This window comes from Seriola dumerili, unplaced genomic scaffold (genome assembly GCF_002260705.1).
Source record: "Seriola dumerili isolate Sdu_G_001 unplaced genomic scaffold, Sdu_1.0 BDQW01000291.1, whole genome shotgun sequence".
In the NCBI taxonomy this organism is placed as follows: Eukaryota; Metazoa; Chordata; class Actinopteri; order Carangiformes; family Carangidae; genus Seriola; species Seriola dumerili.
The window spans coordinates 3,667,235-3,811,413 of record NW_019174546.1 but is presented as its reverse complement, the minus strand read 5'-3'; the positions used below and the strand labels follow the sequence as shown (position 1 = coordinate 3,811,413).

The following is a 144,179-nucleotide window of genomic DNA, read 5'->3' as shown; positions in this document are numbered from 1 at the left end:
GTTACCCTGGCCATTAGAGGGCAGTGTCACATGAACACGTCAGTTTGGCACTTACTAAAACAACGGATGCTGTTTTTGGCAGGATGATCTCCATTTGAGTGATGGACAGAAAGAAGTATTTGGATATGAGGAACTTTCTTATTGAACTTCAACTACCGGTTTCATATTTTAAGTGAAAAAGAGACTGAGACTATATTGCACTACCAATGGGGAGACACCTGACCCGGAACTATAAATCAATTCCTATGCTGGAGGCATCTACGCCGGGACCTTGATACACACTGACACACAAGAACAGATCGGGCTTAAGTCTGGCTTATCGTAGCTTCCTTTCATGAATATAACTTAGGCGTATATTTTCATTCATAAACAATTATAAACAATAATAAACTTTTTTGTATGTAAGTTTAAAGGCTTCAAGTACATATGAATACAATTGAAATGCATGAGAAAAAGATTAGGTTCAATCCTCAGTGGCTTTTTATTCATCTACCTGTGTAAACTGTTTAATTAACTTAAATTTGTGGTGGTGGTGTGTGCTGGGGGGGGGTGCTTGCTTCTCATCATTCATGCCTACAACATGATTTGTGCTCATTTGACATTAAAAAAAATAAAAAATCAAGCAGCTGTTGGCAGCGTTGTAGTATTGAACTTCGTTCCTGCCAGCTGGAGCAGCCAGCGTGCAAAGTTGCTCAGAGCAGCTCTCATTTGTTTCTTTTATGTTCTTCCGAGACAGTTTATGTGTCTTTAATTATGGCTTGTGTTGTGAGTTTTTACAGGAATCATGAAAATAGCTTTGTCCAACTGAGAGTTTGTAGCAGTCGATTTCACAGTGGGACATGTAAGCTGTTTAAAAGCTCTCCCTCTGTGTCTCTACCTCTCTGTCTTCCCCTCCTTCTCTTTCCCTGCCTCACAGACAAAGTGACTTGACTCCAGGCTGTGTTTGCTACACACTGCAGCATCACTGAGACATTCAATAATGTTTTTCTATAATTAGAAGCTGTAGTAGCGCACTCATTTCCCCTATTTATTCCTTTCTGGCAGTTGGCTGTGTCTCTGTTTGATGATATGAGCTATATTTTCCCACCATATGGCAACCTGACAAATACGTAAACTCTTTAATATCCTTTGTTTTATTACAGCAAATTAATTTCCCTCCTGATTCTGTGAGGGCTGTGTTTCTGCAATAAAACCTGGAGTTGAATAGTAACTCCTGTCCACAACTTTTTTACAGGCTTTATCTCATGAAATCTGTCCATGTTTTGGTGATTTCCACAGTGAACATAGAAGCACTTCATCAATTCAAAAGAAAGCACTTAGGCATCCACACAGAAAATCTTTGTTTGCATTAGCTGTTGTTGGTTTAGTCGTAGGACCCTCCCTTTTCCCTCCCTCGGCCACCACTTGCATCATTACACCATTCTGCAATGGTGCTGGTGTTAAGGGAGTAAACCAGCCCCTTTGGAATCCTTCAATGGCCATTATTAGTATTCTGTGGGGAAATAAAGGACCCATCTGTGGAGGTGGTGATGAGGGGGTGACAGGAGGACAGGGGGGAGTAGGAGGGGAGGAGAGGCGGGCATCCCCTGAGAGACTGAGGGATTAACCACTGACACATGAAGCTTGCTAATAAGGCGGTTTGGAGACCCTCATCTATAGGATCAGTACATGCACTTGTAACACACACCAGGCACACACACTTGCACAGACACTCATATAGTTTTATATATGCATACTACATTAGCAGTGTTTCTCACACACTACAGCACAGTCTCAAAGTCTATCACACACACACACACACACACACACACAGTTGCACTCCCGCATCTTTATTAAATTTGTAGTAGGGCCACATCTGGTCACATACACCCAGAGAACAAAAGGGAGAGACGGAGAGGGGGGAAGAAAAGCCCGGTGTCAGATATGGTGATTTCATTCCGTGCCGCAGAGTATTAATGTGCGTGTGCACGCGCCAAGCATCTGTTACATATAATTGGAGGGTGTCAGGTGCGGACACGGGGCCAGATTCAGTCCACCCACAACATGAATTGTCTGCTCCTGTGGCTGGTAGAATCTGTGTGTCAACATCTATATTTATTACGGGGCTGACCCGGAGGTTTGGGAACGATGACTGCCTGATGGGGGATGAATGACTCTCAAGATTGTCATGAATCTCGCCGCATCACCCCGTAGACCAGGCGCATCTCATTTGCAGCGGCCTCCGCGTTGCTGTTGTCAATTTAATCAGAATGCATTGATTGTTCAAAGCTTTTCTCCAAAGACGACTTTTTGTTGGCTGAGTGAACCCCCCTCCCACCACCACCCTCACCTCACTGCCGTAGCTAGATATGTTTACACTTGAGTTAATGGAGCATCTTTGTTAAAGCAGTAAACCAGGACGTGTTTGTTGTCCAAATGATCTCGTCACCAAGTGCAACAGTCACACACACACACACACACACACACACACACACACACACACACACACACACACACACACACACACACGGGATCCAAGTGCATGAACATGAGACCCTTCCTCTCATGAGACTTACCTGTCACTGCCACTGCTCACAAACCCCTCAAGAGCCTCTGAGGCTGGCTGATAGGAGAAACCACTGCACCACCAGCTCTGGGAGGGAGGCTTTTCTGACGCGTTCTCGCAGTAGTTCTGTTTGTGGAAGCGAGTCCAAATCGTCGCGGTGAGCAGTCCCCGTTTCCGCTTTATCAGACTGCTCGTGAATGTCTGCTGACATGAGGAAAGGTATTGCTCATTACCTTCAGGTTTCATTCACGCTAGGTAGGTAATGTGTCACACGGGTTGATGAGAATGATTGGAGTAGGATTTTACCCAAGGGGCGAGGCAATTAACTGGCATGCAGAGCAGCCACCACAACAACATGACAGTGGTAGTGGTAGTAGTGGTAGTGGGGATGGGGGGTGGGGGGGTGTCGCCATCAGTCTCTCCATCTAACCTAAATTTAACTTAAATGACAATATGGTTTGGAGTGCTTGGATAGAAATAGATCACTGGGACTGGAGGAGAGACAAGGTAATGTAATGTCATTCACCACAAATCAGGTCTCGTTGACTTCCTGAGATACGGTGTATCCAGAAATAGAAATTTGCTGACAGAGGAAGTTGTTGCCGCCAAAGATCGATACGCTCTCACTCGCCCCCCTGCTTTGAACCTAAGACATTTTTTCTCTGAGCGCTGCATTTTGTTTTCCGTGTTCCTGTCTGGCCGTGCTCTGACTTAAGAGCCGGTGGTTTTTGATTCCAACAAAGTTTAATCCTGAAAGACTGGAGTGGACGCAGAGTCAGCTCACTTTACCAATATGCAGACCTGTAGTCACTCAGGAAGCGTTTATTTTCAAACCTTAAGTATTAGGACTGAGAGTAATGATTATTTTCTGTTTCTAATTTATAGATTAGTCTGCCAGTTAATTGTTTAATCTATGAAAAATCAAACAATAGTGAAAACATGCTTGTCACAGTGACCTCTTCAAATTGTTTGTTTTGTCCAACCAACAGTCCAAAATCCAAATATATTCAATTTACCACTATAAGTGAGTAAGAAAAGCTGCAATGCTTCTCAAATTTGAGAGGCTGGAACCAGCAAAAGTTTGGCATTTTTGCTTGAAAAATTAATTAATAATTAATGAATCGTCAGTATAGTTGCAGTTTGTTTGAGCAATTAATTGTTGCTGTTGACAACTCGGCACAGTATCGCTAAGAAACCATCCATACTGGACGATTCTACACTTCACGTTGCTGGGCTGAAAATAAGGATGTGATGGTGGCATATGACTTTCATGCATTAGACTGAAGTGTGTGTTCCATCACAGACCTGCAATTATCCTTCTTCTGTTTTTATGAACCAACATAAACACAATCTTTCCCCAACCTTAACCAAACGTTAACTTACTAACTTTAGCCACTAGTTATTCACCATAACCATGATTTTCCTAGCCTTAATCATACCACAGTGGCCACATGCAGACATTATAGAAAGCAAGAATTTCAAAAACACTGCTTTTGGACCATGAAGGTATTGATATAGTCTGATACGGAAGTGCCACTTAGCCTTGCTTCCTATTGGTCACAGTGTCTAACCATGGTACTGCATAGAAAAAAGTTCCCTGTAGCCCAAAAAACATTTACTTAATAGACCACCATTATAATAGTACTTATGAATTAAAAAAAAAAAAAAAAGTTTTGTTTTCAAAACATTCCCAGAGCCTAAAAATATACCATCCCAATATCAAGCATGTGCACCGAATTTGCAGAGTTTTCCAATCTTGATGTTCTTGTCTGGTTGGGTTACGCCGACTATAAGTTAATGTGGCAGTGAGCCAGTCCGTGCTCATAGGCTACGTACCCAAAGGTGATTTGCCTCTGCAGTAGCTGTATGTAAAACTATACATTAAGGTCTTAAATGAACAGATAGATGACATCTGTCTGGCAGAGTGCTGAGTTTTACACTCTCAGAGTTAAACACTGATGTTTTTGCCTCGCGCCAATATGTGGCAGTCAATCTTTCCCCATATGGCTCTGAACATGCTCACAAGCTGCTGTCAGTGAGTGACTAGATACCTCCCACACCAAACATTGGAAGTGATATGGGCCTACGCTACACGTCCAGCAAAACAGCAGCAGATGGTGAATATTCTGGATCCACGCGCCATTGTGATGGACACCTCTGAGAGTCGACTGAGTGACAGCTGTTTCTCAGCAAGTGTCCAGTTACTGTGCAATCAGGCGCGGAGCAGGGAAATGACCTGGAGGCTGGATTGGAGGGAGTTCTGGCAAGAAAAGCTTAATCACAGATGTGATGTCATCAACATGCAGCTTTAGGTGTGCTTTAGAGGAATATGTCATTCATTAAAAAAAACATTAACTGCTATGAGCATTAAAGACAGATTATTTAAAAAAAAAAAAAAAAAAAAAAAAAGAAACAAGACCAATTACTATTCAAAGTACAGTCATCAAAAATAAACTCATTAAGTTCTGCCTCTTTTTTGTAGCTGACATTTATAATTTGTTCCTCAAAGTAGATACAGTATATATATATATATATATATATATATATAGTGTACAAGGCATTTCAAGGAAACACAATTTGTAATCATAGCTACAAAAGCAAAGCACGTGATTTGATTTCCTGTTACAGCTACAGTGATGGGACTTTGATTGCTCAGTGATGATTTCACAAATTTACATTAGCAATTATTTACTTTTTAACCGTGGTTCCTGTTTGTTTTCCTGCCACAGAGGCTCTCTGTCGAGATATTTCATTAGATTGTGTTGTGCACATACTTAGCTGTCAAACTATAAAAGTAAGACGTATTCATAATGAAAGATGGCTGCATGCATATCACCTGCATGAATTACAGTCAACTTAACATCTGAACCATTTCAGCAGCTCATCTGTAAAGCAACGTGGTTTTCACTCACAGCTACCCTCAGTGGAAAACCTTAAACCTAGTGAGCTGAATTAGATCATTAGGAGACTTATAACAGCTGTCGTGGCACATTTGCGTTATCGCTCTATTTCCCACAGTTGTTTTCTCTTCTCAGTAGGCAACGGTGCAAAACTTTATTCAAAATATTAACTAGTGTTTCAGCTTTTTTCAACTCAACAACAAGACTTGTTTTATTGTGGATGAAAGTATCATTTGAAGTTAACAGTTTTGTTTAAATCAGGTCTTCTCTAAATGCCCTTCCTTTCTTCTTGTTTTTATAGATTTCTATCCACTTCTGAAATGCTGTAGTGAATTGAACCATTAACTTGACAGGGGATCTCAAAGGTGACCAGGAAGCTTCTGTAATTGCTTCACTAAGCACAAGATTAATACTGATTCTCATCACTTCAGCTGCACGTAACTTTTACATCAAATAAACACTTTTATGAAATAATATTTTGTCAGTTACATATCCATTTATGACATCTATGGAAGAACTGGGACATCTCTTAAACCCCTGTGTGATTATTGCTTGAATGCACTAAATGTACTAAAGTGGTGTTTAGGTAATTCATCTTCATTATTTGTGTTTTCACTGAGCTTAACATAAGTTAATGAAATTAGATGAAATTAGTGATTATCTGCAGTGTTTGTTTTTATTTGCAGACATCATCGGTGCTTAGCATGTTGTTTTCACTGCATTTCTCAGTAATCGCTGTGGCAGCGCGGTGATGTCACCGGACTGACAGCAGCTGCCAAACCCCAAACCAAACAGGCATGAGCTGTTCCACTGAGACTACAAATATCAGAGTGGCAGAAATGAACACAGTGCCTCAGTGGCCGTGTCTGAAGAAACGAGAAAATCTGCAGCATTTTCAAGAACGTTTTATAACATGATGTGAGACAGATGTAAGTACATTACTTTCACTCATCTATTAGAGTCCATATCAGGCAAATACGCCAGCTGGTGAACTGCTTATAATATCTTTAGAACTACAAAACTATGCTTATGTGTATTTTGAAATAGATCTAACAAAATGTAAAACGTAGTTGATGATCCAACACAATATATATATACTCAGTCTAGACCAGTGGTAGGCAAGCAGTGCTCCATGGGCCTGATTCAGCCCTCCACCAAAAAACATTCGGATCCCTGATGAAAGCTGAAATTTTCACATTTATAGTTCACATTTACACTTTTATTTGATTCTTCATAGATTTACTGCAGATAACGATATAAACAATAACGATATAAATAGACAGTAAAATCATGTAAATCCCAATAAATATGACCTCCTTAGGTAACCATGAATTAAGAAGGCCAATGTTTATTGTGTGTGGATAATCTATCATTAGCATCTTCAGCCTTGTAGTGTCACACAGAACATACAATCACACATATGAGTAGTTGTTTATTTGGTATTATTATAAGCTACTTACAGTTAATATTACATCGGCCCCCAGATACAGTCCTATAACAAACTCTTTTATTAATCATTTTTAAATGAAGTGAAAAGCCACTCTGCGTTTACTATTGTAACCGTGATGAATGAAGTCTGGGAGAGGTTTCTATGGGTCATATCAGAGGGTAGGGGCAGGGCATGGTTGTCCAAAGTGGAATCATTAAGATTATTCTTTCAAAGCCATATGTCATAACCAATTTCAGACTGGTATTTTAAGACTAAAAAACATCTACATAAACTACCTTCATCCATCAGAGGGGGGGGTCTCCATCCATCCATCCATCCATCCATCCATCCTTTCACTGTCAGAGCAGTTAGAAAATTTATTTTCCACACAACAGCAGGAAAAATCTAATTTTACATACTGACCATGCTGGGTTTGGTTCAGCAAAGGTCAGAGAGTAAAGGTTAGATCTCCATAGTGTTAGAGTTAGGGGTCAGTTACAGAGAGTAGCAAAACATAAAATTTAGATGTCATGGATTACTGCTTCAGGAGTAGTTGTTTCGTTGTTTCAGCAATGTGTCAGTCAGTGTAACAAAGGATCCCTGATGGGAAGAGCCATGTAGGAGGGGAGCCCTCCAACAGAAGGGGAGAGGGAAAAAAGGGAAATTGCGGGGAGATACAGACAGAGGCTGTTTCTCTACTCTGCAATCCGGATGCTGAGCCCCAGGGAGCTCAGGATATCGCTCACAGGTGTGAATGAAGAGCCTGGTTGGTTGCCTCGTCTCCCTATGTTTCCCACTCACACCTCTCCTTATCACACGGCTTTTTATAGAGTTGCCACAGATAATTCCAGAAGAGCTACGTGTTGCGCGGTGACAGACGGTACCTTTTTTGTTTTGAATATGTATAAAAAGACAGGGAAAGCTTGTGCCTGCTTTGTGCCGCCGCCTCTCAAAGCGAACGCTTACCCTTTTGGCGTGCATGTGAGGTTCGGGATGAAGCGATCTCTAGGATCTCTGTACGTGAAAGCTTGAAAGTGTGAGAAGTTTATAAGAAGGTAGAAGATGCTTCTACAAAGGTGATACAAGGATGTTAAAACAAGAAACTGTTCCCATTATGAACAAAAGATGTTGAAATAACATCACTGTACTGATGTGCTTTCTTTTAAAAGCTGTAAAAAGCTGTTTCTCTATTCTCCAGCAACTTTTCCTTCAGTCACTTGTTGTGTTTCATTGTTCATAGAAGTTATGTGTTGTGCCCTTAGAAGCAGAACTAGTACATCTCCATGTATTATACAGTCTTTGCCAATATTTTGACATATTAAGGCACTCCTCACCACAATACACACACACACACACACTTATAATGCGTTCATTAAAAGCAAAGAAGCACGATAACATAACCACAAGCTGTGTGTCAGTGTATAAATTTGACTCTCATGAGCATATAACCCATGAAGCCTGAACCTGACAAGCGTCTCCCTCTACTCTCGACTGTTCTCCATTCATTAACACTCATCTCATTCAGGAAAGATGTCACAACTTTAGAGAAGTGCGAGGGTGAATGATGTGGAAAGAGATGCAACAGTGGATATCTGCAGGGGGAAGGAGTAATAGGCTGTCTCTCCTCTTCATTTGGAGGCAGGTGAGAGAGACGGAGAGGAGAATAAAAAGAGCACGAGCATGTTTCTTCTCACTAATCTCAGTGAGTTTTCACACCTAACTGCTCCGGCAGTGATACATTATTCAGTGTTTGCACAGCCTCACCCAATCCAGAATGAGCTCTATGAGTGTTTGAGCTACAGGCAAAATAAAAGACTCAGTAAAGCTGCAAGGTGTTCGTTTGTTCACCTCACACTGAACTCTGAAGGTCAGCATGTGTGAAGTGTGGCTGCTGTAGTCCGTGACAGGCTTTCCAAAAAAAAAAAAAAATGTCTTCAACTGCTGACTTTTGAGATTCATACAACAACTTCCTTGTGAAGTCAAGTCACCCACACTCCAGGAAGTTCAAAAGCCAGCAAGCCCACCTGCTGGTGCACCCCCCCCCCACTGCCGTTGTTATCGACAGAAATTTTGAGAAGCACGTGGGACACAGCAGCTCTCTGTTCATGTCTTTTGGAGAACCACATTGGGAGAAGGCAGCTTTAAAGAAATGTGTTTGATGTTAAACAGCACAGAGCCACAAGCTCCGTTTTTTCCAGTCAAGTACCACTGACTAGAGGGAATGGGAGTTCTGAGGATAAGCTTGTTAAAAATGTGTGCTAACAAATTAGGGTTCAGGATCTTCGGCCATAATGGAATTAGATGTGAGGGAAATAGTGCACATAGTATTTAAATGGAGGCTGTATTTGCAAACTATTCTTAATGCTCATGTTTGATTTAGCACTTAGATTGGATTTACCACCACAGGGCAAATCAGATGGCGTCAGAGCTGTTAGTAATGTGGTCATCACATTTCTGTGGGCATCCTTTCTTCATCCTTTACAAGTGCTATCAGGCAAACCTGCACCCATGTGTATTAAACCCAAGTTTAAAAAAAAAAAAAATGTAATTGCATGATAGTTGAAGCATCTAAGGGAAGACTTCAACTGATGCTATTTTAATTTTCTTGTACAAATTCATTAAAGCTGCTCTAATCATTATGTTTTATATTAAACTAGATCAAATGATTACATGTAATGTGAAAGGGGTTGTTTGCACTGACAAACCCATAGAAAATCTATCCGCCCATTGTTTTGGTTGTACAGCCCACAACATTAATATATTGTTTTCAGGCTTGTGAGCATTGTTTCCCGCTGCAGCAAGCTGCTTTTTTTCAGCAAAAAAATGATAATACTGTACACTACCTACTCAGTTCCAAACATCAGACAAAGTTTGGGACTAGCTGGTGAACATGATGGAGCATTGAACAACTAAGGAGCCAGATATTTCCCACAGGAGTTGGTAGAGAACAAAACGGAGCTCAAAGGAGAGTGAATATGGGATTTACATTCATCAGGTGGATAGAAACTCCAAATGAAAGCTAATGTTGCTTTGTTTCTTCTGGAAATATAAATAGGCAACTGTTTGCTAAAACATGTAGGCTATGTTGTGTTGTCCTAAAAATAATGACACTTAAATGTCACTTAATGACACTTTTACTTTAATGATCATTTATTTGAATAATTATATTCTCTGTTCTCTAAGTGACAAAAAGTGTGTTACATTATATTTTTCCACAAAATCATGATTCTGGTGCATGATGCTATTCATCCTTAATTCTTTGCTTGTAGTTTGTACAGTTAATTAATTATTTATAATTTGTCATCAACACTCCATATGTTCATTCATACATTGTATGAATGAACATTTGTATTTAGTTTTTTTTATATTGTTACAGTTAATCTTTTATTTTATATAGTTTTTATTTTTGCCACATATTTGTTTTGCTACCTGTACATGTAAACATTCTGGCACAAAAATTCCCTTCAGGATGAACAAAGAATTATCTTGTTTTTTTTTTTTTTTAGGTTACATGGAGACACACATACAGAAGCTGAGAAAATGACATTTGAGATGGTCATTTTCCTTCCTTGCCATATAACCTCATAATAAATGATGGATAGTTCTGGTTACCCATGATTACTCAAGCAGCTCAGGCAAAGTGTTTCCCTCTAAGCCAGAAGCAACTCTTGATCAGTGGTCCATGTCTGCAAACCCTTGCCCACATCTCGTATTTTCTTCCTCCTCTGTCTCTCTCCCCCTCTCGCTGCTCCCACAGGGGATGCTGTTCACCAGAGAGTGCCTCCTGCTTAATGGTAGATGTGACCGAGCCCACCACAAGATGGAATTTAAGGGAGAGGGGAGTGGGGGACTTCAGGGCTGCCACAGTCAAGGGTTTCATTGCTTGGCATGACCACACTGCCCCCCCCCCCAAACTTGACGACTGAATGATTCATGAGGTGAAATGCAAAGAGGTATGTGTGATTGCATCATTGCTGTGTCTAGGCCTCTCTTGTGAATGCTGTATTCTTAACCCTGACACGCAAGAGAGACGGCGGGGGAGAAAGAGGGGGCAGTGTTTGTGTTGTAGGTAAATAGATGAATGCACGCACACAATTGAGGGAAAGGCAGAAATGTTAATCATACAGGCAATAAATCTGTATTATACATGCATACACACTTCTGGCTTCACACGCTCATCAGATCCATGGTGACAAAGAAAACTGGGTGTGGCTGTGGTGCTGGGGGAGGAAGTATGGGTATCCCCACAGGAAAAGACCTGAACACAACCTCCCCTTCCCCCCTCTAACACGATATACGTGATTAAGACGTGTCTAGAGGAATAGTAGGGCAGAGGGAATATGATCAAAAGCTGTGTATGACTCTTCTCTGTTTTCACAGCTCTAAATTTTGGACATCTTCCAATTTTCCCTCCAAGAAACTGCCAACAAAACAAGTCACACACTGTCTTGAAAAATTCAGAATCAATTGAAAAACAGCTCGAAGACACTAATGGGGAGATAAGAAGTGGAGTGATGTGTCCCACAGAGGAGCGATGATGTGGGGCTACGAGGAAGGAGGAGCGTTCTTTTATTGATTCAGGCATTAATGTACATTATATACAAGTTGGCTCTGGGTGGCCCCTCATGTATAGCCTAATGCTGCGCAAACAAATTGGAGCACTTGTCTCAATATCCCCTTGTGGGCGTATGAGGGTGTGAATATCAAATCAAATTTATTTCTGAATACATTTTTTTTTTCTTACATACAATACATTTCACTCGACTCGCTTGCTTCATGTCTTCATATCTTTTGTAAAAAACAGAAAATGTGAGAGAAGAAATTTAGGAATCTTTGCTTGTCAAGAGGACTAAGCCAGCTTTGTGTCTTGACAGCCGAAGAGAAGGAAAAGTGGGGGGAGGGAGGGAGGGATAAATAAAGAATGGGGACGTCCTATCTCTCACAGGTCGCTCAAACACTGACAACTGACAATCTGTCAGGCTTTTCATTGCAACAGGGCGACTCCCATGAATCACTTCCCTCAGGGAAGAAACAAAGGTGTGTGTGTGTCACAGAATGTGAGTGTGTGGCAGTTTCTTGTGGCTAATTCATTTTGTTGGATTTCATTAATCATATTTTCCACCAGTGCCAGTGACTGTTGGTGTTATTACAGTATCTGTGAGAGACTATCTGTACTTCTTCTATTCTACAGGGAGAGTGTGTGTACACAAATGTAAGATGTAATGTAGAACCCCATCCCAATGCAGAGCCCACTCAAGGTCTGCCTGCATAGAGCAAACAAATAGACACACACACACACACACAGTGACACACACAACCACACACACACAATCCCTCTATCTCACTCCCTTTCCACACATCCAAATACACTTGACACATACATATACATAACCGTGTCCCTTTGTGGACCGTTGCCATGCAACATTTCTCTGATTGGGTTAGTCGAGCTCTGGTGCATGTGCACTCACTCACACACACACACACTCCTGCTGGCTGATGAAGATCAGATCACACACACATACACCCACACACACACACACACACACTCCTTTGCCACACCCATCCTCCTCTCCCGTGGGACACAGCTGCACTTCCAAGGCCAAGGATGGAGTGAGGAGAAAGACAGAAAGGCGGTTCCAGGAGGAGGGAATATCTCTGAGCTCTGCTGCTCAGTCCAGGGTCGTAGCTTTTCTTGACGAGCTCCTTGGAGATGGTGGACGGTTCTTTGGTTTGAATTACAGGTGCATTTATTTAAGCGTATTTACCCCATTTTCATTTCATAAACTGTAGGTTGAAATTCTAAAACCACCTGGAAATGTCATTATGTGACAAGGACTGATCAATAAAAGACCACCAGATACACCTCGCTTTGCTTTTTGTTTATGATGCAATCAAAGTGCCGCTTGCTGACAGGTTAAACCAAATCTTCAAAGTGCCCAGTGCTGTGGGTTTCTCAGATTTGTTGTTTCGTGTCTGTTGATTTGGCTTTGGAAAGATAAATTTAACTTGATAGGACTTTAACCCAGTGGAGAAGAGCAGAGCTGCTGCTGAAGGATGTTTCACTTTCATTTCTGTAATATGACTTGAGGTTTGTATTTGTTTCGGGAGAACACCTCTGCTCAGACAAATATGTGGCCCTTGGTGATCATGTAAACTCAATTTATGACGGAAGATTTAAGCTCGATTCCGATGTAAGTTGCAAACAAAAGGTCTGTAGTCAGGATCTGTGTCATAGCTCTGCAGAGCATAGCATAGCTCTCTCTTTGGCTGCGCTGTCTTGGTTTTTAACAACATATGTGCGACCTTACAGATGATGTATTTCAAAGATTAGACATTGATTAGAAAATGTTGTTTACAAAAATTTATTCATACAAATCTTACAACACTTTCATAACATTGAGAAACGTAAAACCCCATATAAGGACTCCTGTGTGTATAACGATGTCACTTGTACTAATGTTCACCTTTAAAACACATTGTTTTCAGATAGATAAGAGATTAAACATTGAAGTAAGGCGTTTGGCGCTTTCAGAAATATCAACAACAGGCATTTTCTATGATCTGAACAAAATCTCTTTTACTTCTTCTGAACCCCTTTTATTCTAGATAGTGATGCACATAGTTGTAAATAATATGTTGGTGCTGTTTTCGGATTAATAAATTATGGACCAATATCAAAATAATCAACAACACCTCATAATCAACAATAACAAACACTGGTCATTGTTCACAACTCTCACAGACACTGAACACCCCAAACTCATGCACACACACACATACACACTGCCTGCTCCATCAACATATACATCCTATTCATTTTTTCTTTTTTTTTTACTCAATAACTCATTGGCCATGCTTTAAAAAGAAAGCCTAATTCTACTACTGTTGGGGCAGACTAAGCCGAGCAATTAAACAGAGTAAAAGGAAGTTTCAATGTAAGCTAATGGACTGCAGCATTGTAGGGCCACTAAAATTGCCATCTGTCACTTGTGGCGAATTTTTTTGTTTTGTTTTTTTTTTTGTTTTATTTTTTTCTCACATCGAAGCAAGGCACCAAAGCCAAAAGCCGTTTCCACCTCCACGTGCGCGTTCAGTCACTCATTCACACAAACGGATGTTAAATACAGTCACACATAAACACAAATGCGCACCAGTATGCCAACATCCACACACATGCGCGCACACACACACACACACACACTCACACATTCACACAAAGCCTGTAGGATAAAGCCAAATTGAAGGAAGAGTGTATTGATAGTTTCTATTGGGGGGGGGGGGGGGCACAGGCCACTGATTGGATTGCAGGGGTACATAAAGCTGCATTTGCATAATATTGAATAAATACATGAGATATCTCTCCAATAAAAGTCAGTGGGAAGATCCCTCTGCTCGGAGGGCTGAATTTTTCATTCACCTCTGTTCTAGTGCGAGAGGGAAACAATTGAGTGGCCTCATCCAGCTTCACTCGCATCTTGCTTCAGCTGAAACCAAAGTGAAGGGAATTCAACGTCCAATATTTTCCATCAGACTCATTGACCCTGATTTAACTTTGGCAGGTGAGGTGAGGCGGCAGTGGCGGAGCTCCCACCTCCTATTCGTTTCAGGTGTGACAACCTCTCTCTGGCTCATGGGTGCTGTAACCTGTCTCTAATGTAACAGCCTACTTTGCTTTCTCTTTGACACACACACACACAGTCTCTCTTTGCTTCCTGCTCTCTCTCTCTTCCTCTCCATGCATACCTCTCTCTCTCTCTCTCTCTCTCTCTCTCTCTCTCTCTCTCTCCCTCTCCTAACACTCTCCTCATCTCTTTGTCACATCCTCACTGCACAGTACCAACCAGTACATATCTAACACAGATCAGCTTCGTCTTAACAACTGAATCACAGCACTGTCATATCAACAATTTACCACGGCGATCTAGAAGCAAAAGAATCTTTTAAAAACTGCTACGAGGACAAAGGCAATCAGCAAAAAAAAGGGAGTCCAGTGTTTTGCCTTATGATATCCACAATGCGAGCAGCAGGGGAGGTAAAAAAATTCAACAAGTCAGTGCAGTACCAGTTTCCACCACATCTAGCCCTCCTTCTCCACATTTCCAACACGTCTGGAATAGGCTTAGCACAGCCCACCTCCCAAATAGCACAATCCAAAAAAAAAAAAAGCATGATGGCATGCAGTGCCTTAGCAAAAAATAAGCAAGGTGTCAGTTACCATGCACCAATAAATAAGAAATATGAATTAAACATCCCTAGCTGGAACTCAGATGCTACCTTTCCTCTCCACCTCTTTTCAAAAGAAAAAAGCCGAGTGCCGAGTGCTGCCCAAATACAATCAACAGTTGAAGCACATTCTTCCAAATAGTTCTGTTGACTGAACACAGACAACACTGAGATGAATATGTGCACTGTGTCGTTTCCGATACTGTACAAAACACACACATATGGAACATTCTTTAAACAGTCCTGTCGAGCACGATTGATCTCCTACAGTGGATGACTTTGAGGCAAGTGAGCAAGCAGTGTTTGCCGCATACTGTGAACAGCAACTTGAGTGCTTCCTTCATCTTTAGGAAAGGCAGTGATGCCCTTTCAAAAGCCTGCGATGAAATTTCTGTTTAAAAGAGGGGTTGGATTTTTTTTTTTTTCACCACCACCAGTTACACAAATGAGCGTGTAAGTCAATCAGTTAACCACCAAATGAGAGGCTGTACAACAAAAGCCATCTGAATTCCCCTGGAGGGGCAGCAAGCTATACAAACCCACAGAGCTCCCATTAAGGGAGCGTGGAGAAGGGTGGACAAGGGCAACATCTATCATTTAGGATAAGCCGGATATGCCTCACATAGCATGCTCACTGCTTCTTTGGGCCTGTTTGGAAAACAAACAACACTAAAAAAATAGAACGTTGGTTACAAAAATAAGTATAACATTCAATACTTTGATTGTCTTTTTAAAATCTATTTATTTTCTGCATATGTAGATGACCTTTAAAGATTTCAAGCGCATAACGTTGAAGGTGCACAATTATCTTCTTTTTTCTAATTCCTTTTTTTTTAGTCATTTTGTTTTGTTTTCAACATCTGAACATGAAAATAAAATATTGGTCCACAAAGTATAACTGTGCGGTATCAAGTGCTTTTGTACAAAAAGAAAAAAAACGATATTATTATTAAAATATTCATTTTAATGGCTTTACTTCATACATAAATACATGTTGAAAGAACACAGGCGCAATCCACTGGTTGGTCAGATATATCTGAATGACTTTGATTTAACGACTGGATGTATATACACAGGAGGGCAGTTTGGGCGCTTTAACAACGCTACAAATAGGCCAGTCGACGTCCTTTGTTCCTAACTCTCTGTCTGTACCTTCTTCCCAGAACCGCTGCCAGGTATTTCTGCACGGCCATCTGCTTTCTATAGCGGCTGTAGCTGTCGGTGAAGATCCCATCTGAATGTCTTTTGGATAAGGGCTCTGACTCGTCCTCCATGCTGTTGTCTTCACTGAAAAAAAACAACAAACAAAAGAACACATAAAAAATAAAACAGCATATTAGTTAAAGCTGCACACTTCCACTGCTCAACAGATTCCTGCTCTTTCTCATTTTACACCAGCTTTGATAATCTCTCCTTCTTGCCATGATTCAAAGTTGCCTACAGTCATTAATAATGCATTTATGGGCCTTTCATCCTGTTTTTCGTTTGAAATTAAGGCGGCAAGCAAGAACAGTGTAAAAGAAACAGTGATTTAAGCGTTTTAGAAAAGTTATTAATTATTCATTCAGAGCCCATTGCATAATGTGACGCAGGATTTTTCAACAGTGCTCGGGCAAACAAAAAAATCAATTTATAGATTAATCACATATAAATAAACCGCAGTGTATTTTAGTCTCAGGAAACTGACCCTCATTCGTTAATGATGAACGCAGTGCCACGCCACAACAAAGAAACACAAAACATAAAGGTGGAATGAAAATATCAAGACGATTTTTTGTTTTTGTTTTTTTTTAAATGGAGAGATAAAAAAAAAAAAACACGCACATAAAATGACAGACAGTGATTCAGCAGCCGGAACTTGTGCAGCTGAGGAACATTTAAAAAAAAAAAAAGAAAAAAAAGATGACTGCAGGTGAACGCTTATAAGAAATGCCCTTACCCTGCACGAATTGTCATCAGAGAATGCAGATAATGTCTCGCTGTTAACTGACCCAGGATCTCCCTCAAGGCTCTATCTAATTCTTCCTCAGCATGCCTTTCTGGTCTGAGATGATAAAACGCCAAAACACATAGATCATCAGTGACTAAAAAAAAAAGCGCAGACAAAATGATCAAAAGTAGCCTAAAATGTCCCCACCCACCCTCAGCTCCAATATCACATCAGGTGCATTAAATCGCAGCCTCAGAGCCGTTTTACACACAGGCTACATCCTTCCGTATGTGCCGACCTTTTTTTTTTCTCCTCAGTGTTAACAGTATTGGAAACAACATTTTAGGCTACTCCGTATGAAAATAACACTGAACAAATAACATGAGGAACTCTGGGAGAAAAAAAACAAAGCAAGCAAACATTATCGCAAACAGCAAAAAAGTCATCAGAATGGAATCCAGCTCTATAAAGGCTTTAAACTGTGATGTGGAAGCACATTTACCTTTTCTCTGCTGGGTAGTATAGGGTGTACGCGTCGTCGTTTAGGGATGGTGGGCTTCGTATAGCAATCTGATCGCTATCAAAACCCATGTCGGATAATGAATTCCCATCCTCATCGAAGGCGTCGTTTTCAAGTCTGCAGAAGAGGAAGGAGCATTCATCACAAATCTGATCTGTGCACAAGTGGGACGCAGGAGTGAAAGAATGCCAAAATGTCTGCATCTGCTAAAATCAGTGGGAGGTTAAAATGCATTAGAGACAGAGCAAAGTAAACGAAATACCAAGCAGAACGTGAGGGTGTTTTTAAATAAAACTAGAAAACGAATTATTTAAATTTGACCAATAATAATAATAATAATGATAATGTTTTAAAACGTGTTAAATGTGTACAGCTTTATTTTTCTAAGCTCTCTAAGATCTTTAAATTCATTATTTAATCTTTAAAATATGTTTTTAATTCCAACTTGGTGCTTCTGCTCTAAACAGAGGCTACAGACTCATTAATTATTTAAAGATCGGAACAATGGGTGTGAAAATGATCACGCTTAGTGTAGGCGTGGAGCCAACATTTTCATTAAAAGAGTGCTGCAATCAGCAGAGAAAAAAAATTAGAATCAATACGAAAGAACCACGCCCAAATTATGGATATGCTTTTCTCAGAAAAAGAAGAATAAATCTTAAACGCATGGAGCTCTCCTATTCGTTTTGCCTCGCCTCTCCTTGGTGACGCCAGTCCACCGTCATCCCCAGGGCTATCCATTGCATTGACTGCACTCTCATTTTTAATAAGGGGAGTTCTGTGAACCGTCCCACCGGACAGAGACTTCCATGCAATCTCCATAACCATTTTCCACACGAGATTTGCATTTTGTGTGTGTTGAAATATTTCCTTTTGTTATTCCTCTCAATTCTCAGTTTAAAAATTGCGCGCATGGTTTGTGCGCAAGTACGCACAGTTATTTGAAACAAAATGTACAAATCCAATCACTTCATAGTTAATCACAATGCAATGCCATCATTTAAGAAAATGGATTTCAGCTGCATTGAAAATGGATAAATGAATAAAGGCAAAAATGAGGTTATAAAGCTGCATGAAGCGCAAACACCTACCTAATCTTAGGGTAACTTAGTCCGATAGGTGTGCAGAAGACGCTGTAGTGCATTAAGATTCCGTAGATGAGCAAGATTAAAGTCGCTTTACTCGAACTGGCCATGCTGTTAGAATATGAAAAACAGTAACATTAAACAGGTTAGTCACTCCTACAGAAACAACATGCTCACTCTTTGTTCTATCAAATCCACATGCTGTGCTACTTCCCTAATTACAAACAACAACAACAAAAAGCTGGATCGAATATAAATTTCAATTAACTGGATAAACGCAGCGTCCGTTTGCTCAGAACAACAACAACAAAGAAAAAAGATTTCTCTGTTTTATTCCTCCCATTTCGTAAAAGTTTAACTGTGGTATTGACATCGAATCCTTTGCATGCAGAGCCAAAGTCATTAAAAAACACCAGATCTCCATGCAGGGGGGGAAAAAAAGAATTATTTCCATTACTTTATCTCGCTCCCCGTCAATCCGCAGAAAAAACACATACCTATAGCAGGAGAGCAGGGAGAGCGCTGTGCTGTAGGATGTGATCCGGGCGCGGCTGTGGTATAGTGTGTGTGTGTGTGTGAGAGAGAGAGAAAGAGAGAGACGGTATCTTTCTCACGGCACTTCTTTCCTGGCTGAAGCGCCTCCGTCGTCTCCTTATGTTCCCCTCAGTACAGTCTAGCTCACTTTTATGTACAATTCAAAGGACCCAACTAGTCGCGCAGGCAAACAAAAACTCGGTGGGAAGGTGCGCTGTATGTTCGTCTACATATCGTTGCTCTAAACTTTTGTCCTGTGCTGTGATTGCCTTGGATTTTTATCCATGTATCGTAAGCCATGCCCCCCCCCCTCCTCCTCCTCCCCCCTCCAATAAGTCACATTAAGGATGCTATAGACGTCATCAAGTCTTCCTCCCGGAATATAATAGTAGGCCTACAGTTCCTTCCTCATCGATGCATCTGTCAGACTCACCCCCACCTCCCTCCTAAGATTGAAGTTTACTTCCAAACTTTCTTCTTTAAAAAAGAAATGGTTGTGAATGCACACACATGAATTCTTGAACTTTGCACAGGACAAATACAAATCAATTCTTTTTCGTCACCGTGACCGCGACTGCCCAGCCCTCCCCCCTCACACATACACACACGCGCACACACACACACACACACACACACACACACGTCATCAATAAGTCCAATTAGGCTTTTATGATTATGACTAAACTGGGAAGTGATCGTCTTCGCTGGTGGTGGTGGTGGTTTCATGTGACTGGTTTTGATGGAAGGGGGAATCAGGCTTCCGCTGACCAAGTTCAAGGCCTCCGGGGAGTCAGGAGCTGTCCGGTGCTGAAATGAATCCTCTCGAATTGCGGCTTTGTGACTTTACAGTCACTTTTCCTAATCATTTCCAATAATTGCTCATTGGATATTATCGGGGGGGGGGGGGGGGGGGGGAAGGAGTGGTGGTGGCTTTAATGGCCAATGCAATGACAGCGCTAAGTCTCCGGCCTATCCGTTAGATTGTCGAAATAAACGAGGCACATAATCTGATTTGAACACAGGCTGGTGACGCAGGATGCCGGTTCAGAGAGCTATCGTCCTACGTGGCTTTAGGAACGATTCACCCATTTTCCCAACATTGTTCGGAAATTGTCTGGATCCCTATAATACGCTGATTGATACGTTAAAACGAAAAATTCCGAGAAAAGGCTTGTAGCTATACTGTGAGGTATGTGGCAAATAACCAAAGAAGAAGTTGGGCCTTATTCTTTCCACCTATACTACTTGGCTGATGATGCCTAATTTCTGGCACTTGAGTCGAACATCTTTATGGTTGCAACTTCTCTTTAATTTCCTATCTATTATTTGCTAATAATACAGTTAATTAAAATGTAAGTATACACTTGACATTAATATTCATAACATACTATAAAACTAATGGCTTACAACATAGTGTGTCGGATGCAAGTTATGAGACTTTTAATTTGGACGAGCCTGTGTGAGGCCTGATTGAGATCAGCAACTAGAGGTCAGCGCACCTTTTGATTTTGCACTGAATCACACCTATAACTCACCGACCAATTGAAGAGTTTGCCAAAGAGGAGAGACTCACGTCAGCGTTTTGTTTACTCTGACGCAGTATGACGAACAGAGCCAGTCGCTAGAGGGGGCCTATCCTCCACTTCTTCTTCGCGGGGCGTGATTCCTATGAAGAGCTCAACTTAAACCTCATATGTTTTAACTGGAGCAGACTACTAATATTAGGCCTGGTACAGCAGGTGTAGAGACGCAGCTCGGTAGTCTAAGCAAACGGCGCCATCGTGAGGAGAGCAGAAAAACATGCGAGCTCTCTGCTGAGGTTCATTCATCGTCACCAGTCCACATATCAGAGAAGAGGAAAAGATGAGTAAACCCTCTCACCTACATTTGGTCGTCACAATGTAAACAAGCACAACCTGAAACAGTTCTGTGAGCTTTCACAGCAGAACAACTGTATATGCTTTACCCTGTCAGCTGCACACGGAATTGTCTTTAGTAAAAGAATAAAAAAAATAAAATAAAAAAAGACTTAAAGCCAAAACTGCACAATGTATGTGGTTATTGTAGCTTTACAGTTATTCTAATGGTATACTTATTTTAAATTTTTTGTTTGTTAAAGGAAAAAAGAGGCAATCCTGGTGAAAATTTGGATGAAACTATTGGACTAAATTGGGTACATGTTACCCTATTGCATTGTGGGCTTGACATAGGTTCATAGAGGCCATTGGTTCCAACCAAGACTGTATATAAAAATTATGACCCATTGAAATGAAGATGTACATTGGCTATTTGTCACAGGTTGCATATATCTTAGCTGTGAGTTGTGAGCAGAAAAGACTGATTTCCCTCTCTAAACTGCTCATGAAGAGGTAAAAGATCAATATTTAACAAGATAAAAAGGCAAATATTAGAGAAATGTCCGACAAAATCAATATAAATGTGTGCAACATCTTGTATGGAAGATTGAAAATGCTTAAATGAAAACAAATCAAAGAAATTGAGTGAAGTACAATACACATTGTAACATTGTAATGGGTGTAAACCTCTTATCTCCATATTTCATCTTTTTTTATTTTCTTCACAAATCACTGCTATTAGTCACACTTTACAGCTGTGTCTAGATTTTACAAACATTTAACCAATGAAAAGTGTTAACAACAGCTTTTAACTAAGATATTGTGGTCCTTAATTATTTTTAAAAAATAGTAATGGTTTTGGGCATAAGAGGTCTCTGACCAACAGCGACGATATATATTTCTTTTTAAATGTATCCTTTATGTGTTTTTTAAATTATTATTATGGAGACCATCTTCCGAAGTAGAACAACAGTATCAGTCTTTAAGCAAGTGCCCAAAACAACTTATGCTTATATATGTTCTCAACTAAACATGAACCATATGGTGTTGTCACATTAAACAGATTTATTTTAACAGTGATTTTGAAAGGCACAGACAAATGATGTCATCTTGCTGACAGGGGCATCTGACTCGAAAACATTTTGAGAGGGTGTGGAAAAAACACATTCTGTCATTTAAATCACAACACAGTGAATCATAACATGAAAATATGAAACGTATAATGTGCATTGTATTTCACTTTATTTCTTTGTTTTCTTTGTTTTTATTTAAGCTTTTAAAATCTTCCATAATCTTGCATCACTCTCAGATTTATCTTGTGACCACCTGCGGAAGTCTCAACCCCCAGGTTGGGAGCCACTCATAAACACTACAACTCTTTTCGCTCACATCACACAAGTATACTTGCCATTAACCCTCAAAAGATCTTAATAATTACGATATTAAGTAATTATCCTACCAGAACTTTCAATCAGCCAGTTTGTATCTCTGTGTGGGTGGAGCAGCTTTTCAGGAGAAGTCCCCCAGGGGAAACTTGCAGTGCAGCAGTCAGTGTCAGTAGGGGTCAGCAAATCACTTCGGAAATCACTTAAGAAAATCAGGTCTCACGTATACACTGAACCTGCAGTGTTAAACCCGTTCAACCTGTCATTATTTTTGCTGATGCAAGGTGTTTGAGATGCACAACAGCCTCACCCCAGCCTTTTCTTGTCATTTAACTACCCATATCAATAATATAGGCCTAGGCTCAATTTAATTCCTTTCGGAAATGTTACAGGACTGAAGTCGTAGGAAGTTAAATATAGCCTGTCATACAACATGTGTTAACTGCAGACTGTTTTACAGTCTATGCTGCCGGCAGCCTTTATTTGAGCACTTGTACTTCAACTGCAGTCTAAGTAAATAGCCTACGTAAACCCATTCAACATCGTATAAAACCTAGAGGGCGCCAGATTCCTGCACATTGTGAATAAGGTTCTAAGACTAAACGGGTCAATACAGTGTTGCTATTTAGGTCTTAATTAAACAACTTAAGAATATATTTAAATGACTGTATTTAGTGGGAAAAAATAATACGACAGTTTTATGTTTGTGACGGAGCCAGGTGGTGGATTTCCTCCTCTATCAGAGACAGGGATGTCGGCCATATTGGGCACACGGGAAAACCTTTCAATAGGAGATGACGTGACGTTCAAGTGTTATCGGAAAAATATCACATGCCGGCATGAATGCTAAACACTGAATATTTCTAGCTTCTCACATGGTGTCAATTGTCTATTTTTCTCTGTTTTACACGACGGCAAGTTGAACATCTTTAGGGTTTTGACCATTGGTCAAATAAAACAAGCAATTCGATTACTTTAGTTTTGACTGCAAAACCGGCGTTTTCACAATTTTGTTTCCATTTTATAGTGAATCATTCAATATTAATCAGCAGATTAATTGATAATGAAAATAAAAGTTAGTTGCAGCCGTGCAAGACAGCAGCAAATAAGAAAGACATTATTGTGGAGATTGGCCAATGTGCTGTTAGTATTTCTCAAACTGGAGTTTTGGATCGCTACAGAGGTTTGGGAGTTAAGTCTGGAAGGTCGTTAATATTGTTAACAATTTAAGAAAACCCCCCAGGAAGCGGTATTTTCTACTACGCAGAAACATGTTAATCCTTTACGACTTTTCCAGCACTCACTATGAGTGTAAAACGTGCCACTAGTGACGACATTCACGAGGTGACATTAAGTGGTTTTAAGGGAGCCAAAATTATGTGTTAATTAGCGTATTGCGACTAATTGACGGTTGGATGCCGAAAGAACGAGTTTAATCTAAGTGCGTGAACGCATCATGATTCCTTCTTTGGCCTCGTCGGCTCCTCGGTCCTCGTCCGGCTATTGTTGTGTGTCTTTCAGGGCAACCCCAACCTATCAGCGAGCGGTGATTTCTGGATATTTTAACTGTTTTGCTTCGCTGTGTCCCCGCCATATTAAGCAGTCTTTGTCAGCTGGCGGCGTGTCCTCGTCCTCGTTTTAAAGAAACATTAAGGATCCCAGCGGAGGACTTTGGGCTGGTGAAGTAGTTAATCGGTATGGGACAGACGGAAGACTGAGATTCCACGTTAGAGAGACTGCTGGTGTCGGCTGTTTTCTTTTCCTCTCATTTGTATTTGCGACGTGAAATAAAAACGTGCGGAAAAAGATCACAGGACGCATGTAGCCGAAGTACAACACTGCTAAGGTCGCTTTCAAGGTAAGAAGTGCTCGCTAGAGGAAAAAAAAGTCACATTTTGTCTTGGAAGTGGAGGGAGCCGGGCCTTGTAGTTCTGTGACACTTGGAGAAAGTTGGGAAAAGGGTTCAGGAGAGTTTCCTCTGTGTGCTACATTGTAATAAAAGCCTGGGTCGTTGTTGACCCTGATCCAGGACCAGATCTATGTGGCTCTTTGCTTGTACAATCCGATGGGAGAAGACAACAATGAGGAAAGACTCCCAAACCGTCCTGGAGCAAGGACTGTGCTACATTCGCACATTTTTAGCCATGAAATAAACAGAATAACAATTCCTATCACTTTTTTGTAGCTTGCACAGCTTCATTTTAGATTTGTGTCTGATTTGCTTTCACATAACTAAGTTGAATCTCTGTCTGCCTCACCCAATCTCGTTCACACACACACACTCTCACACACACACACACACACACACACACAATCAGCTGCTGTAGGCCTCAGCTGTAATGGGCCTTTATTGCAAGACATATTGTATTACAACAGAGTTTCCAAAATGTCAGAACCCCTGGAATTTAAGCCTTTTCCAGCAGTTTCCAACTCTGTGCTCTCATGCCTTTATTGTGATGGTGCAACTCAAACTGCACTAATTTTGGTTTGTGTTTATTCAGTGGCTTAAAATATAGGAGTGCTGCTGTAATGTTGAGTTGCAGTGTGTATATGTTTATATATTCAGCTCCCTGACTGTGCATGTGTCTGTTGGTGTGCTTATATACTCCGGTGCCACAGTAATCCTCCTCCATGGTAATCCCTCTGTTAGAACAGCCCCAGTTGGCTGGACAGTCGTGTCTCCTTCACACAGACACAGACACACACAGCTGGAATGGAGAGGGCTGTTTGGCAGAGGAGTGAGGAGCACTAACAGGTGGTGTTGGCCGGGGTTCAGGGACTTCAGTTTAACTGGAGGCATGAAGGATCCTTGCATACTCGTCGAGTGTCCTCACGGCACGAATAAGACTCTACAGTATCATTACAGTTTGACTGATTAGAGGCTTCCAAGCTGTTGTACCGCAGTGGAAAGACCAAAGTCATAACGCGACACACTCACATGTTGGAAAACTGAACAAACATTTGTATTTGTGATTCTCAGATTTCAAATATCCACAGTCAGCGGTGTGGGCACAGAGAACAAGAAGAGCTCTTCTTTTTTTATAGCTCGAACGATGGCTCTTTCTCTATCCCAGCCTCCCTCTAGCCTTTGACAGGCACAGCAGGTGGCCTCAATGGCATGAATGGATGCGGAAGGAAGTTCCCCCTCCGCCGGCCCCCTCCACTCACTGTGATTGGCAGAGATGGCAGGCTGCCCTGAAGATAAGACCGAGCTGCGCCTCAGAGAGTGTGCCAGGGCAATTACTGAGTTACGCTTCAGTAATGGTTTGCAGCCCCTGGTACCTTCACATCTCTGCGATTGTGATTGTGGCCAGTGTTTACAGAGCAAGTCTGTCAACGTCCAGGATTATGTATCGGATTTATCTTTCACAGTATGAGCAGTTTGCTAGCAGACTTCTTGTGCTGAGGTTTGCCCAAGCAAACCTGTAAAAACCTCTTAAAACATTGTAATGCACACACTCAAGAGCAACCTGATTGTCTTTTTCAAAGTGTTGATGGTCAATTGAAAACAAATCAACAACATCGTAGTGTTTGATTTATTCGCTGGTCTCAGCTTCTCAAACGTGACACTGTGCAGCTTTTCTCTGGTTTATATCACTGGAAAATGACACATGGGTTTTAGACTTCATTAGAAGTTCTGAAGCCAGTCTAATAATCTGGCCTTCCCTACCAACTGGTCGTGGCAACATGCTTTTTCCTCACCCTGCGCAGGAGTGATGCAATGTGGCACTACCATGCTACATCACAGCTGGGCGTGGTCACAGTGCCACAGACCTGACCACACCTCACTGTGATGTTGAATATGGTCAGAGGTTCAAGAGACTCAGTGGGTGTTCGGACCTAAAATAGTCCTGCATTTAAAGAATATGAGGGGCTGTGTTGGTGGAGGCATGTTGTTTCAGCCATGAGAAAGACAATGAAATTAACAACTGCTGCAACTAACAACCATTTTCATTATTGATTGATTGCTAGTCTATTGTTTAAAATACCCATTGCAGCTTCTCAGAGACCAAGCTGACTTGTTTAAATGTCTTTGTTTTGTCAAACCAACTGTCCAAACCCAAAAGATATTCAGTTTGCAGTGAAATAAAACTGAGAAAACCAACAAATTGTCTCATTTCAAAGGCTGGAACTAGAGAATATTTGATATTATTATTGTTTTTTTTTTTTCTTTACTATTTCCTGTTTATTAATTGTCAAAATAGTTGCAGATTGTTCTTCTGTCCATTGCTAATCAGTCAGTCAACTAAAGCAGCCCTACAGCCCCTGAAATACAATCAAGGGAGATAAATGCGTCTGAAACAAAGGCACAGTGGTCTGTAGATACTAGGAAACGCAATTTTACAGCTCTTGAAGTTGCAACACACTCTACCAGGAGTGTGTAATGCCAAGTGCCTTGCTGGATGATGCCACACTGCTTCAGCAAAATGTGAGTTGCAGAATGATCCTGCAGTTTTTTTCTCTTTTTTTTATGCTGGGGTCCTTTGCATTGTCACCCTGCTGTGTTGACAGAGTGGTGCCATTAAAATGAATGAAGGCGCTGTTTTGTTGTCTGTGTGAACATGGCCTCACACATTTCAACGAAAAGAGGCCAGTGCAGATATGTTTTCTAGATCTAATCTAAAATCTAGACGGAAGTTACTCTCAAACAAAAGAAGCTGGACTTGTCAAAGGTTGAATGTCATCAAGCAGCCAATGAGCTTTGCTTAAACATAATTGGCAAAAATGGAACCATCTGATCAAAGAAGCTTTTGATACTCTATCCTACAGACATATTTTGGTCAGTACAGAAACAGCATTGATATTTGATATCCATCCATACTCACTGTTACTCAAAAATGAAGTCTTAGTGTGGAAGAAAAATTCTCCATTCATGTACTTTAGTTTCTGAATATACATCCTGTAAAGAGCACAGTTTGCGTCATAGTTTTGTCCCAAGTGACTGCAAAGGTTACACAAGGCAGAAGCTCAAAGGTCGAAGGGCCTCTCCCAGATCTCGCCACAGTTGCGTCTTATCTGATTAGTCAGAATGGCAACGAGCGCTAAGAGCAGCGTCATACTTTACGTGCCTGAATGCGTCACACAAACTCTGCAGCAGACATTTCTACTGTATCCTCTACTGTACCCTCCCTATCACAACTGCACTTAGGCAGTTCATGAGAGCAGAAGCTCTGGAATTTGCTTGATAAAAATAATCTCAAAAAATAACACAAAGCTTGGCCAACATCAAAGCTAAATATAGAAGGACTCTGATGGAGTGCAGGAAGATTGGCTCATCAGATACTGTATATACATTAGTTGTTCTACTACCACACTTTTCTAAGACAGGGTGTTGATTTGTCATGCCAGTTCTTGGTACAGCACGTGCCTGTACAGATCTTTGAGATGTAACTATAACTGTATAACTGGGTTATACACATAAATTTGACTCTAGTACAGTTATGAGTTAGCCTGTAAACTCTGCAAATAAAAAAGTGTAGCGCTGCTGGGCATGAGAACGTGTAGTGCTGGGATTGTTTTTCCTGAATGTTGCCTGCATGCTAGCTACAGCCAAGGCTTTCCTCTTGCCACTCTCCAGCATTGTTTGTATTCAGCCCTGTGGGAAGCAGCAGTCTGTGTCTCCTTAATCTGACACGGCATCACTGGCAGTCTGGCACATGGCCTCACATGTCACATGTCCTTGGATGGGGTCTGGATCCAGCATTTGTTTGCACACATACCACTGCCTTTTGTGTGCTCCTGTACAGCATGGCTGGGAGTAAAGAGTGTGTGGATGTACTTCCATTTCTATGCCAGATTGCCAAAATGGTTTAAATTTTCAGTCTTTTGTATGGTAATATACATTTTTACCTCTGATCCTAAAATGATTTAAGTTTTGGTTTTGTAGTTGAGTAAAGTATCTCAAGCTGTTTCACTAACTTCTGAGTGCTTAGTGTTACAGATAAAAACATGCTTAAAAAACAATTTACAGAAGTGTTGTTACGTCAGATCCATGACCCACATCTCTGCATTGGCTCCGGTTGGTATTTACTGTTTTCCTTTGGAGCCACCAAAAGAATGGCACATTTCTTCCAGCTAATCTCATTGTGGATGTAACAGCCTCATTTAGGAAACCATCCGAGAGAGGATACAATAATCTGCCTGTAATTTGATTTGCTGTGAAGTCGATTTGAGCTGTCATTAGTTTTGGTAAATTTGTCACACACTGGAGAAACAAACACTGGGGGGTAATCATTCTCTCAGCCACAAATATTCTCAGTTGAATGTATTTTATGGGAGATTTTTCTCAACATGTCATGTTAGGACATTTATAAATCTGAATGAAATACTCGATAGCTCCATTGATAAACTTGGACTGGGGTGGGGGTAACCCACCATGCTGCAAATGTGTGACACACAGTGAAGTATTTTGGATAGAATAGTCCATAAAATAGCATGCGTTGTGTACTACAATGATTTTATTTAGTTTGCTGCAGTGATAAAACTGTCCATTCATACCAGCTGCAGTTGTAAATCTGTCCCTGTGTGTAGAAGCATCTGGTGGTTTTGAATATTTAATTGGAGCACTTGGTTTGATTGATTGTTGGGGTTTTTGGCTCCACTGTAAGGATAGTGCGTCTGTGCCCTTATTAGCATTTGTGTTGCTTGGTGTTAGCATGTGTATGGGATTGTATAGTTGAGGGGATTGTGAGACTGTGGGGGGAGCATCACAAGATACTTTCTCTTTGTCCATAACAAAAGGTGGATGGGACTGAATAAAAAGGAAACCAAAGGCCTTTCTCTGTGGTACTAAATAGGGAGAGGTGAGGTTTTCTCCACGGGTGGTTCAAAAGATTGGTAGTGCATTTGTTATATAAATTGTAAACAATATATTGTTTAAATCCCTATTATTATTTTTTTCAAAGACTACTTTGAAAGAACTTAACTCAAATCAATCTAGGATTGATACATTTTAAAAAGATTAATAACTTGGTGAATTTAGGATCGGGTTTAGAACCGATTTTGGGATTGGCTATGGACAGCAGCATAATGTCAGCCCCAGCTCCTCAGCAATCCTCTCCTTTAAGGTCTCTGGTTGTCCTTAAATAATGAGCTGTTTGGTCTCTGTAGCAGCAAGAACAGTGAATCATATCATTAAAAACAAGACAGTCTTGGTCCTTGTTATTAATGTTGTCCTTTTTGAGCCAGTAATAAATCACATTTTAATATGATATCCCAAGATTAATTCCAGATTTCCTGTAGGCCACATTTTTTATTTTGTGCCAAAGAAGAAGGGATCCAAAGTGAAACTTGTGGGCACTGAATGAGTCTGACAAGCCAAATCATGTGCCAACCCTGTGGGCTCGCTGAGGCTTGTGATCTATTCATGGCCATTTTAGGAGCAAATCCTCTGGGTGCGTAATAGTGTAAATAGGAGAAGTTGCCAATTGTTGAGGAAAGCGGAGTTTAAAAATATATATATATTCTGCCTATAATTACATGACAGAAATTGGGAACTTTAATCAGTAGAGATGCTTAAACAGAAAGTGAAAGTGTTTTAATCAGCTGGTTAGTCATCATTTGCCATGCCTATCGTTGTTAATCATGATGGTTGGGTTTATCTTAAAGCAGCTACTCCTGCTACTACTAGTGTTGTGCTCACTTGGATCAGCAGCTGGTTGAAACAGAATCTGTGTTCTTACAGTCATCACAATCAACATTGGTCTGTTCTTTAGGATTAGCCCTAGTCAGGGGTATTTGCTTCCAGGACACAGCAGAGGATTTGAACCATTGATACCCTCTTTAAACTCCACTGACACTCTTTCACTATGTTTTCTTTCAGCTCAGCCGTTAGTTTGCTGTAGCATTAGCTTTAGGGTCAGGCACCAAGTGTTTTGGATATTTGGAAACACGCAGTGGTTGACGTGCGACAGGTTAAGGTCAAAGGTGATGTTCGTGTTTATGTTGGCTTCTCCTCTCATGTCTGGGGCTTCTACTAGGATGTTGTGAAAGGCTGTGGTTATTGAGATGTTTTTTTTTTTTTGGTTTAGTGTATAGAAACAGCATGAATGCAGTGAGCATCAGGAAGGTCAGATTACTTGGGTAGGCCTGCAATAAAACAGGTACTTTCAGCACTGATTGACCTAATGGTTATTTTCTTAATAAATTGTTGGGTCTGTAAAATGAAAAAAAAAAAAAATTCCCCCAAGCCAAAATATCGAGTTTACTATCACATAGGAGAAAGAAAAGCTGCTGCTGTTTAAAAAATGATTAATTCATTTTCAAAATAATAATTTTTAGCTTTACTGGAGAGAAAATATTAGAAACTGCTTTTTAAGAAGCTTTATCTTCACAACGGCCTGACAAAAACTGGCATGTTCAAATTTTTTTTTTGTACTGAGAATTTAAGGTATTGGTTTGATTGTATTTTCATTTGTTGTACATCTAATCTAATCTCCATCCACATCTAGTACATTTTGTATCTGGCATCTAGATACTGAAGAGTGCAGCAGGTTCTCTTACAAGATGCTGCTATCTGCCAATTACAGGGTTAAATTCAAAAATACTTGTGGTGATTGACTGTGAGAACAACTACACATGGAGAAACAACATATCAGATGATGTTCAGCATCAGTCTGGCTCTCACACTGTCCTTCCTGCTCTTTAGACTTGTCTGTTTTCTTCATAATAATTCATCTCCATTCATCCTGCTCCCACCATCATTCATCTTACTGTCAGTTTGTGCTGCTTCAGCTTTGGCTTTCGGTCGATCTTGTTTGTTCATGCGAGGAAGTCGATAGAAGTCTACTTGAAGTCAGTAGATCTATAGATTGATTGTTGATCCTCATTAGGTTTAGTTGTAGGGCTGCCCTTCACAAGCCAAGGCCATACTGTCAGTAGAGACTAATGAATTGTTTTTTTCACCAGGGGAGTTAGTTTTAGTTTCAGTTTGTAGAAGAAAGTCAAATCAATACAACCATTACAATTCTTAGAGCGAAGGAATGATCTGTATTTGGCATCTCACCTATTTGGATTATTATTCACTTATTTATATATATTTGGTTCTGCATAACCTTTTTTCAACTTGTGAAAGAGCCACAGATCAAATTTTCTGCTAAAATACGAAACTTGTCTTCACATCAAAATGACAGGATTGTCATAGAATAAAACAGCAGAAACTAGGGATTAAATGCAAACATTATGAGTAGAAATAGAAATTTAACAATGCCCAGCATTAACCAGACCCTCAGTGTGGACATAAAAATGAAGAAAGACACAAAGAGACGATGTAGTCTGCTGTTGGCGTTGTGCTTGGTGCTTGCATTGTTGGGAAAGAGACATACACAATGACACAATCATGTAGCTCTACGGCGGCTCTCTGGGTTGGTTCACGTTAGTGGAAAGGAGGTAAATTTCTACTTCACAGAATATTTGGACCTCAGTAAGGACACACTACTGCATTAGTAGATAGGTTAAAGCTATGGCTGGCCTGGTAAAGACAGGTATCCTTTTTATACATTTATCCGTACATACATACATATACATTTACTCATTCGACAGACGCTTTTATCCAAAGCAACTTACAAGTGAGGGACAGCACTAAAGCTTCAGTGCAGTGGTGGTATCCAGTTATTTACACTGTAAGCATAGCTGCTGTGAGAGCCACTGGAGCATAGACACTGTCCTCTCCTGTCTTGCTTTGTGTTTTTTTGTCTTGGCCTTGTTGGCCTTCCCTCTATGAATGACAGGAGCACACACCTCTGTTATTCTGTTGCAAGCCCCAGTGTGTAACCTGTCAGTGACAGACGTTTGAAACTGTGTTGTAACTTTGTTTTACACATGCCAGGATATGAGTCATTGATCAGCCTTGTAGTTGAGTGTTCATCTGTTTTGCAGTGGCAGCTTGTTTTATTGTGTACAGTCGGACAGACACACACTTGCACAGAAGGGCATGACACAAGAGGCCAGAGGTGACAGGAAAATGAGTAAATAGAGCAGCCTCTGTAGATGATGCTGTCGGCTCATGACAGCACACACACATACATAAACTTATACACTTATAAACCGACAAGTATTTGGCTATTACAGGATGTTCTTTTTGTAAGGACATCCCCAGTGACTCACTCTTCAAAACATTAAACATAAAAAAAACCTCAGCTGAGCAAAAAAAAAAAAATGAGTAGAATTTGTCTTATCTTTCTTTTTATGTGAAGTAATTTAGACACGCACACACACAGGGTTTTCATATTTCAGTCAGCTCATAAGGGAGAGCACCAACTCTTTACACCGAAGGGCTTTTTGTCTCTCTCAAAACTGTGTCAGTGATAGTGTGATCACAGGGGAGAGTTGAAATGGCCATAGGCTGCAATACGATCTAGTTTCTACTTCAGCTAGCTTGAGAAGCTTTTGTTGGAACTTGTGACTCATGTGAGGTCACATGAGGTCACATGAGGTCACTGGTTGGCTTTTGATCTTTGTTTGTCTGGATTGCAGTTATGCTAAGACCCTCCACAAAGCTTCAGGCTAGTATGAACAATATCATAATTATTTGTCTGTATTTGTGACACAATCTTAGCCTCGTGACAAAACATGAAATCACACATTGTTGTTGCTGTTGCTAATTTATGAACCAATAGGCTGTTTGTTAAGTTCCTAATATCTATCTTCAAATGGTGGAACTGATAACCTCACCACCGCAATGCAGTGAATGAATATATAATTCCTGCTTTTTGCCTTTTTTGGGGTATTTTTGCTTCTTCAGTTACACAGATATTGTGATGTATCGTAGATGATTATTTTGCAACTTATCGAGTATCATTGTATCGCGATACCATCATTATGGTTATGGTCATTATGATTCCCAAACCTTACATGCGCGCGCCACACACACACACACACACACACACACACAGATCGGATTTCATTTCAAGATAATTGAAATCAGTATATGTTGGTAGACATACTAATGTGTGGCATGTCTGGTCTTTGCAGGTTTCAGTAATCTCTGTTTCAAACTATATCTTGTACTAAAATCCATCCATTCTTCACACATGTCAGCTCTTTTCACAGTATTCACATTGAGCACCTCGTTTCTCATTGTCAAATACTTCTGGCAGATTTCAACTGTCTGATTTGTCGTCTTGTCTGATTTGGAAGCAGTTCCTTGTTTAACTGAAGAAAGTTTGTTTCCGTTGTATAAGTCATAGTGGAGCAAAACTACATTTACAGTTTGTATTTAACAACTTAAATGTGTATCTGATTTTTCCAGAGAATATTTGTTAACTGCATGTTAGGTTTCATTTACAGTTGGATGTAGTTCATTGACAGCACACGTCATGTGTGGCAGTAGACTTATGGCTTAATCTATACAAATGTAACAAAACAGTTAAATCAAATCCTCCTCTGTCCTGCAGGCTCGACGATGGGTTGTGTCAGGAGTAAAGAAGACAAGGGCCCGGCGCTGAAGTACCGACCCGACAACTCGAATGCCACGCCAGTTAACACCCACCTGGGCCACTACGGGCCCGACCCCACCCTGATGGGTCATTCACCAGCTATGAAGACACACAACAATAGCTACAACAGTCATGCCGCTGCCCTCACACCCTTTGGTGGAGCGTCTTCGGTCATGACGCCCTTCGGTGGCGCCTCCACCTCCTTCACCTCAGTGGCTGTGAGCAGTCCCTTCCCCAGTGTCATCACAGGTCAGTCTGATGAGAGGATTTAAGGTTTCAAAGGGGAAAACAGGGGAGCAGTGAAAAGGATTTGAAAGTTTCTCAACATGAATGAAGTGCCCTTTTTTTATTCGAATAAATTCATATAGGTTTGGGTCCCAAAGCCTCCGACAGCAGAAACACAAGGCAAAACATGAGCTGCTTCATAATGGAATCGAAAGTAAAGGATATACATTTATTCAACTAAATAGAACCTAATACGTCTGAAATTAGTTTCTGAAACAATTTTCCTCAACTTTTCAATCAAATCATTATGTGCAAATCAGTGTACAACTATAGAATAAACTCAGCTGAACATTTGTTATGCACAGGATGCTATGAGCAGCAGATGTTATGCAAATTAGACATTTGAAATGAGTCAGCCAAAACATCAAGGCCGAACAGAAACCCAAAATAGGTCTGTAATATAGGAAGCAATGCGGCAGGCATGGCGTCTCCTGAGCCACAGGAAACAATTACACACTGAATTCACTTATTCACCTTTCAAAGTTTTTATTTCCAACAAGAGTTTGACTTTTTATTTCCGGATTTGTTGCTGATGAAGATGACTTGTGGTGACAGGAAAAGTAATCTCATGCAATTGGTTAATACATCATTGATTGGATGGGTAAAGTATACATTAAAAGTACACAACACACAAGAGTGGTGTTTCCTCTTAAGGCACACACATGCATGCAAACACTTAGGCATACCTGTACACACATCCCTCAGTCCCTTTCTCGCTCCTTAAAGGAGGATAATCTGGCCTGAGGGGCTCCTGCAGATCTAATCCTGCCTGTTCAATTTCCTCCTCAAGATAAATGCATCCCAGTCCTTTTGTCCGTCTGTGCTCTGTCACTTAAGACCAGGGACAAATCTGCTCATTTCATGATATACAAAATGATATACATCAGTTTCATTCACTGACTTGACCACAGAGGTTGAGATTCATTGAAAAAATATATTGGTATCCACATTGGTTGAGCTGGTTGTATTTTTAGTCCGGGCTTTGAGGTGCAGGAAGTGAGACATTTCAAAAGAAACACAGTTGGTCCTCCCGTGATACAGTCTTGAATTATATTAGCATAATTGTTTATCTGTTTGATAATTATGTGTTAAGATAAGACTCAATGAGACCTTGAGTCAAGTGTAAAATATTATGAAAGTAACAAGAGAATCAAAACGAGGATGTTGTTGTCTGTGTTAGAGGTCCAAGGTGGTGGGTGTTGTTTTCATTTATTGTGTCGATTTTAAAGGAATCAGATACGCAGCTATTTGAGGCTCAGTGGGATGAACTAGCTGTGGTATGTGCACACCTCTAAGGCGCAGTTTCTCTGACTTTCAGGTGGCGTGACATTTTTCGTAGCGTTGTACGACTACGAAGCGAGGACGTCGGATGATCTGTCATTCAAAAAAGGGGATCGCTTCCAGATTATCAACAACACGTGAGTACATTTGCTTTTTACACTGACCAACTCCAGCTGCGTGGATGTGTGTGTATGTGGTTGTGTTTGTGCGGTGACCTTCCATTTGTGTGTGTGTGTGCGTGTGTGTGTGTTTAATCCCACATTGTATTCAGGTCTCATATTAAGGCTGAAATCTGTCTGGGTTAATGGGTTCCTCTAATGGGCCATCTGTTTAGCTCCATCGTTTTTCTCCCGCCACAGATCTGTCCTCCAGTTTAGTGAGTTATATTTTGGATACAGTGAAATGTACCACTTTTCCAGCATTTAGTGAAGGACTAAATAAATGTATGTGTTAACAATATTTACAGAGTCTATATTCAGAGACGGTGCACTGAAAATATGCCTGAAGGTCAGACTCATTAGAATATCATGGATTCAATTATCGTTTTCAACCATTGCTCATTTTCTTCACTTTCCCTCTTTATTAGGGGAATAATGAGAAGAACAATTCATTTTTTACTTCTTGTCTTTTTAACAATAAATTTCAATTGTTGCAGGAATCAAAGCCAAAACTGTGCTCTTGTTTGTCCTAGTGGCATCTGTGGTACTTATCATTATTTGTGATCATTTTCTCCACAGTATCTTCAGTGATGTTCTGTTGCTGTAGTATAAAAGGCAATAGCAGTAAATTATAATTACGTTTTTTCTACTCGTTCCTTACTGCCGACTGGCAGAGCATCATCTTTTTCCCCAGGTGTAAACAGGTGTGAAATTAGGCAGAGCTCCAAGTGCTCCACAAATTTTCTTGCCCTCATCCATCATGTACTGACTTCAACTACTGTCTGTGTTCACATTGCATTTTGTAGCAATGAAGCTACCATCTGCTTGCAGAGGAGAGGTGGGAGGAGGACAATTTTGCTCAGTTTTTCAAAAATGCCAGTAGACAGATTTTCCTTTTACTTCAGTTCCCCCTCCTTTGAGTTTAAAACCACATATCTGCTGTAAAACACACCAGGAACTGTGGAAATGGAGCACAAAACATTTTTGAGCATAGTTTAAAGTCAGTTTTAAGTGGTTTTACACTGTGCCTGCTATCCACAAGCATTTATCATCTTCTTTTCAATTACTTACAGTTACTTGACTTAAGTGATGGGAAGTAATTAAGTTCATTTACTCAAGGACTGCTTTAAGGTACTTTCACTTTACTTGAGTTTTTCCCTTTTCTGCTGCATCAGCTGCACTACATTTCAGAGGGAAATGTATTTCTCACTTTGCTACCTTTTTACCAGCTGTAGTTACTTTTCAGATTAAGATTTTACATACAAACACATAAGATAACCTCACAGAATTCATTGGTCACAATTTAAACAGAGTTTTCCTCAGCCTATCCGGCTTGTGATGCCTCACAAAAAAGCAATAAGGCCAGATGTTTGAGTTGTCAAGAGAAACCTAAAGAGGAGCCAATACAGGTTGACACTGGGTGAGAGGCAAGGTGCACCCTGGACAGGTCGTCACGTTATCACAGGGCTGACTAAAAAATAAAGATTAGAGATGCATTCATTCATCAGTATTAACGATGTTAATAATGCATCAGTCAAGGGTCTGCTACTTTTGATACATTTTGTGGACTGCTTGACATGGTTTATTAACAACGCCCCCAACATGATTAGTCAGACTCCTCACGTGGTTGAATGGCGCGTAAATTAAGCTTATTCCTTCTTTATCTTTGTTTACTTTTATACCATCAATCTTGTTTTCAGAGTAGGTATATTTTTCAGTCATGCATTTGCGTGCTTGTGATTTCTAATCGACTTCTCTCTTCAGGGAAGGCGACTGGTGGGAGGCTCGCTCCATCAACACCGGACAGAAAGGTTACATCCCCAGTAACTACGTGGCTCCCGCTGACTCCATACAGGCTGAAGAGTAAGAACTCATTGCCCTTTTCTAACAATATATCTGTTCCTGTCGCTGTCATTCTCTAACCTTTTTTAATTTCTTCCGCTTTTATTTTCTCCTTCTCATTCCTTTCCTGTTTCTCACCCTCCTCTGATTAAGACGACATGATGCGGCTGGGCGGTCACACACTGTGACTAACCCATCACACAGACATGGCAGAGAGTCTAAAAACAATGGAGTCCTGTATTGTCACTGCGAGCCACTGGTGTTCCCATTGCTGTTCAACCGGTGTGACAGAAATGTTAAGGGACTGTGCTGCTTTTAGACAGTTTTGACCTGGTTTCTGATTGGCTGATGGATATTTGACTAATACAAGCTACTCATCAAAAATAAAACACTGGGTAACCCCGCCAGTTAACTTTGCCTTTCGTCTAAAACAGCGAGTACCGGTTATTGACAGAGATAGGATTTCTGGGGCCTTCGCAAAATTCGTCTTGAAAACAGAATATGCCTGTGAGGTGAGACAGTTCAGCTCGTTTCGAACATGACGGGGCCTGTAGGGATTTCTGGAAATAGAAGGTGTTTCTTTTTAAAGAAGAAAAGCTAAATTCTAAGATTGTTTACAGCCATGAGCTAATGTTTTGCTTATTTATTCATCGCGATTGTGATGAACTTTTTTTATGGGTCTTTTATATGTAATGGAATAAGCTACCGCCTGGAGCAAAGTTAGCAGTAAGCTATAATGAGAATAGTATGGTTTGAATTAAAATTGGATTTATATTGAATGAGATTTTAAGCCATTTTGTTGCTTGAAGATAACCACATAAGAACCACATAAAAATTCCTGATGTTTAATGATCCGCTGACGAACATCCAACATATTTTATGTCTTCAATGTTTATTTTGGCAGTATCATGACGGCATTTACTAGTTTCATATGAAACCAGAGAATTTCCAAATCTCCAACATCTAAACAATCACATCACCAGTCATATTCTCACTGCATGAATAAGAAGATCTTGTTCTACTTGTTGTGCAGTGTATGACAGCGAGAGCTCCATCTGTGACTGACTGTGTGATTGTCTCTCTTTTGGCAGATGGTACTTTGGTAAAATGGGCCGCAAAGACGCTGAGCGTTTGTTGTTGCTTCCAGGGAACCAGCGGGGAACTTTCTTGGCACGAGAGAGTGAGACGACCAAAGGTGAGAGGGTTTATTCTTTGAGAGCAAGACATGATGGTAATAATGCTGTAGTTTTTAATATGAAACACAGAGGACAAGGTTTTTTTTTTTTTTTCTGGGCCAGGGACGAGGTTAATTTATGTTAGTCTTATGTGAATTTCCATGGCACAAAGTAAAATTTTTTCATGTATGTTAGACATCAAGAGTATTCTCTTATTTATTTGTTGTCGTTTTTGAGTTTCTTTTGGTTTATGTGTTGCGCAATCTGACATATTTCCTGTGTTGTTTTTTTAAAGGTGCTTACTCTCTTTCTATCCGGGACTGGGACGAGGTGAAGGGAGACAACGTCAAACACTATAAGATCCGAAAGCTGGACAACGGTGGTTATTACATCACCACTCGGGCCCAGTTTGAGACACTACAGAAGCTGGTGAAACACTACACAGGTATGCGGCCCGTCCACATCTACTGTAGGTAGCATTTAGACAAATTGATGTTTACAGCTGGACACATCCTCCAGCTCCAGGAGCAAGTTGGTTATTTTTCCGTTCAGACTCATGTGAACCTGTGGACTACGTGATTTGGGCAAACATGTTTAAAAAAGTCATTTGGGGTTTGTTGTCTTTTTGAAGGCTTTCTGCAGTACAAGCAGTTCCCTCCTCCCTGCTCTTATTTCTTTTGATATTCCAGCCGACGAGTGCAGCGCTGGCAGAGGGAAATGCATTATTCAGCTGCAGATCTGCTGCTGGGATATGTTATTGAATATGTTTAACAGAGGCTTTTTTCTCTTCTGTTGTAAGCGGTATCTTCACTGACACGGTCACAGCTCATGACAAAGTCCCCAAAAAAGCTAAACCATGTGAGACTTAAGCCAAAAGAAGCATGAATAAAAAAGAAATTTGATTTCAAAAAAAAAAAAAAGAAAGAAAGAAAAAGCAGCATTAAGCCTGCTGTAATCTGCATAATATTTATGCGCAGGCAGCTCTTCTTTAAAAATCCCCCTGTGGTGTGTCACAAGAAGGCGTCTGCATGATGTAAACACACGCAAGACAAACTGTTTATTGAAAACTTTGGAAGACTACAGCCCAATTCCTAGAAGCAGGATCAATAAACAAGAGGATGTTTGTTATGTGACACTTTAACATTTCATTTCTGGTCTTGTGTTGTTGACCCTGCCCTGCTCCCTTCCACATAATTCATGTAATTCACTCACTGCAGCGCTCATGCTACACTGAAAGCTCCACTCTCCTTCATATCCATCTTAAGTGTGGCCTTATGAAGTCCGGACACAAGTCGGGAATAATTGAGAAGTCGTGCAGAAACATGGGCCTCATATGCAGAATGTATATAACCTGTAAAGCGGTTGAGCATAACAGGCTGTTTTTTCTGTGTGCAGAAGTCAAATGACCTTTGACAAAGTTGTCAGCTATATGGCTGTGTCTGAAAAGGCTTGGATAACAAACACCCTGTTCCTCATGTTCTTTACTATAATTTAAATGAAATTCTTAAGTTCAACATGGTTCACGTCATTTAGGTGACATAACCAGAACACTGAAGCATATCTGGAGGAGAACGTAGAAAAAATAAATGCTTATTCTGTGAGGACTGACTTCACTGTGCTACAGCTGTCATGTAGCAGTGTAATATTTAATTCATCACTTCTGCAGTCCTCATACTATAGTGTGGCTCTGCTTCCTGTTAGGATTGTGTATGCACTTACCACGACTCAGTGGTTGCGTTTTTGTTGAACGGGCTGCTGGTGTGAATAAGCAGGCTGATCACTGACAAGCTCCAACTTAAAGCTCATTCCTCCTCTGTGTGTCTTTACGTGTCTTTTTCTGTCCAGAGCACGCGGACGGTCTGTGCTACAGGCTGACGACTGTGTGTCCCACGGTGAAGCCTCAGACTCAGGGACTAGCTAAGGATGCCTGGGAAATCCCACGAGAGTCCCTGCGACTGGAGGTCAAACTGGGCCAGGGCTGCTTCGGAGAAGTCTGGATGGGTGAGAGACAAATACTCTACTCCAGCACACAATATACAGTGTGTTTCAGATACACGTGCACACACACGTTTGCCGTGCATATGGTCTTGTAAGTTGGTCTTTGAATGAACATCTGGGCCACTCATCCCACCCACAAAAGCTTTTAGCATAAGTGTATCTGTTTTGGTGATACAGATATGAGCTGCGCTCTCACACACCAACTGGACAATTTTTCAATACAGTTAACTCTCAGTAAAAGCACAGTATATATGCAGTTCACTCCTGTCTAATGACTGGCTGCAAACCACCATCTTTTTTGTGGAGCCATTTATAATCCATTAGATGAAGGATAGATACAATTACACAGTAGAACACAGCTAATATCATATATCAGGATATTTTGGACTTTCTCCATTCCCTCAAAGATCAGCACCATCAAGACGTTTTGCATGTGGTCCCCATGACAACACTGTGTGATTTTCCTTGAGCTCTGCAAGTGATTCCACTTGGGGCTGAAGTCAATTATATTTTCATTAACAATAAATCAGATGAATATTTTTTTAGATTAATCACTGAAGTAGTTTCATCCATAAAATGTCAGAGAATAGAAAAATTAATAAAAGCCCAAGTTGATATATTAATATTGCTTTAAGCTGTTCAGTTTAAACATTATAGATGACTAAGAAAACCAGCAAATCGTCACGTTGAAGAGGAACCAGAGAAATCTGGACCTTCTAAAAAACATAAAAATTCATGGATAATCAAAATTCTTGCTGATTACTTTCGTGCTGGTCAACTAAATTAATGATTGACTAATAATTTCAGCTCCAGAATCCACTGATTGTGGCAATCCTATTGAAATGAACAGATTTCCTACAGGAACGTTTCTGATAAATGCCTATGTGACTGGGCCTAGAAAGGGGTCAGGGCTTCTGTGTGACTTCCTCTGTTCATTCCACACAAACTGAGAAGGAAAGAGAGTTGTTGCCATGAAAGTTGCCCTTGACAATGTGTAAAAGCCCCCATGACGAATCATATGTGTGAGAAATGTGTCGGCAGAGTGTAGTGTATGGAAGCCTGATGTTGCTGATGTAGATGGAAACTCGATGGCAGCTGTTGAGGGATGAATGGCCTCAGGATCTGTCCTCCAAAGATACACAGGGATTAGTCCATGGCCTCCGACATCCATTTTTCATACATGCAGTACATCCTATGGCAACAACACACATGCATATCTACACTCTGTAGTACGGGTGTTTGACACACTCATGAATAAGTAAACAGTAAAAACAAGTTTATGTTCGTAAGTATACATACATGGCCATTAGGGCTTACATACAGAAACAAAGTATCCGCTGTGCATTATTCATAAGTGCTGTAAATGTAATGTAAAACAATCCAGATGTATTAAACGCATGAGAGCCGGGTTAGTTTATGGAATGACTCATGTTAGGACAAAATGGAGTGCAAGTGACCTCAGTAAAGAGCTCGCTGTGCTGCCACACTGGCCCACATACTGATGTAAATGCTGATTACTGATTGATGTTGGTTTCACACACACACACACACACACACACACACACACACACACACACACACACACACACACAGACAGAGCTCAGTAATCACAGGTCACCTCCTACGCTTCAGTTCTCCAGCCTGGTTGCGAGGCGGGGGCCTTTTCAGCGAACACGACTCGTCTTTCATCACTCAGCCTTTCATTAAGCATGGCCTAGAGCGAGCCTCGACCTGCAAGCCTCCACTGTGCAATCCCAGGAATCCCTCTCTCTGTCTCTCCCTGCACTGTTTGTTCTTGATGGGTATTCTGCTCTCTGTACTGAAAATCCCCACTTCACTCACGTGTGTTTATTTTAAACAAATAATGTTTGCCTGTGGCATCAGCTTCCACTGCTCTCATATTATTATTAGATATTATCATTGCCCTACTTTGTCTCTCAGCTTGTGTGTGTGTGTGTGTGTGTGTGTGTGTGTGTGTGTGTGTGTGTGTGTCTGTGTCTGTGTGTGTGTGTCTGTGTGTGTGTGTCTGTCTGTGTGAGGGAGCAGTTTGTTCAGTATGATTCATTCATGAAGGTCAGCCTTGTGACGGAGGCAGTAGATCTCCTGCCTCAGCTCATTGTATGTAAGCAGGGCGTGAGTAAGTGGCTCTCAACCAGGAAGTGGCTGATTATTTAAGCTGTCATGTTCTCTCTCTCCCGAGCTGCTCTTTACACATGGGAGCACGGCCAGAGATCACTGGAGGTTGATTTTAGGTTGACATTTCAATCACTTGAAAGGAGAGAAAAAGTATTTTAATGCACCTGCAGTGTTTTAGTTCTGCAGTGTATGCCACTTAATAAACTGGAAGTGTCTTAGATGAACGATTTCCTCAATGACACCTTGGTTTATGGTGTATTTCAAACATGAGTGATTGTTTTGTTCAGGCACATGGAATGGCACTACCAAGGTGGCGATCAAGACCCTAAAGCCAGGCACCATGTCTCCAGAGGCCTTCCTGCAGGAGGCTCAGATCATGAAGAAGCTGCGACACGACAAACTGGTGCCTCTCTACGCTGTGGTGTCTGAGGAACCCATCTACATCGTGACCGAGTTCATGGGCAAAGGTGAGGACAGAGCTGCACGCAGACGTACACAAAGAGACAAACACTTGCCACATGATTGATTGACTGATAGCAATGAGAGAAAGTTGATTACACAAATCCCTACACAGTAGGGACTCTGTAGATTGCACTACTGATCTTTTTCAGGCGTGAATAAACCCACCAAAACCAGACTAGCTGTTGTTTACTCAGTTTTTATCATTACCTTAAAGCCCCCCTCCACTCAAATGTTTTTTTGTTTGTTTTTTTCGCTTCTTGTTCCTTCACTTTGTTGTTGGAGCTTCTCTGTGCAGAATGATGTACGTTCAGAGTTTGACACAAAAAGGCTGTTTTCACATTCATATGCTGAGGAAGGAAAGTTTCTCCGAGTCATTTCGTGACATCACAAGTTTGATGTGGTAACTTGAAACCTCCAGTTCACTTATACTGAGAAGCGACTTCTCAGTGAAGTAGGAAACATCTTGTTTCAAGCAGTTAAACTTTTGATAAGAAACATTATTTGCATTCTAGACATTTTGGACTTTTCAACAAGAAGAGAAAAGAAAAAAGGAGTAGTTGTGTAGGTGTTTTTATTATTATTTTATTTTATTTTTTTTATTTGAGGTTTCATGTGGAACAAACATATCAGACACAAATTATTATTCCACTAGAGTCTTTCAATAGGGGTTCAATGTAACAACAGAATACTAATGTAGATTTTCTCAGAGCTCTCAGAGTGTGAGTCCTTACCTCACAGCTTCTTTCCAAACTATCCGGGTGATGATGCTGCACCAAGAATGGCCTCTTTAATCTGACTTTAGCCGCTCCGGCCTTATACCTAATGCTGAATTCCAGTTATTGTTGCTTGCTTGTTGTTATTGTTAGCAGTACCAGTGGATAACAACACATTACGTGGTTTTAACACCGTAGCAACAGAGGTTGAACAGTAGTGTGTGTACAACTGATTTAATGAGACACAAGTAAGACAGAGGTGCCAACGAAAAGTGTGTTACTACAGCTTTCACTTCTGTTGATGTGTAGAGCAGCCATCTTGGATTTTGAAGTTGATGCTGGTGAGGTTTCAGTTGGTATTTTTCGACTAGGGAAGTCAGAAATTCCCACTTTGCAGTTCAAATGGAAAGCAGAATAAATCCTAATCTGTTTCAACGCCCATTTCAGTGCTTCTGTTAATTAGCCCACAGATTTCACATAGCACTGTGTCCTCGGCAAATTAACCAGGTTTAATTTTCAAGTTGTTATATGCAGTTGTTAAATTACAGTGAAATTTAAAAATGTATATGAGATAAAGTGACGGAGTTCCATGTAATAAATGCAAAACTTGGGATATGCCATAGCTTTAACTGTAACCACTCACCCATGATTAAATTTCATCAGTCATAATCATTTTTGGTAAAATATGAATCCTGAGAAGAAACCTGTTGATGTACTAATTGTAACCTCTAGTAATATAAATATAATAAACAGTTGAACTGTGTTGAAACTCCTATTTGAAGTAGAAGACAAAACAGCTGAGCTGAATGAAGAAAGCCTCTCATGGTCTATGCTAACAGTCATGTTGCCTCCAAGTGGATTTGTTGTTTTGTTTTTGTTTTTGTATTTGTGTTGCTGAACCGCTGTCTCAAGTGATGCTTCATTTACTTTTGATGTATTGATTCTGCTTGACAGTACTCTTCTTATCTCTTGACAGGTAGTTTACTGGACTTCCTGAAGGAGGGAGATGGCAAATATCTGAAGCTGCCGCAGCTGGTGGACATGGCCTCACAGGTAGGAACAAACCTCAGCATTTGAATATCAACACAGGCGCGGCAGCTGCCTGGGCCCCTTCACCTGCCCAGCTCCTGTTTTAACTCGGTCCGAGGGAAGGATTATCATGCATCAGCAGTAAAACGATGAGTTCCGTGTGGATAAGTGTGTGTAGTTGTGTTATGAGTCAAATACTCAGTATCTGTGAATAAGGGTTTCATTTTGTTCTCCATCTGGCTCTCATATTTATTTAATATCCAACCTGACATCTCTACCCTCCCCTCCCCTCCCGTCCCCCCCTTCACCGCTGTATGTGCTTCCCCTCGTTCTCCACCACTTAACTGCCTGTAGCACTTAAACACTCATCAGAGGCCACTTAAGCTCCCTGGTTCAGTCACCTACTGTGATCTGCTCTTAATTCACCTCTCCACACTCCCGGGCTCCCTCCGCTCCCCACTCAGCGGAGTGGAAAAGTGTTTGAGAATTAGACTGAGGCAGGCTGAAACCCTGAGACGCCTCTCAGGGAGTTGACAGCCAGTGTGAGGAGGCGCTGGATAGATGTGTTAAAGATTTATCCAGTTGTTCTTGTTGTCACAGTTGCTGATAATCTTTTTTTAGTGGCTTTGTGTATTTTCGTCTGCATTAAAATCAGGGTCAAATGTAACATGAATGAAGGACCAGTCTTGATCAGTGTTATTCAAAGCTAAAAATTGGCCTTCTGTGACAGTTTTAATTTGGTTGCATACTGACGCTATTCTGTGCCTGGTCTGTTCTGTCCAATCTGATCCCAGATCGCAGACGGCATGGCCTTCATCGAGAGGATGAACTACATCCACAGGGACCTGAGAGCTGCCAACATTCTGGTGGCCGATAACCTGGTGTGTAAGATCGCCGACTTTGGCCTGGCTCGGCTCATCGAGGACAACGAGTACACCGCCAGACAAGGTGTGTCTGTCTGTCTGTCTGTCTTTCTGTCTTTCTGTCTGTCTGTCTGTCTGTCTGTCTGTCTGTGTTCAGAACTGGACGTATTTGCTGAACTTGTTCGAAATAGACAACACAAGTTATTCTGATACTTAATGCCTGCACTGTACCTTCAGTTCAACTCCATACCACCATTACAGCCTAACACTTCTGGTTTTAGAGCTAAATCAAATAATTGATTGATTGATTGATTTATTGATTGATTGATTGATTGGTCTTTAATTTTCCAGGCACAAATGGCAAATTTCTCTTGTTATAGCTTCTCACTCGTGGGATGGTAGGATGGACTGGATGTCTTTGTGTTGTGGGCTTTTTCACTATTTACTGACATTTTGTAGATCAAACTGTTTATTGATTAAAAAACAACTCAACTGATTGATAATGTAAATAATTGTTACAGCCCTAACAACCCTACCGCCCTCACTTTTTAGGAACCGACATTTGATCCTTACTTGAACTGAAGCACATGCTGACACACATTTCTGTCGTCATATGTTCTGTCTAATTCGGCCACAATGTTTTACTCATTTAAAGCTGAAAAGATTAGTTGATTAATCAATAAGTCCATCAATGGAACATGAATCGCCAATTAATTTCTCTCTTTTTTTTCTTTTCTTTTTTTTTTTTTAAAGGAAAAACACTAAACATTCCCTGGATTCATAAATCAAAACTCAGAATTTGCTGCCTTTTCATTTTCTGCCTTTCATTAATCCATGAAGAAAATAAACATAAACATCAACACATTGATCACTTCGAAGCCTGTTCCTCCTGCTTGATTCTTCCCTTCTTCTTCACCAGGTGCTAAATTCCCCATCAAGTGGACAGCCCCTGAAGCTGCTCTTTACGGCCGCTTTACTATCAAATCAGACGTCTGGTCGTTTGGTATACTACTGACTGAGCTGGTGACTAAGGGCAGAGTACCATACCCAGGTGAGGATGAGAGCTGCACAGATAGGAGCTCAGCAGATATGTGTTTTTACTTTACATGGCAGGCATCCTTTTCCTTTTCCTTTTTTTTTTTGTTCTTTTAGTTCCCCACTGTCTAGAATACATTGGTCCCAAAGAACATGAATGGAGTGCTGTCAAATTTTCCTCACGGGAATAATTCATTCATCTTTGCTTCAGGATTATTCCGACATGCTGTTTCTAATTCAGAAGCTTTTAATAGCATTTTCTCACACAGGCAGATCAGAATAGTTCAGCATATAGATGATATGAGTCAACGCAGATGTCTAATGACTTAACAGTACATGGGAAAGTACCCCCTTACCCGCCCCATCATCTGCCTCCTCGCGTCTGCCCCCTGCTGTCTCTGAGCGGTACTGCAGCAGGACTGGTGTTGACAGGGTTTGACTGGCACTGATTACAGTGTGCGCCATATGGCAGACTTAACCACCATCTCTTGTAGAGGGCCATCTGGCTCCTATGGTTGTCTTGGTTTCAGTGCAAACCATTCAGTCTAATTAATTCACCGCAGAGACTGAACCCCCTCCTTCCCCTTCTCAAAACTGTTTTATGACTCACTGGACATTTGTGGCTCTTGTCCCGTGGTCTTTTTGAGGAGCTCTATTTCTATTCCCTGATAGCGTGGAAGCAGCAGTAGGAGGCAGGTATACCAAGCATCTGCATGGGAACGCATCATCTTATTCTATCCTAGTCTGTGTATATATAGATACCTACACACACTCACATATATGACAGGCATGTCATTAGAGCTGAGGATTTCAGACCCAAGACATAAATCACGCTAACACCTCGACATCTGCCATACCACCGCCACCGTATCACGGTCTCAGCAGTTGCTGCGGGCCTTTCCTCTCTCCGAGTGTGAGATAATCTGATCCCCACTCTCCCACAGAGAGATGGGGGGGGGGGGCTGAAGGAGCAGAGGAGGGGAGGATGCAGCTATGACCACGACCACTGACTCGGTGTCATAACCTCTTTTAGCTGCAGTTAAGCTCCCCATGGAGCTGTTTCTGCGCCGTGTCACAGGGTTCAGGATCCCTGTCTTCCTGTCTTGGGAAGGAATCCACAACTCTGGTGCTCCAGCGGGGCAGGAAGAGGCCAGAAGATGATGCAGTACTGTTTGGGTTTTGTTTGAAATTACTGCAGTTGATGAGTGAAGAGACTGGCAATCTTTAGATATAAACAGTCATCTCTGTCATTTACAAACACTTACCAAGTACACGGATGTTACCTATGGAAATTCGCTCTGCTAGAACACTGGGACATTTTACTTTCTGATCACATTTTATTTCTACAGAACACTAACAATGTTTTTGCCCTCTATATGTTTTAACCACATATTGTCAACAAGTCTTACAGGAAATAATGACCCAACTTTCACAAAGGATTTCTTTTTCTCCTTTGACGTGTTTGCGTGGGCATACTCTCCTTCTGTAAACTGCATGATGCAAACATTTTCTGCTGCCTCAGGCTGCACACTGGGTTGTTTCCTTAATTAAAACTTTTACCCTTTCCTTTTTCACCACAAAACTTTGGTAAAATCCAGAACAAATAAGTATGACGTCCGACAGAGTGACGTTGACATGATTATGTTAAATCAAAAGAAATTCATGGGTTGTTGGTCTTTTGTGAGATTAGCTTTTCATTTAAGTTGTATTTGTCAACTTCCAAAATTTCTGCAGTTCATTTACATCATATTTTGTGGTTTTTGTTTTTTGTTTTTTTTTTCTTTTTAGGTATGGTTAATCGAGAGGTACTTGAGCAGGTAGAAAGAGGGTACCGCATGCCGTGCCCCCAGGGCTGCCCCGAGTCTCTTCATGAGATGATGAGGCAGTGCTGGAAGAAGGAGCCGGATGAGAGACCCACATTCGAGTACATCCAGTCCTTTTTGGAAGACTACTTCACAGCCACAGAGCCACAGTACCAGCCAGGGGACAACCTCTAGTCTGGGGTATCTGGGGGGCGAACTCTGGCACTACAGAGAGGTACATCAGCTGAGATCAAAACTTGGGACGACAGAGAAGTTCAACGAGGCCGCGAAGGCCTTGCTGAAGCTGCAGAGAAAGAGGTTTTCCAAACTAGTCCACAACCACACTGGCATACTTGCACATGCAAGACAAAGTGTTTTCTGAAGTAGAGGTTTGTCCCTTGTATTTACCTGGGGACCAAATATTCGGGGAAGTGTCCAAGTATGCAGATTGATGCTGGTACGTTAAGCTCTGGGAACCCTGCTAATCAGAATAATCCATATGGACTGGCCACAACACTGTGATCAATAAGAGAGGGATTTCCTCCTAATTTCAAATCTACTTGCAGATGCACAGTTTTTTACTTTTTTAAATGATAAATTTCCCTTATCTGCTCCAATTCCCCCTTTTTATTTTATTTTATTTTATTTTACAAACACAATTCTTTGATATTGGAGTCAAGATCTTTTATATGTACATGAGTTTGGTTTGAATATGTAGGTTGATGAGTATGTTTTTTTTTTTTTTTTTAAGTGACCAACAACTGTGGTTGAATTGCGAGTATGTGCCGTGACTGTAAAGCTTTGATGGAGAAGGGCGAAGTGAAGTATATGAAAAAAGGTGAACTGTGTGGATGCAAGAATGTACTGAGAGATCGAACCAGATGTACATACAGTATGTGCAAAAAAAAAAGTATTTTTAGCAGGTGTGATCAGGTGGACGAATGAGAATATGAAAGTGATTTGCATGATTCTTTTTAACTCAGTCACTTGAATGGGAAATCACATCAGTTTATTACACTTGTATTTTTTTTTTTTTTTCATTTAAATTGGGGACTTGAAATCATAAAGAGGTATTTTGATATTTTACAGGTGTAAGACAGTTTAACATTTTATAAATGTTTTGAAATGGACACTTCAGCTGTGAAACTTAATCTGAAGTTAGCATCTTGTCTTTTCTTTGTTGCACAACTCTGCTGTAAATGGACTCTTAACATAGTTCTCTTTATATCGCACACATCCACACAGTCAAACGTCGCAGCAGATGAGTCATCCCATTTTTTTGATGGTACGGGGAACTGCTGGATCTACTCGGTTCACATCACCATGTAAATCATACATGCAGCTGTAGGATTTCTTCCTCTTCTTCTCAGTAAAATCCCACCAACCCATGACTAAACACCAGTGTCCTTAGTTCTGTGTCTGCTGGAGGGAAAGTTATATCCAAAGCCAACAACTACGCAAAACAAATCTCTTCATTTGTAAATGCGACTATGCAAAGCCATCCAGTGATGTTTACCGCAACGTCTTGAATGGTGTTTGCAGTGTGTGGAGCTTTCTCTATGGTTTTATAATTTCAATTCCCAGTGATGGAGAGGCGATTGGTGGATCACCTCTGGAACAAAGTAACTAGACGCAGACAAGGATAAACACCTTGCACACACTGTGGTCCAGACGGGGCTTGAGTGCTTTTTACAGAGATTGAGAATACAAAAGTCCCTTAACACGTTTTTAGAAGTTCTTCCACTGTGTGTGATGAGAGATTTGAGAAGATAGAATTCAGCAAGAAAGCTCAAGAATTGGACAAAGATGTGAACATTTTTTTTGTCTTTTCTTTCTGTGCGTCACTCACGAGAACCTAATATCTGATTGTTCCTAAAGACGGGGACTTGAACTAGCGGGGAGATAATAATGACATTACTGAGAATGGTAACTAATATGATTTTGTACAGAAAAAATAAAAGATTTACTCAAAGGTTTCCTTCAGCTGTTTTGTTTTCTTGGCAAGAGACGGTGATTTTGACATTTTTAATGGAGTCACGCTTTCTTTGGTTTGTATTGGTTTTTATTTACACCAATTGAGAACAGGTAAGAAGTACTTTGCCTTCTTTTTACATTCAATAAACAGTAGTAAATGGCAGCATTCAGTTGTAATGTATTTACATTTCAACAAGATTTTGCCTACTACACAGGAACACAATCTAGTTCTGTTCACAGAGAACGTGCTGGTAAAAGCTCACAACAGTAGTAGCACTGTACTTTTACTCATCCTCATACCTGAAAAGACAGAGAATGTATTTATGTCAGAAATTTCAAGCACACTTTTGCCTTAAGCTCAGTATGTAATGATAACATGCCTTTTTAAAAAAAAAAAAAAAAGAAAATCTGTAGAAGGACAAAAGTGACGGTGACACCTTTTCTTACTGACATTGAGTTCTTTGGAATCAGTGGATTAAATGTCTTACCTGATCATCTCCTTGTACTTGTCCAGAGCCTCCTGGGCCACATACTGGATAAAGGCAGGGTCCTGCAGGGCCAGCTCCCCGGGAACAGAGAGGGTGAGTGGGGGAGAGTTCAGGATGTTCACCTCCACCTTGGTGTCAGTGACGGACACGTTCTGTTCATCGTGGCTCTTTGGTGCCACCTGGAGAGCGGGGGAAGTATTGTCAGATTTTATCCAGCCCATCAGTATGACTGGCCTATTTTTGTGTATTTTTTAAGTATTTATATTAGTCATTAAAATGTACAGTATGCATTAAACCTAAGTTGTCAGCATGTTAATATGAGCCAAAGAAGGGAAGTTGATTTGATTGGTGTATTTGTGTTTTTGTCTTGAGCATTGCTCTTCAGTTTGAAGTAGGTATGCCTTAGTTAAATATAAGGTTAGCTAAGTGATGTCCAGTTTGTGAATGTACCATTTGATATTTAGGTCAATTGGAATCAGACTCTGAAGGCCGTCGCAGACGATACCAGGCCACTGTCAATCTAGTGTGATCACAGTTTTTCAGTGTTAAAACCTCAATAAAAAATCATTTAGATGTGTGTGTCTTCAAGAAAATAAGTATTCTGTTCATTCTGTACTTGTCATAACCACTGATACCGTGTCCTTTCGTTCCTCCTGCTCACCATGGTGACGCGGAAGATATTTTCAGGAGCGCTGCTGTTGCTCACAGCCTGAGCCACCCAGCTGAATTCAGCAGCCATGTTACTGAGCCAGCTCACTGTTTCATCAGTGTGCCGCTGGACAATGGACAGGATCTCGTCGTACTGCTCTTTGGACACGTCCATCAGCTGGGAGACCTCATCCAGCTCCACGTGCAGCTCACGAACACTGGGGCACTCTGGAAACAGTGGAGAAGATGGGTAAGGTGAGATGTGTGAAGGTATCAGCTGAAATGATCAGGAGTGTGAGGGTGGTGGTGGTGGTGCTTCACCTGTGAGCAGGGCTCCCTGGCAGACCTCACACTGGCTCTGCAGCTGCCAGCACTCTGAGGTCTGTTTGCGAAGGTCTCTGCACAACTTGCGGTTCTGCAGGAAACGGGGGAAACTTTCCCTCCCTACACCACAGAGAAAAAGTTTAGGTGCGATTTTAAGATTACAGATGTTCAAACCTGTGCCACTGACACTAAAGAATTTTCAGCTTTTTGCTCCATCCAATCATATCAACCACTGAAATTCGCACATATAGCAAAAGATAGCAGTCATTTTAGTATTTTTCTGACATATTTGTGCCCCTCTACCTCTCTTCTTCTCTTCCTCCACTGCCGCATGGAGGTCATCAAACACCTGGGTCACCACGGCTCCAAATTCCTCCACCACACTCTTGCCAAAGTCAAAGAAGGAGTCCAGCACATCCTCCAGGCCCACGCCCTGCAGGAAGCCAGAGTCCCGTCCTGGGTAGTAGGGATCAGAGGTGCTCTCCTCCATCATGACGTTGGTGTCGTTCAGGAAGGCTCTCTGGAGGACTTTGTCGAGCCTGCTGCTCATCCTGGACACCAGGGCGACGCTGCGGTTCACCACTGTGCCCACCTTGGTGATCAGGCGGTTGAAGGAGTCCTCGATGCCGACCACCTCTGTATCTGTGTTTTCGGGGGCCTGGTTCACCAGGATGTCCCCCGTGTCCATGCGAGGTTCACGGGGGCCAAAACGCCTGGACACTCGGCGGAAGAAATTCTCCACCTACAATATGAAAGTGAGTTTGTTTTACTGTTTTCCAAGAGTGTGGCTCCTAACCTGGGAGTTGCAAGATAATTACCGGGCGGTCACACTGTGGCACATCTGGTGGTTTTACATTTAGATAGGTGCTGTCATTAATTTTGCTCCTGTCACTTATTTCCAGATGTATTTTAGTCACTGACAGCTGTTCCTTTTTCTTTCTTTTCCTGTGTGTCAATGTCAAGTGTGACTGAAATAAACACCTCAGTCAACAGAGAGAGGGCAGCTCAGACTGAAGGGATTTGATTCCAAACAAGGTAAGTTTTCAACTCTTCAGTAACACTCTTATAGGAGGTTGGAGGTTGGAGGTCAGAGTAAGAATGGCTGAGGTTGCCGCTGCAGTTTTCATACCTTGGCATGGAAAGTTGCAAATCCCCTGCGGCAGGTGGAGGTGTAGAAAGTTTTACACGCATCCTCCAGGCAGGGTCTGCACGCCTCCCACTCAGACTGCAGGGAGTCTTTACACTGCTCCTCTGCCTCCTCCAGCTTCTCTGTCACCTCCTTAGCCAGCTGGGCTGCCCCCTGGTGGCAGAAGGAGGAACATGTCATGTATTTTCCACCTTGTTGTTTTTTTTTGTTTTCTTTTTTTAAATCTTTCTGTCTGTTTAAGGAAAGGTTAGTGCCACTCTTACCCTCTTCTTGTCACTGCTGTGTCTCAGAGACTTCATGAGGTGCTCGTGTTTCTGCTCGTTCCTCCACATCACCTCCCTCATCTCCTTCACCCCATACAGAGCTCTCCTCACCTCCTCATCCACGAGTTTCTCACCATCCACGGACAACCCTGGGAGAGAAACGGAGAGGACAACCAGGGTGAGATGTTTTCTTTATAAACTCTTACATAACCACAGTTTTCACAGGCAAAGGAAATGTAGCAAAAGTTGTAGACTCAACAACAAATTCGTAAATTATTTCAGTGTGATTTTATGGCACTGAACAAAATAAAGAAACATCTAAACCTAGTTCAATAACACAGCTTTTAAACAAACTATTATATGACACTGTGCTTACTGTAGTGTCTACTGCAGTGTCTACTGTTTGCTCTGTGTTGGTATTGATTGCAAGGGAACTAAGATCAAGACAAATTTGGATTCCTCTGTGCCAACTCACGTTCCAAGGTGTCCTCTGAGATGTCTTTGGGTTGGTCCTCAGGAGCAGAATTGAGGACGCCCAGTGTCACCACCAGAACCACCAAACTGAGCAGGAGCTTCATTGTTGAGCTCAGTCTCAGTGTTTGATGGGGGCAAAGAGAAATTTGGTCTGAAATGACACGACAAGCACAACAAAGGTCGTGTGTCTGCATACAGGCACATGTACACATACATGAACTCATGTTCGCATTAAGAAACTAAAACAACAGGTGCTGTCTAATCTGATCCAGAAAGATAATAGGATTTGAGCTTAAGGATGATTAAACATCAACAATACTGTACGTGGTCATAAGTAGGTCTGCCACTTGGTGGTGCTACACATCTGATCTGATGTCAGACATTCCTTGGACCGGGGACAGTTGATTTTTAGTTGGTTTGACAAAGATGTGTTCCAGCAAACCTTTAATAGTGCGTGCGGAGTAAACCCAGAGTGACAGAGAAACTATATGATCAGATTCTGATCTTTAAAACAGATTCCAGCATTTACCTACAGATTACTTTTACTCAATTTGTGACAAAGTTGTAGTCTTGAATGTTGTTGTTATGTTTTTGTTTTTAACACTTCAACTGTCCACACTGCATGATTTGAATTCCACAAATACTGTAAAAAAAACTTCTCACTTCCCTGCTTCTGTGTGCTCTTTTATTCACTATGTTTAATGAGGACAATTTTACCCTTGTTTTTTTTCTCTTTAAGTATCAATAGTTGAGCAGTAGGGTGTGAGGCATCTAATAAGATACATCACAGGCTCCACCTCAGCTTCAAAACTTGGCAAGCTGTGTTTATGTCTGGGCCCTCTGCTGTGTCGGGAGGTTTCTGCGCCATCAGCTCACTAAAACTCGCACACATAAAACCTTGAGAAGATCCTGAAATCAAGTTTATTTACTTTGCTATTTTGTTAACCAATTACCACCTGAGGCGCTGCCCCAGTTCAGCCACAGAGGGTTGCACAAGTTGGCATCCAGCAGGGATTTACAGTAAATGGGGATGTACTCATTTGACTTATTTTGTTATGGGTTTAAGTTGCTTAGACAATCAGCTCTATTATATCCCGCTCACAACACGTCTAGGCTGGGATTTATAACAGTGCTAAAATAATGAAGAAGCTGAATCTTATTGTCTTAATGTATATAACCTATACACGAATGCTTAATTATGAATTTGAGATAAGTTTAAGTACAAATTGAGAAACCAGTATCTTCTAATGGATGTTATTATAACACAAATCAAACTGATCATTACAAAGATGCAAGCAAACACAATGTGTGATTTATATGTTAAGAAATCATTTGCAACTTTAATTTATCTGTGTATTAAAAGTGCATCATCATGTAAGGAAATATTCAAATACACACATATGAAAAGCAAAGGTGTAACAGATATTTTAAAAACAATCTCTCAAAGTAACCATGACAACAAAGAAACTTACCAGCAGAGTGAAGCTGCGTCTCCACCGGCAGGAATAAACAAAGAGCTCTGTGTGGACAGTAGTCATGAAGTTATCTTGACCAGGTCTATTTGTGCTCTTTCCACACGAGCTTCATCCTATTACTGTCTTTACTTGATGTTGATGCCCCTTAATCCAGCATTTGACGCGCTGCCAGAGAGGTGTGCGTTTGCATAAGAGGTTGCTTAGTCATATAAGAAATACTCTTCACACCTCGGAAAAAAGGATTAATTTGACATGTGATGACATGTGGTGACAGGGGTGACGGCGTATGTCACTCAAGACTTGTCCAGAAGCCAAATATCGGTCTGTGCACAGTTGAGATCAGACACATAATCATTAGTTTGAGAAACAAAAAGGTTCAACTGTACACAAGAGGATTGATATGGCACCATCTTGACCTTCATATGAACTGCAGGAAGGGGTTTTCTTGTGGCAAAACAGTCACTATTTCTGCCAAAAAATGATTTTAAACACATACACATACGTTAAACATTAATTTAAAGACATAATTTATTTAAGAAAAAAATATTTAGTGCAAATATTGATTAATCCTGGTAAAACAGAAGTGTATGTGCAACATGCTTTGGAATTGTTTGTTATATAGCACCGTGTTAAATGAATGTGTCTATAAGCCATGGTGGGATGGGTGCTGAGTGCGCTGACATCACCACCCAAATTATCCCTCAGTGGGAAATCCTTAATGCAACACACCCACACAAGGCTAAACCCTTTCATGCACAGAAGCAGTGACATCACACTGAGCTCTACTTGAACTTAGCGTATCGTCTCTGGTATTTGATATGTCTGTGGATTTTGTCAGGATGTGGGATTATTACAATGTATTTTGCAGTAGCTCTCCTATAGGAGGAGATAAGAAGAGATCACATGATCAGAGAAGATTGTTTTTGCTGAACCTGAGCCATGTGCCGATCTCACAAGAGCCCTTACTGCTGCAGAGCGGCATCGTTTGAACACAAAGCTACAGCAAATATGCAACTGATTCATATTCATATGTGTAAAACCAAGTGATGGATAACTTCAGTAACTTCAGTCTGTCATATTTAGATTACCACCAGCTATTCTTAGATTCTATAAGCCAGATGTGAATCTAGATATTTTTAGTAAAGGGAAACATTCCTCTGAGCAGGAGGCTGTTTAGCGTCTCCAATACCTGATGGAATGTGAGGGACCCGGGGTGAAAGGGTACCTCTGTCCCCATCTCCTCACCGGTGCCCCATCTCCCTCAAAAATGTGCCCTCTTTGCATGCTGTGACCCAGAAAATAGGGTCCTCAGTGGATAATAATCAAAACCAGCCAGCGCTTCAGCCTGGTCTGCATCCTCGCTGACACCTTCAGCACCTGGTTCCTATAACACTGCAGGGAGAAACTTTCTCCCCGTGTTCTCCCATGGTTCCTAAACGTAAAACAGTTGACAATAAAAAGGTTTGAGGCTACAGTGCATGCAAGCACTCAAAATGTAAGTCGCAGAAATACTCTACACAGGCTGAAATGATGTCTTATTTTTTTCCACATTATCTGATGGTCAACCATCTCTCCATGTTGAGTTTTAAAGGGCTTTCTAAGGCAGTACCATGTAACCAGCTCATGATGTGGTCTTGTGTTAAGTTTTGTGGTGCTGATCAAAGAGTCCTGGACTGAAGAGATACACATTTGCAGGGGATAAACTGCTTCAGAGGAGTGAGATGTAATGGATGGCGCAGTTAAACGCTGCTCTGAGAGCTGTGTTGAGTTTTGTTTGAGGGATCAGGAGTGGTGTGTATGGAATCTGTAACACATATGGCCTCAGTCTAAAATACAATAATGAGCTTGCAACAACTGTGAGAAATTGAAGCACCAATTAAAATGAGTAAGGCTTATTAGAGAGACAAGTTGTGAATTGCATGATGGGTAGGTTGCTTCTCAGTGAACTCCCTGGGTCCCTTACAGCAGATGTTAAAAATAAATGAACTTGGGACTTTGTGTAAGTGTCTTCTGTGGGCACATCTATGATTTCCTCTTTCGTTAACCGACACTTTGTGATCACTGGAACATTTCAGTAGCCTGCACATTCATTTACACTTTCTCTGCAACCACACAGCTTTTCTAACCCACCCGACTCAACCAATGCTTTCAAAATAAAAATTAAATCTGCAAAGGAGGGAACAAAATTTAACTTTATAGGCACTACTGTTGACATTCAATCACAATTAATTCTGCATCAATGAAACGGTTTTGATTTTAGTGAAAGAAAATCTAATTGCAAAACACAACACATGACTGCTTTTATTTTGACATCCACAAAATCCCATGTTGTGCAAGTAGCTGGAACCTGTTGATAGAGAAGCCTCTGAACTGCTGGTTTGCTGTTCAGTGCCATACTAGACAAGTCTAAACAGTGTGATGCGACACAGCTGTTACTGGTGTTCATTCAGCGTTATTCTGTGCAATAATTACGCACACACACGCGCGCGCACACACACACACACACACTGAGAAAACCAGGGGTGCAGACGGTGCGCTCAGATGTGGAACACGTGGTTTCTCGGAGCAGCCCTACGGGTGCACCACTTCCTCTCACGTTAGGATTCCTTCACTTTTTTTTTTTTTTTTTTTTTTTGGTTTGAGTTTGTCCGGTCACTGCCGCGGGTCCCGTCACACTGCTGAGCTGGGCTAGGATACACTCTCACCTCAGCATCTCTCCAAACTGCCACATCAATAAGAAGAGCGCTTCTTTTCTCCTTGACTTTGTAACTCCTACTTGCATTCCCCGCTTTGAACAAAGTTCATTCCTCCCTCTGCTGCAGCATCTGAGACGCAGCATTGACGTTACCTGCGCTGAAGGAGGTCGTCTCCAGCCGTGAGAGCGGCGGATGGGGCTTTGAAACTTTTTTTTAATTATTATTATTACTCTACAACAGAGGATAGTGGGATACTCGCAGATCCAAGTTGCTGTGCTGCTGTGGCGCTCAACGGGAGATTTTGGGCAAATGCCATTGCGATGCTGTGGATGTGACTTCAAACAACAGTTTCACAACGGTAGAGTCTGGTAAACCACAATGAAAGGTAGGCTCATTTAGAGGCATCAAAAAGCAGAAAGTATGTGAAACGCGTTCGACAGTGTCACTGCATGGTGACAATTTGATCTATTTTCTGCTCGTACAACTTTTCCTCTCGCTCTTTCTTTGTCACCTTCCTGCGCTCTTTCTCTCTCTGGGACGTGAGGAATGCGTGGGCTACAACTCGCGTCTGACATCTGGTTTCAATTATGGGACTGTGTTTGGGATTGTTTTGCATCTGGCCGCTCCTGCACATCAAACACTAACCTACACTCAGAAGACTATTCTGAGCAGAGCCAAAACAGGAGGGCAACTCCACCAACTTAGTCTTAGTCACTTATATTGTATTAGGAATAGAATATGAAAGTATTCCTGTGTTGAAATTGATTTCTTCTTTATTTTGTGCTGTTAGACACATTTGTCTTGGCTTAAAGGAATCAAAAGTTCTGAAGGAAACAATGAGTCAGACTTTAATGCCGCTGCCTACATGAACAGCTTTATTGTGGTGTAACTCCGTGCGCACTCAGATGCACGCACGCGTCCCGGACCCCTAAATCCACTGACTTGCTGCTTTTCAGCCCGCTGTGATGAAACACAACAGAACAAAAAGTGCATGAGTAATGGTGGTCACGGCTCATGATTTAAAATAAAGGCTTTTATTGGGCTTGTGCAGTTGCCCAGATTTGATTCTCATGCGGTGACCCGATGTTTTGGACGTCGCTGGATTTACATTGTGCGTGTCTTTCTCACCCACAGTCAAAGCTCTCACTTGAAGGCTCAACAACACTCTGGTCCCTAGTTCCACAGAATAAACACTACATGACTTCTGCCACCTTGTGGTTCATCTTAGAACACTAATCTTCTGCTCTCACACTAAACTTGTGTTTTAGGTGGCATGGCCCACTTCCTGTTGCTACTGTAATTACAGTGAGAGGCAATGGGATGTTCTGGATTGACTTCATTGGAGCTGTGCAGAGAGTCTTGATGCAGGAGATGCTATTTATAGAGGACTGTAGGAGCTTGTTTGTTTTGATTTATGGAGTATCTGATTTATTTATTTGATTGATCTGCTTTATTTAGAAAGTGTTTTCCCTCTTCAATTCTTTGTTTTGGGTTTATAAGATTATGGCAGCACTTTAGACACTTTGGGTTTGTTTACCTGGTGGAAGGCAGGTAGGAGCAGTCTGCACCTGCGAGGGTCTATTGTGTTTTCTTTACAAGAGCAAGAGAGGCAGGCAATGAGGCAATGGTTTCTTTGTTATTTGTACAGATAAACCACATGTAAAAGCTGTTGAGCTTTAAGGTTCATTGTTGATCCTGGAAATAGTAGCTTGACAAAAATAAATCTCATCTCAAGGTCCACTTACTTCTATTTTCTGGAACTTTAAGCCTTTATCAGTGGATGGACTTTGCTCACCCACTAATGAAGCCCATGAGATTTGAAGCTCCCTCTCTATGGACAGCAGGTTTCTTTTGCCTATCATTCATGTGGTGCTTCAGTGGCTTTCTCATGTTGTTTGTTTGATTATGGACAAAGAGCCACAACAAGGACCAACACTAACATGTTACAGGATGCAGGAAAGCACAATAGTCTGTGGTGAATTTCATGAAGATACTGATGTATATTAGTAATCAGTCGATCACAGGGAGCAATTATTTGGTGATTTGCAGGCCAAAATATGGCTAGGCCAAAGCTGAGTTACATTTTTTTCAGAAAAGGAAAGCTTTTTGAAGGGGCTCAATGACTAGATATCAGTGTGACTTGAAGACTAACTGTATGTTGAAGTATAGTCCTTAATCAAGAAGTACGTGTAACCTAAATGTCTAAAAACAAACCCAGTTTTAACCAAGATGCTAAAATATCTTTTGACCTGAAAATCAGCGCTTCCTTGGATCTATTCCTGTGACATTTAGCAATCCCTCTTAAGTATCATGGCCCCAAACAGCAACGCTCATCCCAAAATCCAAATTACCCTGAGTTTGACTCACATATCTGTTTTCAGAGCCACTCAGTTTTCAGCCCTTTGGGTAAAATGTGATGAAGTCCATTTCCCTGAATGGCTCTTGAAAAGCCAAACATACTTACAGTAACATTACCATTGTAATGGATCACAATCATGTATCCTGGACGCACCAACAGGAAGCAGGGTATTGGGGGTATTGGGAAAGACGCATTCCTGAAGTCAAATGTGGCTTCAGTTTTTGTTTTTTTTTTGTTGTTGTTTTTTTAAGCTTGTTCTTGTCACCTCTTAACTCTAACTCATCTGCTGTCATGAGATGTCTGCTGATGTACTGTCTGCTGACTCGCTGATGTTTATTACAGTTTTAAGCTCCAGGAACAATATTTTCTGAAAGTTCCCAGACAGAGAAATAAGCAAAACACTGCTAAAAAGACAATACCCCAGCAGCCATCAACTGTCTGTAATACACTGTCTCAGCTAAAAGAACTTCTTGTGTACTTCTCTGATGGGCAGCCATTGCTGTCACACTGCCACACCTCACCGCTTTTTAGCATTATAGATAAAATGAGATTTTCTTGGAGATCTTTGGGACATGTAGCGTTTCTTTATTTGTACTGGCCGTGGATGATGATGCACAAAAAGGCTTTGAAGTTGGCAAAGTACTTTCCCACAGACATAAAGGCTGCTTGAAAGGAGACAAGACTCAGGGCCCGTCAGGCCATGGGAGATGGGACTAATCCCACAAAGTCAAAGAAAAAGAGCTGAGCTAAACTAAGTGAGACTGGGGGGGTTGCTTCTTTTGTTTGTTTAATATTAACCACTGCACAAAGAATAGCTTCAGTAACACAGGGATGAAACAAGTGTTGTTTTATTGTGACCATGTAAGAACAATTGATACTTCTGAAACCATACAACCTCAGGATAGAAGACCAGTAGGTTTGGGCTGGATTGTGAAAGTTCATTCTTGATCTTAGAAACAGACACAGCTTTTTACAGGAGCTTTCAACAGCATGCCACAGTCTTCATCATAGGATAAGATTTTCTGAATTTGCAGAAAACTGAGCAAACTATCTGCTGATGAGAGCTTTGGAAAAAAGCTTGTAAATGGACCTTGACTTCAGATTTCTTTTAGAAATTATTTAGATTATTTAGATGCTCAGATACTTATGTAATAATATGAGTCAATTCCCCAGTCTCTTTTTACTCTTTAACTTCATTTTGTAGTTGATTATATCTTTAATTCACAATTAATTCATTTATTTCCTTGTTTTCCCTCTAGACGACTTTGCTGATGAAGAGGAGGTGCAGTCCTTTGGTTATAAGAGGTTTGGTAAGTATTGAGGGACTTCTTGACTTCCAAGAACCTCACTGGTTCATATCCCTTGACACATCTATCCAAATTATTGTATAAAGAACATTTTCTTAAATACAGTATTTTCCTTGGCTGTAACCCAAATACAATAATCCCCAAGGTTAAGAGGAGGCCACACCTCATTTCCCAGAAACAAACTTAGTTTTGGCTGCTGCCTCCATTTTTATTTTTGTTATAACAGCGGTGGGGTACAGTGGAAAGAAAAAACCACAGCATCCTGGGTGTTCCTGACCAGTCGGCTAACTTTGCAACCTTATCAGCATCTCAGTGTACTTTTTTTTTCTCTTGGCACAAAACTACACAAGATAACTTGGTCTGAAACCAAAAAAAATTAGTCTCCAAATGGCTCTGCTCATTTCCTTTTCTTCTAATATCCTGAGTATATCAGGTTCCCAGAAATTGTAAGAACCACAGCAGCACAGACAGGTTCCAGACAGGTTCATAGTCTCACCCCTGCATCAGGCAATACCCATCAGGCCAGATGTTGGTAACTCCTCAGCTGAGTCAAGGAAATTCAGAACTGTTACATTAACACATTCCTTGAGTTTAAGCAGATCTCCTGGCTCAGACCACAGTCATTTCCACCAAGCAAAATAGCAAAATATGCAAAATCTACTTGCCTGAGTTGTATTTGGTCTCAAAGGTCTAGTGATTCAAACAAACTGTGACACTTTATCTTAACTTCTCAGGCTGTTGAATGGTCTCTGGTTTTCTTACTTTTTCTAGAGTCAAAATTAAAGCAAGTGTTAATCTAGTATTCAGTACCAACTTTTGATACTCGCCAAGTCTAGGCTTATTTTGCGTATTATAGCTCAATAACACTTAAATTTGACTCAGATCAGCTGATTGTGACTCAGTTGTGACTGAATCCGTTGTTACAGTTTCAGTTATTTTATCCTACCGGAGCTTTATGATATAAAAATGCTTCTAACTTCTAAATCATTTGATATTGTATTTGGTTCTTTGTCTTTGGAGGTTAGAACCTACAGTGTTAAGTCAGGGTGGTTGTTAAAAACACTGCAGCCATCAGTCAGTCATCAAATTTGATGCCCTGTATGGCTCTTGTGTGCACCCAGGTGACCTGGCACTTGGTCATTTCATAAGTGTTAATTATAAAACTATAGGCCTGCAGAGCTCACTGCAGCAGCATACTTTACATTAAAGCGGATTACACTTGATCTGCTGAAGGTTGAATAACAAGTTTTGTAACTTCTGAAAGGCCATGTTTTACCCTCTGTATCTGTCTCACTCACATGCAGCAACAAATGTCATTTATTTATACGAATACCTTGTCCCCTAGACTGCGTGGATACCATTAACTGCTGCTCACATTTCTCTCTTTGTGAGCATCGCTGTGAAGAACCATAACTTCACTGTGATGAATTAGTGTCTTCTGATAACTTTCTTCTGCTTCTGTCAAAGAAAAGAGATCAAGTTTCAACACTCTGGGTTGAAATGGTCACGGCGGTCCCTCTGGTTTAAGAGGTGTTTTAGAGTATGTGTGTCATCTTAGCACTCAGCGGCCATATGTCAGGAAGTGTGAGGGGTGCAGTGGGAGTCCACATTGTATGTCATCACGATCAGTTTACGCATGTGCACGTCTTACTGCCTAACACCTAAATGTATGCGTGTTGATTCATCATGCTTTGTAAAAGTTGAATCCAGAAAAAAACATATTGATTATATTAAAAAAAAACCCGGTCAACATCTGGCTACTAAGCAGCTGTACCAGAACAGAGAAGGTTTACATACACAATAGAGCACTGAAAATAAATTCTGTTAGTATCAAATACTCACAACCTGTGGGTTTGAAACATGTCAAAACATTTCAAAATGTGCACAGAAAGTTCTTTAACTTCCCCTGCAGCAAAAATCACTTCTCCACCACTGATGGTGAGCGTGCGGAATAACTGTGGAGAAGTGGTTTGTGCTGTGGGAGTGGTTGAAGACTTTTCTGTTCTCATTCTGCCAAGGATCTGGGTTGCCATTGGCACCAATTATATTTGCTGTCCTCCAACTGCAGGTGTGAAAAGAGAGTATTTGATACCGGAGTATTCCTTTATAATACTTGGATTTTCTGGTAATGGTCTTCATGAAGGGATGGGGTTACCTGCCTTGATTTTCCAAAGATTTTAACCAAAGTTCTTTCCAGCAGAACAACATCATGTAAAAGTAATGACAAGGGATTAGTGACAGGTTAAAAGGCTCCTTGTTATAGATTCTTTTGAAATGAACTGGAGGATTCTTGTTAATGAAAATTCCTCATTTGGTGTTTAGATGATGGTTGTGATGAGCACTGTCTTAACAGTCTTCCATAGGTGTTTAGTTGGGTTGAGATGAGGTGACTGTGTGCCATAATATATGTATCATATCACTGTCATACTCGTCAGTGGACACCCATCCAGATGTATGGAGGCATCTGCTTTTGTTGCTTCTCCACTCATTTATTCAGGTTTTTCCTTTAAAGAAATAGTTTGACGAACACAAATTCGCATAAAGACTGGAAGCAGAGATACTCAGGTATTGATTGTGATATTGATTCTGGTATTGATCTTTTCATCTCACTATTAGAAAAAAAGCGAGCATGCTTTACAAGATGTCAAACTGCTGATTTAGTTTCTCTGCGACACATACTTGTGTACTGCCTGAGAGGTATGTTGTCCTACTTCTCACATGTCTTTGTCTGTGGAGAGAAATTAGGTTCATGAGTCACTTTGACATCTGCTTTCCACAAGAGGTCTATTATCCCACTGAGAGTGGGTCCAAACCTGAGAAGTTGCTGAGCCGCTTCCTGTGTCCATACTGGAAGTTTATTCAGTGCAAGCCTATATACTCAGAGAGAGAGCGAGAGGTGGAGAGGGAGCAGGCATTGTAGGCCTTCAGGGTCCATGACTGGGCTGTGCTGTGTCAGCAATGTGCCAAGGAGAGAGAGGGAAGAGGGGGATGGAAAAAGAGAAAAGCCTCAAGTGGAGATGACTTTACAAACATTTCATTATTTATTTCTAGTTCACAACTGTTTTCTTTATCATAGTGTTCCTCAGTGCTCACTGTTTGTTTCTGCTTCTATTAATCTGATTTTATTTTTTGTCTGATTCCAGGGAGAAACATTTGTCAACAGTTTTATTTTCAGCTGAGGAGTCGCATTCCTTGCCCAACTTATTTTAGGAGCAAAACAGCAAGTGGTTTTAATTTACGGGGACTTTATTACCAGAAAAGAATGTTTTCAGAATGCCTGCCTCTTACTTACAACCCCCTCCAGGCTGTGCATGCATGCAGTGCGTGTTCTGTTGTCCTAATGAAAGATTACTCGCTCGTGTTTTCAATAAAGAGCGGAGTGAGTTGTAGGAGGAGAGAGGGAGAAAACTTTGAGGGATTACAAAGTTAACAGGGGCAACAAAAGGGGAGACAAAGACAGATAAAACAACACAGAACACCGCTGGGGTGACTGGTTGTTGATCTTATTCCAGACCTGCGAGGTTTAAAGGGGACGTCTGTGACTGGTCAGAGGGATGGTGGGTCAATCCTGGATTGACCAATGGACAGACAGGCGGGAATGCATCCCAGACGACGCACAAATCACTGTATCCCAGCAGGGGCCAGGAGGATTTCTGCTCAGAGCGTTAGTGGTGGGACAGACAGGCGTCCCTGCACTGAAGAGCAGTTTTTTGTCTAAGTTTTGACTTAATGCTGTTGATAATAACTCAAATCCAGACAGTGATAACAAAGGAAGTCTGGGGCAGCATCAGTGGTGGAATGTGTTCACATCAGCAGAACATGAGACTGATCATAAAATTAAAATAAAATACAATAATGACTGGGGAACAGTATTTCAGTTTTGTTTTTCAGTCTTTTATTAGATTCTTAGTTGTCAAAGAGCAGAACTGTTTTTTAGCCCAGTATCCCTACAGATTATACTCATACTGGACAATTTTCTGAGGCATAATTTATGTCTAACTTTGGGTACCAATACCTAAGGTGTGTTCCCTGTATGCACAAACATTATGTCAGAATATTTTCTCACATTGCCTCAATACTGGCACACAACAAAATGGTTCATCTCCAGAGTGATGCGTTTCCACAAGTCGCAGTATCTTATTAAAGTTCTATCATAGAGAGCTGGGACGTCATTGGCTTCTACAATCAGCTGTCCTCCATTTTGTTTAAAGTATTTTTATGTCGCTGAGAGAGAAAGTAAAGTAAAGTAAAGTAAAGTGCTTCAGTGTGAACAGCATTTACAGGTGTGATAATCAGGGTGGCGGATGGTTGTGTAGTGTATCTCAGTTTTATACAGGAGACAGAGCAGATGGGACGTTAGAAGGAGTTACGTGTGCTAGGAGCAGCATGGACGCACTGCATAGCATCTGTGTATGCAGATAGTGAGAGTGTATGTGGTTGTGTATGATTGGACGGCATATGGAACATGTGACTATAAAGAGACTTCTGAGCCTGCTTTAACTACTTCAAGGCTCCATTTGTTATCAAGTTTGAAGATCAAAATGTGCTCCAGCTGCCTTGACTTCCATCGTATCTGGCGAGCAGGGGAATATTAAACACACACAGTAAAGACATTGCACCACAGTTACTATAGATTTAGCTCCTATTAACTCAATATGTCAATGTAAACGGATTAGATATGAAGCGCGACGGCTTTAGAGTTGCAGAGGAGCTTCTGTCAGTAAGTGGTTTTTATATATAACCATCGATGTTTTGACCGAAATAGGCCTAACCACCTCATCAAACTCCTTCACGCCACTCCTCACTAAGTGTCCCAAGGGGATAGCATTGGGCAACGCTAACGACGCGGCTGCAACCAACTGTCATCTGATAGGCCGTCTTCTCTCACATAATGAATGTTTGTTGAGCCCTCTGTTCGCAGCAGGTTTTGGCTCAGTCACAAAAAGAACACACACAGTATTGGATGTGTCTGATTCCATTTTCTGTCAGCGGCCTCCGACAGGCTGCGTGAAGAAGTTCTGCATATGGCTCTGCTGCATCAGTGTTACATATAATGGATGACTTTTGGCTCCAGAGACGGCCAACATCAACCTCGCTGCTTCCTTTCTTTGAAAAACAGCAGAAAACTAGAATGAAAAATGTGTATTTTTCTTTGTTCTGCTGTGAGTCACAGTGCTTCTCTTCGATCAAACCTTCAGACCTGGCTGTTGAGCGTCAGCCGCTCTGGCTCTGATTACGTTGGCTCCAAAAAGTGTTTTTCTTGTTTATGCTTTAGTACTTTATCATTATTAGTAGTATTTTTGGAGGTATTGAAAAATGTCTGCATGTTGTGCAAAGAAGACAGCCGTGTAGTGTTTTTCCATTCACTCAGCTCTCAAGTGTTTCAGTGACCGTTTCAAGTCAGACATGTGTTTGTGTATTCACATCTGTACATCTGCTGCAAAAGAAACACTCGGTCTGTGTGAACATACTTTATGTTTGCAGGATTAACTGCACAGTGTTCAGTAGTTTGGTGCAGCAGGTCAGTGTCGGTTCACCCACTTTGCACAAAAAAGACTTTGTCTCTTACCTCTTTAAATATCGAGTCATGTATGTAGTTTTGAGATTTCCATTTCTATAGATTTCTGACATGAATCCAATCTAATGGCGGTGAATGAAATTTCATTTGTTGAGCTTAAAGCATTAAAGAATCACTGTTAAAATACATCAGCATCTTGTCTTTCCAGATAAATGTGTTCACAAATGACAAACAGCATGCAGGAGTTTTTGCTCTGACACTGTGAGACTTTCTGGTGTGCAAGATGTTTTAATTGTTACCTACTGGCACCACTGTCGGTCTGTGGATTAACAACAGTAATGGGGACACTGTTAAACTAGTACTCTGACTGAATTGCCCTTTTTTTTATCACTTCATTCTTCAGTTTGACATTGTGACATTTTGATTTCATTTTCAGTTGACACAGAAGTAGCAACATTTGCCATGTAAATAGAGATATGTAGATTTAAAAGATGTTGTTTCTGTTCTCTGATTCACTACAACCTGTATATGTCAATCACATCGAAGCTTGTCGCCATCTTAGCGGCCTTGTCTCCGGCATCCCTTATTCTTAAGATTCTGATTTGCTTAGTTGTTCCAACTGAGGAAATAGCTGTCAGTGAGCGCGACAACAGACCTATCTGACTGACTGCAAAATCAGATGTGGAGGCAGCAATTCAAAGGTCTTAAACCAGGCTAGTTATTCAATACCTGAGTATTGTGCAGTTTCCTTCATTTTCCTGCATAGCACTGAAATCTCAGAGTTGATTCATAGATAACATCAGAAATAAGTGAAATATGCTTTTTTTTGTCATTTGAATATGGTATTTATTGATAAAACGTTTGTTTAACAATACATTATATAACTTCTGTTGTTTTCAACACGGACCACAGTGAAATGAAACTACAATGGTCTGACCAGACGGTTAGATACCATCTTCTCTGTGGTCAGCATCTCTCCCCAGTAACAGAGCCAGACTGGGCTGGACGGCTGGTCGAATCCACACTGTGTGGTTTTATTGGCTCGACTGGGTGATGAGGCTTGAAAGTGCCGTGCGGTGATGGGATGGAGTGAAGCACAGACTCAGCCAGACTCAGGCTGATGAACATTGGGCTGGGTGATGATTGTTGTTGATTCAGTATCTTAAGTGCTTCCACGGCGGGCCACCCGGCAGGCGTGACCACACAAAAACCCCACTGCACAGATGGTCTGTGGAGCTGACTCCAGCGTTAAACTCGGCACCCGAGCAGCGGTTTGGGGCTCACAAGAGTGTGGAATGAAATATTCTAAAACCCGCATGACAAAATCCGACTTTGGGTTCGTGTTGTTGTGGTGAGGTTCAGATTAGAAAGAGCCAAGCCTGTTGATATTTAGATGTCCTAGTTAGTTTCAATGTGGGAGCCATTATGAATAAAATTCTGCAGAATAATATGGTTGAAGATTTGTTAAGAACTGTTTGATAGAACACACTTACATAATCAACATTTCACATAGTGCTGCACATTTTTCCTGGTAACAGGAACATTAGTTGGACAAAAATGGGTTCTTGAGAAATAATGAGCTCAGAGATGCAGCTCATTGCTTCGTGGAGGTCTCGTTCCAAAAACACAACATCCTGTAAGTTCTCACTTTACTATACCCTCTTGTACACTTTGCCTAACCCTGTAAATGATTTCAACCAGTGACAGAAACTGTTTTATATCTGAGGTGGGTTTTGTCATTGAAGTGGCCGCGGCTTGTGCCATGTCATTGTTGGCAGACTGCACCGCTGACCTACGCTCTCTTTGTATTACTGCTGTTTTGTGATTGTCGATATGTTCATTTAGTTTTTCTCTCCTTAATGTTGATCTTTCATTGGTGATACATTGTTTCTTCCTGGCATGACAGACAGAAATAATTTGACAGCTCCAGGTTGTACATGGAAGCCGCTGTTGCACCGGTGGCACCTCGCTTGAAAAACCTGTGTATAATACTGTAAAGCACAACACAAACACCTCCGCTTCCACTGCCTGTGTAAATGTGTTTAGTTTAACTCTGCCACTTCAGTAATGGTTAAGTTGTGTTTATGGTATCTCGTGTTTTCTCATTTTAATCAGCTGAATTTGCTGTCCAGCATTTTTTTTTTTCGAATTTCACTATTGCATTTAGAGCAAACCTCACAGGCCAACGGTCGAAGTCAGCCTTTACTGAGAGTGGGTTTAGCTTGCTGCATAGCTGGGCACCTACACACACAGTCAGGGCAGAAGAACATGCATTGTGCATTCGAACAAGTCACAAGTCAAAGCCGAGACAATAGATGTTCATGTGGCGTGACTGACATGGTGAAAGTGAGGACCACTGACCAACCCCCTCTTCTTCGTCTCTCTGAGGGTCACATGGTCCTGTTTTAGTTGAATGACCTCATTCCAAAATGCCAACAACAGTGGAACATGAGTAGGAGGAACCAGGGGGTCTCTTGTTCTCCGCTCAGGCCAATAAACTTTAGTTTATGGCTTCCATATTTTTCTAAATTTCTGCATGTGAACGGTGGCAATCGAGAAATGTCTGTTTTAACTGAGCACTTTTTTATTGTAAATGTGCTTTTTAGTTGGAGATATTCTGTTCCAGATGCGCATGGGCTGAAAATGCAATGCAGTGCAAAATGCCATACACACTGAATTAGTTGAAAGTGCATAGGAGTAAGAACTGCTTGGAATTGAATGTGTAACTTTTTCTCGATCTTGATTTACCATTTTCTTTCTTAGCCCCTTAAGAGCAAGAGCTGTATGATTTTATAGCAATGTCAGACCACTGTTTGCATTCACTTGTGTGGCAATAAATTATCAGGCTGGACTGAATATCCTAGACCATGTTTAGGGGAGCCATGGCATCTTTATGTTTAGTGTGGTCCCTTCTCAACACAAGAAAACATTAGATTGTTCTCCAAGTCATGGTTGGTTTGGGCTGATTTTTAGAGCACTGGGCTTTATAGCAGGAATTTGTGTTTGTTTGAAGTGACAAGTGATGATGAGAGAAATTTAATTGTGGAGCTGAAGCACCTTATCATAGGTTAACAAGTGCTAAGTGTGTGTGTATAAGTGGACTTACATGCTCCTGCTTTAAAAACATTCCTTTTTAATAGTGTACATGCAGGTGCAATTTGAGTTGTATTTTACAGCCTTTCCTGGGAATATTAATTCTCAGTACAATAATAATAATAATAATAATAATAACGATAATAAGAACATTAATTCCTGTCTGCCAACACCACCTCTGCTTGCCAGCTCACAGTAGACTTACGTCACAGTCAGTAGTTTCTATTTCTTCCCCTGAAACTTGCCCCAGCAGATGTGACTCCTCCTCTCCTAATGACACCATGCACTATCATACCAGGACAATTTCAGTCTTTAATGGAAACTGCTGACTGGAACCCAAAGACTTTTTTGACATCTAATCCTGCCTCACTAAGTATCACCAATACAGTGGCCCAGCTCTGTTTATGAGGCACACTTGTGTGCTTAAAAGTCTGTCTCTTGGGATTACGATATATGACCCATTTGTCATACATGGTCTGTCTTCCTCTAACCCAGCACAGATGTGATGACAAAACCAGCTCTAATTAACTTAACATGTTCACTGCTTCATTGGACCCGAATCTCCTTTTTTTAATTGGCCATCAAACTGTTTTCTCTACCATTTAGGCTATTTGTGCCTGCTCAGCTAAGAAGAAATGCACCATAAAGTTTTCCCTCAACACTGTGCTCTGTTCCTCTGAAGGATACCATTTTTCCCAGTTTGTAGGGTTATGTCAACGGATATACCATTTTTCATAGTTTACAAGTGCACAACCTCCATAAAACTTGGATTTGTCCATAAGCACAAGTACTTGATGAACTTGCAGTTATATAAACTGAAGAGAAATCTTTGAATGTTAACAGTAGTTATAAGCAGCAGGTGGTGATTGGCAAGATTGCAGTGGATTTTGAGTGGTTTAAACCTGTAAAGGAGTTATTATTTATTTATGTATTAATTTGCTTGCTTGAATTAATATACATTATTTCTATATCAAGTACAGATATCTAATTTTCTAAAAGCTAACAGTAGTTCATGTAGAAAAGTACATTTTAAAGCAATATATATGTGTGTGTGTGTGTGTGTGTGTGTGTGTGTGTGTGTGTGTGTGTGTGTGTGTGTGTGTGTGTGTGTGTGTGTGTGTCTCTCTGTGTGTGTCTCTCTGTGTGTGTGTCTCTCTGTGTGTGTGTCTCTCTGTGTGTGTGTGTGTGTGTGTGTGTGTGTAGCGTGCTGAGAGGATGTTTTCCAGAGATGCCTGTCTACATTGTATAGTCCAGTATTGTGTTTATGTTATGGTCTGTGGCCAAGGCCTTCAAAGGACACTTTTCAGCTTTGTCAGCTTTAGGCAATGCGCTTGTGTGTATTTGTGTGTATGTGTGTGTATGTGTAATGAGGGCATCTCTTCCTGTTCAGACATGCAGCCATCCATATGTTATTTACCTTAATGTACAGAACTCTGGCAGTAAACCGCTGATCCCCTTACTTATCATGAGAAGGAAGTGAGCACCACTGAGAAGGTTTCTTATAAAAACACCCAAAATAGCCTTCTGCCAACTTTGCCCCCTTTTCTTATGATGCTTGGCGTGAAGGGATGATGTATCAAATGTTTGCATGCGTCCTTTGATTTGGCTCCACTGTAACAAGGTCCAGATGTTCAAGAGGACCAGGGCCCAATTTAAAGTGTCATAAACCTGTTCACAGAGAGTGAAAAAAAATAACACAGGCATGCTAGGCTAGCTCAGCAATTCATGCGGCCTAATGTCTCAGTAATTTGTCTCAGTGGTAACTTCCCCTGTTGGAGAGTGTTTACTTGTTAACATTCCAGTTGGCGACTGTTAATAGTGGGGTAGCTATAAGGGCCAGAGGGGGACACCACGACCCCAGTACACCGTCTTAGCCCACTTAAAGGTTCAACATTGTCTCAAGTATGAAGTCTGTAGCACCACTCCACAGTTCTTCAAATCCAGTATAAATACATCAGTCTTTTTTGTTAACATTACAGTGGAATGGAGTAGAGAACAACATTTATCTATTAAGTCACTTGTTTTACCTAAATTCAAGTGCAGAACATGGACACATCTACTGACAGGAAATAACAAAACTAAGCTCTGGAGTGCCCTGTCCAAAGCAAAGGACTCCCTAGCCATGCTAGCATCATTGTTCCAGAGTGTGTTTAGATTGTCCACCACTTTGCTGCAGATTGAAATATCTCAGCAACTATTGGATGGATTACAATGAAATTCTGCACAAACATTTATGGTCACCACAGGCATGTTTGCATTATTTTTATGACGATATTAGCATGCTGATGTTAGCATTTAGCTCAAGGCACGGTGGTGATTACCTCTCTCCTTATTTATGCTTTTTTTCATGTAAAATACTGAATACTGTCACCTCTTCACACCTCCTAACATCCTCCAAATTATACAAATTCATGAAGGAAAAACCACACTTTGGTTGAATAGCTCAAAAGCCGAGAAGGAAATAACCTGTGATGAGGCATCACAAGTAGACATTGCATCATTTTAAGGGGTCACAAGCCAAAACATTTGCCCATCTACTACTCTATAGGATGCTGAAATCCCACTGAAACAAAATGTGAACTGGTTGTAGTGTAGTGTGGACTGTGTGTACCATGAGAATTTTTTTGAATGGGTCCCTCCATTGGAAATTGTATTCTTAACCAAGACAGCAATACATTACGTGTCTTACCCACTAAATGACACATTTATTGAACCTCTTCATTCAAGTGGGTTGCCATAATGAAGCAAATTAACTACATTACATAACTACAATTTGTCTCAGGAAAGTATAATACAGTATCACTGAAACTATCCTCCGTTATCCATTGGAGAATTTTTGTTTTATGTAGCTACATTTTTGTGTGTCTACTTGTGTGTGATTTGGTTTGTTAAACCAAACTGCTTCAGTATAAGGCTGGTTGTGGAAATTATAAACTGTAACTTGAACCACCATTAGATGTAATTGTAGTTTGGACAGTTTGTAGACAGATACCACACAGTAATATAACCACAAAATACATGTGTTCCCACTGGAAATGTGAGACAAAAATGCAGCATTTGGCAGAATTTTAATCTGACAGGCTTCATCCAGGTGGAGAGGCATGGCCTATCTGTGTGACTACTGGTTTTTGGCTTGTGACCATATTCAGCCTTCGTATAACGCAAAATGGAAACCTGTGAAGTGAAAGGATTCCTGTGGTAGTTACTGTATATAACACAGTATTAACACTCTGCACAAAGGGTCTTCACACAAAAAGGCTCTGGTCTGTAAAGGCTTTCTTTGTGTTGCCATGGAAATTTCCACTGCCAGCCAGGAGTGAGACGGGGCATGCAGGCACGTCTAATGGCAGGTACATGGAATAAGGGAATAAGTGTTGAGATTTTTTTTTCTTTGACTGAGTCAGAGTCCAAATGAAATACAGCTGTTTTGCAGACACCACACTGGACGGCCCCCATCTTTCTCTCTTCTCTCTCTTTTCTCTCTCCCTTTCTTTTTCTACCTCTAGTGAGCTAATTAACAGCAACAAAGCTGAACCACAACTAACTACAACTTCTCAGTATATGTACCAACATAGATCACTTTGGAGCATCTGCTGTGATGCATCCGGCCAGTCAGAGAAATGCACAAATGGCATTATGTTACTGGCAAATGTTTCTCCAAAGAGTCACTTTAACTAAAATGATTTTAGCATGAGTCTACAGCCATGCTAGCAGCCTTGTGAGGTTGCACTGCAGCAATGCATTGTGTGAGCTAAATGCTAATGTCAGCATGCTAACATGCGCAAATTGGCAATGCTAATTTGCTAATGTTTAACAGGAATCATGTTTACCATGCTGACCATCTCAGTTTGGGATGTTAGCATGCTAACATGTACTAATTATCATTAAACACAACGCACCCTTGAGGCTGGTGGCAGTGACATTAACATGTCTTTGGTCATAAACAAAAGTAGCCTATTGGGAAAATTAAACTTTTGACCCAATGAAGCCACTAGTTGAAATATTAAGGGGTTGATAAAGCTATCACAATTTATCCTGAGGGGGACATGATTGTCTGAACTAAATGTCATGGTAACCCATCCAGTAGCTGTTGAGATTCATAAACCACAAATGTTAAGCTCATGGTGGCACTGGAGGAAAAGTCAGAGGGTTACCAAAGACATTTGAATTGTAGTTTGTGTCATTGAAATCTATCCAGTAACTGATTTAGTATGTCAGTCTGAACCATAATAGTGGACTGACTTGACAGACAGTATAATCCCTAGTCTAGCATAGCTAAAAAAAAAAACCTGTTTTGAGATGAATGCTCCTGCATTTTTGGAAAATATATATTTATTTTTGTCTTGGTCCATAAACTCAGACAATGAATGACTATATAAAAACATAAACATTTCAAAACTGGGTGTATATGGTCGTCACTTGACAGTAATAATATTTAAGACACAGTATCCTCCACCATACCTCTGCTCTTTCTAGGCTTTTGTGGCATTTATTTACCTCTTGGGGATCATGTGGCAGGATTCCAGCCTGTAGATTGGGACGTCCTGGCTGCCGTCCAGCTTCTCAACTCCCAGCAGCTACAGTCCTCGTATGTTTTGCACCAGGCCTTTTGGTTTAGCAATGTGTTTTCTTTCAGATCATGACATGAATGTGTCAACATGTTTATGTACTGCGGTAGTCTATGTGTAGACAGCAAGAGGTCACAATGGTCCCGTAGATATGAAACATGACTCACTTACTGACGAATGAGGAACATAATGTGTGTAGGGGTGAGGGCCATGGAAAATCAAGTTTTTCATGATTACATTACCACTTTGAAAAGATTGGACACATCTGATTGTTTTTGCTGTGGTGTGCTTGGACTATAAGCAGTATGAGATCATGCATATTTTCACCTATGATTACCTTAACATACCTTAACATCTTCTGTGGATGTAAATTTGACTAAACAAGCCGTCAAAGCATTTGCAAAAACTACTTAGCCCACATTTTGTAGACCTATGGCTTTAGAAACCCAGAAGTTTTATTTTCTTTCTGGCTCCTATGTAACAGAATACTGTGGCTACTTTAGAAGTGTTTTCTCTTCACCCTTGCTGTGTGTACCACATCGCTGACAGAGTAGTTGTTTGAGAAAAATCTTTTGGAGAGGAACAGAAAACACTCCAGTGACAAGTAGTGGGAAAATGTTGCGACCCTGGACAGAGCTACTGTTTGCTCTGCCCAGAATGAATTTCCATGTTCATCCAGTGGAAGCATCATTTCTGAGAGAACATGACAGTCTGGGTCTGTAACCTGTCCCGGCCAGGATTTACAACACAGTATCTACTAAATAGTGATGATGTTAACCCTAGGAACTTTAAAGTTTGTGTAGAGACCACATGTACATTTAGATTATAGTCCTGACAGTTAAAGCACTTTGGTTTTGATTTTACCCATTTTTTTCCATGATGAGCCAATAGCTTGAACAGCAACGTTCCAGGTTAGAGTCCCAAATGTGACTGAGCAGTTTCCATAGCTGCCCCCTCACTGCGGAACATTTTGTACAAATACAGTTTGTCAGGTCTTCTGTGTCTATTGCAACTTTTAAATCCTGTCTTAAGACTCATTTTATTTCGCTTTTCAGAGTTCATAATCACTCACATAACTACAAGATTACCTTTGTCTATTACACCTTAAAGTCCAGCTGTAGGATTTTAAATGCTCTCAGACTTGCCTTGATTATTCCTTCTATTAATACCAAGTGAAAGGGTGTGAGACAGCTGACTAAGTGTCCCAGCATTGCTTTTCAAGGGTCTAACACTGTTGTGCTATAGTTTAATTAATTATGCTAGTAACCTATACCGTCTTTGTCTTGTTTGGATAGTGCTAAAATATGGTTGCAGCCTTTTTGTAACTCAGTAACCACTAAGAGTGCAGCAGGTGTGTAGGTCTACCTTTTCATACTTCTCTTACAATTCATAAGTCAGTACAACAACTGTGAGGGAATTTTCTCTTGTCTACCTAATGAATGACTGACTCAGGGTGTCAGGGTGAAAGGTCAGTGTGAGGCCCTAGGTCGCTGTGCCACGTCTACTGCATTAAATTTTACAGGCCTTGAGATGCTCAGGTGGCTGCTCCAGACGCAGCTGTGGTTTGCTGCTGTTGGTGCTAGGGTTGATAACAGAAGATCTTGGATGGTCAATAACAAGGGGCTGGATGTTGTGAGTATCAGCACCTTGGCTTGTGTAATCATGTTTCCTTGTTTATGGTTAATGGACCAATCATGGAATGTAAGCTATCTATAGTCATCTTTCTAAGTGTATAAAGACTAACCACAGGGGTTCCTGCTTCAGATTTGAGCTGACAACATGCACAGGAGATTGTATTGATGATCCCTCTGTTCTGCTTGGCCAAGCTTCAATAAACATCCTCAGCATAAGACATCCTGGGCTCCAGGGCGCTTTCTTCACCAAAATACCTCGACCATCGATGATTAGAATTTCTCCCTATCAACAACAAAATGTCCAATGTAATTCTACGTCATTTGAATTATTGTTGTTATTATTATTTTCATTTTTTGTATTTCATACACCCAGTGACACAAACTGAAAGAAGAAGAAGATAAAGAGTGGTTAAATCTTCATCCATATATACACATACATACATATACATAGATGGATGCACACAAATATTTGTAATTCGTACCTGCTTACGGACATACCATGTGTATGTCTACTCCTCCTTTAATATGTGTGTCTATAAGTTTATTTGTTTTCCCAAGATCTGCCTCTGTCTTTTTGTAAATTGAGTGTGAGTGTTTCAGCCAATTCCTTGTGATTTTCTTCAGGGCTGTGTTTCTGAGTATTCTATATAGATGCCGATCTGTTTCCTGCATTAGCTATGGTGGAGAGTTTTGATTCTAGTAAACAAAGTTATGTGGGGGCATTGTACCGAGAAGAATTTGTTCAGGTGCAGGGGATTTGTACAAAGTTAATTATTACAACATCTATAATGATGGAAACCTTCATTAAAGGATTTGGACTGTGAGAAAGTATTTGAAATTCTAATGAACACAGAAATACCACCGCTGCCCTGCTCTTGACCCAGAACCTGCAGACGGGCAGCTGCTTGTTTACATGGTGTGATGTTGTCCTTTAAGCAGCGTGTGGTCAGGACCAGGGGGGGGGGTCTCTGATGGAGTTCTCCACACTGACTCCCAACATGAGGCTCTCAGTACACATAAGGACAACAGTGGCCTGCATATCCATGTCTGTGTCCACGGCTGGGCCCCTTTGAGGTGGTCAGATGTGATGTTTGCACAGATGTGTGGGTCCAAAGCCGAGAGGCCAAACCTCCAGTACCCCTCTGGTGGTCCTGGCCCACCCCAGACTGAGAAGGATGGAGCCACCCCATCACGGGTGACATAAGTTAAAGGGACAGAGCCAGGCCTCTGATACCGTTTGAGGAGGAAGTCATATGAAGATGTCAGTCCAGCTGGAGAATTTTTTATAGCTTCCCCCAGTGGAGACACTAAACCTACCCATAATGCTAAGGGGCATGTTGTGACCAGAAACCATGGCGCTTTAGAGAATGACATAACCCAATGACATTATTTACTATAGTTATAGGACTTTAATGTCAGTCAAATGAGAAGTTTGGCTCAGTGGTTCAGCATAATCTTTATGAAACAGTCGAAACCAAAGTAATAAAAAAACATTATTTTAATTTATTCCATAAAACATAAATAGCTAATCTGTATGAGCAACTGACTTCTTGTGTTTCTTGTCCCACCGGACCTGTTTTCAGTGAATTCAAGATCCCAGCAATTATTTTCAAAATGAAGTGAAACTAAAACCCAAGTTGTGACAAACCATGGTTTTCCTATAGCCCCAAAATTTAAGGCAAATGTACAACAATGGAAGTGTAGTTTAAATTGTTATGGTTTAGCTTAGGCTGAAACCACTTATTTAATAACCTTCCTGTCTGGTACAGTGTAACAGGACTTCTTATATAATCTGACTTAAAGTTTGTTCTGTCTACAGATCTTTATTGCCTGTTGTGAACACACACCAGCTGCCCTCTTACTCTGCTCGCCAGAGGCTACTTGGTCAGTTGTAATGAAGTCAAGTAAACATCCTGCCTATAATATTATGTTTAGCATTGTATCACATGGTGTTGGACTGGACTGGTGAACATCTGTGACGTGAATGACCAAATATTTCACTGTAGCGTAGTTTTGGGTCGGATGGCAATGAGGAATGACACAGAGGGGGAATGGCCGTGTTTTGTTTTGACTCTTCTGTCGTATGGATAACACATGTGCAGCGATTTTTAGTTTCATAGTGAGTCTTCTTGCCTATTCATGAGGACAAATGTTTTCAATATATACTTGGCTGAAGAAAGGCACAGTGTGTCCTGCTTTAGTCATGCCGTACTAAACTTAGTTATGAAATGAAAAAAAAACGCATCCCATGGGATTTCATTTTTGAATGAAAACCTTTGGCTCATTTTTATGAACTCCCTGCGCCAGTTGTAGAATATCTGAGTTACTACTGCTTCTCAACATTGCCTTGTGTTGCATTGTGCGTGCATATAGTACAGTAATGTGTGACACCGATTCTGTTGTATGTTGCAGGAATTCAGGAGGGTACAGAGTGCACCAAGTGTAAAAATGACTGGGCACTGAGGGCGGCTATTGCACTCCTCTATGTACTCTGTGCCCTGCTCACCATAGCAGTGGCTGTCCTCGGATACAAAGGTAAGTCAAAACTGAAGTAAAAAATTGCTTCTTGCACAGTACACGACATTCATACTGTGATTTTCTCATGTGTCTACTGCTCACTTTGATCTCTATAGTGCATTTCATTATTTTAGAGCCATATTCTCATAAATTCAAGTAAATGTCACCTTACGAGTATATTCAATGCAGAATTACTATTACAAAAATAAGTAGGAGTGTTTTCAAGAGGATTATTGTATATTTTTTGTCATCTTATTCTTAACAAATTTCATGAACAAAACCGACAATGTCTATGTCAGACTCAGAACTTCCCCAGCCTGTCTGTGCCTCTCGGCCTCAAGCCCATTCATTCATACTGAGGACATAAATCTTTAAAATCACAGTGATACAGTTGATTATATATAATATAGTGATTTCCTGAAACTGTTGGACACTGTGGTATTTAGAAAATGTTACCCTAAAAGAAGAAATGTTTTAATTATGGACTGTTTTAAGGCCAGTTTCATATACATTTCATGCTCTTGTGAGTATCTCCTGCAGCAGGACGTTGTTGCTGGGGGTGAGTCAGAATAGACTACAGTGCCCATGTTTATGGTAATGAAGGAAGGCGTCACCCACTGCAACAGCGTGGCTCACTTGTGTGTTTTTAATAGCTTTTGGATAACAATGCAGCTCTATGGCACAGAGGAATACGCTGTATCAGGCTTTGGCTACAGAAGCAATACTGTTCTGTCATTGGTTTTGGTCTTTTCATGGGTTTTATTGCCACTAAGAAGTGACACTATCAATTCAAGTCTTGATGCTCTGATGCTCAGCATAGATAGATAGTAAAATATAGACAAATAGAAATATCACAACTGAAATGTGTATAGGATTTCCCTTTTCTTCCATGCTCCCTGCTTACCATGTGCAGTCTCTCTCCCTCTAAAGTTTTGATGAAAGTCAAATGGTCGTATCACTGGCAACAGGATGGTAAACTAAATCCAGCCAAGTCAGAAAGGTCAGCCTAAGATTTACTACTTTAGGAGAGTCCCTTGACCATATCCATTGCTCACTCTCCACTGAATTGTTATGTCTCTGAGTTTAGTCATAGCTTGAGGTAGGAAATGCATTTGTTGTGCAGCATTTTCCTTACTGCAACACACTGTTGTTGTGTCTCCCAGTTTGAACCCAGGCAGTGATGTTAAATAGAAACAGAAAGGAATTCAAGTTATTTCAGGGATCATCAGTATGGAATATACTTTGTGTATTCTCCTGTCTTACACATTTTGGTCCAAATCAATCATAGAAAACCTGTCAAATAATCTTTTAGCAAAAATATGTAAGTCCTACTTGCTCCACGATAAGTCTGACCTGGTGAACCATGTACCTCCAACAACAAACAAAAAGCACGTTCGCTCCAATTGAGAATGACTTTATTCAAGACGTTTACAAGTTTGGATCTAAAATTTAAATAATGCTTTGTAAGTGCTGTCAGGATTGTTTGGGGTTTCCAGCTTTGGGTCTGTGTTAACATTAAACCCCTGTGATTTTGATGGTTTGGCTCTAATGTCTACCAGATGACCACGCAAAAACTACTCAGGCTTAACAACCCAGAGGAGATTTTATGGCTTGGTAGCAATTTGTTGTCTCATGAACCACAGGTTAACTCAAAAATGGCTGCAAGTGTCCACAAGAGTCTGTGTTTGCAAGAAACCAGTGTTGGGCGGTTCAAACAAAAATACAGTTTGCTGCACTAATCCAGATGTTTCTTTATATTTGCCGCTCAAATCACCATTTTCTTCACAGATCAAAGTCATTGTTTGTGTTTCCTGTTGTGCCACTGACTGTCTCCTCCTGTGGCATTGATCAGTAGTAATCTGCTGGACTGCACGTTGGGTAACTGCCTAAATGTGGCTCATAACTTGGGTCACAATAGGCAGCTCAATAAGCCTTACTCAAATTAGCAACCTTATGTAACTCATAATGCTTTTCCAATACAGGGCTGTGTGTGTGTGTATGTGTGTGTGTGTGTGTGGGGGGGGGGGGGGGGGGGGGATTAACAGAGGATAAGAAGGTATGTCAGAGATCAGGGTGGAAAGACGGTGTGGCAGGAATCCCTGCTATATATTGTATTTTTGTACCTGTTACCAGTGGTAGTTATGAGCAACCAATAAGGCCTGTTCTGCATTTCTCTGTGTTCTTAAATATAAAGAGGTGAAAGAGACAGAGATTAGACTGGAGTGGCATTTTCCAGCTCCCAGCAGTTGACCAATAGCTCTTTGAAACCTGGGCCCTTGTGTTTTCTTGTTCATCCCAAGTGCATGTTATTGTTCCATGTTTTTGTCACTTCTGGAATGATAACAGTGAAAGCTTAGGATGTTTGCCAGTGCAGTTTTTAGACGCCCACATGCTGACAGGAAAACAAACTGTGGAGGAGAGGAGCTGGACTCTCGATGCAGATGTGAGGGGGAAAGAGACAGTGGAACCGGAGTTAAGACTACTCTAGTGTGGCATTCATCATGTGTTTGACATTGTTTATACCCGAGAAGTGGAATTTGTGAATGTACTCGGAACATTGAGATGAGTGTATCGATCAACACATGCACAGTTGCCCAGTTACAAAAATCTTCCGATCAAAATCTTGTGCTCAGAGTTGCTGTTTTGAGTTTTGAGTTGTTCGCTGGAGAGGTATGAATACAACAGCACCCTCTGCTGTTCAAAATCAGCTTGACTGAATACATGCTCTGCAGCCAAGTTTACACTTAAAGCTTTGATGAGATCTTTGTATGAGTGGTGAAAGAAGTATTCAGATGTAGCTAATCTACTATCATGCACTTAAATGCACTTCCTGTGTTAGTGTCTTAGTATCCATGATGGTTGAGTAAGGGGTCCTCTTACCAAACACAGTGAAAATATTGCATCAGCATCAATAAAGTATATATCTATCTATGAAATTGTTTAACTTGGGTCATTGCTTTTTTTCCTTCTAAGTGTATATACTGTTCATTTCTATTTACATTACACTGTCTGTTTCCTCTTTTGTCAGTGGTCCAGAGGATGGATAATGTTACCGAGGGCATGCAGAATTATGGAGGCAAGATCAATGCTGTGGAGACAGATTTAAAGAAGCTAGGTAAATCTCATTAACACAAGATTAGATATCAAGTATGGACAGTTTTCACCTACAGGAGCTATGAACAAAATTTTGAATGTTCTTGACTGTGACATTTTACCACTTTTTACTTTTCTATTAACATAGATAGTTTTGTGTGTTACCTTTTCAGATGATCAGGCAGGAAAGAAATCAGTTAACGCCACAAGTGAAATCAAGACTTTCAAGTCAGATCTGGAGGAATTACAGAACCAACTGAATGACATTGCCCTCAGGGCAACCAAAAACAGAGACGTCTTAGATGAGCTCCGGATCACTGGAGGTGACATGCAAAATGGCCACGTGTCCCTGCAGAGTTTTCTGGAAGGCAATGCTGCCTCACTGCACAGGCTCAACCAGTCCCTGAGCTCCTACAGTGGCATGATTGACGATCTCCAGACGGACACTGCACGGCTCCAGTCAGAGATACAGGGCCAAGCCAAAGTGCAGAGCCAGACCCAGGTTAGTGTCAGTGCACTAAACATCACCCAGTCCCAGCAGCGCAATCTGCTCAGCACGCTGCAGAAGACGGTGGAAGACGCAGGCCAGGCAGTGCAGAAACTGAAGAATGATTACCAGGGTCTGCAGCAGACAGCCAGACAGAACCGGGCTGACACAGAGTGGCTAAAGGAAAAGGTCCAGAATCTCCAGGTTTTGGCTGCCAACAACTCAGCCCTGGCCCGGTCAAATGGGGAAGTTCTTGATGACCTTGGGGCTCAGCTCAGCACACTAGTCAGCCAAATCCAGAACGCCTCAGCCCTTACTGAGGGACATGACCAGAGCATGCGTGAGCTGATGGACCACCAGCGAGACCACGATAACACCACATCATCTAAATTTGATGAGATTGAAGCGCGATTAGACAGACATGAGAATGACATGGACCGCGTGACTGGAAATGTGAGCTTTGCCACGCAGCTCCTCGGTGCCATTAGCTCCGACCTGAATGGCCTGAGGTCCTGTGCTGAGACAGTGATTCAGCATTCAGACCTGTTACTGGGGCTGAATGGTAGCGTGACAGATGCCAAGGCGGAGAGCAAAGAACTGCGCACCCAGCAAGATGAGATGGCAGCCAGGTTGGACAGAGAGGTCAACAACCTGTCTATGGTGATGGAGGAGATGAAGGTGGTGGACAGCAAACACTCTCAGCTCATCACCAACTTCACCATCCTGCAGGGTAAGAAAACAAGATCTATTGGTGTTCGTCCCGACACTAGTCAAACATCCACCACTCATCCTCCACTCATCTTTTATTATTGTGTTTCAGGTCCACCGGGTCCAAGGGGCCCCAGGGGTGACAGGGGTCCCCAGGGACCAGTTGGCCAGTCAGGACAAAAGGGTGATAAAGGAGATAAAGGGATGCCAGGATTGGTGGGACCTAAAGGGGAGAAAGGTGCTGCTGGACCACCAGGTGCAACAGGTCCAAAGGGTGCACCTGGTGCCCGGGGTCTTCCGGGGGCTAAAGGTTCGAGAGGGTCTGGAGGTCGACCTGGAAACCCTGGTGATAAAGGTGACCCTGGGGCTCCGGGACTTCTTGGTAGGGATGGACCGCCAGGGATGCCAGGACCACAAGGGCCACAGGGACCCAGAGGAACAGCAGGACCTGCAGGGTTGGATGGGCCTCATGGACCCGTTGGACCCATCGGCCCGCCCGGTCCTCCAGGGCTACCAGGGCTACCTGCACCTCCTGTAATTTTAAAGCCATCTCAGCCCACTCAGGCCCCCGAACCCCCCAAACCACCTGAGCCTCCCAAACCGGCAGAGGTACCACAAGGCACTGTGTCCCGGCAGATCCAGCCCCCTGTCGCCACAACTCCATCACCTGGTGAGTAAAATGATCACAAGATGCAAAATAGATATGTGGCTCATTAGCTTGTGTGAAAATGGTTTCTTCTGTGATTTTACCTGCATAATGTGACAATGTCATTAATTGTTCCAGGTTGCCCACCTCAGTTCAGAAAGTTTGGAGACAGCTGCTATTACCTCTCCTCTGGTTCTCAGAGACTCAACTTTGATGAAGCCAACCTGTTTTGTACTAACATGTCATCTCATATGCTCATTATCAATGACAATGAGGAACAGGTAAACGAAATCCGACTTATCCATTGTCTTCAATATTATCATTCACGTTGATGAAATGAAACAAATCCTTTAAAACAACTCAAGAAAAACACAAACTTGTTTTTTTTTCTGAACTAATCATCCTGTAAAATATCTGTTACTCTTCTGTCCGTAGCAATTTGTGAGAGATGCAATTGCAGGAAAAGGTTATTTCTGGCTGGGCCTTACTGATAGGGAGGAGGAAAATGTCTGGAAGTGGGTGGATGGCACCATACCCATTTTCAAGTGAGTTAACAAGCCAAACTGGTTTTTACAGCAAATTGAATCCATGTGTTGTCGTGATTTCTGACTTGACTTGACCCTTTGTATTCAGTTCAAAACAACAAGCGTCTATGAATGTAACTAACAAGCACCTTCTGTGATGTTTCAACTCTGACACATATTGTTCATGTTGTCACTATCAGGAAGTGGAAGCCTGGCCAGCCTGATAACTGGACCCATGGTCATGAAGACGGCGAGGACTGTGCTGGTCTTATCCATAATGCCAACTGGAATGATTTCTACTGCACTGACCGCATCGGTTTCATCTGTGAATGTGCCTCTGACTGTCAGTACCCTCTATATATATCACACCTTTTTTTTAATTTTGAAATCTCATATTTGTGTGAAAGAACAATGTGTTAGTCAGTCTCCCAATATTTCAGACTTTTCTACTCAGTCTGATGTAATTAGTCCTGAGTTAGTCCTAAAACATTTGAGCATTGTAGTTTTGTTACTCAAACAGGAGTAAACAGTGCATGGACTATAGCCTATTTTCTGTTGCGGATTAATGACCGCTTGGTGCTCTAGTGAGTACTTGTTTTTACGGCACCAAGAAGGTATAGTTTAAATGGGATTGGCTCAGAAAAAACAACAGTGTCCATTGACAAAAAATTCTCAGCTAAAGTTGTACTTGTTCTGGAGTTTTCAGCTGTATCACACAGTCCTCAGTTGCCATGGACATGTAGATATACATGTTTCCATGATCCTGGGCACCTCCAGGATCTGTCATCCATGTTAAAAATATTGAAAAGTTCAGCTTGACAGTTCATACTTGCATGGAAACAACAGAACACTAAACAATCTTAACCAACATTTTTAACTGTTTGTCCATTATTATGATAAGATTACCATATTTACAGTAGTTGTGTTATTACTGTTGCTATAACTGTAGATATGTCAGCCTGTAAGCACATCATAAATGAGTTAAAATCTATATTAAGTGATATATTTTTGTTGTTGTTTTCTTCACAGTAAAAGTTCCAGTTTTATAGCATCCATCTAAGACAGTGTGAGCTGTCTTTGGGAGAAAGGTGTAGCGGCTGAAGTTGAGGTTGAAGATGCGAGGACAATGAAGGACATGAGGAGGAACTCTAGATGAATAGAGGCCTCTGATAAAGCCAACCCAGTTAAGCAACACTGAGACTTGGACTGATCTTTGTCTTGAAGGCACTTTACAACACAGTATGGTGCAGAAGACAGAACAAGCACAGAGCCAGCCCACTATGGTATTGGTTTAGTATTTGTACTGAAGGAATGAGATGAGAATGCAGTCATTGGTTTAGGCTATACTGAGTCATTGTTTGGTGCAGCCACTGTTGTACAGGTGTATCTGTAAATAATATTTTGCAAAAGGTTAATTGTTGGTTTGGGATCGACTTTCATATCATTTTTTTTTCTTAACTGCCTTCTCAATCTTTAGACTCACAAAAAATCTATATCAGAGGATTATGTTGTTAATATGGTAGAATTATTTTTATACTGTCAAATATGTCACAGATTCAGAACTGTGCTCAGAAATAAGCTCCCAGAAAAATGGTGAGCGCACATTCACCATCAACAAACGACTGCAAACTCAGACAATAAATCGAAATAAAGCTAGTATAAATTTCACCTCTCTGCAAACTGAAATATCAATGTCATTTTTGTGATAAAAGATGTTCAGTGTGAGCAGCGCTGCTGTTTTATGAAGGATAGTGTTTTTAGACTTTAGACTGCCAGTATGAGTTTTATACACTATGAGGCATACATTAACAATATGTAAATGTTTTGTAATGTAGCCATTATAAGATGATTTATTCATTATGCCAAATACAATATGTGAAACATATTACATGTTTATTATTTGCATAATCAGTTGTTATTGTTATAGGATTGACTTTTGTAAATTCATATTATGTTTAAGGACTGAGTAGCAGTTTGTAATCTGGCTCAAGGCTTATCAGGCCTTAATTAAATTCCTGTGGATCAGGCCAGGACACTTATCACAATAAAATGGGAAAGAAATTGTGTGTGGAGTCAGTGCTTTTTGTCTTATTAAATATTGTAACAAATACACTAAAATGATGTGGCATTAAAAGCTATTCATTTATCCATAAAAACTAAAGAAGAAAGGACACTTCTTATAGAACAATATGCAAAAAATCAATTGTTATAGTAGATACATTTTGTGAATAATTATTGATGTCTGATTTTTGATTCAGTACCTTATTGTACTCAGGTACAGTACTTGAATGAACATAGTTACTTTCTACCATTGCTGATTGATTACATTATTTGATAACAATTATGTTATGTTTTGGGTTTTTTTTATTTGATATTGGTTTATCTACATCATATATGGTTCTATTCACAGACAGAAATTCCTTTTAATTACTGGGGAAAAAAATGAACTTGAATTTGGTTGAATATGGTGGTGGAAAGTAACAAAGTACATTTACTTAAGGTAAGTAGTGTAGTTAAGGACAATTGAAAGGGAATTATTTCAGTATTTTCATTTCATGCTATTTTATGGTTAAAAACCATTAGATTTCAGAGGGAAAAGTTGTAACTCCATCACATTTATTTGATAACTTTAGTCAAGTTACTTTTCAGATTTAAGTTTAACATTTTAAAAAAACATATCATAATTTTCTAGAATACAATGCTTTTGTTAAAGATAAAACCAGTGGTTCCCAATCTTTTTGGCTTTTGACCTCTTACAGAAAAGCAGTTTCGAGGCCTCTTGTCATGTTTCACATCTATGAGTTGTTAGCCGTTTCACCAAAGAGACATTCCCACTGTTAACTTCTCACATGGTTTCATTTAAACAGCCATTTGAGAAAACTAAAAAAAAAAGAAAAGAAAAAAAGAAAAGAAAAGATTAAAGAAAAGTAAAATAAACTCAAATTTGTGTCACTTTGTTTTTTCATCTTTCCTCAACTATTAACCATCATGACCCCTAAAATTCATCTTGTAACCCTTTGGAAGGGCCCGACCCCTAATCCCACCGGAAGTCCCACAGGCTGGACTGAGCTGATTAAAGAACTCTTTTGTTCTTCAGTCTGTCAAACTGTTCTCAGTTCGCCTCTGAGCAGCTATTTAGTCTAAGCACTGAATGTGCAAGTAGCTGATTAAATTGGTTGCACTGCAATATCTGATGTGCTCAGTTGGCAGCCTATTAAGTACACCAGCTATAACTAATACAGTCTAACTCAATGGTCCTGCATTAAACCCCGCCTTCATGAAGGTTATAATGTTCAGTTACTGGAAACTGTTGATGTATATATGCTTATACTGTAGAAACATTATGTAAATAGTCTGAGACAACCTTACCAGAATGAGAAGACACATATGTTCAAAATGAATGAGAAATTGATAAGAAAAACATACATAAACATATGGATTTTTATATGTATATTGTTTTAATAAACTTGCATAGGCTTGCATACATTAAATATAGATTTTACTATATGTACTATGGGTATTTAATACATGTTACAAACTTATATCTTCATATATCCTGAGGATGTATATATGTGACATATATAGCAACAACACTCTTGATATAGGGACATATATGTTATGTATTACATTTCTGTAAAGGTAGACCTGGTCTGATATGGTCTAGATGTGACAAACACAGTGAAATCTCCCTCATTGCAGTTTTCATAAACAGAATAAAGGTTTCACAAATCAGAAAATGTGTTTTAAAGAGTCTTCAGCCTCTCTGTGATAATCTAGTCCAGATTTGACCAGTGTGCGCATTGTGGTTTTTGATCCGGACCTGGTCCAGATGGGGAAAAAGCAAATGTTTTGTGGTAAAGCAATGAGATAACGTCACATGATCACCATCACCTGACGATGACATGTTATTTTTTTTACGGCAAGGGCAATTTGTAGCTCATGGTCCAGTTGATCACAGCTGTACAGTTAATTAACAGGTGTGAGCGCTGAATAATAGTCGATGACAGCGGTCTGCTTAACACGGGACAGCTACCCGGAATACTCATCTTGTTGCCGTCTGGTGAAGGAGTGACTGTGTAGAGTAGAGTCAGCTTAGCTCCGCTTGACATTCATGAAGCTGTTGTTACTATGCGTTTTTATTGTATGAAATAAACCAGAGGGAAAGAAAATAACAGGGGAAGGCGAAATCTGTTGTTGTCAATACACCAGCAATGCCTCTCTTCGCGACGAACCCATTTGACCAAGATGTTGGTGAGTAATCAAGAACTAGGGGCTATTTCTAGCAGGCTAGCTGAAGTAGCTGTGGTCAGACAGCTTTGTTTGTGTTCTCCAGCTGTGTTCAACCTCACAGTTAGCCTCAGGACTTACACTGTTGATGTTAAATGGCTGTCTTGCAGTGTATTTTGCAGGATATATAAACTGATACTGGTACTGTGTGTTTTCCCGATGTTTGTTGTGATTCAGTTAGCTAGAAAGCTCAGTGGGCTAACTAGCTTGCCTTATCTAATGTGGAGATTTAGCTAGCAGCAGCTAGCATCCAGAATCCTTGAAAACGTTCACAAAGTGCGACATTTGAAAAGACAAGCCTTTACGCTATTTGTATTTTTCAGTTGCTTTGCAAGCTATATTATAAGTAAAGTTTATCTTCAGGCTAACTGTTAATTGACGTGTGATAGAGATGTTGTCATCAGCTAATTGAAGCTAGCTAGCTAGTCATCTGCCTCATCAGTACCTTACTGTATCCCATTGTATGTTGGCTAACCAATATGATGAGCCTGACATCTCACAGTGACTGGAAGTGAAAGAGGATGCGGTGTGGTGTGTGAAACTGTACAGCTACGATGTGTTTCCTTTTCTCTCTTTGTTCTGGGTCGAGTGGTTAACCACTTCATTAGCATGTCCAGTGGAAAGGGGTGGGCAAAGTACACAAACACCACACTGCACATTACCATACAAGCTACAGCCCTGAAAGCCAGCAGTAAATGCTAATTTGGTGAGGCTTGTAATGGGTATGTTTGGGCTGTCGGGTGTTATTTCACCATGAATGGTCATTTTGACAGTGTTCAGTTCTGTTTTTGAGTAAATATGCTGTTAGGTGCCTCTCCTCTATTTTGGTATTGGTAATCTGACATTGCAATATCCACATGAATCTTAATAAAGTAAATATTCTGTAAAACAAAATCAATTTACTTCATCACAAAGTCTTGCTTATTGATTTGCAGGATTGTTCAAAATGGTCTGATGCACCTAGTGATCTTGAATGAATAGCTACAACTTTAAATCATGTCTGTACAGCAATATATTTGTCCATATTTGGGGTAATGTACAAGGCAAGACGTGTAAACACAAGTCAAGTAGAGAGGTGAAATACTGTACTTAATGTATGAACTGCTGGTCCATCAAACACTGTAAAATGACATATTTTGGAATAAATCATGGAGACATATGGCAAATGCAGCGGTGGAAAGTAACTCAGGACATTTACTGAAGCACTGTACTCTTGAATTACTACAATACTACAATTTAAGTACAGTTTTGAAGTACTTGTACTTAGTTTGAGTATTTCCCTTTTTTACTACTTTACACTTTTTACTCCACTAGCTACATCTCAGAGGAAAATATTGTACTTTTTACTGAACAGGTTACAGCTTAGTATTCAGATTAAGTTTTTACATTAGAAATATAAAAAGCTGGTCAAATACTACACGTTTCTTAAAGATCACCAGTGGTTTTTGTCTTGTGGTGACTTAGACATGTCCAGTTTGGGACCCCTTGTTACGTACTTCAATTCTATGATGGTCTATGATGTTTTCTATCACCAAAAAGAGACCAACCTCTGAGATGGGTTAATTAAAATTACTATTTGAGTCAAACATTGTCCAATGTTTCACAAAAAAATAAAAGTTTAGAGAAAAGACCAATAGCTGAAAACAGATTTGTGGAGATTTATCTCATGACCATATATGCAAAGCACTTTTTTGCAGAACAAGCACTTTTACTTTTGATGCTTGAAGTACATTTTGGTCATAATAATATTTTTGAACTTTTGTGTAAGTAGAATTTTGAATGCAGGACTTTTACTTGCAATTGAGTATTTTCAGACTGTTGAATTGGTACTTTTACTTAAGAAAAGGATCTGAGCACCTCTTCCTTTACTGATGATAGAGCAAATGCATTAACAAAGAGGAACTCTCACCACTGCTGAATAGGTATATTCTCACAATAGCACAAGCTAGTCTCAAATAAACTTGAATAAAATTAAATTACTTGAGACAGTAAACCAAACATTATGGGCTTCATCAGACTGGTATTTACTGCAGGACTGTTGTTATAGAGGACACTGTTATTTTGTCCGCCCTCTGTATTTCTCTAGCGTTTATGCTCATTTGTGAGGGTGCATAATGCAGCTGTTGTTTGAACAGATGTTTTGGAAGCAACAAAATTTGTCTATGCCAAAATTCGATTGACAGAGGATGTCGCATGCAACCACAACTTTTGTTTCAAGAAGCTTTATTATTTCTGACCTTCGGAGGATCATTACCTCTCCTCTTTGTCCCTGTCTCCAAATACAATAAGTTATGAAAAAGTGTTTTTGCAATCTTTAAGTTTTGTGCTGTTGTTGTGCTTTTTCCTGCAGAGAAAGCGACCAGTGAGATGAACACAGCTGAGGACTGGGGCCTCATTCTGGACATATGTGATAAGATAGGACAGTCACGCACTGGGTTAGTTAACTGTCTGCCACACACAACAAATCCACACAAACACTTCTATCAGCTTTTCTTTAGGGCTTTCAATTTTTAAAATGCGTAGCTCAGGGACACAAGGAGAAACTTAAGATAAATATTGATTCTCAATGTTAAAACTTCTATAGTGACATTGGTCTGTGGCCAAGCAATTCATTTCTACAAACCTTTGATTCCTACCATTTTGTTGCAGGCCTAAAGAATGTCTCCGCTCTATAATGAGAAGAGTGAACCACAAGGATCCTCATGTGGCCATGCAGGCACTGACTGTAAGCAGACTGGAAACAAACAGCCATGTTTGGTATAAATGTGATCGTTCAGTTAATGGAGGCGTCATGTTGTCTTCCTGTCATCTAACTTAATTAACCCCTCACTAAGATGGGAGCTAATGGAGTAACCAAATCTATGCTATGATAAGTTATATCTTAATAGGTGCTACACATTTGTCGCCTGCTGTTATGGATATATCTTGTACCCTTCCCTTTGTCCTTGCAGCTTCTTGGTGCTTGTGTCTCAAACTGTGGGAAGATATTCCACTTGGAGGTGTGCTCCAGAGAGTTTGCCAGTGAAGTCAGTAATGTCTTAAACAAGGTATGTGGTCATTTTCATTTTCTGTGTGTCCAGATAACCTCCATTAAGTATTTGTGATTACTTGAAATTAGGCCATGCGCCATGCTTATTCTCATAAAATGCTTTGTCATGTCTCCAGGGCCACCCCAAAGTGTGTGAGAAGCTGAAGGCCCTTATGGTGGAGTGGGCCGAGGACTTCCGCAATGATCCACAACTCAGTCTGATCTCGGCGATGATCAAAAATCTGCGTGAGCAAGGTGTCACTTTCCCTGCAGTGGGGTCCCAGGTAGGCCCGTAGGGTGGAATAGAAAGTTATTTGTAAATTTTTAGATTTCTATGTTTGTGGCATCCTAGTGGACTAGTAATGAAGATGCATACAATACAAATGATATCTAATAAAACAAAAATGTTTAAAGAAAAAGTAAATGGTTAATTTTATGGTTGCTTAAATGTTTAGACTCAAGTGATGAGTTGGGGGTGGGCTGTGGTTCAGGAGGAAACTGTGGCTTGCAGTGTAAAGCGCTTTGAGTGGTCGATAAAATTAGAAAAGTGCTATATAAGTGCAGTCCATTTACATAAGTATATGATTATCAATTTTTCACAGGCTGCAGAGCAAGCAAAAGCAAGCCCTGCTTTAGTGGCAAAGGATCCGTCCACCTCAACAAACAAAAAAGAGGAGGAAGACTTGGCCAAAGGTAAGGAACTTTTAGCTCATTATCATGACAGTTACTCTGATTTTCAATCCTCAGGCATCAATGGAGAAATGTATGTAAAAGGACATTATCGTCTAAAATATGCACACTGACACCTTTTGTGTCTTTACTGGCATTGCATCACAGTTCACACTGGATTGATGAACTGCAGATGTGTGGCAAGGGTTAAGGACTTTTGAGGGCAAAAACACAATCACATCTTTCTGGGCTTTTTTGTTTGCAGCTATTGAGTTGTCGCTGAAGGAGCAACGTCAGCAGCCACAGACCTCCCTGTCGAGCCTGTACCCGAGCACCTCTAACCTGCTCTCCTCACACAAGTCGGATGGCAGAAAAGTCCGTGCCATCTACGACTTCGAGGCTGCTGAGGACAATGAGCTCACCTTCAAGTCAGGAGAAATCATCACTATCCTGGACGATAGGTGAACTTTTACACGCATACAAAAAATGAGCACAGCAAACAAGGATTTAGCAAATAACTGAGAGGATTTAGGGCAGTTAGGTGGTGTTCTGAGTTGTTAAAAAGAAAATACCCCTGTAGTATCACAACTGGTTTTTGATTGTGTTACAATTTGATGATAAGGTATTCACCTGACAAAATGACTCGTCAAGAATTCAAAAAAATATCCTAACGTTTCAAAGAAGCTTGAAAATAAGTAGTAAAATAATCTGCTCAACTAATCTGTTAAATCTTTATATGAGCTCTGCAAAACTGAAAACACAACAGATAGTCATACGTGAGGATTTTTTCTTTTTTTCAGTGATCCCAACTGGTGGAAAGGGGAAACATACCAGGGAGTGGGGCTGTTCCCCTCTAACTTTGTCACTGCTGACCTCACGGCAGAGCCTGAGATGAGTGAGTGTACACATAGACACACACACAGAAACACATCCTTTATCCATTTATGTCATTGCTAGTTCTTTGATATCCCATTTAGTCCATTAGCAGTATTGTTTTATTGATCCCAGAGAGGGAAAGACTTACACACAATATCACTTACACACTGCTCGTGAAACAATACAAAGAACACAGCACGATTACAAAGACAACACAATCAAGTTATTAGTGTCATAAACATAAAAAGATATGTGGGTTATCACATGAAGTAAACAATAAAACTGTGTGTACTTCTGGGAAGCCGTAAGAGAATTGTTCTGATAGCTTTTTGGACACACATCCTTTTCTTATTAGAGAGCTTTATGCAGCTTTTATCTTTTCTGATTCTTATACAACAAATTTGATTCTATCATATTGATATGGAATATTGTTTATTTATTTTCTGTAAATGCCGAATGAGCTATTCAAATGCAGCTTTCTCAGTACTTGGCATTGAGTGATGCACGCTGTTTTTTTAAATCCATTCAGGTCTATCATTCAAGCATTTACTATCTTCATTGCCGTCACAATGGCTTCTACTGTGTGAGCCACAGAAATGTTTAGCCTGGGGCATCACTTTGCAAAGCAGAACCTCTGTCGTCTAAACATTCTCCTGTCTGGTGGGAGTTTGTCATGCTTCTTCATTACATCCAGATGTTTGATGCTTGGGCACACTTTTGTTATTAGCGCTTGTTGCTTCTACAGCTTCTATAGCTTCATCATATTCTTTTGCGTGATGCTTCTGCAAATGTTTAATCCCTCGAAACACTCAAACTGCCACGCGTGCATTCTGCTATTTTGCTTTGTTCCACTGTCGTTGTAAAATCACTCCACTCAGCAAACATGACAGCTGGCAACTGCTGTTTCTACTGTTTCTGAGTTTTCGTTATAGAGTGGTTTGACATTTCAAGATTTGTCACTAGCTTTTATCAGATGTTTGGGGTTTTTTTCATCTGATATCTGGACTAGTGTTTTGCGTTAGAATCGGAACATTGAGTATCGAATCAGCGCCTCCTGACTTCTTGCGTATGTGTTTCTGATTGCTACTGTTGCGTTGTTTTTCTGTTGCCGCATTCACTGTTACTTGGAAATGTTCAGTGAAGACAGAGAAGAAGACAGTACAGTTCAGTGAGGACATCCAGGTGGAGACCATAGAGCCTGAACAAGAGCCTGTTTATATAGATGAGGTAAGTTCCCTGCATTGTGTGTTGACTTACTAAGCTTGCTCACCCTCAATGTGGCACTTTTGCCACAAGTTTTGTTTCAAGATAGTCACGCTGTCATAAAATGAGCATCAACAAAGTCAGAATAAAAGCCTAACAGAGACAAGGTTTTCTATTTTAGTGAAATTAATTAGTGAACTGATTTCCCCAGGATAATGTCTTCTTTTTCTCTTTCTCCAAATTGGATTTAGTCGTGTTGAAAAATTAACTCATCACACCTACCCAAAGAGTCTCACTACAGAAACTTAATTTTTCAGGACAAAATGGACCAGCTACTGCAGATGATTCAGAGTGCAGATCCCACAGACAACCAGTCAGACAGTGTTGAGCTACTACAGCTTGAAGGTAAACTGAATTTAAGACTGAAATAATGAGAGTAAAAGACTGAAAGAGGAAAAATCAAATCAAAAATCAATTGGTTTACTGTAACAAATGTGGTACTCTTTTTTTTTTTTTTTTTTTGATGAATTAATGTTGACTAGAGATTAAATCTGTAACATTTTTTTATTTTATTTTTATCAGGTGCCTGCAATCAAATGGGACCTCTCATTGACCAGAAGCTGGAGGATATTGACAGGTGCATTGTGCAGAAATGACATGGTTTTGCCAAAAGAGAACCACAAATTATTGTCAGTTGAAAAATGTGCACGCATAAAAGAATGCAGATACCAGATATAAAACATATCAACAGATCTACATAAGCTTACCCTCATGGAAAATGTAGTTAAAGGAATTTAACAGTTTGTGTTGGTTTCTATCAACAGGAAGCACTCAGAGCTGTCGGAGCTGAACGTGAAGGTGATGGAAGCTCTGTCTTTGTATGCAAAGTTGATGAATGAGGATCCAGTGTACGCCATGTATGCCAAGCTGCAGAGCCAACAATACTACATGCAGCAGCCTGCCAATGCAGCGCAGCAGGTATAGTCAACTCGTCATGTGACACAGACACTTATACTTTGAGCAGAACAGTTTTGAGGCTCAACATTACTTCAATTTACAGTGTATCTGAAGTGCCATCTATCTATCATCTATGTCAGCACAGAATGCAGAAACAATGTCTTTGAATCATCTAGAATAGATTGAAATTTTGCTCTCAGAACTGCTGAGCTGACAGTTTCATATTTAGAGAAGGATGTTACTTTAGAGTTTCTCAAGTGTGTTTTGTTGTCAATCTAGCAAAGCCCTTATTACCTCAGTAGCACTCAGTGTGAGCTTTGCACATGTGTTTGACCCACAGGTCTACCCTGGCCAGCCTGCATCAGGTTCATATGCAATGAGTGGTACTGCGGTGCAGGGTTATACTGTTCCCATGGAGCAGCTTCCAGCTGGAGCCCCCATACCTGGCCAGCCAGCTCCCAGGTGAGTCCACATATGCCTTTGTGTCCTGGTATACTAAAGCATAAAAAGCAGAAATCTAAATTAGGCTGAAGTAACCATGCAAGTTAAACTACAGGTCAATTCCCCTTAGTATTACTGGCCTTTATTAGCGACTGGCCTGAAATTGTGTGTGCTGGTCTCAGCTGGTTTTTGAGGCCTGGACATTGTTTGAATACTGAGAGTTTTCAGTATTAATGATTCAACCTTCCATTTACAGTTTAATGATTCCATCTTGCTGTAGTGTTGTAATTCATGTTGCTTCACTCTTTTCCATAGTGACGTTCATATGTACATGGGCCAGCCGCCAGTCTACACTGCAGCTCCAGGCGGCATGGCCCCAGCAGACATTCAGTCCTACCAGAACCCAGCCACCGCCCCTGGCCCCGCCCCAGGCACGACTCCCACAGGCATGACGCAGACGCCAAACTACAGCACCCACTCTGGCCCAAGCATAGCACCTTCCTCAGATGCCACACAGGCCCCCTACTCAGAGAAAGCCTTGCTATAGGGCCCCCTTAGCTCACTGTTATCCCCGCACAAAACGCACACACACACACACACACACACACACACACACACACACACACACACACACACACACACACACACACACACACACACGCACCAGACCTGATCAAATAGTGGTCTTACATCATTTCTTTTATTATATTTTAAGTCTTGTTTTATTACGAAACCCTAGATGGACGGAAAAATACAAATGCGATTAGACTAACCTTGACATTTGACATGCTTTACATTATTATATGGCAGATATACAGTTAATTATACAATTGCACTTCTTCCTCCAGGTTTAGAAGTGATCACGATTTGAAGAGCTCACACCAAGCCACACTGACCTGAAAATGGACACTCTGTTTTAGGATTCCATTTGATTAATCGTGTTCTTGCGTTTTCACTCTTCTCCATCATGTGTTCATCTGATTTTACATGTGCAGACATGGAGGAACTTTCAGTTGCACTTTCATTTGCAGTTGCACTTATTTAATTTTTGGTCATCATTCAAGTCTGATCACTTCCAAATCTAGATCTAATAGCAATATATGCATTGTCCATTTTTATTTACAAGACCTGACATTTCTTGTTTCCTGGTAGTGACAGGACAATTGAGAAATTGCGGTAATGATTTATTTTATGGCTGAGTACTTTTGTAAATAATTTCCTCAGAAGTTTCCAGGAGAGAAAAACACAATTTTGTAATAATTATAGAGAAAACTAGGCAAGTTCTTTTAGTTAAACTCTAGTTCAGTTGATTAATTCCAAAGGAATTTGTTTAAAAAAAAGAAAAAAAAAAAGAAGTCTCTATTTAAACTTTGATAAAACAAAATGTTCATTCTTCATACTGTATGTGGTATGTTGAATTGTACAATTGTTTGTCAACAAATTTCACACTTTTGAGTACACAGTGGATCAGCTGAACATGCAAAAGTCTTTAGGTTACACTAGCAACTAATTTTAATTAATCAATTTGAGGTGCACCCGTTTCTACAGTATTTTATCAGTAATTTTCTTTCCCAGAAACTGTCTAGGAAATTATTAAGAAATTACAGGCTTGTTAAGTAGAGCATAATCAAATTGCTTTAAGAAAACAAGTGTAACTGTAACCACTTCAACCTGGCAACATATTACATATTCAATTACTATTTGATCAAGTGGGAAATACACACTGGCATTCATTCACTCCACCCCCAACATGCACACTGGAGCTACTCGCACATGATTCTCAAACACAATACAGGCAGGTGTACAGCAGTTGACGCACACACAAATACAGTTACTGCACTTGGTTCAGACATCCTCAGCCGTACGTGATAATTTACCTTCACTCACACACTAACATTGAGATAGATCCACACGCCACAGCCTTCTCACCCACTTAAAGCAACTTCAGTCACACACAAACGTCACAAAAAAGCGGCGTTGAATTACATTTACCTTTCATTTTTTTATATATATATATAGAGAGAGAAAATGGACGTTTAGCGATGCCGAAAACGTTAGGCTACTACATTCTGTATATGTTGTCAACTTTTAGAAGTACTGAAAACTGAAGCCACTTTGTTTTTTGGAGGGAAAAGAAACAAGAGGAATTCAAGCATGCACATGACTCTTGTATATACTGTACTGAACTAGTAGTTAAGCCACATGATGACCTCATGGGTGGGATGAATGTTAACACAGCTCCAGGTGTTTTTGGTTCAGCCTTAAAGGTGAACTCTGCAGTCATGATGCCCCAGGTGAATTTAAAAGGTGTAAAAGCCAAAGAGAACAAAGTGGGGGAAAAAAACCACATGCCAGAAAAACAAGATAATTTTCTATTCTTTCAATGACTCCTCACTTCATACTGCAGAGTTTTCCTTTTCAAAACGAGCAGTTCTGCATCCTTGCTGGTGGACGTCAGACCAGCTCTGTTTCCATTCAGGAGCTGTACTAACAGACTCGTACCACAGACTTGGCTACTATGGGGTGAATTCTCTGAACCGCCCCAGTGTCTTTGAAGCATCTCTTTAGTCAGTGTGGAAAAATGAATACAATGTTTTTTTTGTAGTACATTTTAATTTATGTTTTGATTATTGTTATGCTATTTTAAATGAAGAAGCAGTGCAGGATGTATGTATTCACAGGAAAGTGGAATATGTGATATTCTGCCTAACTTAGTTGTATATTTAAATGGCTGACGTGAGAACATGGACGTTTCTCTCTGTGTTTGATACATGCTTATTGTACTGTAGGGTCAAATGGTAATGTGAAAACTGATTGAACCCCCCCCCCTCCCCCTCCATATGCATTTCAAACATGTCCTCTTTCACAGCTGTCTAACATTAAAACAAATTCTACCTGAAGCAGAACTGAAATAAGGCTTCTATGATGGTCAGGATTTGGAAACATCTCTTTACCAAAGTCTACATAAGCTTTCAGTCACAGCGCCACCCTGAGGGGAAAGATCAAGTGTTGTACAAAGTCTACTCATACCTTCATACAGCTAATTTGTTTCGCTTCTACATGTTAAAAGAGTTGATTTTTACAAAAACTGATTGGATCACAAAAAGCCGATGAAGTAGGAAAGTTATTTATCTGTTGTTGTGTAATATTGATTGATGCTAAGTGAAGGAATTATGAAGCAGTTTAAAATATGTTTAACCACATGTTCCGGTTGCAGGGCAAATTTGTGTCATTTTAATTTCTCTTGCGATACTGTTTTCAAATGTGCAGCTTCTTGTCATCCCTGTGCCACCTTTAAGAATATAAAACAACCCCCAACTTAACCTTGGTACCTGGGACTTTGCAAGAGGCCATTTTATTCTCCAGAACTTAATTTTTTTTAGCATTAATATAGTTGATTCAAAGATGAGGAATCACTTTTTTGCTGCCTTCAACTAAATGCTAGAGAGAAATAGTGTTAATCAGTTGGATCAAAGAGGGCGGAAAATATCAAAGTAGCTGCTATTCTGGGACCGCGGCACCAGGAGCCAGTTAGTCATCACACATCATCCAAATGTAACATCTTGTTGCACCACAGTGTTGGACTGCAGCCCCGGTGTAACTTTATTGTACAGGATTGAGATGCTGCCTGTTTTTAAGTTTTAAACCAACATTATTGTAAAGGTTCTGTCTAAACTTGTATCCTGCTGTTTGTATGTATTCTTTTAACCATACTTATTAATTGATATTCACAATAAAACCAGGCCAAATGTACAGAATAATATGTATGGCCTTGTTGTCTTTGTAGTTGCGTGAAATACAACAAGTGTTTTTATTTGGTTTAACTTTACAAAGATTTTCACTGATGAGAGGCATTTTCAGGACACTATGTGAAAGCCCTTATTTATTTTAATTTATTTATTACTGCTTTTATTTCTCTTTAGGGATTTCTTTATTCATGGATATTGAATGTTATCAAGGAATGCTAAAGCTGTCCATACTATGTACAGTACTAATTCTATACAGTGTATGCTATGTGTTATATTATACTGTTTTAGCAGATGGTATACAAAAAATCAACATACTTTAACATTTTATACTAACAGGGAATTCTACAATATGTGTGGCGATGTCGATCATACTGCAGCATTTTTTTTCAGGTGTGAGCATCTCCTCTATTTTCCTTTGAGCATTGTGGGAGAATAGTTTGCATCAACAGCACACACAAAAAGGGAACATATTTAGTCTGTGTGTTGTCTACTTTATTTTATCCCATTTCCAGTGTGAACTCACTACATATTCCAAACAATGAGAAGAATCAGTGCTTCATCTGGAACTGGGACACTGTTGGGTTTAAAACCATGTTTTCAGGAACTATACCTCGCCACTAGATGGAGATCAGTGTATGTGGGAGCTAACAAGCCCAGATAGAAGAAATTTGTGAAGTGTCCCTACAACAGAATACCTTGCAGCCACTCAGCATGTGATTTTAAAAGTAGCAGGGAATTACTGAGAATTTTTTAATTTCACATTGCATTTTTAATTTTGTTTTGCTGCAATCTTAACAGCAGCTAAATACAAAGTTGTATATGTATATTTTGGTTTTATTTTATTATGATTTTGCTCATCTGAACAAAAACTTGTGAAGGGTCTCAGTGTCATCATGTCCTTTTTTTATAGTTCAGCTGCAGGCTCAATGTCATTTTCTCCTTGAAATTATGGGATGGGAACACTCTTCTTTGTAAGCCCATAAAAAGGTGAGCATGACCACCTCATTACCTCAGCAATAAAAGAATACAGCCTCCAGTGCAGTGTAAGCAATGTCAGTGTGCAGAGTCCAACGGCTCCACTGACTCGTTCTGTGGGAGATGATTGTCACAGTCTTTAGCTCCAAGTTCAGACCAGCAACTGGTGTTCAGGGACCATGCCCTCAGGGAAGACCGTCAAGTTCGTCCTGTATGAGGTGCTGCAGTTTGCGGCTCTTATTGTACCAGTCTTTGTGATAATGGAGAGGTTCGCCAGCCTCATACGTGACGTGAAAGGACGGGATCTAACAGCATACTGGCTCGTGGTGGCAGCTTCCATTGCCTATGTGACCTCTGTGACCCTGCTGGTATGGGTTCCTCTCAAATATCTGATCCTGAAGCGGCGGAGGTTCATCACAGAGATCACACAGTGGTGAGTACATGGGAAGTGGTTTTGTCAATTACACAATGATTAAGTATCGCCATTTGCTAGATAAAGCATCTTATGACTAATTTGTGAGGACACACACAAGTTATCAAAGTCAAAATGAGAAGAAACACAAGCAAAAATTCATTCTGCACTCAGAACTATTATCAGCAAAATTTAATTTTATCATAAGTAAAAGTACTCATGATTTAAAATGATCCTTTAACAAAGCATCATATTTTATAAACTAATTGGATGTTTTGTATGCACAGTTTTCCATCGAGACTATGTAACTACGAATAAACAACAAAGTTTACATCAAATCATAAGATAAAATACAGCTGTGCTCAACTTCACTCAGGGGTTTTACTGCTACAGGCATGCTCGGTCTGGTGTGACCAGTAGCTTATGGTGGCTAACATTAGATCATGTTAGCAAGCTTAGCTAGATATAGCTTTATAATTGACATTAAAGACTCTTCTCTACTTTTATTACCGTTATTCTATGTTTTAGTGTTTACCCAATGAGTGGGTGGCCACAGAGGCATTTGTTCAACCAAAGTTAAATGACATCACTTTAATCTACAGAGTAACTATAGATAACAGATGAAGGCAGTGAGTAAACATAAATGTTGTAGAGTTAACTAGAAATACTAAAAAGCATAAGGAAAAGCAAATGGAAATACGCAGGTATCTCAAAACTGTATTTTCCTCCACTGTAACAGCATTGTAAGTCTGACAATGACATGATAAACTACAGGATATACATTGAGAATGAGATCAGCATTTCTTTGAAAAAAGAGCAATCATACTGAAAAGACCATCATTCACATGTACACTAACACAACTTCTTTTGTTTTTAGGAGACCAACAGCACTGGCGTATCTCATCCTCTGTACATTACCATGCTTTGCTATTTTAATCGCCAGCTCCAAGGTAATGTTGTCGTGACTGATCTTCTTGTCACCGAGGAGCACCTGTTGACGTTTTGTTCTGTCATGCTCCGATGGGGTCCTTGAAGAGGCATATTTGTTGTAAACAGTCCATTTGTGGCACAAGCTCGTTTTATGAGCCCCTTGTGTAAGAGAATGTGTTTAGAGCACTGTAATTACTCACTGAGTGGTGGTCGACATGGCACGCTGCACCACAGAGAAAGGAAAACATTGCCTGTCACTAGTTTCACTCAGTCTTTCGAGATTTAGTTATTGACCGTGCATCCAAGGATTATCTCAACATGTACTGAGGAGGACTTTGGCATCTCATAATTAAAAGAAAAGGGCACTGGAAATATGTGCCCTGTCACAAGACTGCACTCTGTCTGTGGCTATTCAGTAACCCATGGTGAACATAACAGGTTGGCCATTAACCCAAACTTTAATACCATCCTCCACCCTAAAAACACAGGAATTTTTACACATATCTTATAATGTGTCCTTAACCATTTTATTCTTTGACAAGCAAAGACATGAATAAGAGCATCTGATGTCAAACATCTTAATCTTGTGTTAAGGGCATTCAGGAGCATCTCAATGTCTATATTATGGGGTGATAAAATGTGATGGGTTCATAAAATGTGGAATGCAGGAGCTCCTGTTTCTCAGTCCAGCCAAATGTTGTAATGAAGAATTTCAGTTTCGTTTCTTCCTGTTTCTTCTTGTTTCTTCCCTCATAATTCCTAAGTGGCAGATCACTTCTACTGTTCGACTGTTTCTTTCTACATTTATTTTTCCACTGTTGTCATCATACTGTAGGTGCAGGTGGACAGAGGACACAGGCTCGACGATTTCGCCGAGTTGCCCGTTTCCTTGGTGCTGTTCTCCCTCATCTGTGTGGATATTATAGAGAGGATTCGCCCCTGCAGTCTCATTGGACAATGTAAGGTTTGAAGTTGGTTTCATGTTGCGTGCGATGAACTGGTAGAGATAGGCCTTTTTTCACAGAAGGCATTTTGACATGACACACAAGGAGAAGCACACATGTAAATAATACATTTGATTTAGCTGCTTCAGTGTCAGGGCCCTGGTATTGTCACGTCTCTGTTTTTGCCACTATGTCAAATATCTGCTATGGAGAAAAGACCATTGTTGTTTTCTCCAGTGTTGCACCTCATGATTATCTGGCTACTGTAGTTGATACTGACCATTTAATTCAATCCATTTGATTACAAATGTGTTTGCATAAACACACACCACAATTAAACAGGTCAGAGGGTGGCCCCTGCATTTGTAGGCCAAGTCTTACAGAGGGATTCAGGTTTTAATACCTTTAAAAATAACTGCTTACATGTTGCATATCCTTAAATTAGCATTTAATCAAACTATTACAAACTGCTTGACATAGAACAAACCTGGAGCAGAAAGGGCTGTCCTAACCTCCATCACCACTACAGAGTAACCGCTCCGAAAAACCCCTGAAGCGACTCACTAACACCACTGTAAAGAAAGATCTCACTTTCATTATGTCTGGGGTATTTGTATCCAGGCAGTGAACCAGCATGAAAGAATGAATGCAACTGAAAAATGAATTGTATTAATACAGTGACAAATAAACACCCAGTGCACTTAATAAGGTCAGTATTGGCGTCCAGTGATCTTGACATTGGCTGGACTTTAGGATAACAATAACCATAATAATAATAATCATAGACAGTATGTAGTATAACAGCTGGAGTTGTGTGTGCTCTCGTCATCTGCAGCAGACAGCCTGGATGCTGACCTTGACATGCCGGGCCCCATCCTCACCCACCTGGAACAGGTGACCACCATATCAGGCCAGCTGCACCCCGATGAGAGCCAGAACGGTTTGACCCCAGGTCATCCAGAGGCCAGAAATGGCAGCGCCTCAGGCAGATGGCGGGACTTTGCTGGCTCACCCAGCCGCTCGACTCCCAGCTCACGAGCGACCAGCACTGCCTACCTGTACTCCTCATCCTCACGCCCTTGGTCCCACCCCGGGCATCTAGGCTTCCTCTGGAGGAGGGATGTGAGGTCAGAGGTGTTTGTGGATAGTTTTATGTTCTGGTTAGACACTGTGGAGCTGGTGAGAGTAGCAGGAGAGCCATCAATCTTCTACTCAGTTTGGGTATTCCCTGTCTATATTCTTGGTTTCCTGTCCACTTTCCGCATGGTCATCACTCCTCAAAACCCTTTATTGTCCTCTGCTGGATTTGTTCTGCAGGAGCTTCCTTTCTTTATCATTCGGGTGGCTCTGATTGTTGTCTTTGGTTACGTGACACCTTTGTTATACCCACTGAAAAATGTGCTGGTGAGTTTGACATTTATCTACTTTACATTCCTGACCAAGCTGAGGATATTCAAGAGGCAGAGCATGTTTTAGGAGACGTGGCACATTCTGTTGTTAAGGAAACATTTGCTTTGATTGTGGACGCTCGAACAGTCGGCATATTTATGTATAAGGAGCAGCACCAAGGAAACATGGTGCTGCTACTGATGACGAGGAGCAGCATGTTTGGAATGGTAATGTCTGCAAATGAATTGAGAGGCCATTTATCCGAATCAAAGTGTGAAAATGACTCTGGATTTAAAACAAAACAAGTGTGTAGGCTGGAGTGTACGATAAGCCAACTGTTCTCATTTCTGTGTCGTATTTGAATCCAAATGTATTTATTGATACTTTAATTTTAGGTGTTCCTGCTACATTTTTCATTGTTTTTTTTTGTTTTTTTTATCTGTACCACATTTATTAACATACTACAAAGAGTAAAAAATATTTGTTGTAGACAAAACATTTTGAACCATTTCCAACAAACTTAATAAAACTTGTTTTAACACTGGTTTTGAATTCACGGATCAAATGACTGCAACACATATGACAGTCTATGTGTAATGTGAAGGGGGTCACTCATGGTGAGAATGCAGAGACTCTGCTGTTCCGCTGTACAGAGCATTTGAGCCTCTTTCAGCTCTTCTGTATTTCGTTTTATGACTTGTAACTTCGCTGTTGTGGTTCTCTTGCATCAACCTGTTTCCAGCAGCAGACAGCTTTCAGCGAGGACGCTTTGACGGCACCAAATAGCAGAGCAAAGTTAGCAACTTACTGGTGAACGTGTATTTAGCAGCTAAAGAACGAAATATTTCCCTCAGGAGTTTGTGGAGATGAAACCAGAGCTCAAAGGAGAATGAATACTGGACTCTCATTCACGAGGTGGCCAGAAACACAACTCCAAATACATTTGTTTGTCTGTGGCTGCTGGATTTGTTAATAGGCAGCTGTTTGGCAACACATTCATTATTTAAACCTCATAAAGTGATACTATATGTGAGTCTTGTATAGTGTTTACACCTTGTTGTTGCTCCCAAGTGGTCAAAAAAATATAAATAATACCTTTCTCTGTTAGCACATGTGCAAAAGTAGTTGACATGCTGAATACACTGAAACTCAAAACAGCATTTTAATAACATTAATAACATAATTGATGCCATGGAGCAGATAATTATACAATCGTAGTGTGCAGGACTCATAATGATAACACAATTCTAAGGAAAACCAACAAAGAGTTTGTTAGTGAGGTGTTGGGACACTGCAAACCTCCAGAGCAGCTTCAGTGCTTTGGCACAGATTCTCCAAGTAATACAAAACAAAGAGAGCCCGCACACTAAATTCACAGCTCCCTTTTTATTAGCGTCGTTTCGACCAACAGATCTTCCTCAGGCGAAAAAAAAAAATAAAATTATGTGTGGGTACTCTTTGTTTTGTATTTCATGGATTTTTCTATACCCAGCAACTATCCTGCTGAGGTCTGGTGGATGTGCACACGATCACTTTTAACAGTTTCTCTGGAAATCAACTGGAGGACAGAAACACTGTGCTGTATATTCCCTCAGTTTAACATGTTAGTCCAAAATCTCCCAAAGGTGTTTGATGGGGTTGAAACTGGTAGCGTATCAGCGTATCAGCGTATCAGACCACAGGTTATGGTTATTATCATCCTCATACTTCTCAAATCATTCAGTGACCCCTCATACCCTGTGGATGAGCTTTTTCCTCTCTGGGTAGAAACATTTCTTCATAGGATAAAGCTGATTAGTCAGACTAATGTTTTATTGATTTTTCTGTGACCTTTCCCTCTAAGGGGTCAAGTGGTCCCAAAACCATAACAGGAAAATGCTGCTTGTATAGATGCATCTGCAATTTCTCCACCTATTCGTGCAGGTTTTTCCTTTTTTTCATACGTTCACATTCGTTACAGTAGACTTGAAATTTTACACAAGACCTCTGATGTTTTTGTGATAATGGAGTCAACATGTAGAGTCACGCCATTCTGTTCCTCAGCGTATGTTTGCCTCTATCACAGATCCAGCAGATAAGCAGATTTTCTTTATGTGTTGCAGCTTTTAATTTGCCTTGCCTCGTCCTTGGCTGTTGCAAATTAGCATCTCAGCCTCGTCTTTTGCCTGTGGCGCAGGCACCATGGTGGTTTATGCGTTCTTGCGGCCATATAACTCACTGGATTGTAACCTTGGCGTGTGTGTGCGAGTGTATCAATGCAGAATGCCACAGTGACACCACAGAGAGATGCCGGTGTGTACTGTAATCGGCAGTCCTCCACCAGGACAAGTCTGACAGAATTATACCCCATGGAGCACTTGGTCTTTGTCCGTCTGATGGATGAGCCAGGGCTGCGGGACAAACTGTTTAAAGGAATTGCCAAACCGGCAACTCCTGTCTCTTCAAAAAAAGAAAGGAAAAATGAAGGAATTAGAGAAATAGCAGCAAACATCCTGCTACATCCCTGGTGATAAATTTAGTGAATCTCAGGCAGAAATTTATATCAGCTTGAAATACATTACTGCACTGAGAGGGAAGATTTGTTAAAGGCATTATTAATGATATACATGGTGAGTGACAGGACACGAGATAAGCAGCTGTAATTCACAGTGAGGGACCAGAGCTGGCTCGCTTTCATGTACCAGTATGTGAACTAAAATTAACTTTCCTTAATTTCCCCACAGCCATGATCATCCTCCTCCTTAATGATTCATACTATAATCTGCAAGGAAGCATTAGTGCAGCTTGGGTTATTGTGGCCATTTTTACAGTATGTCATGTTGGCAGGCTGCAGAGCACTTTTTTATTCCCATGATACCGAGTGAATGATCTGAATGATCAAAGGGAGAAGCAACAGCCTGCATCCATTCCTCTTTATCTGACTCTGTAAGATCAACGTTCAACTATAAAGAGTTCTCTAAGGCACAGGCTTTCACTACTTCTCTTTTTTTTTATATTGTCAAATCAACCTTTCATGCATGCCTAGAGAAGCTTTGCATTAATTCCTCCAGTTTTATCTTCATATTCAGCATCTACACTGCAAAAATATCAATTTCATCATGTCATTTTTGTCCATTGTTGAGTCTTTAAGGGCTCTTTTTTTTAAACGAGTGAGAAAATCTGCATTTATTTTGTCTTGATTAATGTGCCCCAGCACATTAAGTAGAAAAAATCTTAATCTTAAAAAAATCTGTATTATGTCAATCAAAACTGCTGTATGTACATTACAATTCTATCCCTCCTCTTTCTGGTCTGGTTCTGGTTTCGGTGTGTAATTTCTATTTTAGTGTATTTAGTTGTTAGCCATGCAAGTGGCGTTGAGCTAGGGATGGCAACATTGGTCAGTCAGTCAATCTACCACTTCGGTCCAGACTGAGATGGATTGCTACAAAATGCTGTACTGACATTCATGGTCCCCAGGTAATGACTCATACTGACCAAGGTGATTGCCTGAATTTAACTTTTCATTGAGCACCATTGGTGCAACATTGGTTTTTGAGAAACTAATGGCATTCTCTTCATCTTCAACTGCACTTTATGTTTTTTTAATCAAATGTTAGCATGTTAACATACTAGCCTGATACGTTCAACAGGATTATTGCCATTTTACCCACAAGACAAAGAGATGAAAATTCTGTTTATTCTTTTAACTCTGTAATTCTCCAGATAAACTCTTAGAGACAAGTTGGTTACTCTCGGAAACAGGTTGAAATATTGCACAAGCAGATTTCCTTCACTTGTGTCAAGAGGTTCTTGGACTCAATTATAGATAGAAATGGCTTAAAAAGCAGCAGATTTATTTTATTTTTTTTGCAGTGTTAAACAAAAGCAGACTTATCCCCTGTGCCGCCTCAGCCCACTCTCAAGGTAACATGAAAAACGAGAGAGCGCGACAGCAGAGAGAAGAAATGACACAAAAGGAAGCAACAGCGGGGGGGAGAGGGAGGAGACATTGTGGGATCAGATGAGGAGAATGAGATAGAATGAGAAAAAAAAAGAGAGGACAGATAGCGAGATGAAGGGGGGTGGGAGGGTGGGGGGCTTTGCTGTTAAGGAGGGGTTGCTGTTAAGGAGGGGTGGAGGCTTTGTAAATCTGAGAGGCTGGAGGCGCATTTGAATTCAGGCTGTGTGTCTCCTGCGCTAGCCGAATGTTACCTGCTCTAGCATGGCAACAGAGAGAGAGGGAGAGCGGTGAGCTTCAGCTGCAGCCTCCACACACACACATACACATACACACACACACACACACACACACACAAACACACACAAACACACACACACATACACACGAGCATGCACAGTGACAACAGGAGGTACAAAGAGTGACTCAGGTAAGCAGGAACGCCCCTGATGAGAGAGGACCCTTGAGAGAGGGAAGCAGCGTGGTGGAGTGAGAGGGAGAGATTTTGGAGGAGGAGCTATAGAGCCTGGGATTTTTGAGAAGGAAGACAAGAGGAATCACAGAGAACCCAAAAATCTCCGAATGTGGACTCCCGGGGTGGGCTTTGGAGGGAGGGACAGACAGGGATACAGGCAAGACGGATGTGGAGTGATGCGAGAGCTCTGATTGGATAAATCTGACAGGCTACAGAGCACTGAGAGACACACACAGGGAAGAAAATGACATTTAGTTTTTGTAGCAAGACTATTCGGGGGGCTTAAGCTGGGGAAGGCTGAAAGGGAGTTTTTTTTTTCGACAGGGTAAGCCAGGACAGAGAGAGGGGTGAGGTGTGGTAGTGGGAGGGTAAATAAACACATGATGGCATGATGATGAACCACCTGTCCTTCTGGGATGAGGTGAGCACACACGCACCTTAAGACAAGAAATCCGAACCTCACACTCCCTGGCACATCAGGCTGAGTCTCGGGACAGTCGTTGGATTTAGTATAGACTGGAATTGGACTCCCCACAGAGCACGGGACTTTGAAGATGCTGTGAGACGTTTGGCGTCAGGGTCACCTGGACTCATCGGAGGACAGAACTTAGGGGAGGGGACCAGCCACCCAAGCCCCAGGTGATCCTCCCCTGCGACAACCTGTGGACATAGGAGGTTGGATTCTTTTTCTTTCACAGGATCCCCAAACTCCCCTGAAGAGCTGGAGATCAGGTGGATCACCTGTGCCATGAGGATCCTGTGTGTGAGCCTGTCCTGAAACGACCCACCCCGGAGGCTCTGTCGGCCTGTCCCCTCCTCTCCCCCCAACTGGATGTCTTGATGTATTGCTGTGGGCTGGGACACTGGCGGAGAGTGCAGTCCACCTATGTAAGTGACCATCGTAGCATCACTTGCGGTATCCATCCCCATCTTTTTGATCCCATAGCAACAGTGGAGGTGTTTTGTAGCAGAGAGACAGAGAGAGATTTGGGGAGGGGGGGACACACATCCTAAATGAATCATACAATACATGAGCCAGTGCAGATTATTGTAATGTGCAGTCACAAGCCACTGTATACTTCTACAAATACTGGTGATGATTCATTTACATCTGTGTCCAGGCATCTGCAGTACGTAAGCATGCACAACAACACACAAGCAGTCTACGAGCAGCTGTGAGTGTGACTCCTACAACCTGGTTTTTTTTTGTTGTTTTTTTTTTGCTGCTGAGGTGTTCACTACTCAGTGACGGTCTGTGTGAGTTTTCAGCCGGGCTGCAGTTTATCAGGGCAGACAGTGGCAGTGTCAAACAGCTCGCTGTATTGATCCCAGCACAGGACTTCATAAAAACCGATAACTGGTACTGGATGGTTTCAGCTCTGGTTTGTCTCCCCCCCCCCCCCCTCCTGTGAGGCAACAGTTTGATTTCATCACCGAGCAAGTGAAGTGAACAATTTACAGAACATGGCAAAGATGAAGTGATTTTTTTTTTAAATACATGACAGCTGCTTAGAAGAGCTGTTCTCCTTCACGTCGTCTGTCCTGGCTGAGCTGACTGATTTAGGAGAGGAGCGGGGGAGGACAGACAGGTGCAGTTATCTCATTACGGGCCAGGTTTTACTGTCCTCTCAATGACAGAGATGGAGGACAGTCTCACTCCTCTCCTCCACCTGTTTCTCTTTGTTGTCTTTCCCCTTAACTCTCTCTGCCTTTCCTTGCTCTCATCGCCGTCGCTTTCTTCCACTCTGTTTTGCTGCTTCATCATTATATTCATTGTTGTTTTTTTTTCTGTGTGTGTGTGTGTGTGTGTCTACCCCAACCCCTGTTAAGTCCTTTTGCAGCTGATACCATACAGTCTCCTAGCTGTGCATTGTGCGATGGCGCTGACTGCAGAGGACCCATATCGTAACCACATTCCTACATGAAATAGGCTTACTGTCAGCCTTCAGCACTCAATAGGCTGTCAGCACAGAGCCTCACAGATTACCACATACTGTACTGCTGCATGCAATGTGTGCCCACCTCAGCAACAAGCCAGGAAAGAAGCTTACAGAATCAAAAAAAAAAAAAAAAAACACAGACGGCTAAAAGCTGTGACACATCAAGAAGTGGGACCTGGTGCCCACATTCAGTGTAGTGCCATTGATTTTGTGTGCTTACACCAGTTTAGTGAAAGTGAAAAACCCTGAGCTGAGCAAATGCGTGTAAATGTGAAGAAGTAAAAAAGAAAAATCTATAAAAAATGTGTTGTTTAGATGTAGTCAGGCTTGAAAAGCTGAAGATAAATGGTCAGTGCCTTTCTGCCTAATGTGGTGCAAGTACATTACTCAACTGTTACTTTCACTCCATTTGCTGCAATACATTATTTGTTGTGTTGCCAACTGCACATTGTCATCAATGAGATTAAAAAAGATGAATCAATCACAGTAAGTCACCACTTGTTTTGGGACAGTGGCTTCCATCCTGGAGGCTGTGAGCCCCCAGAGTGCCGGAGAATAAATCTAGGGGTCACAAGATGACTAATTGGATTTTCCAGATTTGCTTCTTTATTTTGAAATGCTGCATTATCTCATCATGCAATGTAAAAACTATTCAAATGAAACAGTCTGAGTGGGCAGTGTCTCTCTTTGGTGGCAAGTAGGCATAGCTTTGATTCAAAGGATCATAAATCAAAAAGGTTGGGAACCACTACATTTCTGATTTGGCATATACACATCAAAATCACTAGGTTTTACATATTAATATATTTCAGTTATGCTTAAAGCAACAATAACATAATGGATCTCAACTTTTCCAGCACAAAACCACATGTGATGTAGTTACATTTCCATTTTCAGGTCACTCCTCCAGGTGTGGCCTTTGCTGGCAGAGGACAGAGTTGGATTACCTTAAGTGCTCGCCTGGCTCTAAGAAGGAGCTTAAGACATCTTACTGTTCTCTGCGTAGTTGCTGCTGCTTTTATAATGCTGAGTGTCAGGACGGCTCGGCCAACAGGTGAAGGGCGGGGCTCAGTTATCCCCATTATATAAATCTGATAAAAGTTTTGAAAAGAGCAAAGACATTTCAGCAAGAAAAACTTTTTAACCTCCTAACTTTCTCTTCCGTTTGTTTTAAAGTGGGAAAAGGCAAAAATGCTCTCTAAATTCATTCAGCACATTTCACACAATCAAGCCGACTTCAAAGTGTGTATATGCACATATGCATTTCAGTATCTTCACAGTGTATGCTTGCATTTGTGTGTTCTGTATTCATTTCTGTCTGACTTCTAGTGAAGAGAGGTCAGTTGAAAGACCTTCAGCCAAGTGTTACACCTTACAGTCAATCTAACATTATGTTCGTTTTGATTTCCACATTGAAGCACTGTGTTTGTTGTGTTTGTTTCAGTCGTTCGTAAGAAACCACAATATAATTTCATGGCTGTATTCAAAAGCAATATCTTACTTAAGAGCTGACTGAAGCATCTTTTGTGATTCCTGCCCTAGCACTCCTGCGTCCTTGTATTTCACCATGTCAGTAGCACCATAACCTCTCATCTCCCATGCTCTTACGTTATGTCTCACCTTATGCACCTGCGAGGTTGTGGCACTTGTGTCAGGTGGAATTTGAAACTGAGTTTCGTGGAACTTCTCGATAGCTTCTCCCTGATCCACTTGGATTTTATATTTGTGTGTTGCTTTGAACAAAATCGAAATGAATAAATGTAACCGATTCACGCGGCTCATGATACTTGACCCTCAAAACAGAAAGAATTTGTAACAAGCCTTTGCAGCAAATCAAAGCTTTACAAGACAGAGCGCTGTTAGACGCAACAACGGCTCTGCCTCCCAACCTGGATTCTCCTGCTTTCGACATGAAAATTTGCTTGATTAAGATTCACTTATTCTTACTTTTTGTGACTGTTAAGAAAGAGGTTTCAAAATTCAAAGGAACGGATAACAGCAGTCACTGATAGATGTATTTTTCTATCAGTGACAGTGAGTTTCTCTTCTTACCTGCTTTTCTGCACATTCACTGAGGCTGAGAAGTTTCACAGCTTTAAAATAAGAAACTCCGCTCACATATCTCAAACCTCAAATCTACATGTTAGAGGAAAGGTTACAGGTGGGGTAGAGACACTAGAGCACTGAAAAAAAAATGTGTCGCCTTTCTCATAGTATGACCAGAACCTGTCAATCAATTTACAACAAACACTCTTGAGTAATTCACTTCATACGTTTAGTTTCTCTGGATTCTGTTGCAGTATTTTTTTTCTTTCTTTTGGACACTTTTGGTTTTGGTGCTGTATTTCTGCCTCCAGGTTCAGTTCATGTGCAGGATGCAGCATCAAACGGGTTCTCTTGAATTTTTCATACTGCAGAAGTTGGTTGCGATTTTCTTTCCTCCTGTAGCCCACTTCTTTCGAGCTGAATCTATAAGGACCGCAGATCCATGCAGTGCAAGGGTGGACATTGATTACAACGCTGAATCAAAATCCTGTGGATTTGGTTAACACGCTGCAAACTGTGGTCGGTATTGACTTGCTTCCACACTCAACGCTCATACTGCTATTTCCTACCTCACCCGGGGCGATGGAATTGTAGATCACAGACGAGTATCTGTGTAGGACCAAGGAAGTTCTTCAAGGCTGCTGCTGGCTGCCTCAGCTAGTTATTTATTTATTTATATTTTCTTAAAAATGCAGTTTAGAGGAGTTAAGGAGAGTTATATTAATACATTAATACATTAAGTGCCTATGAAATTGAAGATGTTGCAAATCTTGAATTAAATATAGGCTGCTATGTCTGACTAGAAGAGGCATTCAGATTGGGATTTATTTCCTGTCATCACTGAGATAGAAGCAAATAAAACTGAAGTCCGTTAATTGGAGGACATTTTCAACTTAAAGCAACAATTAAATATATCACTAATATCAGAGTTATGTAGAGGCCAGCAGAGTTCAGGGCACTGTCAACAGCTCTGTCACGGTTTCCCATTACCCTCACATCCTTTCCTGATGTTAAAGTGAAACAGTTGGTTTTAGGAGGAGTTACATGCTTTAATTATTTCCTGACAATCAACAGTTGATCCATCTGCCCATTATCTCTGTGCAGCGTCTCTGCTGGTTCAGCACAGGACGACGTCACTGCGACAACAAGATGCAGTCCACTAAGATTCCAGCTAAAAGAAAACCTGTAGATTTCGCATTTCCATTCATGTACAGTTGTGCCCACTTTAGAGGTGTTGGTAGACTTATTTGGAGAGTGCCAGGCTTAATTATGCTAAGTCAGGTTTATTGCCTCCTGGCTTCAGCTCTGTACTTTAAGCGCAGGTGTGAGAACGGTGTCGAACGTCTCATTTCACTCTTCCCAAAACGCTGAACTGCTCCTTTAACTTGTAAAACCCTGAGTTGCTAACCTCACCGAGCGAGCGAGCGATATATTTATGTCATTGTGACTCCAGAAGGGAGCACGTCACAACTGAGTTTGGGATTTGGGATTGGCAGAGAGAAACATTCATCTATAATACCATCAAGCTCTGATTCTGTCAAACCTTCTCTTCCTCTCTCCAGCCAGTCACTGCTGTGGAGCTCTGCAGCATGACTGCAATCAAAAACATACATGCAAGGAACACAGAAAATACAAAGTGACAAATGTCCGTGTTATATCTCGCTGTCCATCTTCTGTCTTTGTGGGAATTAATGGGCAAGAAATGGCAATACTGTAGTTCAGAACAACCAATTCAATGTAACATGTTTTTTTTCTTTAATCTCATGTTAGGGATCAGTAACCTGCCCTCCAATCTGTGTCGGCCTGACATGCCCGCTACTGACTGGCCCTCTCCAGTCGTCTGTCCTCCTCCTTCCTCACTCACTCCACTTCAATCCTGAAACACTCACCATCCCTCCATCTCTCTCTGCTTCTGCTCTCCCATCCCTCTCTCCTCTCCTCTGTATCATGGTATTCCAACCTTCTTTCCCTTCCACATCTCTTCCTCCATCCATCTCCTCTCCCAGATGTCAGGAGGGCAGGATTGGCCGTTTCCTGGCCCCAGCCTCTGGCATCATGGAGGAGGAGCATCAGCCAGATGTTTGGTTGCATATTCATACAGGGTTTATGAATCTGGAGAGAGCAGACAGCCACTGACAAGTGGGAGGAAGAGGAGGATTCAGATGGAAGACTGAAGGAACTTTTCTGCATGTTCTATTTCTGCCTCTGACGGGCATTTTTGGAGTTATCCTATCTTTGTTTCTCTCTCGCTCCCACTCCTCCTCCTCCTCCTCCTCCTCCTCCTCATCCTCCTTGAGTCAGTTTTGGAGCATGTTTAGCCGAGATGTGATTGGAGGGCGATGCTCCAGGCAGATGTGAATCTGGTGAGGGTCGTTGGCACAATGGAGGACATCAAATGACAAGCCTGTCTCCATCTTTGAGCGGGCTCCTGCTGCTGCTAAAGGTGGATTGTCGTCTGTATATGTGTGTGTGAGGACGGGTGTATCGGGAGTTGGGCCTTTGGCCTCTCCACCTGCAAGCCATGTCAAAAGTGCCCAAGAACAAAAATGTCTCCTGGGTGAGTACTGCCTCTCTGGGTTGTAGGTGGGGGGAGGAGTGGATCATAAGAGTTCAGTTTTAGTGCTTTTTCATTTCTGCCAGCCTTATCTGCTTGGGAATTTGTTATCGTTGCCTGTATTTTTTTTTTATAATCAATGTTATATATATTTAGGGATTTCAACATACAGCAGTTTGGTCTCATGCTTATCCAAAATACACTTGCTCTGCTTTGAGCCAAAGAAGGAGCATGTTTTATAGGCTTCATGATAGAAAACAGAGCAGATAAAACCATTGTCTTTGACGGCTCATTTGCACATCTGCCTTAATGTGCCCAACAGATGTGTGGTCACAACTGTCGCAAAGCCCTCTATCCTCTTCTCCAGCCTGCATTACACCATCCTGCCCAAAATAATAGACCATTGACCAAAAAGATTCACAACAAAAAGCGGCAGTAAGCCTCTAATCAATGAGCGTGGAGGGGGTGGAGCTTGCATGTGCTGAGTTTATATGACCGCAGTGGAACGCAAATAATTAAACTTTCAGTTCTGGCAACTTGCTCCCAATAATGAGTCTTGTTTTAGGTCAGGGCAGATGTGTGGTTTCTAGCTGTGTGGACACAGTGGAGGTCGGGGTCTGGAGCTTTGCCTATAATTGTGCGTGCCATCTATCTCTGTCCCAGCAGCCCTGTCCTGCACTATTGGCCACAGCTTGACAGCATACACACATACACATACACACACACACACACACACACACACACACATACACACACATAAATATATATATATATATATATACACACACACACACTCTGGTTGTAAGAAGCTTAGGGACAGATGTTTGTTTATGTATGTGTGAGAGCACATGTGCACATGAACACGTGTGGTGTGTATGCACAGAGGGAGTGAGATGAGAAGGGTTGTGTGTTAGTGGCTCGGTGGACGATGCAGTAGCAACAGAAATCTGAGTTTGACCAAACAATCTCAAGTCAAGGTCCACTTACTTGTTTGTTGTGGAGCTTTCAACTATATCACACAGTCCTATTCAGTAGACTGCAGTTTGCTCAAACATCCCATGATTTTGTGAACCTCTAGACATCTTGAATCAATAGAACTTTTTAACATCTACGGTTCTATGACAACTGAACAAACACAATCTGCTGATGAAGGCTGTGTGATACTGTTGAAAGTTCCTGAACAAGCGAGTAAGTGGACCTTGAGTTGAGTTGTTCTGTTAACTGCTTTATACAGTGAAGAAGCCCAACAAACGGAAAAAGTATCAGATGATGATGATGATGATGATGATGATGATGATGATGATGATGATGATGAGTCTTAATCAAAAGTGAAATCTGTTTTTGTCCTTTAAAAAAAATTATATTTGATTGGTTACAGTTACAGTTACTGATTAGTGCTCAAGGCATTTGCTCTGTCCTGATTTTTCCAAACCAGATTTCTAAACTATGTGTGTTTACATACACACAATTTCCCATCTACAATATTGTCTTTTTTTGTAGTATATGAACACAGCTTAGGATACTTAGGATAAGAGATAGAGTTTGCTCAGTTGTCATAAAATTGTAGATGTCTCCTTTTTTATTTTTTCTGAGCACTTTTATTTGTTTATTTTAAAGCCAAGATGGACGTGAAGTCCAAAATCTACAATTACATGAAAACTAGGCAAACTCCATCTGATGAGCTCAAGAGTCAATGTAAGTTGTCTATTCCTAAAGGACGTGTTTGTGGTCAGAGTGAAGGTAACAGCTTCCACCCAGGCACTCTGTTTAAAGCTCTCACCGTGACTGAGCACAGCAAGTGGTTTCAGAAACACATGCTCACATGCTTTGCAGCATATACCTGAATGGAAACAAGTTAATGTACAGATTGTATAAATGGTTCAGTGGTTTTCGATTACTGAGAATATTTCAGTTTCTTTGTGTATTTCATGAAGCTGTAGCTCCTGCAGCAGCAGAGGAATGATCAGGCTGCCTTATGTAACATCTTCACAGTTGAGCTTAGAGGCAGTCAGAGTAAGCATGGACTCTGTCTGAGTGTTTTGCTGGCACTTGAGGAGAGCTGGCTCTTGCTTGAGGAGATTTGAGGTGTCATGGAGCAGATTTAGTAAAGCCCAGAGTCTGGTTCAATCCCAGGTCATGGGCTAAATGTTGGGACCTTGTGCGAAGAATTCTTTCTCTTCCTCCTAAAGCAGTACACATATGGATAAGGGCAGTGATGTGCATGTGCCTGTGTGTTTCTGTTGCCTGTGTGTAGTGTGGGTCCAGATGTGTGTCTGACCCAGAGGTCAGTGTCACAGCTCCTTGCTCCACACTATCACAGCCTGACCCAGCTGACTACAGCCCTGCGTTTTCTTTTCCATTCTCACTTATGTAACACTCTCATCTGTGTCCCTCGGCACCCACAGCTCTCCCTGGTGATTCTGGTACTTCGCCCACTGTCGCCTATCTGCTGATGTCCGCTGCCTGGCTGTCCGGGTTACAGGCCACAGCGACAAATGGACCAGGCAGTGTTGCTTACCTTGAAACCGTGGTGGAGGGAGTGTTCACGGTCTTTATTCACAATGTAGAAATACAGGAAGATAAAGGTCCTGCGTGTAAAGCTTTATTAAAGCAAAAGTATCTAGTATAAAATATTTGTTATTCAGAATGCCCCCAATCAGAGTGTTAAGCAGCACTGTCAGCAGCATTATAAAGGGTTAGTTCACCCAAGTTTTCTTTCTTACCCCTAGTTGTAACCAGCTGCACGGATACTTCTTTCTTCACTGATACTTAATTTCTCCATGTTTTGAGAACCATACCCATCGACCTGAACATAAGAACAAAATAAATCTCATTCATTTTACTGCTCATTAATATTTTCTGCCAGGGGCTATCTCCTTACATCATCACCTAAATGTGTTTTATAGCTTACCAGGTAATTCTGATGGAAATAAATCCCCTTAATATTTTAATTAATTTGTTTTGATTTGTTTTTGCCAAAAAACAGATAAGATAGGCTACTTGGTCTAAAAATTGCAACATCAGGTGTATATGTCCCAGAGGACATGATCCTGGTGTTCTCATTGGCTCAGAAAGCCATCTGAATGATCTGAGCTTGCAATTTTGTAGCTGGTCCACGAGCAGTCATACTAGCAACCTAATACTGTAAACTTAGCTAATGTATAGAAATATATATTATCCAAGATCCTGGCCCCCAGTGTAAGCAAACTCACGCAGTCTGGTGTAATTTGAGGATACAAGACGAAAATCCGTGGTGAGCCTCTGTGTGTGGCTGATACTTGGCAAGTGCAGAAGTTTGAAGTAGTGACATAATGACACTAAACCAATGGGGTGAGAGAATATCATGATTAAGCTCTCTGGATGATGAACCCAGGGTTTGTCTGTAGTTGTAGTTTACGCAGTAGTAAATCGGGCACACAAAGGAATTATGCACTGCTAGCTTTTTAATTTCATCTTTCTATTTTGGAGCCAGGCCATTATAATGCTCCCATGTGTGCAGCCAAACCCCGGGAAGTTGTTTGGATGCGCGCACTCACTAATCAGGCATCACACGCGCAGAGGACGGAGCCAAGCAACTCTGGTCAACGACATTAATGAGACGCTCCTCACCTCGCGCTATTTACCAGTGGAGGACGGGTCGGACACCTTCTTCTGAGGCTTGAGGTCAGAGTGAGCGGTGTGCGGCGCAACAGATGCCGCACCGAGAAATAAGCCTTTAATACCCCTAGGACTCGGGGAAGGGTAACAACTCTCAACCCACAATACAGACTTAAGTGAAACCCCTCACGCAACTCATTCGTGTCTCCGGCGGTGTCCTGCGCGTCGCGGTTGCTTTGGGAGATATCTCACCTTTACGCACGAAGCGGCGCTAAAAGGACGGTGGTTTTTTGGGGGGGGAGGGGGGGGGTTTGTAAAAATTTAAGGGTATCCTCGGACACATCCACCTGCTTCAGAGGTAAACCCAGTCTCATGGCACACTTGTCTGTGGAGCCAGGTGAACGATAACTTGAACTGGTCGTTAGAACCGCGGAATAACACCAGTGGACAACTTCAATCACCATGCCACCCAAGAAAAAGGTAAAATGATAAAGATTATTGGGTTTTTTTGGGTGTGTGTCTGTGTGTGTGTGAATATGCGTGTGCATGTGCATGTGTGCGCGCTGAACAGGAAGGGCAGGAGAATGCACCATCTGTTGCACTGGGCGTTAATCCTTGTGTGAGGCCTTTCCACATCATTGCACTCACTGAAACAGTCACAATGCGCAGGGCAGATAGAGATGCATATCCTCATGCATGTATCATGCCATGTGTCCAATTGAAAACCATGGGCCTCAGAGAGAGTTGCATAACCAATGGCCTGTAAAGATCAGATGGATTAAATCTCTTTTCTTGCCTGTTTCTTTCACTTCTGACCCTTGGACTTGCTGTGAACCTGGGCTGATGTTTTATTCAAGCTACAGTAAATGGAACTGCACTTTGGGGCTTATTTGCACTCCATGTATAGAAGCATCGTAGCAGCAGCAGGTGTAGTTGGGTTTCTCTTCCACATGCAGACAAAGCATATGCTTACTGTATGACTGACTGTATGATGACTAGAGCAGTCATGATATTGTAGTGCTTTCCTAACCTACCAGTCTCATCATTTGCTTGAAGAAAGTATTTTACTTAATATGGAAAAAACCATCAGCAATGCCACATGCAGGGAAAGTGAGGAAAATGTATTACCATTACATTCAAGTCGCCGAGCTAAGCATCCACTTGTCAGTCTTTGAAAAACCCAGAGGCTTGTTTAACAGCACTCACTGCTGTTTTGGGCTATTTCCAGAATCCTTAAAGACTATTCTAACCATCTGGATGAAAAAAAAGTTCTGTCTGCTGCACAACAAAGAAGGTTGTTCTTTTAGATTTCCTGGGCTACAATTCTTATTTCTTACTCCAAACAAGATGCTAGCAGGAAATTAACTCATGTCCTTTTTTATTTTTGATGAAGGTGAACCAAAATGAATTAAAGTTTTATCATCAGTTATATCAGTTACCAACTGTCCAGGTTGATGTTATTTTATTTTTGTGTTATTTATGTGTCACTCAAAGCTAGCAAGAACTATGGCTGCGTGTAGAGGAAATTGAGACTTAACTTGGAAAACTATGAGCTATATAGACTAGTGTCTTTCAGCACATTTTTTCAAGCATACTATTTTAGTTGACTCTCACCGCTCTCATTTTGGCTGGAGCAAGCAGCAGTTTTCAAATGCTGAAGGCAGACAAAAAGTAGCAAATAGCTGATCAACATAGACAAGCTTTTAGCAGCTAAAGCGCCAGATATTTCTCTTAGGAGCCGGTGGAGCTAAACAAAAACAAAACAGCAAAAACAGGCTGAATATTGGGGCTTCATTCTTCAAGTAGCTAGAGAAATTAAACAAAATGAATGCTAAAGTCGTGTTGAATCTGCAGGATGTGTAAATGACCAACGTGCTAACATGCTAGCCAGCGCCACTTAAGGGAATGTAATGGTAACACATGAGAGGCACAAACTGGAGCTTGAGCAAACCTGTGGATGGCCTACTGCCTTGGATTTCAGTTTACTAGTTAGTGTTGGCCCACTACTTGTTACTCAGAATAGGAAAAGCCTCTTAGTAGCTGTTACTGGGGCATTACATCCAGATACCTGCTCCTCTTCCGGGCAGGAAGTGGAGCATTAAGGTGCTGGAGCTGTCTGGAAAGTTCCAGGAGAATACTCAATAGAGCCGTTTCCTGTTTCCATGTTTATGATTGTATTGTTTTAATTATTTCCTACTTTTTTCTGTTTAACCTGACAAATATTTGCAAACTTTTTCATATTGCAGAAAAGACGATAGCTGCAGTGATAGTGTTGGTTTAATAAATGCCTCAGACCAAAATGTGAGAGAAGATCATAACAGGAATGGTTGGCAAAATGCTTTTTTATAATCCCCTCACACACATGCACACACACCCCTCCTTACACCAACTATAATCATGTTGCATCACAGTGCTGTGCAGCGCAGAGGAGCGGCAAGACTCGCCATCTATGAACTATAGATGAAGCGTATCTTGTACAGGAATTGAGTCGTGTATATGATATTAATGCTGCTATTGTATCTCTATATGATGACTGTCTGGGAGCTTGAGGACATGCATTCCAAGCAGCAGTGTTGGCTGTCTGTGAGGGTTTGCATTTGTCTCTCTCTCTCTAAATCCTGGATTGACGCATGCTATCTTAATCTCCTTACTCAGAGACAATCATGACCCAGAGAGAGAGAGAGAGAGGGGAAGAGAGCCCACATACACATTGCTGTTCCCCTGTAATGATTTTTTCCAATTTAGTCTTTGGTTCTGCTTTTCTTTGAGACAAATCTCTTTTTTTTTCTTTTTCACGTTCCTTTAAATGTGCAGATTCTCTCTATAGTAGTAGTGAAATGCCATGAATGAGAGAAATTGTAGATGTCATGTTACTCTTGTATTATTACTTTTACATTCAGGGAAACCCACACTACAAGAAGGTAATAGTACATAATGGTTAAGGGTTTTGATGGTGTTTTTTAAAATTCATTTTTACTTTCCCCAAACCAAAAATACAAAAGCAAAAATATAAATGTAAGAATTGGATGAAACAGTGTGTTTATCTGCTCTAACATAAGCTACAAATGTTAGCATGCATGGCTAATTAGCTTACTATCAACTAGGGGTGTAGCGATTCTGAAACTGAGACCAAAACCACGTTACAAACATCCATGATGAGTTGTGATATCAGAAGACAAAACTGTAACACACCCCAACCCCAACGCGCTGCGGGAGCTCTCATTATGTTACTAATGTAACAAAACTAACACTACAACACATGTAAATCACAGAATTATTGTTCTATTTAAAGTTAGGGCTGCATATTTTTGTAAATATTGCACATTGAACCTGTTTCATGTCTTTCAACTCTTTGTGTCATGTGACTATTTGGCTCCCATTATGATCGAGTGATCACCCCTGCAGTAACAGTTTGGCTAGTTCATTTAACTCAAGATGGATATAATCCTGAGATTGGAAACCCCCTGAGCATTTCAATTATCAAATATATATTTAAGACCCCATGTATGGGCTTCTCATTTTTATACAAATCAGCTTGACAAATTAAAAAGTCAGCCAGAGAAAGCATTTTCAACCAACTCATGAAGCTAATGTTAGCTAAATTAACCGTATCATATATGTATTTTACATTGATTACTTTAGCAAATGTACCACTTAAAATTAGAATTTATTTCTAACACAACAGTTTCCATGATTCAGACAAAGGCAGACTTTTTATCTATAGCCGACAACCATGGATTTTGTCAGCTGAAACTATCGCTACAGATTTTATCAGTTGTAATTGGAAATCTGTGTGGCAACAGTAACTAAGCTGAGACGGGGCTTAGCTAACAGTCAATTAATTGAAGTAGTTTCCACTTTTAACCTCTTCCTTTAATATGTAACCACAAACTGTAAACATCAGTAGTAAAGCTCAAACCCATATTAACATATTGTATAGACATAGATTACATCTAGTGCAGTGCAGATTTGCTGTCTCTTTTGATCTATAATTGGAGATCTAAAGGGGCCATGATGCAGCCTTTAACTCCAGAGATGGAGGCTCATGCCAAAGTAAAGGTGGCAGTGCCAGAGTGGCCATATCTGCTCTATGGTAGCATCAGGCAGAGGGCATGGAGCCAGGCTCCTTCAGACAGATGATGCAAAGCAACTGATTAGACAGAGCTTGGAGAAAACCGGATTGGAACACAGAGTGCATGCAAATGAACAGGCTGATAATGACCACGAGACAGAGTAGCAAAGAAGTCATCAACGGAGTAACATAACATAAGTAAATGTGCTGCAGCTAAATATAAGGATTGTAGTCATCAGATAAAAAGTCACCGATCCTCAGGTACAGACAGACCCAACACAAGAAAAGATTTATAGGTGAAAATGAGGAATTTTCAGATACCTGGGCTCAGTGCCAGCAGCTCATTGGAGGACCGACAGGAAATTAGTCACAATTAGATCAGTGACCTGCTCTACAGACAACAATGAACTGTAGTAAAGGGTGTTTGGGAAGCAGACAGTGTTTTTGTCCTTTCTGATGCATGACTTTATCTATGAAGCCCACCAGCAAGGTTTTAATGAAGCTTATTAGTCTTTTGCCCAATAATGTATCTGCAGATCAGCTAGAATATCCCGACATACTACATGTGAATATATTACATTTTTTCTCAATTTTATCTTGAACAAGTCTTTGCCTTGTTCAAGATAAAAATGATGACATCTTTTCAAGACGACAAGCTCACCAACTGGGTCTACTATAATACTTTACCAATCAAATCCAGCAGATCTACTCTCAACTGCTACAGTAGAAAGATATTTTGCTATACCAAACTCAGATTCAGATCCAGGTCGTACACATCAAGCAGCAGGAACTTGTGACTTGTTAAAAATATCATATATAGACAGCATGGGACACTGACAGTCGGAGACAGGCTGGTCTGTTATCTGTACTCTGCCGTATAATCTGCCTCACACCTTTTCTCCTGTAAATCCTGAGGTTGCTTGTTTTGTTGAAACTATAAACTGTATATACAGGATATACAGTATGTATTCAGATTTATGTACAGACTGTGGTTGAAGGGTTGGTGCTTGAAGTCCTCTTGTGAGCACTAACCCATTATTAACCCACTACCATGGGTATATGACAGTGTTTGAAACATGACATATCAATCAGTGGCAATTGCTCTAAGACTGCAAGGGAAGCTCAGCTTCCCCTAAAATGTCAACAAAATAAGTGGTCAAATATATACTGTTGTGTGTACATTTCATTGACTAAATATGCGCTAGAACACGTTCATCTTTTGTTCAGAATCAGCTACTTATCACAGGTAACCGACATGACTTCCTTCTCATTCATCCCCGCAGCGCCACAGAGCTTTACACAGTGTAGACGCCGAGCGTCTACTGACTTCAATGGGGAAACAGAGTGGGTTGTTCCACTGCAGCGAAACTAGACGGTCATTGGATAAATGCTGGGCTTTGTCCCGCCCATCGGACGCTCAGCGTCTCTGGGGGTCTATGGGGCAGTGGGCTGGCCCGGACGCTCAGCTTCTGCATGATGATTGGATGATCTGTCTGAGGCTGAGTCCCTTTTTGATTGACAGCGAAATGAGCGAATCAGCGATTTTGAAGTATAAGCATCCACCGGAGCATTTTTCAAGTTTTTCATTCCGTTCTTCGGAGTTGATTTGTTTATCCTCAAATGGAGTCATTATTTACACCCTGGTTTGAGATTGAAGTTTTGAAAACGTGATTACACATTTGTCAGTGCTTTATTCTTGCATTGCTGTAAACATTTGTATGAACCTGAATGTACATTCACATGTTCACATAAGCTGGGCCTCCCCCCTGATATTCACCAAAGTTAACCATAAAATCCTGCATGATAAACCCATTTGGAAGGAAAGTGGGTGGCGCTAGTCATGGTGTTTTCACACACATGACAAGCTTCAGAGCTCACTGTTGATGTACTCAAATTTGGGTCAAAGAGATTTTTGAGCTGGTAGTGTTCACAAATAATTCCAAAGTGTGTAGTTGTAAATCAGCTTTTGTAAACCTTCAGAATGAATCTGCATGAGAAATTCAAGTTTGTACATGTGTAGATTTGTAGCTTGTAGCTTGTAGATTTCAAGATTTGTATCTTTTATGTGTACTTGTGAAAATCACTTTACCAGCTCAAACTCTTTTTGACCCTAACAAGTCCATACTCTTCTTCACATAGCTGTCCCTTCACCTCAACTGCCACAAGGCTGAAGGCATCACAGATCTGCTCATACTGGAGCTGCTGTGTTGTGATGTGGAATCTCCTCACCCTCCCCCGTTTTTTTGTAGCTACTAATGAGACATAGATAATGACAGTACTTGAGTAGCAGCCACCAAGGTGCAAACTATCAGAATACTGCCTACTAAAGCAAACAAACTCACACACACACACACACACACACACACACACACACAAAAAACACACACACACACACACACACACACACATCCACCTCCTGTAGTCTGAACCCTGCTCTCATAGTCACTGTGGAGAGAGATACAGTATGTTCACATGGTTCACCTCAACACTGCTGCTTTCATGTGGACTCTGCTCTGATGCTTACTGATGCTGGATCAGTCTGAGCTGTGTGTGAAAGATGCACGTACAATGCAGGGTAAGCAACAATCTGCTGCTACTGTATTATTGGATCATCTTCCTTCCTGTTCCTCTGTGTCTTCTTAAGATACTTATTAGTATCATTTAGGCGTGTGTGTGTGTGTGTGTGTGTGTGTGTGTGTGTGTGTGTGTGTGTGTGTGTGTGTGTGTGTGTGTGTGTGTGGTGTGTGTCAGTCCCCTTATAAATGAGTAAACACATGACTATTCATTTATGTGACTGGCATGTAACTGACTTGAATGACAGTTCGGCATTCGATGTTTGACCTCTTCAGCTGTGAGAAGTACAGTAGCAACAGTATTGAACGCTGACCTAATTATACTCACGTTCTCTTTGGAGGTCTAACTGTCAGTTCAATACCCCTTCAATGGCTCTCCCACTGATTTAGATGTACTGCTCGATTACAGTGTTTTCAGTAAGTCTATGAGGATGTAGCGGATTTCACTAAACACATCGAGTTAAAGACTTTGAGCTGGAGATGTAGAGGATGATTTTTTTTTTCCTCTTATGTGTATTTCTCCGAGGATCACAGCATATAGATTAAAGTATTTTCATCAGAGGGAGTCATTTATGCTTAGGTGGCATATTTCTCTCAATGGTTGCCATGGAAACGACTCCCCATTTGGTGAGAGATTGTGCAGCAAGAATGGTATCTTTAGTGACACACAAGTGTACAATCTGCTGCAGTGGATAATTTCTGCTTGTGCTAAGCTTGGGCTATTTTGCCTGGAGAAGAAGGAAGATGGTTGGATGGATGGATGGATAGATGGTTGAATGGATGGATGGATGGTTGGATGGATGGATGGATGGATGGATGGATGGATGGATGGATGGATGGTTGGATGATTTTTCTCTCAGAAATTCCATCACAGACATGTATACCATTTCTACCCAAGTGAGGAGGTATTGCATGAATTGTTTACCAGATGTGCATTCGTCAAACCAGCCACTTAGTTCTCATCCTTGAAGTTTTTGTTTTTTTTCCTTAACGTGCCAGACAAAACATTCATCTGTGTGACAGTTGTCCAACACACTGGTTCAACACACTGCAACTTCAGTTGGTGAGACTTGAGGTTGCAATGAGTCTTTTTTTCTCCCCTCCATCGGCCAAAAGAGCAGCAATGAGTCCATTCCTCACTTGACAAATAAGGTTGCTACTCAAAGGTGAGAGTTATGCTTTACTTTAAGTATTTTTAATAGAATGTTTTGGTTTTACAGACTTCAAGGATGAGAGGACTAAACCGTAGGTCTAGGCAAATGTACGTTGGGTTTGATTTCTCACCTAAAATAGACAGCACACAGCAGCTTCCCTCTCATCAGTGGACACAGTTGGGACTATGTCTACTGAGACTGAACTGAGGGAGTGTTTAAGAAGTGTGAGTGTCATGAGAGGGTTCCTTTAGTGGTTTACATCAAGGTCACTGAAAGCGTTTGAACATGGTTCTGTGCTTCTCTTGTCCTCAGTGTCAGTATTTTCTGCGACAGGTTGTTCCTTAGATTGTCTTAGTGAATTTTCTTTGGTCTGAAGCTTGGGAAAATGAACTTTGCTTCATTTTTGCACACAAGAAGGTATTTTTTTCTGTATTTTGGTCTAAATATACTCGTACAAATTGAGAGACGGAAGGATCAATGCAGACTTCAGTTTCCTCAAGTACTAAAACAAATCAAAGAGGTAAATATGAATACTTTGGATAAACTGTAAATGTCTTTGATGTGAACACAAGTTATCTCACCTTTCTTTAAAGGACCAGTGTGTAGGATTTAGTGGCATCTAGCAGTACTGTAGAAACATGGTGATGCAACATGGGGGGCTGGATGGAAGAGGTTTCTCTAAATATGTAGATATGAAGTGCTTATTTTAAGCTTATACACTAATGAAAACATAATTATAATATATTTGTATATTATTTTATATTCCAATTTCTTCTAATAGATGCCCTCAAATCCTACACACTGGTCCTTTAAGACTAAGCCCAGAGTTCAGTTTGTCCTCTGGGGAATCGCAGTGCTCCAGGCCAGCCAGCTGGCTCCTGGTGACTCGATGGCTCTGATTATTCCAGTTAAGGGATGGAGTCCATCTCCCCAATCAGATGCTCCTTTCCTAATGTACTCCTCTGGCGCGTGCCTAAAGAGCTGTGTAAACGCTTTTGAGTGGGAAAGGAGTCACCTTCAGGTAGCACACGAGAGAACACAGCTTCACTTGTTCACATCATCCTTGTCTTCCACCTTCCTTTGCCCACCCTCCAAACCACATAATCACACTAATGGACCAGGATGGCTCTCCAACAGGGAGGGACAGAAAGATCGGCAAAAGGAGAGGAAGGTGAAGAGATGGAGGGATGAATGAAGGAAATTTGTATGGAGTTAAAAAAAAGAAAGAAAATAGAAATAGAAAGTTCTACTTAGAGGAGCCAAAAACATTTATAAAGGATATGGCATGATGTGGATATAAGAGAGAGAAAATACTATATAGGTCAGCAATTCAGGATATTATTGGGCTACAGTTTCAACTGGCCTATGATTTATTAAAACCCTTGTTTTTTCAAAACAAAATCTAACAGGGCTGCAATTAATGATTATTTTCAGTATCAACTAATCTGCCAAGTATTCTATTGATTTATCATCTTGTTCATAAAATGTCATTAAGATTACAGAAAATACCTATACTGAATTGCAAGGTGATGTATTCAAAGTGTCTGTGTTTTCCAACCATCAACCCAAAACTCAAGAAATTTCTTTCAAATATCCCAAAGAAAAGCATCAAATCTTCACATGTTTGCCAAATGACTCAAACAATTAACAATTAAACAAACATAATTACAGTATTTACAGGTTTTTATGTTTTTGTTTTATTTTATGTCAAGTGACAAATCAGTAAATTGATTAATCTTTTCAGCTTTAGAGTCTGAGAAAATAACCTTGCTGATCTGATTTATAATGGAAAATAGCCTAAAGAGATAAGTTAATAAATGTGAATGATGTTGCCATTTTCATACAATACACTGAGAAAAGGCGTGACTTTTCTTTCATTAAAAATCCTATCAATAATTCATGTAATTCCCTAATTTTTGCTTCCCTTCTCCCAGAGAGTAGACATCTCCAAGTCACCTGCAGTAGTGTGCTCAGCATTGTTTAATAATTCAGCGGGGGCGTTTTGTACTATTGGCTGGGTGACATTGGCTAGCAGGAGAGGCGGGTGCTGTGCGAACAGATGTCTACACCAGTCATGGGTAAACAAAAACCCATGCCCAGGCATAATTCTGCCCCAGGGAGATTTATTTCCTCTTCTTCTCTGATTCCCTCCTCATTATCTTGAATACTCTGTCTTGACACTGTCTCCACTGCATCCTCCTGTTTTTCTGTATTCACTAATTACCAACACTGTCCCACCTTGTTATTACATCATGTCTTCATCCTTCACATTATTTGAGATGTTATTTGTATCCAAAGTTAGTGTGGTTTTTCCATTTGTAATTAAGTCTTAAGTATTTTGAATTTATTGTCCATCATGCAAAGCTAATAACATTTATCTCAGCTGTAGATTGTGTTTAGTGCTAGGAAGCAAATGTTAGCAATCATAACAGTAAACTAGGAAGGTTAGCATGGTAAATATAGCACCTGCTTAACACCAGCATGTTAGCGTTACCATGCCAGCTGACATTAGTTCAAACCCATGAGTACTTTGTTATTCCTACATTATTTAGGTACTCAGTAGTAATGGGTCGTACCCCACTCGTCTTTTAACTCTGCCTTTATTTTGATCTCGGCTACACACCCGTAAGGTTTTGTGACTGTACCTTGTGCGGTTGTTATGCTATCACTGTGACAAAATCTAGACATCTACCCACCAACGTGCTCAAAACAGCCTCTGTGGTAGTTCTCACTACAGCAGGTGTGTCCACACGCTCAGACTCACTAGGTGAAAACTATACCAACCCTCCTGCCGCGGCTGGTAAACACTGCTGTGCCAACGTACCGCCTCACAGAGCCGCTAGCATGACTGTTAAGGTTTGTTCAGACAGAACAAAAGCAAATTCCTGCCTCATGTCATTTGCATAAATTGTAACCACTAGTTCACTTGTACACTCCACCATGATTCGCCCCAAACAGAGTTTAGCTGTAAGCCGGCTAACAACAGATGTAACAGTCACGTCTGTGTGAGTGTGTTTACTTTGGGCCCAGACTCAGAACTCACTAGAAAATCAGCAGAATTTTTCATTCAAACTGAAACATTTTCAACTCGCACAAATGTGTCTTTGCGTCAATTTGCACCGTCCCGGCAAATTCCTTTTACATGTCTTCCCATTGACTTTGTTGTACTGCCTCTAAAGTTTGCTTCACATTCTGTCTGAACACACGGTTAGTTGTGTTTTTTTTTTCTTTCTTTCTTCATTCAACATGTCTCCTCGCCTCACTTTCATCGTACATTCTCTTTTTCTCTCTCACTTCCTTCACACCCACTGCTTCCTCCCTGCCTCTCGTCCTCCCTTCCTCCACCTCTCCTTCAGTCTTCTCACTTAATTTCATTATACAAGCTATTACAGCTGAGTCTGTTGGAGTTGAAGATAGTTCCATCATAACTACTGGCCTATAGTAATGACATGCTGCATAATCCATCATTGTCAAAGTCAGAGTGTCTCACTCGTGTCAGGCAGCGCAGTGTGCACTCATTTGGAATAACGGCGAGAGTAGGAGTGGGCGACGGGGTAAAGGAGAGCCAAAGGGAAATTGTTATCTGCTGGTTGAGCATGAGGTTTGAACAGTGAACACACTCTGGACTGACACTCATATTCACTCAGTACAGCCTCATGAGCCTCTTTAATGAACATAAAGAGGCTCCTACAAAACACATTAATGCTTTGTCAAATGTGATTTTGCTGTCTGCATCCAATCCAGGAATTGTGACAGTCTTATACTGCACAGAAGTTTGGGGTAGAAGGTCGTGATGGTTGGAGTTCATGTCCTGAGTCCCACCTTTGTTTAGGTTTAGGCTTCTGAAACAGTTCAGTGCTAGTAGCACTATAATGCAACACCGTATGGATTTATGGTGATCAATCTCTTTCTTGCTTTAAATATTTTAAATGTGTTTATTCTTTCATTTTCCCAGTGAAATAGGTTGATGGTGGGTAATGTGCAGACTTGGAGAAGTGGAATTACATCAGTATAATTTCTATTTCCGCGTGTCTGACTGCTGTGCAGTAGTTGTGGGTATGTTCTTTTAACTCTCTACAACAGAGAGCGCACATCACAGTGAGCAAACTTACAGTGGAAATGGCTCACCTTGCTTCATGTTATCGTCACTCTCAACTATCTCCAAAAACATTGGAAAGCTGTAGGAGGAAACACAAACAACCAAAGCCAAGTTTTGCAATTTTGCAATTTTGCACAGTCTGCCCTGCGGCCGAGTCCGACCCTCATTTCACTGCTTTGCTTAATCTAGTACTTGGTGGCATGCATGTGACAAATAAAACTTTGAACAGATTTTAACCCCCCCCCCCTGCAATAATATTGTATATTGAGATACTGAGATCTGGACTGTATCATGATATTAAATTTCACCCAGGCCCCAAACAAATGACTGTAAATCTACCATTAGGGAAAAGTGGTAGTTTTGCTTAAATATTGTAGAAGTCATTGCATCCCTTCTTTGGCTGTGAATTGCCTAAATATAACCATAAAACAATAATCATTCTTTTGTTGCCAGGAACAACTACTGTAGGGAAAACAAATGAAATACCTTGACACTAGCAGAGACTCTCAGTATCATTGTTTCCTTGCTATGCTGAATAAAAAGTGCAACCTGGGCAGCATTTTGTCTCCAACAAAACATATTTTGTAATACAAATTAGGTTTATATGAATATGTTTTTTTAAGAAAGAGGGTAGACTCACCCAGCATTGATAGGTTGTAGATCCACAAATTGCAAGTTGGTTGTTCAAACCCTGGCTTCTGCTGTCTTAAGAGTGAGACAGTGAACCCCAAATTGTTTGTGGAAATTGTCCAATCTGTGTATGTACATAAACTTAGAGTCAAATTAATGTCATGTAACAAAGGTACTATTAGATAGAACAAACACTGTGAAATATAAGTAAAGATTTGAGATATAACCTGAAATATTGAAGCTATTATGTCATTAGTATGTACAGAATAAAACATTTCACCATGTGAGAAAAGAGTTTGAGATTAGATTTGAGAATATTGACTTTGGCACACCAAGGACTCAGTATCACTGTGTTGTTAAAATGCATCAGACTGAGCAGACTGTCTACAACAGAGAGAACTGATTTGTGACTTTGGGATGCAAGTGTGTATCTTGAGTGCCAGATTGACGCGGGGGGGGCTGTGCCACCCCCTGGCTATGACACAGAGGGCATTAATTACCATGTCTTTGAGGGGACAATCTAATCTCTGGGACACATGGCACATAAACCTGGCGGATCCCCAGGAGGGATCCGCTGCAACACCTCTTGACAGTTAAAGGCAGGAAGGTTCTGGAAAAGGGAAGAGAAAATGAGAAGGCATGTAAGGAGATGTTATTTGTGCATAAGCTTACTGGTGAAGTGTTAAAGCACTGGCACCACGTTATTCATCAAGCCAGGTCTTGGGTTAAAATCATTTTTTAAATCCATCAAGTTACAACCCCCATATTCATGTAAATGCAGTCACTAAAAATATTAGTTAAAAGAGCTTTTATCAGTGTTCATCTCTCTGCCTGGAACCTTTAGCAATTTCATGTATAATCGCAAATAACTTTTTTGTTCTGTGACTTTAAAGGGGCACGCCACCAACTTTACTTTTTTCATTACAGGGGAGTCTTGGCATGGGCTGCATACTTTTTAAAGGAACTGGGGGCATGGAGTTTGAAAGATGTGGATGTTTATCAGACAGGGAGGATTTAACTTGGAACACTAACGAGCTTTATTTTGGAAAGTCTACAGTCCCAGTGTTTGGGGTTAAATCATAGTATGGACTTAAAATCAAGGCAGCCCACTCACTGATGCTTTCATTTTTCCTTATCTATATTTATCTTCATCTTTGAAGTCTCCATACTTAATGCTATGAAGTGCAATACTAAATTGCTGGAGAACGCTTTTAAATAATTGATAAGAAAACTGCTTTCTTGTCTGGCCTGTGTTATCTGGAGCTATATTAGAATATAAATGCATTAGTCTCATTATTTTTGAGTTTTTGAATTGTCTTCTTTATTTTCATTTGATATTTATTTGGTTCAGACTATACTTAGGTTGTCTTCAGGTACCACCTTAGGTTGTTGCAACAATTTGATCTTTTATATTATTATATTTTAGGCAATTTTATTTATGAAAAATCTAAATCATATAATTGTTTATGTAAATCTCATTCTGTGACATGTTGTCTAATGTCTGTTTTATTTTGAAAATTATTTTTACTGCCTTTCTAGGCCAGGACCCTTTGAAAAAACAAATAAAAATTAGGATTTCCAGTCTTAACAAGGCGAACCCTAGTTTTACAGTTGCTCATGTAGGGCTGTAACTAATGCTTATGCTTTGTCCATCACAATTTCCAGAACCCAAATCCCTACATTTTGGAAGCTGGCACCAACGTTCAGCGTTCGAGCTTGAAAAGTCATAAAAAAACAGACTGAATAATACACTGCAATGCATAACCAGTTCAACTGATTAAACTGTCCTTACTCTGTCTCTCTCCTGCAGGGAGAGCGTCAGGATTCAGATGTCGTTGAGGAAAGAAACGCCCAGGTGCAGCTGGAGAAGGCCAAGGTACTTTCTCACTGTTGCGTCATGGTCTCAACCCGGCTCAACCCGACCTGACCCGAGCCACCGCTGCCCTCATAGACTCATTTTTCAGAGAGGCTGCTCTCAAGGACATGATTACATCACAGACAGGAAACACAGACACCAGGACATTGGATTAGCGGAGCAATATTCAGCTATTAAAATGAGTCATTGTAGTCTTCATCCTTGTCATCCCTTTATGTGCTCAACGTCTGGAGAAGGATGATAATGAAGGATATTGATTATTGCTAATGTGTGCAGTGATGTGCCACTTGTGTTAAATACTTAACTAGATAGTTTTTAACTTTATTTGAAGCTGTGTTTAAGTTTGTAGAATATAAAGACTGCAAAATAAGTCAAATAAAATAGCAGGATAGAACAGGTCACCAGGTCAAAAAAAAAAAAAAAAAAAATAAAAATGTAATTTCCACTTCTTCCCAGACATACAACTATTGATTGATGAATGAAATTCTAAGTTTCACCATAGTAACAATATATAGTGCCCCCACGAAAAATGAAAGCTTCTTGTAGCGGGGTGGGTGGGGCATCCACTTGTGTTTTTCTTAGATACAATGACCACGAAGACCATTACACACAAAGACATCAAACTATCACAGCTCATATCAAACTCTTCACCTCTCTTTGCCTTTTAAGCAGCGCCTGCTGATACACGTCCCAGTGAATATTGAATTAAATCCTCCCCCACAGATTTAATGTGCTCCCACTGGTGCTTTGTAATTAAGGCGGCAAACACGCTCGGCCCGTCCCCTGCTGACCCCACAGCCTCTCCCACAGCCTCATCTTTCCAAAGTGGAGTAATTAGCAGCTTGATCGGCATGCCACTGACATTTGACTCTGATAGGATTACACCACCAACAGGCATTCAATCAGGAGGAAGCGTGCAGAAGCTACAGTTCAGCAAACAGGAAGATACTGTTGGCTTTTTTTTCTCCCAGCGCACATTTTGACTTGTCATAGTAGGAAAAGCACAGGTGTTGCTAACAACTTGAGCAGACATTAATAATGGCTCTGGTCGTTTCATGTGTCCCAGTAAGTCTTGACTGTGACTGTGAGCCAACAAGTTCAAAACCAGGATCCCGAAACTCCCTCTGCTCCCTCTGATTGTGTGTTCCTGTGTGTTCCTGTGTGTGTGTGTGTGTGTGTGTGTGTATGTGTGTGTGTGTGTGTGGTTGTGTGTGTGTGTGTGTGTGTGTGTGTGTGTGTGTGTGTGTGTGTGTGTGTGTGTGTGTGTGTGTGTGTGTGTGTGTTGCAAAAGATACAATATATTTAAAAACAATAAGTCATGATGTATTTTAGTAGAGAAAAAAATTAAATATTAATAACTTGTGTTGGCGTGTGTGTGTGTGTGTGTGTGTGTGTGTGTGTGTGTGTGTGTGTGTGTGCAGGTGTGTGTGTGAGAACTGTATGGATTATGATGACTGTGACATTCCGTTAGTGATAACATTTTGGTCTGAACACCTGTCCTATGTCCCCAGTACAAGCCTGTGGCATTTGCTGTGCGTTGCAACTTCTCTTACACTCCAGCAGACGACGACAACGTCCCCGTACCGGGCCAGGCTGTTACCTTTGAGGCCAGAGACTTCCTACATGTCAAAGAGGTTTCGAACAAACACACACAAATAACATTTGTATTAAAATTCAGGTGGATACACAGTACAGCAGATCACAAAGACGTAAAATGCAGTTACACAGGTGCTGAATTCAGTTACTAATATTGTCAGAGTAAGGAATGTAAACCATGTCTGGAAATCAAGCCTTAAATTTACACTCTGAATTTTTTTTTTTTAATTTCCAGAAATTCAATAATGAATGGTGGATCGGGCGGCCGGTGAAGGAGGATGGTGTGGTGGGCTTCATCCCCAGTCCAGTCAATCTGGAAACCATTCTCATCAGAAGAGAAGTCCAGGCGAGGAAAGCTGCCAAGGCCTTAGCCAAGTATGTACATCATGCTGCTCTTTCCACTGGATTCAAAACAGGAGGGTTTTATACCAGCACACAAACCTACTGCAGTGTGCTGCCTTATCCTGTCATGCTAATAATAATAATCGTTATTGGCACAGCACATGTACAAACAAAACATCATTACAACATCAAATACAGAGGATTATATTTCAGCATTCAGCTGATGCTCTTTGAAAACATCCGGAGATTAGTCAAACTACATTTTGACTAGAGATGTGAAACCAGTGTGATAAGGGTCACACCTACGTATCTGTAGATAGAAGCAAAATATAAAAATAGAAGCAAAATATAAAAGAGAAAAAAAACAATAAAAAAGGAATAGCAACAATAAATTCATTCATTAAAATAAATACTTAAGATGTGTAAAGTAAAGTAAAGTAAATTTAGATATGCTGAGCTGCTTCTTGTCCGATCAATGTTTTAAACTCATCAACTTTTCCTTATTTGCATTAATTAGGCTGCTAATCAAAACTGTAATATTTCTGTTCGCAGCCAACAGAAAGTGACTACTGATCAAAACTGAATCTTTTAGCTTGAGTTATTTATAACTTTGGTTACCTGCTAATGTTGAAATAAAAACCTAATTAGATTTGATAAGGGATTCAAAAAGTCCTACACACATCCTTTGCCTAGAGCCTCAGAGATCATCCACTACTCCCCATCCTGGGATACTTTCTAGCCCCAGGTTGGTTGTTTTGTCAGTGTCAGCATGTTTTTATTATACAATTTAGATGCACATGCACATTTATTTGGGAATTGACTGAATTTAAATTCTGTAATAATTGAAACGATAAAGATCTTTTTAAACAATTATATTTGGCCCCTTATTTAGAAAGGGCCCCAGGTAACACATGCATTGAGGTCCAAGTCAAATCAGAACGTGGCATTACAATCTTTAGAGCGTACCACAGACTCTGTCCTTCAACTGGTATCATGTCAATGCTGCATTATCCCTATCAATTTTGCAATTAAAATAAATTAACGCACATCAGCTGACAAAAAATGTCAGTTTTAATAAAGGATTTGAAAGAGGATGGGACTATACCAGTGATTTTACATGTTTTGGTGTATTTTGATAAATTTCCCTGGCCTTCGGTTTCTATTAATTTCAGCATGCTGTAAAATCAACTTTCACAGATGTGGAATATGTTAGAGACAGAAAATCTAAAAGTAGGAATCCTTTGGTCAGTCAGTGGTTTGTTTTTACTCTAATCAGCTCAGCAGGCAAGAAGATCCACTCCACGCTGCCAGATTTTGACTTGACCCAGTTAGGCTGACAGAAACACATCTAGGGGATCTTGGAAATTCGGGTTTGGTGGCAACTGTATGTGCTGAATCACTTGAAGGGATTTACTCTCTAAGCTTTATATGGCTGTGTCTCATAAGTAGATTTACAGATATACTGAAAACACAAAATCTTTTATTAAATAGACATAAAGTGCTCTATTTTCATCATGACTGAAGCGTTGGAAATTAGAGTGTAAAGAAGGCTCTGTTTATGATGAGACGTGAGCTAATTCTGTATTTTTCTCTCATTTCAGCAAAGCTGCCTCTCAAGCAGCTCAAGATATGAACTCAAAGAAATACACTCCTCCATCACAAGGCCAGTGTTTACTGAAATGTGTAAAAAGATTCTTTGATGTTAGTTTTAACAATTCGTGAGTTAACATTAGGTGCCTCTCTTATCCTTTTCTATGAACAGCCAATCAGCAAGTGAAAAAGAAACCGGTAAGTGACCGAATATAAAGTCTTCATTAAAAAGTGTTTTCCACATCAGTGTGTGGATACAAAGTAAAGAAGTTTTATGTTGAACTAATTAAGTTAACACGGAGTGGTAGATGTTCAAACTTATGATGATTTGAAGCATCTCATACATTTCTTATCAATATTGACTTAGTTAAACCACTTTTTCTGCACCATTATGAGTTTATCTGAAGCATAAAGATTGCATTTCCCAAAGTTACTGAACTTAATTCCACATCTATGCTTTATACTTATCAGGCCTGCAAAATAACAATTATTTTCATCATTAGAAAAATCTTTAGATTTTGCTTTTATTAATCAATTATATGTTTTCTAAATAAACTGTGATAAAATAGTGAAAATGCACATTATAATTCCCCACTGCACACAATGATGAATTCAAATTGCAGAAAATGTGCAGCAGATATTGAGTTTACAATCATATATAACAAGCTAGAACCAACAAATGTTTGTTTGACTTATGTGATTATCAATGGTCAAAAATAATAGTAATAACCAATTTATTGATTAATCAATTAGTCGTTTCTGGTCCAATGTTCATACAAGGACTGTTATATTTCTACTGCTCAGGAGTGATGTGGTTAGAGCCATAGTTCTGCAATTGTGTCTGGTGTGAATGACCAAAGATTGGGCAACAGACATGACAACAGTCCAGTATGAAACATCAGAGGTTGTGTATGGAAGATAAGATCCATTAATCCAGTGATGGCAGCAGTTCATCTTTGTGTGTTGTGTTTTAGACATCAGTTGACATTAACCACATTAATTAGTTAACTTCTCTCCAATTTTCAAATTGCTAGAAATTACTCTTGTTCATTTAATACAATAATATATTCAGGGACACCAAGTTCAGGAAGATGATTGAGCCAAAGAATCAAAAAAATGTGTATGGAGATTATTGACTGAGGCTGTCAAATAAAAACTTAGTGATTATGTTACTTGTAGTTGTTACTGTATCTAATACACTGAATGAATGTTCTTTTTTTCTTTTTTTTTGTGGCTATAGGGGGAGCAGGTGGCTATGTATGATGTAGTGCCTACAATGCGTCCTGTGGTTCTAATGGGACCATCACTGAAGGGCTTAGAGGTGAGTCTGCCTCACACAAACTCTGAGATGCTGTAAAACTGAGAAGATCTTGAAGTTTTTCAAATATTTATTGACCTGAATAAAGGAGAGTTTTATTTAAAATCCCTGTTTTCTGTGTAATTCCAGGTGACAGATATGATGCAAAAAGCACTATTTGACTTTTTAAAACATCGATTTGAAGGCAGGTATGTTCTGATTTAATTCTTCTGTGTCACACCTTTTTATGTGGAAATAAAACATAATGAAAATCATGACTGTGTAATAATGGTTGTTGTATTGTCTCTTCTCCAGAATTACTATTACACGGGTCACAGCAGACATCTCTCTGGCTAAACGGTCCATCCTCAACAACCCTGGCAAAAAGGCCTTAATGGACCGGTCCAACACCCGCTCTAATTTAGGTAAACGGCTTTATCATCCTAACCTGCCTCCACTGGTCGTTGCAAATCACCACTGGCACTTCTTTTATCTGTTTGTGGAGCCAGATGGTTTGGGTTTACCGCACCAGAACAATTCAGATTGTATCAGTAGCAGCAAATAACACTAAATTGATTTTTAAAATAACTTCTTGTAATTGTGTTAGCCCTCTGGCATTCATTGTATTGTCCCCTGTGGCAAACCTTACCCACTTCGAAATCTAATTAGGTTAAAAAAACAAGCAAGTGATACTATCTGACTCAGGTGTGGAATTAATGTGTCAGACCTGCACTTTTTCTTTATCTTACTGAAACACTTTGCACTTTATGTTTATATGATTTTTCTTATATGTTCACTGAAAAGATGAACCCTCATTCTACATGATAATAGAATGTCTTTACCCCAGTGACACAGAACAGTAGGCTAGTCTAAATGCCCCCCCACCCCCACCCCCACCCCCCGGTTAGAGGACGAAAGAATAGATGTAGAACAGAAAGGGGATAAGATTTACTTGGTTTTCTCTACTCTTGTCTTTCTCATTGCTCTCTCATCACAGATGCTGCCGGTATGTATGACTGAAAGCACCGGTAGTCCATGTGTGTTTCAACGCTCCACCTTCCTTCTTTTCTTCCTTTCATTACCTCATGTCAGCGCCAGCAGTCACTGCTAAGACACTGTTCCATGTGTAAATATGCACAGGTGCTGATTTTACAATTGATGAAAACAAGACTGAATTTGGATCAAGATAACTTGTTGTAGTGGGTTTGCTGTTATTTGTGAGTGTGAGCATTTCTTAAAGGACTGAAAAATCCACAGCCACAGCCTCCTCCATGCCCTGCTTTCTTGCTCTCCCTCCTGTGGCCAGACTTTGAATTACTCCTCCCATTAGTGTAATACATCCTGGTTGTCTTGATGGATTAGTTACACAGGAACATACAAATACACCACTCAATCACGGGCTCTTATTAAGTAGGCAGTCTTATCTGTATGAGATGCTAACAGGTTTGTGTACTTTTTTCCTTGTTTGTTTTAGAAATGATTTATCATAAACATGAATATGACTAACTTTTTTTCATTTTTGTTTTGTTCAGTTCATATGTAGAAACAAAAATAAAATCACAAATATCCTTTAAGTTACAAAACCAACTTGTAACTTTGTTGACAAAACCATCTCGCCACATGTTCCAACTTCTGTTGAGGAATTTTGTGTGATATGACTGAAAGTTCCAGAGAGGCAAATAAATGGGCCTTGCGGTGAGATTATTTTGTCAGCTACTGTTTCCGAGGTCAAGAATGAACCCTCAAACTTGATCATTTATTTCCAACTTTCAAAATACAAGATTTTAGATTTGAGGCTCTTTCCGCATCTTGATTTGAAAAAAAGAGGAAAAACACCATCATTTCAGCTACTCTCATAATAATGCAGAAAACATTTAAAAAGTATACATTACGTACAATATTTATGATATAACTCAAAATTACATGCAATGGCACAATGTGGGTGTTCCAAATGAATGATCAGTAAATTATCAATATATAAAATTACTATTAAAGGCTACAGGTCAATAATCTAAATACATCGTCATAAATTACCTGAGATACAGTATGGCGTCTTGTTTCAGATGTGAACAAGGAAATGAACAATGCACAACTGATGGCTTTCCTGGACCTTAGGTGTTAACATCATGCTTTTACTGTCTGCTTTTGCAGCCCAGATCCAGGGGGAGGTGGAGCGTATCTTTGAGCTCGCCCGCAGCCTGCAGCTTGTAGTCCTAGATGCAGACACAGTCAACCACCCTCTCCAGGTGTCCAAGACCTCCCTGGCTCCAATCCTGGTCTATGTCAAGATCTCCTCACCAAAGGTAAGCTTCAGCAGTGAGTGCCTCAGAGTTAGATAAAGTATGTTTTCTAAACTGTGAGCTTCACTGGCAGTAACTCACCTACCGTAACCATCTTTCTTTCTCTGCTTCTTCAAATCTCCTCCCTCTCTTCTCTCATGATGTTTAGGTGTTGACCAGACTGATCAAGACAAGAGGGAAGTCTCAGACCAAACACCTTAATGTGCAGCTGGTGGCAGCAGACAAGCTCGCCCAATGTCCGCCGGTGAGTGCCATCTAGTGGCCACTGTGCGAAACTGATGCAGTAGTAGTTCATGAATGTTGAATGAATGCATGTACTGATATTGTGTCATATTATGTTAGATATGTCAGTTGTTGTCCAGAAGTATACATTTGGCTTTGTTTCAGTAGTTAAAGTTGTGAAACTGGTAGTAACTGACTATAAATTGAAAAACAGTAGTGAGTTGGGGATAAACTGGAAATATGGTGGTGGGTCCTCGATTTATATGCAGAACTGTAGCTGACATTGACAACTATAACAATGACTATAAGGTCATATTTTTCAGGGAATTTGGGGGATTCTGCAGCTTGGGGAAAGTTTGCACATGACTGGTATTTTGTTTAAGCTGATTTCAGTATTTTTGGAAACAGTCGACTTGAATTCTACTACTGTTAAGCCAACAAAAATAAAAACTTAAGTGTTGGAGGGCATTTAGATTTTCATGTTGGGAAACAAAAATTACAGAAAATATATTATTTTACTGCTAATGAAGTGAATACACAGTCAAATTCAGCATATTTCTCACTGTATTTCCTGACATCTCCTTATCTGAATCTCATTACAAGACAGAATCACAGACTCACTTGATTACCAGAAGAGAGCCATTTTTAAAGCACACTGCCACACTACCAGTGGTGTCAAAGACTATATTTTAAAATACCCCCAGTTACAGGTTAGTTCTGTCTTATCGCCTACTGTTGGTCTTTTACTTACTCTTGTCCCTTTTTTTTGTTTTTCTGTAGGAAATGTTTGATGTCATCTTAGATGAAAACCAGCTAACAGATGCCTGTGAGCACATCGCTGATTATCTGGAGTCCTACTGGAGAGCCACTCATCCACCAGAAATGGAGCCTACCAATGCACTGGTGGCCCACCTGGCCGAGAATACACTGCCCACCAATCCTTCAGGAATAACGGTACATCAGACACAGATACATGCTGTATATGGGGAAAAAAACTATGTACTCAATAAAGTAATAGAATATAATGTGATTTTCAAAGATTTCATCTCATCTCATCCCAATCATCTCATCTGTACAGGGAGTCTGCTGAATGCATTGTAATTACAGTATGATTTCAGTAGGAATAGTAATGTTTAACAACAGAAACCTCACACTGTGCTGCATCTGTACCTGTTTCCATTTTTTCATCTAACATTTTCATTTCATTTCTCCTCATCCTACTCCACTGGAAAGTTGCTGAAATGAGATAGGTCTACCTCTGGTGAGTGAGACACCTTCAAATTCTACTGTAGCTGCATTTTTACCATTCCACCGCAGTGATGGAGGTTGGTTACAGTAGCGCCTTCTTTAGGATTAACTAGAAAGGATGTGTATAGTTTTTCTGAAATAATTGATTTTCTGTTTATAAACAATCCAGGAGGCAGAAAGCACATTGCTACAGTGTCATGATAGTTTACATATAGACATTTTCAATTTAACGATGCAGCAACTTGCTGAAATCCAGTAAAATCACCTTTTAAATGTAAAATTATAGGCAGCCCTCATCCTTGCTTTTTTAAACTTCTTTACCACATACCACATGTTGACACAAATCTGTCAGAATTATTGCAAAGACTTGTTGTTAGATGTTACATTTGTGCGGTGTGTAGAGTTAAAACTTAATTCTTGTGTAGGTGTCGACCAGACTGATCAGGACTAGAGGCAAATGTCGGACCAAACATCTGACTGTCAAACTGATCCCAAAAGCATTTATCATAGGGCCTGAATGAATGTTCAGTAAACATCCATAGACACAGACTAACAGATGTGTGAGTTTACTCACAGTCATATTTTAAAACTATCGTCCCTTCCTCTTCCTTATCCACCACCCTCATCCACCACCTTATTAAAATCCACAGACATAAATAACTTTAATATACATGTATATGTGTTTGTGTATATATTATATACATTTCCATCATTCCCATTACCTTTGCAAGTTGTACAGTTTACAAGTACAAGTACATTTATCATCTTTGGTTTTATACTTCAGTATAATGTAATCAAAAAATCAATCAAAAAGACTTTTGATGATATAGTGGAAGTAGTCAAAATAAAGAGTAGTTGCAGAGAAGCCTGAGGCAGCTTGTGTGTCTGTCTTTCTGTGAGCAGTTGCACAAGGCTGCGCTGACTGTTCCAAGGTCCCATGATAAAACTGAATATTATCATCCAAGAATATTCAAATTGCCTCTGGTGTGACTGCCAATACAGGCACATGGGGGCCAGCTGCCTCCACAACAGCAGCTGTGTGTGTGTGTGTGTGTGTGTGTGTGTGTGTGTGTGTGTGTGTGTGTGTGTGTGTGTGTGTGTGTGTGAGTTTGTGTCCATGGACTTGAAAATACAAAAGTTTAGTTGTCTAAATTTGAAGACATACTGTATGTATAGCACATACATGTTGTGACTAGTCATGTGACATTATGTTGCATTTTTTCGTCCCAGGATGAGCAGAAGAACAAGAAGACAGCGGCTCCGAAGAGGAAGGGTTCTCATGAGAACCACCTAGACCAGGACCCCCCTTCAGCCCAGGTTCAGGAACAGAGGGCTGAGGAGGGCCAAAGAGAGGAGGAAGAGCGGCTCCTGAGGACTGAACCAAAGAGACCCCAGCACACCCACCACCATCACCATCATCACCACCACCGTCGGATGGAGCACCACAGCCACGCCCAGCACAGCCAAACACCCGGTGGCATGGAAGTACAGTCGAGTAGGGATTACAGCCAGAGACTTCCTCGCAGGCATCCGCCCGAGGAGAGGGAGGAGGATGTGGAGGATCTGGTGGAGGAGGACGAGGAGGAGGTTCGCTATAACCACCGAGGCCATAACCATCACCACCACAACAGCAACCACCATCATCACCACCACCACCGTCAGCATCATCGTGGGAACAGCCAGCCACACGTCGAAGAAGACTATGAGCAGGAGCACAATGAACGCAATCGGCAGCACAGGCATCACCAGCATATTCCACCACGGACGCACCACACGGATCACTATCCTGTACACAATCATCACAACTACCACCACCACCACCATGGCAGAGACAGAGAGAGAGACAGAGAGAGAGACAGAGACTGTGACAGAGAAAGACACAAGGACAGGGAGAGAGACAGAGATAGGGATCGAGGCAGAGATAGAGACAGAGATGCAAGACAGTGGCACAGAGATTCTTATATACACTCATGACTGTTGTTTCTGCCGTGGGTTGGTGCATGGTTTTATGCTGCTCAAGTTATAATGCACTAATGGACAGGGCAGAGTGTGTCATCTTTGTAGAAAAAGTTTCTCCTCATATTGTTTGCCATTTTTACCCTCTGCCACATACACACACTTTGTTGTTCTTTCTTATTCTTTACCAAAAGGAGTTTTAGCACTTGTAGGATAATTTTTTGTCTGAATTATTTTCATCTAATTCA

The 144,179-nt window shown here is 40.8% G+C and overlaps 7 protein-coding genes across 8 annotated transcripts; 5 read left to right on the top strand and 2 right to left on the bottom strand.

Annotated features, from left to right (window-relative positions):
- Window positions 1-13,697: 13,697 nt before the first annotated feature.
- Window positions 13,698-19,407, bottom strand: LOC111231097 (glucagon family neuropeptides-like). Of its 2 annotated transcripts, XM_022758084.1 has the most exons (5): window positions 19,130-19,407; window positions 18,639-18,743; window positions 17,530-17,664; window positions 17,037-17,141; window positions 13,698-16,384 (listed from the first exon to the last, which is right to left on the bottom strand). In XM_022758084.1, exons 2-5 carry the CDS (start codon window positions 18,740-18,742, stop codon window positions 16,201-16,203), a joined length of 528 nt encoding a protein of 175 aa, XP_022613805.1. In that variant the 5' UTR covers window position 18,743; window positions 19,130-19,407; the 3' UTR covers window positions 13,698-16,200. The 2 variants fall into 2 exon arrangements, with proteins under 2 accessions (XP_022613805.1, XP_022613806.1); XM_022758085.1 differs by lacking the exon at window positions 17,037-17,141.
- Window positions 19,408-23,899: 4,492 nt separating this feature from the next.
- Window positions 23,900-50,597, top strand: LOC111230983 (tyrosine-protein kinase yes). The gene is made up of 12 exons (XM_022757895.1): window positions 23,900-24,265; window positions 33,801-34,091; window positions 35,446-35,545; window positions 37,331-37,429; window positions 38,500-38,603; window positions 38,879-39,028; window positions 40,429-40,584; window positions 43,005-43,184; window positions 44,869-44,945; window positions 45,716-45,869; window positions 46,704-46,835; window positions 48,608-50,597. Exons 2-12 carry the CDS (start codon window positions 33,809-33,811, stop codon window positions 48,814-48,816), a joined length of 1,644 nt encoding a protein of 547 aa, XP_022613616.1. The 5' UTR covers window positions 23,900-24,265; window positions 33,801-33,808; the 3' UTR covers window positions 48,817-50,597.
- A 482-nt stretch (window positions 50,598-51,079) lies between these two features.
- Window positions 51,080-55,481, bottom strand: LOC111231139 (clusterin-like protein 1). Its single transcript, XM_022758151.1, has 8 exons — window positions 55,412-55,481; window positions 53,941-54,090; window positions 53,466-53,614; window positions 53,185-53,355; window positions 52,359-52,797; window positions 52,053-52,175; window positions 51,745-51,959; window positions 51,080-51,262 (listed from the first exon to the last, which is right to left on the bottom strand). The coding sequence occupies exons 2-8, from the start codon at window positions 54,041-54,043 to the stop codon at window positions 51,080-51,082; spliced, it is 1,383 nt and encodes a 460-aa protein (XP_022613872.1). The 5' UTR covers window positions 54,044-54,090; window positions 55,412-55,481.
- Window positions 55,482-58,091: 2,610 nt separating this feature from the next.
- Window positions 58,092-86,628, top strand: LOC111231261 (collectin-12-like). Its single transcript, XM_022758309.1, has 10 exons — window positions 58,092-58,495; window positions 61,729-61,779; window positions 79,002-79,124; window positions 82,135-82,221; window positions 82,373-83,416; window positions 83,507-84,064; window positions 84,179-84,321; window positions 84,476-84,585; window positions 84,765-84,907; window positions 85,594-86,628. Exons 1-10 carry the CDS (start codon window positions 58,489-58,491, stop codon window positions 85,611-85,613), a joined length of 2,286 nt encoding a protein of 761 aa, XP_022614030.1. The 5' UTR covers window positions 58,092-58,488; the 3' UTR covers window positions 85,614-86,628.
- Window positions 86,629-88,495: 1,867 nt separating this feature from the next.
- stam (signal transducing adaptor molecule) lies at window positions 88,496-99,780 on the top strand. The gene is made up of 14 exons (XM_022758206.1): window positions 88,496-88,815; window positions 91,202-91,286; window positions 91,501-91,576; window positions 91,803-91,898; window positions 92,017-92,163; window positions 92,482-92,572; window positions 92,814-93,009; window positions 93,349-93,443; window positions 94,563-94,651; window positions 94,945-95,032; window positions 95,210-95,264; window positions 95,452-95,605; window positions 95,925-96,046; window positions 96,341-99,780. Exons 1-14 carry the CDS (start codon window positions 88,776-88,778, stop codon window positions 96,570-96,572), a joined length of 1,566 nt encoding a protein of 521 aa, XP_022613927.1. The 5' UTR covers window positions 88,496-88,775; the 3' UTR covers window positions 96,573-99,780.
- Window positions 99,781-100,571: 791 nt separating this feature from the next.
- On the top strand, window positions 100,572-104,962 carry LOC111231093 (transmembrane protein 236-like). The gene is made up of 4 exons (XM_022758079.1): window positions 100,572-101,182; window positions 102,039-102,111; window positions 102,927-103,050; window positions 103,871-104,962. The coding sequence occupies exons 1-4, from the start codon at window positions 100,929-100,931 to the stop codon at window positions 104,509-104,511; spliced, it is 1,092 nt and encodes a 363-aa protein (XP_022613800.1). The 5' UTR covers window positions 100,572-100,928; the 3' UTR covers window positions 104,512-104,962.
- A 14,366-nt stretch (window positions 104,963-119,328) lies between these two features.
- LOC111231115 (voltage-dependent L-type calcium channel subunit beta-2-like) lies at window positions 119,329-143,282 on the top strand. Its single transcript, XM_022758114.1, has 15 exons — window positions 119,329-119,456; window positions 133,315-133,380; window positions 134,892-135,014; window positions 135,212-135,351; window positions 136,920-136,981; window positions 137,081-137,106; window positions 138,149-138,229; window positions 138,356-138,414; window positions 138,521-138,630; window positions 139,203-139,211; window positions 140,357-140,508; window positions 140,654-140,749; window positions 141,508-141,681; window positions 141,961-141,988; window positions 143,206-143,282. Exons 1-14 carry the CDS (start codon window positions 119,439-119,441, stop codon window positions 141,970-141,972), a joined length of 1,128 nt encoding a protein of 375 aa, XP_022613835.1. The 5' UTR covers window positions 119,329-119,438; the 3' UTR covers window positions 141,973-141,988; window positions 143,206-143,282.
- Window positions 143,283-144,179: the final 897 nt, after the last annotated feature.

What these genes read in the sequence shown, in the direction of transcription:
- LOC111230983 (XM_022757895.1), top strand. Translation starts at nt 33,809, where the DNA reads ATGGGTTGTGTCAGGAGTAAAGAAGACAAGGGCCCGGCGCTGAAGTAC. An exon ending in GACTCCATACAGGCTGAAGA is followed by an intron (nt 37,430 to 38,499) that starts GTAAGAACTCAT and finishes CTCTTTTGGCAG; the next exon opens with ATGGTACTTTGGTAAAATGG. An exon ending in GCTGGTGAAACACTACACAG is followed by an intron (nt 39,029 to 40,428) that starts GTATGCGGCCCG and finishes TTTTCTGTCCAG; the next exon opens with AGCACGCGGACGGTCTGTGC.
- stam (XM_022758206.1), top strand. Translation starts at nt 88,776, where the DNA reads ATGCCTCTCTTCGCGACGAACCCATTTGACCAAGATGTTG. An exon ending in ATAGGACAGTCACGCACTGG is followed by an intron (nt 91,287 to 91,500) that starts GTTAGTTAACTG and finishes ATTTTGTTGCAG; the next exon opens with GCCTAAAGAATGTCTCCGCT. An exon ending in TGGCCATGCAGGCACTGACT is followed by an intron (nt 91,577 to 91,802) that starts GTAAGCAGACTG and finishes TTGTCCTTGCAG; the next exon opens with CTTCTTGGTGCTTGTGTCTC.
- LOC111231097 (XM_022758084.1), bottom strand. Translation starts at nt 18,742, where the DNA reads ATGGCCAGTTCGAGTAAAGCGACTTTAATCTTGCTCATCTACGGAATC. An exon ending in CTAAGTTACCCTAAGATTAG is followed by an intron (nt 17,665 to 18,638) that starts GTAGGTGTTTGC and finishes CCTCTTCTGCAG; the next exon opens with ACTTGAAAACGACGCCTTCG. An exon ending in CTGATGACAATTCGTGCAGG is followed by an intron (nt 16,385 to 17,036) that starts GTAAGGGCATTT and finishes GTTTTTTTTCAG; the next exon opens with TGAAGACAACAGCATGGAGG.
- LOC111231139 (XM_022758151.1), bottom strand. Translation starts at nt 54,043, where the DNA reads ATGAAGCTCCTGCTCAGTTTGGTGGTTCTGGTGGTGACACTGGGCGTC. An exon ending in CTCAGAGGACACCTTGGAAC is followed by an intron (nt 53,615 to 53,940) that starts GTGAGTTGGCAC and finishes TTTCTCTCCCAG; the next exon opens with GGTTGTCCGTGGATGGTGAG. An exon ending in TTGCAACTTTCCATGCCAAG is followed by an intron (nt 52,798 to 53,184) that starts GTATGAAAACTG and finishes TTCATATTGTAG; the next exon opens with GTGGAGAATTTCTTCCGCCG.
- LOC111231093 (XM_022758079.1), top strand. Translation starts at nt 100,929, where the DNA reads ATGCCCTCAGGGAAGACCGTCAAGTTCGTCCTGTATGAGGTGCTGCAG. An exon ending in ATCACAGAGATCACACAGTG is followed by an intron (nt 101,183 to 102,038) that starts GTGAGTACATGG and finishes TTTTGTTTTTAG; the next exon opens with GAGACCAACAGCACTGGCGT. An exon ending in TTTTAATCGCCAGCTCCAAG is followed by an intron (nt 102,112 to 102,926) that starts GTAATGTTGTCG and finishes ATCATACTGTAG; the next exon opens with GTGCAGGTGGACAGAGGACA.
- LOC111231115 (XM_022758114.1), top strand. An exon ending in CATCACTGAAGGGCTTAGAG is followed by an intron (nt 138,230 to 138,355) that starts GTGAGTCTGCCT and finishes GTGTAATTCCAG; the next exon opens with GTGACAGATATGATGCAAAA. An exon ending in AAACATCGATTTGAAGGCAG is followed by an intron (nt 138,415 to 138,520) that starts GTATGTTCTGAT and finishes TCTCTTCTCCAG; the next exon opens with AATTACTATTACACGGGTCA.
- LOC111231261 (XM_022758309.1), top strand. An exon ending in GACAGATTTAAAGAAGCTAG is followed by an intron (nt 82,222 to 82,372) that starts GTAAATCTCATT and finishes TTACCTTTTCAG; the next exon opens with ATGATCAGGCAGGAAAGAAA. An exon ending in CGCCACAACTCCATCACCTG is followed by an intron (nt 84,065 to 84,178) that starts GTGAGTAAAATG and finishes TAATTGTTCCAG; the next exon opens with GTTGCCCACCTCAGTTCAGA.